Source organism: Symphalangus syndactylus, chromosome X, assembly GCF_028878055.3.
Source record: "Symphalangus syndactylus isolate Jambi chromosome X, NHGRI_mSymSyn1-v2.1_pri, whole genome shotgun sequence".
NCBI classification, from domain to species: domain Eukaryota; kingdom Metazoa; phylum Chordata; class Mammalia; order Primates; family Hylobatidae; genus Symphalangus; species Symphalangus syndactylus.
In genome coordinates, this window is record NC_072447.2 from 135,360,746 (window position 1) to 135,504,924 (window position 144,179).

At 37.3% G+C, this 144,179-nt stretch overlaps 1 protein-coding gene across 14 annotated transcripts; it reads right to left on the minus strand.

Moving 5' to 3' along the window:
* Positions 1-3,953: 3,953 nt before the first annotated feature.
* Positions 3,954-121,496, minus strand: MBNL3 (muscleblind like splicing regulator 3). 14 transcript variants are annotated; one of them, XM_055267011.2, is made up of 10 exons: positions 121,077-121,382; positions 70,417-71,296; positions 37,343-37,507; positions 24,055-24,246; positions 22,735-22,971; positions 18,548-18,698; positions 16,551-16,586; positions 14,068-14,162; positions 13,249-13,322; positions 11,483-11,554 (listed from the first exon to the last, which is right to left on the minus strand). In XM_055267011.2, exons 2-9 carry the CDS (start codon positions 70,591-70,593, stop codon positions 13,266-13,268), a joined length of 1,110 nt encoding a protein of 369 aa, XP_055122986.1. In that variant the 5' UTR covers positions 70,594-71,296; positions 121,077-121,382; the 3' UTR covers positions 11,483-11,554; positions 13,249-13,265. The 14 variants fall into 14 exon arrangements, with proteins under 14 accessions (XP_063491419.1, XP_063491421.1, XP_063491420.1 ...); XM_055267014.2 differs by lacking the exon at positions 121,077-121,382 and adding an exon at positions 120,113-120,381 and having other exon boundaries at positions 18,548-18,593; XM_055267010.2 differs by lacking the exon at positions 121,077-121,382 and adding an exon at positions 120,113-120,372.
* Positions 121,497-144,179: the final 22,683 nt, after the last annotated feature.

Here is a 144,179-nt window from a genome sequence, read left to right on the forward strand (position 1 = left end):
ATACAATTATCTCATAACTGCCATTTTTTCCAACAAAGAGTCATTCAATTCTTCATGTCATGAAGGTTAAAGGCAAATTCTTAGTCCCCATCTTATGCTTTCCCACCCTCTTCTTGAGAACTACATTGAACCTCTATGGGTTGATCATCATCTTCTGTAGCTATAAGGTCTCTACAAGCATGCTGACTGCAGGCTCCTCAGATTCTTTCTCCATTCCCTCAAGTCCAGTTTTTAATGAACAGGCTGTTTGCTTTAGCAGGTGCTGTTGCTGGTATTCATCCAGTTACACTATGATTTTTAAAAAATCAATCTTTCCTTGTACTTATACATGCCTGCATTGCATTGCATCACTTATGAAGAGATAGCTCCCTCTCTCATCAGGAAAACTGGATTTGTGTGTCTATGTCTGTTGCACTTTGCACCGGATGCCCTGCCTGCCTTTTCACTGTGTTCTTTCCATGCACAACAGAAAAATGCTGGGCTGCACTGACCAGAACTGCCATTGTATACTAATTTCTGCATCCACTTTAGAATGCTGTGCTTTTGCTTTAGACATGTTTGTACAGATGGGAATCAGAGAGTCTGTCCCACTCACAAAGCTCACCCTATTTCCTGGTGGCTGCCCTTCGTATCCAAAATCCTCTGTTTGGAGCTCTTGGCTTTTATTCCCCAGACACCCACTGTCCTCCTGCCTAAGGGAATAGTGTAAGTCAGGCACTGAACAGAAAAGCTGGGAAGGTTTAGTTAAATGCGCATTTCTAGTACAGGAAACAGCCAAGTAGAAAATCAGAGAATGGGCTCCTCACATCCCAGACGATGGGCGGCCAGGCAGAGACGCTCCTCACTTCCTAGACGGGGTGGCGGCCGGGCAGAGGGGCTCCGTCTGGGAAGTGAGGAGCGCCTCAGCCCGGCCGACCCTTCTGGGATGTGAGGAGCGCCTCTGCCCGGCCGCCCCGTCTGGGAAGTGAGGAGCGCCTCTGCCGGGCCGCCCCTTCTGGGAAGTGAGGAGCGCCTTTGCGTGGCCGCCCCGTCTGGGAAGTGAGGAGCGCCTCTGCCCGCCACCCCGTCTGGGAAATGAGGAGCGTCTCTGCCTGGCCGCCCCGTCTGGGAAATGAGGAGCGTCTCTGCCTGGCCGCCCAGTCTGGGAAGTGAGGAGCGCCTCTGCCTGGCTTCCACCCTGTCTGGGAAGTGAGGAGCACCTCTGCCCGGCCGCCCCGTCTGGGAAGTGAGGAGTGCCTCTGCCTGCCACCCCGTCTGGGAAATGAGGAGCGTCTCTGCCTGGCCGCCCAGTCTGGGAAGTGAGGAGCGCCTCTGCCCGGCCGCCACCCTGTCTGGGAAGTGAGGAGCACCTCTGCCTGGCTGCCCCGTCTGGGAAGTAAGGAGCGCCTCTGCCCGCCACCCCGTCTGGGAAATGAGGAGCGTCTCTGCCTGGCCGCCCAGTCTGGGAAGTGAGGAGCGCCTCTGCCCGGCCGCCACCCTGTCTGGGAAGTGAGGAGCGCCTCTGCCTGGCCGCTGTGCAACCTTCCAAGTGTGAAGTGACAGCCTTCGTTGTAGAATGAATGAAGACACTGGCACTGATTATATAACACCTTGGCAGCTATCTCAAGTCGTTGATGGTGGAGGTATTGGAATTATAGAAGAAAGCAAACACACAAATTTGACTAAAGGCGATTTTGTGACTTCTTTCTATTGGCCCTGGCAAACCAAGGTTATTCTGGATGGAAATAGCCTTGAAAAGGTGATATATATATGAACGTATCTGATTTTTTTCCCCATATAATTCTTACTTTGTGCATTTGATATTCAGTTGTGTTTGTAATCACGGAAAAATAAAAGCATATATTTTCTTTAAAAAAAAAAAAAAAAGAACAGTAGAACTGCCTGTATCCACACAGATAAACCCCAAAGCAAAACTTGAAGGGAAAAGGTACAGCAGGAACCGTCCAATGCGTTACCTGCAAAGAAAGCAGCCGGCCTTGGTGTAGGCTTATGTGTAGCGTGGGTATCAAAGCACCGAGAGGAATGATTAGCGTCAAAATCAGATCAACGCTGAGGAGGAACCAGAGCAGGGTGGGGCTTATATAAGGGGCTTCAACCATTATGTAATTTTTAAATGTTAAAATTCTAAAGCAAATATGGCAAAATGAAAAAAAGAAAATCAGAGAATGTGTGTCCATCTGTTAAAGTTTAACAAATATAGGCTTTAAATTACTCCAGAATTATAATCATACCTCAGGCCTGTCACTGTATCATGTCCTCTACAGATGATGACCATGGGACTGGATTCTGGTCAGTGGAATTTTAGAAGGTTCACTATCTAGTCACTATTTTAGGTTCACTATCATATCAGAACTTTCCTGATAATAACAAAATTATGAGAGTCTTCATTTTTTGGCCTTCCTGAGGTGGTGAATGACTGCATTGCTTATAGGAATTCCATCTCTGTGCCTAAACACTGAGATTCAATGCCTAGAAGTTTGCTTAAGTAAAACATATTTCCCTTATCTATGCATGTAGGTGTCTGATATTTGCCCATTGGAAAGTCATGCCTTTTTAAATGTGAACACTTCCAGGACAGGCAGCACATTAAATACGGCCATTCTTGAATACCATAGGCCAATTTGTCTCTTAGATCTCAACTATGAGCAGTTCTCCATAGTCTGAGAAGCCCAACAGGAAAGCACTTAAGGGGAAAAGTCCAGATCTATCAGAGGAAGCAGGCCTGACAAGTTGCTATCATGAGGATTTTCCAGGGCCAGAGGCCACCATGAGGGATGAGAAAAGGATGCTGTGAAAAGAATTTGAAAATTACCCAAGACAAACTTGGTTTACATCTGGTTTTGCCTGTGGGTCAACTTTCTTCTGGCCAATAGAAACTCCAAGTCTCCAATTTGATGATGGTCAGGAATGCTTGCCCTGAATTCTTACCTAACATTCAGCACCCTCAAAGGGAAAGACATTAACTGAATTCTGAAGAGGCCTAAGACCTCTTGTAAATGTCTATATACTGAACTGTTTTTAGTGCTGGTATTATCAGACTCACAGAAACACCTACAAAACATTAAATGGCTCAAAGTGGGCTTATCAAGAAATGCCATCATGGGAACCACCTTAGAAATAGTAAAACAGGGCACAAGGGGCAAGAGAACTATGTATAGGGCAGCTGACACTTGACAAGGACCCAACCTCCTCCCTGACCCTCTGCACTGTTAAGAGACACATCAGTAATACTTTGCTCTGCCACAGCCTCTGATCTAAACTCTCTTCACTGCAGTTTTCTATCGGCCCAACTCCAGAACAGTGGTCAATGCAGAGAAGTTCCAGATTCGCATTTTTGAAGCATTTTGAAATACGGCAGAATAAAGTATTACCAAATTACATTTACTTTCTTAAAGAACAAAAATGATCATCCTTTTATTACTGTGCCATTTGTTGAATATAACCAAGAGAAAACATTTTAATGGAAAAATTCATGCATCTCATTGTTATGAAATGATTGATGCCCATCTGGAAAGTATGAAATAAACAACACTGGTTTCATATGTTACACTAGGGATGCAGGATAGACATGAATAACTGGGAAAGAGAAACTTCTAATAATGTATCTTAGAATATGCCTCAGGATTTCTGAGGCACAAGAGAAACTAGTAAGCATTCTCTCAAAATTTTAAGTTTTCTTTTATTAAAATAGAAGTGTTTTTCTTGTGTTAGTAACTTCAATCTTATAGGAGTAATAGGTGTAACACAATGGATATATTATCTACATAATTCAAAATACTGATGGTATATTTGGAAATAAATTTACTCTATGTATGAAATATAACATTGAGCCAAATCAGAAATTTAAATATCATTTTAGAATTACTAAATATTAGGATTAATATACTAGAGCATGAATAGCCTTCAAGTGAACTCCTGTGTGAATATGGATTCATAAAAAAAGACATAACCAAGAAGTTTATGCATTTTATTAGAAGAACAAAAAATAAACATAGAAGTAGCATACTAAAATGAGCTGCATAATGTGCACTTTTAAACATAAACAAGCACTACAGCACTATAACTTGAAAAAAATCAAAGCGTCTGCAGTTGAGGGAATGAGCTATTGCATTTTGGAGGAAAAATACTATGGGAAGAGTTGGTACTCATGAAATATTCTGGTCATTATTTAAATATGTTACACATGGCTAATAATTTTCTTATATATATTTTTAATCACCATTTTCCACCCAAATTATGTGCCTCCATTTTTCACATTATTCCAAATTGTTGTTATATGAATGCACAAAGTTAGCCCTTTAAAAAAGAATATATTTAGGAAAATCCTTCAAAAGTTTTTTAATTTAAATCATTGTAATTTGGGAGCATGGGGACAAATGGCTCATTTTCTGTTAAAGCAGCAACAATAATATTAAAAAGAAACATTTTGAAAAGGGCATTCATTCCCATAATCCAGTGATATGATGGTCATATCATTCTCTCAACCGCTAGACACAAAAGACATAGCAACAAAATAATTTGTTTCCATCACTAACAAATAGCATCTCTACACAGAAATAAAGCTCTGGAACCATGCAGTTTTATGACATAAATCTTTAGGTTGTGTGTTTTCAGAGAAAAAAAGCACTGCTTAATAGTTGAGTTACTTTTAGGTCTTGTTACAGAGGTATTTTTTTAAAAACTAATATGATGTAGATGCCTAGCAAGGATTTTGCAATATCTGCAAAGAGCTGCGACTTATTTCATAGTGATACATTTTTTTTACATATACCATAATTGTGGATGGATTCTATTTAAAGATAAAATTTCTCTTCAATAATCCAGCTTTTGAGTATTAGTGATTCTCTTACAGGCAAGAACAAGTAGAAGGGCTGGAAACTGCACAAATTAGTCAAACTAAATACTTTCTTGAGGTTAGTAATAGAGGGCTTTTTTGGGGGGGGGCCTCATTTACATCCATTTGTTATACTTAATTCCCTAATTTGTCTTACTTATTGAAACACAGCCTCTATGTTGAAACTCCACAGTATGACCCCGTGGCTGTCAGCATGTACACCATGTCATCTATTCATGGGGTATCTTCTGTGATGCTTCTACGATTATTCCTACTAATTTATAGGTGATTTTTCCTGACTTAAAATGTCATATCTCTATTGACCTTAGAAAAATACATTCTTGAATCTGGCTTATTCACAAAGAAATGTCCATATCAGTACACAGGTTAAATTGGGAAATTATGTTGGAGATAAGGCTGAAGTTGGAGTTCCTAACTACAGAATGAAGGAATGCTTACATTTTATATCAATGGAAATGCTGGTCAGATTGTCAGGCTGTTTGTTGTATGGCTAACTCTAAGTGATTATGGGCTGAGGGAAAAGAAAATTCTAGCCAACTGGCCCTGAGGTATTGGACAACTGTAAGGCTTGGATTGCTTTCTGGCTTTGGCTTATTTTTCTTTCTCTGTAAATGGGAACTATCAAAACGAGTAGCAATACCAACTCCACCAACCCCAGGATGGGCTCCTTTTCTAGGTACTAAAAGTACCTGTGGTGATCAAATGCTTAACCTTTCTAACCTTGACCTCTTCTAGGCCTCATTTCCTGGGGGCAAAAAGAAAGTTAACTGGCTATCTGTAGGTGGTGTGGGAGCTAAAATTGGCAGAGATGGTCAGATTGAAACAGTCTTCCAGCTCCTGTGTTACGTAAGATTTTGGCTGGTTCTCTTCTGTTTAGTTAAAACAAAACAGTAGGAGGCTGAAGTGGCACAGTTAACTACTTTGTAATCTGGTAAAGGTAGGTCAGAAAACAGCTTCCACTGAACAGGTATAATGTAAATAAAGCTAGTTATAAAGTTGTGCTAGGAGCATTTTTTTTCCTTTGTTGAAGGGAATGAACTGCCCTATGCTGGCCATCCTTAACTGTTAAGTATCATCTTTCAATGGTTACTGATTTGGTTTTGGTTACTGGATCTTAAAGGAGGAACAGTGGTCAACATTAACAATTTGTCACTTAAAACATTTTAACTGACACATATATCAGCTGATCGCTTTCTGTGAAAGATGAAATCTGATTCTATCATAACGGTAATATCTATCTTGTAATACATGAGGTATTTCACTGCTTGCAACCACTGAAAAAGGAAAACTTGTTCTAGAAACTGCCTGGTTTTGTGTGTGTGTGTGTGTGTGTGTGTGTGCACGTGTGCGTGTGTTTATAGTGGGGATTAATTTAAAAAGCAAACAATCTTTGCTAATGATCTTGTTAAAAGATGAAGTTATTCTACTCTCGTTCAGTGCTGTTAGCTGAGGCTGACCTGCTACCTGTTACTAGCCTTCTCTTTTGGTGACCTGTAGCAAACTAGAAAGCCTCCATAACAGCAAAGCAACATTATGCTTTAGTTAAGTCTTAGAGCAAAAACACCCTCCTTTTCAAAGCCTTAGAAATAACTCTCTCTTACTAACTTTTCCACTATTATCACAGACTTCTTACATTTAAAAAAAGCTCCAAGGATTGCTTTCATGGACTATGTACATAAGTGCAAAAAAGGTGTGTCTCACACATCCGCACCCTAACTGAGACAGTCAATTAACTGCAGCATGTGTTTCTTAAACACTGTTAAGGGGTCATTCCACAGTATCTTCATGTATAGTTTTAAAAATATGAATTAATTTCAAAAGAGGCTTTAGTCATGCATTAATCCTCACATAGCTATATTTGCTTATGTAATTCCAGAAAACAGAATTTTTGCAGCTACAGCTATGCCACTTGAATAGGGTAATTTTGAATTGTTATAAAAAAGTTAGATAATGTATTAAAAATGCAATGATTGTGTTTTGAAGTCTAAATACTGTGGAATCACCCTATCCACACAACAAATTCTATAAACTATAAAGCCTGATTCTAGAATCCATGTGTTATAAACTTTTTCACAAAAAGTCACACAAGGACACAAATTCAGCTTTTATATATAGGCCTTTGGGATTAAAAAAGAACTCAACCATGTCTGTTTTCATAGTTTTGAGCTGTATTTTCTACATGCTCATACTGTCACAAATCACCTATAGTTTACAAGTAAAATGTTCACATACACAAATGTCTAAAGGTAGCCATGTTGTAATTTTGTTGCCAAAGCAACAACTAAATATAATTAGATAACAATTATTATTTGTATATAAAGTTAAATTTGTTCTTAAATTGTGAACTATAAAGGATAGTTTTGGACTATAATCTGTATCTTGTCATACTTCAGTGTCAGTTTAGAACCTAGCTAGGCGGGCAGAATCCATGCAGTAAAAGCTTAAACTTTCTTTAACTTTCCTTCGAAATTAAATTGATTAGTTACTTAGAGCTACAGAAAAGCAATAAAGTGAAACCTTAAAGATGAACAATAAGAAAAATGAAAATATGGTACCAATTAGTGAGTTATATTTACAGTTTGATTAGGCTAGCAACTAAATTTACAAAAAAAGTTGTTATACTCTTGGACATGCTATGTATTCTAGTGCCTTCTACAGGCACTGGTTAAACAAGGCTACTGTCTTAGTATATCTAGTCATCAGAATTGGGAAATCAGATTTCCCTCATAAATTTTGCCTATTTCTGTTTCAATGTATGTGAAATGTATTTGAGAGAAAAATAATGAGGATTTCAGTTTCTAATCATTCTGTACCTCATAGCCTACCCTACAGACTAAAGGAACTCGGAAAACTTGTGGCTGCATTTTACCTAAGAGCATCCTTATCTATACTCTGCAAAGAGGGGGACAAAGAATGAAATAACATTTCAAGTAGCACATTAACTTTCTCTCTTATTTAATAAAATGTAATGTAAATGTCATTCCTTATTCAGACATCACTATGCTTATTGGTAATGCTACTTAAAACAGATTCAAGTTGCAAAGATTAATTTCATTCAGTTTCTGCTGATGGTAGGGAGGAGGTACTTGCTTTTTCCCAAATTGGAGAGCAGGTGAGCTGAGGCCCTCCCATTAGTGAACACCGCCTAGTGGTATAGGACAACACTTATGGCAAGATCAAAGTGCTTCAGCATGTTCAAAAATGGATGAAAAAAATTGATGGAGTAGAGAGAAGATGACTTTCCACATCATGATTTACTACAAATTAAAGCCTCTGATCTAGAAAAGTGAAATGAAATGCCACAGCTGGTTGTGGAATCATGCTCCAATTACAAAAGTAAATACTGTATTTAAATAGCAATTTTATGAATCCATTTATTTTATCTTAATCCCTCTTTAAAATATACGTATGTTATGGTCACATAGTACTTTTTTAAAAAGTTGACACTACTAAAACCCTCTTAAAGATAACTTTTAGATTATTTTCTCTGTATACATGACCCGTTTTATCCAAGTTTCAGCACTTTCGCATATTTTTTGCAAAAGGCTGAGAAAAATGGACAAAAACAATAAATTTGGATAAATAAAAAGAGGCCCCTCTAAAATACAAAGCTTATAAAATGTTAACTAAGAATCATAAGTGATTAGAATTTTATATATACAATTCATCCAGTAAATTTTTGTTTAGAGTCACTGATTAGTTTTGTGACTTGTCTTTTTAAATGGAAATTTATAGTCTAATGACTTATCTTTCTTCTTTTCTTTTCTTGAATAAAGATAATTTGAATAAGTCATTGCACATCTAGTTTAAAGAGTGCTATCTTAAAATTGTATTTTTTCCCCAAAACTCTATTGAATTTGATCAAAACTTTAGGGCTTTGAGCTTTCTTTAAGTTCATTTAGAAAACAACTTTTAAAATGCCAACAATGTAGAAAATTGTGGCACCAAAAATACAATGGCCCTAAATACCCCTCACTGAACCTTTTACTTTAAAGTAAGTCATTGTTAATGTCTTCCAGTGCTTAACGCAACATGAAAACAGCTGTACTCTAGGTCTATTATCTATGGTTTATGTATACCTTTGCCCAAAGTCGAAAAAGTTAAGTGAGATAGTTCACTGCATGCAGATGTCAAACTACACAAAAGTTCATTTTCCACAAAAAAGTTCTTGTCTCCTTTAAGGAATGTATCCAGACTAGCTCAGGTGCATCCCTCCTGGATTCATGTAATCAGATCTGCCCTTCTGGAGAGGCACCGGTACAGACCATACAAAACTCAGTTCCATACATGATGAATTTCAAAAAGGCATACACTACTTTCTTCTATAGCAATGTTAAGATTTCAGAAACAGAAATTAACTGGTTCAAAGAGTCCATAGGTAGAGGTCAGGACAACTCTTGATCTCTAATTCCACGCAACATTGTCAACAGCTGACAATGGCTCAATACAAGCAAGGCTGTTTAGAAAGCACTGTTGATCAGGATTTGGATGGATAATCAAGATCAACAGAGTATCAAGTCCCAGAAAGCTAATTTTGCTCTCTCGTATTCTGAGCCAAATGGGTCTGCTTTGGAAGAGAGCATCAAATGTTCTGAAGCACAAACAATGTGAAAAGGAGGAACAATGGGAAGCAGGAGATATTTCTGGGTCCCACAATGGCTAAGGTAGACTTGGGCAAGTCATATGCCCCTGGATTCAGTTCCATCAACTATGAAAAGGATTTTGCTAATTCCATTGTTCTGTGATTCAAACACTTCTAGCCAGCTTAAGGTATCCTCAATCAGATTTGCTTTTTACTTGTCATTTTCATGAAGGAGAAAAACAATTATATATATCTATATCTATCTATATATATATATAGATATATGATGGTTTTATACTTTCTGGTGGAAGAACACCTATTTACTAGAAAATATTAAATCTATTACTTAATGTAAAATGTCATATGTTTCCACCACTGTATAATAACATTAATAAATGAGTGGATGAGATATGTCACACACCACAGGAATTATTTGGTTGTAAAATTATTTCATAAGTATTAGTAATGTGAATTCAGCTGAGCTCTGTGGAGTATAGCTACTCTGTCTCATTCAAAGGGTGCTAAAACCCGCTCTATTGTCGTTTTCAAACATATATAAAGGCAAACGAATCCAAACAAGCAAAAAGGAGGCTTGGTTATGATGTGAGAGGGTCTGACGTTAAAGTTTGGGCAGGGGGACACTTGCCATATATCACAGGTGCTTTCTCCTTCACTGAACTGTTTAACAAAACGAAACTCAGTTGAACCGAAGCTAAAGACAACCACAACCATCTTTCCAGCTCTTTTGAATAAATCAAGGAATAATTGTAAGTGCTTCCCTGTTCCCTGTCCTAGCCATTTCTCCAAGCCTGTACTCAGGCTCCCTCTGTGATCAACAGAGAAGACTGTCCATTTGGGGAGGAAAGTCCTCATTTGTAACCAATTCTCTTTCACCCTGACTGACTTTTGCTAGATTGCATCTTACTTGTTATTCAAAGACTAGTCTAAAGAGCATGAGCCATTTGCATTTGGAAAATGGCATTTGTGTAAAAGGTGACATTGCCACGGTTTTACACACTTTCCTCCAGTATGTAAAAACTATCTCCATGCCCTCATCTCTCTGTTTGATTTATAACTTGTAATTAGCATATTTTTAAGCTCCCAAGTACCAGTTTCTCAGCTGAAGATGACAAATGGCTCAGTTTTAGACACTCAACTTAGGAGACAGGATTCTCAAGCCACACACAAAAAAAATCTAATGGGCACTTTACATAATTTTTAGTATAAATGCTGAGAAATTCATTTAAAGGTAAAGTCTTATTTGCCAAGCTATTTAAGAAGAGTGAATTAGGGGTTAATGTTTTATGAAGTTCTCTGTTTGTGCAGGTAATTATTTCTCTCTTTAAAAAATCTAGCAATTTGGTTGTATTATGCAACATCAGATCTGCAGGTACAAATTATACACATGCATGTTAATGAGCAGGTTTTGTGCACATTCAAAAGTGAGGCGTTTTAAATGTCAGTCCCAAGAAACCTACAGAAATAAGAAAGAGAGCATATTTGCATGAACCTGTCATGTTTTTAAGCACACGTACTTCTGTTCCCCACTAATAACACTTTAGTTGAAATCAAACACCACACATATACAGCAAAACACTACAGTATGTAAAAACCTAACACAGCACAACACAATACGACACAAGAAATGGTACTGAATATATTTGTTACATCCTGAATCAACCCAATAGACTATCTTGTAAACAAAATAGTAAGGTAACACTTCAAAAACAGATTAACAATTTATCCACCAAGAATGTATATAGTAAGCCAAAAGCTCACTGTGGGAATACACTTAGCATGGTTATTAGAAAATCACAAAGAGTAATGTAACAAGTTACCAAATTTTATGGTCATGCTCTGCTTGATAATTCAAATAGGATGGATGGTAGTTATTAGTTTTCTATTCATGTTGTTTTAACATCTCCATTGATTTTTAATGCTTTATTTTTTATTTGAATTTGCTGGCTGGCAGGTTTGCTTTGCTTAATACATTGGCTGCAACACGCTTATTGTTGTGTTGGTAGAATAAGACATACGAGAATATATATAGAAAGGCCATATGGAGGTTTCCATGGAAAGATTCTGATACTCCATAACTCTGCTGTTCAGAATTTCAGCTGAAATGGAAAAAAAAGAAAGAAGGAAAGAGTGAGAAATATTGAAAGGTTATTGAACGAAGAGGAGTCAGGAGAGTGTGGTGGGTCTTGTTCCAGTTCTGTCTGTTAACACTGCCAAAATATCCCCAATCTGAATTTCAGATTGAAATGGGGCTTTTGAGAATGATCATGAAAGAACCATGTATCTATGATAGTCTATGATACCCTTTGACTGATGTGGAGAACTGTCCTAACAGAGATGCACTCCAATGTTTAAGGCATTATCTATCTACTCAATGCCAATACTTTTTGTTGAACATACACCCGTGTGTCCACCTTTCAACTGGCATGTACTGAGAAAACATGTTTGATACCGAACATTTTGAAATATGCAAGTATTAAATACACTTTCAACTTTTTCTCTGAATGTTTTAGAGCCATGCAGAAATAGCCTACCTGTGAAATCTGGGTATTGTATTGTACAAAATTACATTTTTGAATTTTAGAGAAATTTTTAGCACCTATTACATATTGAAGTGATTATGTTCTGCCAAATATCTCTACATTTCTAACAAAATCAAGCAAGAAGGAGTCACTCTTCCCAAACATGCTCTGTTGGAAAGTTAATTTGACAACTTGTGGTTACCTTGATGTAAAGCAGCTCATGAAAGTTGGGCAAGTGTTGGCAAAACCTACATTATCATGTTTAGTGCTATTCCCAAGTTGCCACTATCCCAAATGACACCCCCGGAAACAATTACAATTTATAGCTCCCTCAGTTATCCCATGTGCTCAAAGGTGCCTTTTAAAATCCTTCCTTATGATTGAGGAGACCTATTTATTTAATGTCCAGTCGGCTATCTGCTCTGTCCAGAACACTTAGTGTTCTAAGCCCGTGTGTCCTCAGCAGGAAAGAAGGGCTAGCTGGGGTCTGGGGAACTAGTTCACTAGGGAACAGAACTGCTGCCTCCTTCAACCAAATGACACACTCCAGGTGTGAGAACTTCAAACTTTCGATGACGAAGGTATGCAATTCAGAGTTGGTACACTATTTTAGTAAGTCCCTAGAATTAATTAAAATACCTAGGAATCTTAAGTGGCTTCAGAAGTCACATGTTCTTAAGTGAATGATTGCTCAAAAAAGTGTGTGCCATGATGGGCACCAGGCAAAGAGGAGATTGAGGGGGAAGGAGAAAAAAAAAATCCCACAATAACAAAAATTTTAAAAAAGAGACATGATTGGAATGAAAATAATGACTCAGTTACTAAATTATGTCACTCAAAATTCAATACAATGTCACATGAGAGGCATAGTGCTCACTGTGTTTAACATAATCATATCAGTCAAATCCTGAAAATTCTTGTTTGATCTTCAAAAAAACAGTAAAGCTATAAAATGGTTAAAGAATTACAACTCAAAAGTAATCTGTGCCTCTGGCTAACAAATCATATATTCCTTTAATAATAGGAAAACATTTAAGCATGTGTTAGCTCATTGAGAAAATACAGTACCAGCTGTCATTGCCATATAAAAAATATTGCATATTTGCGCTCACATTTCAATTTGGAAAATTTATAATGTATAAATCAAGCTCTACATCACAAGCAATGTCTATGAATGAAAATATTTACCGAAGCCTTTTAGCAAGTGCAATTGTGTAAATAAAATATGTAGCCTATAAATATTACTTATATTAATACTTAAAGAAACTTACTGTTCTACTGGGAACTTCTACATCTGTGAAACAAACATGCTGCTATTCAGTTCATCTATTGATAATTGGGGTATCTATAGTAGTAAAAAAGATTTTAGATTAAAATAGTTTCTTGAGAGAATTCTGTTTATGTTGTTATATATGTGGAACTTTTAGTCTGTAAGCATGGTTCCCACTTTAATAAGGCAAAATGGCCCTAATACTATACAATAATTATTGTATGTATCTCCTTATAATTTCAAGACTCCCCCCAAAATTATAATTTGCCTTGTGAACTCTGCCTAGAAATACCTAAAGCAAATAAAAATCAAAACAACAAGCACATCTAATGTCCATATGAGAAGGAACTTCTGATGTAATCACTGGGAAATGATAAGGATATCCATGTCTTGGAAAGAAATGTGATATTTTGTTTTCTCTCCAGTGGATCTGAAGGTAAAGGTGATGACTATACTAAGCCAAAGTTTAAACACAATAATCAAAAATGGCAGTGAAATAAATTCTCTTGACCAATGAGGAAGCATTTAAGTAATATTAAGTATATACATTTGAGGATTGGTGTGTTACCAGTAATTAAATATAGAATATCAAGAGCAACATCTGGTAACCAATCAAAAATGAGCAAAACTCCTCTGATTCATCTTGGGATGAATAGCAAAGCACATATAGCATTCTAGAACATACACAAAAATAAAAATTCTAAATGTGACAATGGCTTAAGAAACACATAAGAATCTCACCAATCCAAAAAGCATATACTGTGCATTACCAAAACATTGTAGTTATCTCGATCTGAACAGCTTAAATAAATGGCCAAACCTGATTGCCTGTAGTTGGTGCAGCGAAGGGAACGCTGGTGGCAGGTGTTGTTGCTGCAGACACAGTGGTAGGTGTAGCACCGTGCATCATGGGCACTTTCAGTTGAAAACCATAGAAGCAACACACGGGAGGGTAGAGGATTTATGCAACCATGACATTTACGATGGAATGAGGTGTGGTAGGTATCACAGCAACAAGCCATGTGACATCATAACGACGAATACATCAGGGTATTCATGCAATCACAGTCAGTGCAAAGCAACACAGCATGGAAGGGGGGAAAATTAAAAAAAGAAAAGGGGAAAGCCAATTATAGTTACCAATATGGAAAATGGAACCATTCTCAACATTTAGTATGTTTTTGAGCGGAATCCCATTGTAGTTTACTCAAAAGGCTAAATTTTCAGAAGGGGCTATAATGAATGCATATGAAAACAAAAATCCAATGTTACAAGGGCTATCTATCTGAAGCTAGTTAAGCAGACAAGTAACTGGACTGCGCATTCAAAATGGAATTAAGGAATCATAAATTGGAATTTAGGTTCACTGACTTATGGACATGAATGCCGTCACTAGATTTGCAGGTGCAAATAGACAGTTATATGTATATGTACCTGATCTGCATGCAAAGACATGGTAGGTAGACTGGTTGGTATGTGGTAGCGGGGCAGATATGAAGAATACAGTGAACTATGCATGCAAGTTTTTAAGTACGCCTCTGGCAAACTCCTGGGAAATTTTGGCCATTTATCAAACAAATACATGGAGTACTTCACAGTAAATCTTGTCTTCACAGCAACTATTATAGCTCCAATGGTTAGCAGCTGTGAAATCTCTTGCAGGATGTTTTATCTTTGCCTTTTCTAGTTTCTATCTCATTTAGAAAGTGTTTTGGGTGCTTTCTGATGTCTAGCTCATTTCAGAAAGCAAACCAGGGAATTAATGTGTGAATGGCAATGTGTGAATGGAGAGCATGTATATGTAATAATTTATCATGTCTACATCAATTAAATTCAGATTTTCTGAAAGTCTACAGAGAAAATGAATGGCCAGAGAAAAATTAACATGTGCAATGCCATAGAAACTGAAAATGTACCCCAAATGGCGATTAACAGAAACTCCATAGTTATCCCTTCCACTTATCTCTAGTTACCCATTACCCAGAGCCATCTCTGTTGTCTCATATGCCAATTCTAAAAACACTCTTGTTTTCCCTTTGGGAGTGCAGCAATTGTACAGGAAGCAGACCCACTAAGAATGCAGTTTGCATTCCTAAGCAAAGCTCTGAAGGTGAAAGGACAAGAGAGCATCTTCAAGAAAACTGTCACAAAACATGAAGGCAAAGACACATTTCTCAAACTTGCGGAAGTCTGTTCTAATTGTACACATTATGATTCAAAGGTATACATATTGTGCTCCTGTTGGTATTAATGGAAATGTTTATTAATTCCTACAGAAGACAGTCAAACCCTCAGTAACAGGGGTTTGACTCCATTCCCAGGGTTCAGATCTCGCTATGTTAGTGAGTGCTGCTACTATGTGGTTGTCATTTTGAACTTTATTCTCAAGAAGCCTGTTAGTAGTGCTTTTGGGGCTCTGCATCTACTCTGGTACACCAAGGTGACAAAGGTTAATTTGTTGCAAACTCTCAAAAGGGATGGGATGGCCTGGATTGATGTGAGACGGTAGAGTGGGACGGGGTGGGATCATTTCTCCTTGCATAGAACAGAGCTATTTTCTCCTGGTCTGTTCCTTGGGCCCATGAGGACTGTAGGAGCTGTGAACTCCCCATTCCTTTCTCATGCTCTTCAGTATTAGTGCTGTATAAAATGGTTTAGAGATGGCTATCATATTGTGTTAGTGGCTAACAAAAGGATCTGTGTGCAACTGCTTGTTAAAAATCACATAACACTCAAAGAGTCATTTTGAAATGATTCTGTTGTGCCTAGCTTCTGTGCCAATGGTGCTTCAGGCTAGAACACTACAGGATTCATTACAGAACACTGCAGAATCCTCTGGCTTTGCTGAACTCATCCTCTCACAACATGGGAACATTGAATGCTTTAAGTCGTATAGATAACTTTTTCAGGTGGGAATTGCTTCATTGTACTTTACAAGTTATACATTTGAGGTATTTTACAATTTTTAAATAATACATGTTAAGCAAAGAACAAAACTGCCCAGTGTGGCTAGTTTCAAATATTGAAAAACAAACGTTTTTTTAATATTTCAGTTCCTGTTGTTAGGGTAGAAACAGAGAAATGACAGGGCCAGTATTAGGCCACAGTGGCAACCAAGTAGGACTTGAGAAAGTAGGACTATTTTGATGCTACAAAGACATAAAACAGAAAGCACCATTTTAAACCTTAACATACTCAGAAAATTTCCAGCCACATCTTTCAGTCATTCATCTTTCATAGTCACAACAGAAAAACACATTTTTTCAGATTAGAAAATGTTGATAATTTTTGTAGAAAACCTACCAATATTTGAAGCGGGTGCCATGCACAGTATTGGCCCTGTACACCATGCAGAAAAGCGTGGAAAGTAAAGAAAAGAGATATTTGATTATTAAGGATTTACTGATAGAAATACATTTTAACAGAAAGATTATTTCTTTGCAATATCAATTACTCAGCACATGCAAGTCCAACAATCTCCCAGGTTTACAATTACAGATTAGTTTTAAGGTCACAAACCCAGGTAATCAAAATAATTCTTGGATTCTTAGGTACAAAATGAGCTATAATTTTTCTTTAAAAGAATTAACTCACTTAAATTACATATTTGTTGTGGACAAATACATCCTAAATAATTTTTATAATAAGAGAATTTTAATTTATTACACATATCATTTTCTAAATATGCTCCAGAATCTCGTATCTGGTGTCCGTATTTCTATTTAGAGTATTAATCTGTTAACACTGTCTCCTCCACTGTCTCATAGTCAATAGGACTTGACTATGAATATATGGCAAAGAGGTTCCATTAAGAGAGACCTCTTAGCTGGACAGGCTTTTATGTTGCTACTAATTAAGGGGAAGGGAATTTTTCTGACATTTTTGCTTATGAAACTAGATTTTATGTTGGCCAAATCTGGCAAAAAATTCAAACTTGGAAACAAAGTAACTGTAGTATTAAGAAAAACTATGATGAACAGCATACATTTTATTATATTCAACCACCTTGACTAGACTTCCAGGGCTACTGAATTCATTCCATAGCTATAATACAAATTGGAAGTAGCCAAGGTAGAGTGATCTAATGTGTAGGTAAATTACCACAATTTTTGAAGAAAAAATTGCTAGGAATAAAGTCATGTCAACTCATACTGGTTTTCTCTTTTACTCTGTAGACATTATGTGTTTTTTTCTTAGGTTGGGAGAAAATATCTAAATTATTAGATATCAGTAGTTACTTATTATAGGGGATGTAAGAAAGTGCTGAAGAATTCCATATTTCCTCTCAGAAACTATCATATAAATGTATACAAATTGTATAATTTAAATGATGGCATGAAGGACTGCTGTGGCTAGTAATTAAAGACTGGTGTTTTACGGTACCTTTCGAAATTAATTAACTGATTAATTTACTAGTTAACCAATAAGTTTTCTCAAGTCCGAGTATTAACAAGGATTTCTAAATTATTTTTTAAAACATATGTTATTTTCATTTAAAAATAGTTTCCAATCTTGGGCATTTAGCATTCTGTCAAAAAAAAAAAAAAAAGGAAAAAAAAAACTGCTGTACTCTCAATGGTTAGAATTTTCAATTTATTCCTAAGAGACTATATGCTCATTCTTAAACTACTAAACCACTGGAAGAAAATTAGTTTCCCCCCAATATATGATATGTAATTGAACAAATTTCTGGCTTAACATTTTCCATTCAATTTCGTGTAAAACAGGCTATTAAATATAGCTGAATGTAGGAGATAGCAAAATACGCTGCAAAATGTCAGAAAATATAAACTGCTATGTATTTTATATTAACTGATTCAGGAGTTACAGGCTGAAACTGTTTAATCTAGATTATACTATATTATGCACTTAGGGTAGTTTTATTTTAACTACCTTTGGCATATCAAAGACATATTGACAACGCATTTCCATAATATCGAAGCTGGGAGTTTTTTCCTTTTTTTTTGACAGCATTCTACTGTCTGTGACAGTGATACCTAAGAGTCAAGGAATTAGTTTGAGACTGAACCAAGTGAATTAGTCATAAGCAAAAACCAAGAAATGCTAAAAAGAAAAATGTTGATACTTTTTCCTAGTTTGATTTCAAACCATGAATTTTCATGAATTATAGAAAAACAAGTAGTTCTAGATACTAGCAGATAAGCATAACTTCCTTGTTTTATTTTTAATCAAAATATATGTCGACAGTCCTCCTATACAAGCTCTTTGAAAGCTGTTTTGCATTGTATACATTCACAACATCACCAAACTCGCTGCAGTGCCTAGAGCTGTGTTCTCACCTGCAGGGATAAATGCCGGCTGTGGGAGCTGCAGGTTAGTCAGAGCCTGTTGGCAGTGGAAAACAGTGGGATTAAAGACCGGAGTGGCACCATTGGGCTTTTCCAGTGCTGATCTCTTTGGTATCAGTTGCAGTGTACCAGGCTGCAGGGCCTGTGGGGGGAGAGATGGTACTAGTACTAGAGAAAGTAACAAATGTACTCAAACCAAGCAAGCACCAGTCATATAAGGTACTTCCTGGGAATCCTCCGTAAGGGTATCCATTGGGCAAGACACTGGATAAGCAGTGGCCCCACAGCAAGGTAACCAAATGCAGAGATAAGGGGGTTCACAGCCGTGTACGGTGGCTCACGCCTGTAATCCCAGCACTTTGGGAGGCTGAGACTAGCAGATTGTTTGAGCTTAGGAGTTTGAGACTAGCCCGGGCAATATGGCAAAACCCCATCTCTGAAAAAATAGAAAAAGTAGACAGGCATGGTGGTGCATGCCTGTGGTCCCAGCTACTTGGGAGGCTGAGGTGGGAGGACTGCTTGAGCCCAGGACATCAAGACTGCAGTGAGCTGAGACCACACCACTGCACTCCAGCCTGAGTGACAGAGTGAGAGCCTCTCTCAGGAAAAAAAAAAAAAAAAAAAGGTAGTCCACTACATGAGCAGTAGTGCAAAACAGAAAAAAATGCAAAAAAAAAAAAAAAAAAAGGTTTTCAACTTCACTAATTTAGACCTCATTTGGGCAGGATATGACAGAAAGCTACTACAGTAAACAATCATTTATAATTAATATCTCAGGGATACTCATCTATGAATCTATAAAAATGAGATTAGCAGAAGCAACAGATATAGCAGGAAAGAGATTTCTGCCTGTTAAAACTCCGATACAGATCTACGACATAAATGGCATATAGGTGATAAAACAGATGTTGGTAGATCAGAGTCTGACACTGTCGCCCCATAAAATAAAATCCAATTTATACAAAGACTTCAGGTTCAAGTCCTATAATTATATATCTCCTAACTAACATGTAAGGAAAAAGCAAATGAATATTTCCTCCCCCACCACCTACCTCACCCATGTACTATGTAGATAGTTAGCAAAATATATGCAGTTCTTATTTATAGAGGCTTGCTGTCCATTTCGGTATGCACCATTTGCTTTGTTAAGTTCTTGTAAGGTTTAATTCTAAAACCTATTAGCATTTTTAAACCATCCTTTCATGTCTACAGTTCTTTCAAAATCCCACTGTGCTTATAATACTCAGTGAAACTTGCCCCTGGATCAGATTCTTTGGAGAAATTTAACACTACTTTACATTTTTTTTTCTCAGCAAATTGCACGTTACTTAAAAAACATGTCCCAGCAACAACAATTAGGTATGCTCCAAATTCTTAAGGAAACAGGAATGCTTGTGTTGAGTAACTATCCTACCATGTGTCCAAAAGGGTAATGCCATGACCTCCTTCCTGTGGATAACAAAGGTCTCAAGGTATCTCTATTTTCTTTTGGGAACTCTACTGTCAGTGCACACACTGTGACAGATCTGCTTTTCGTTTCACCTAAATAAAGAAAAGCATGCTAGAAGAGTGAGATAAAATAAACTGAGTAGCTTTAGAGATATAAAATTTCCAAATTTATCCCAGCAGACCAGGTGGCAAAGGTTAGGACTAAAATCATAAACCATGAAACAAAATCTATCATTTCGAATGCCTTTTATTACCATTGGGAGAAAATGGTTTTGCTGAACATTTTAACTAAGACAGAAGACCTACTTATCTGGTTGTTAAAAAGATTTCCCTTTGGTATAAATGGGGAGTGTCCCCTTCTCTTGAAAGTTGGCAGCGTGGTATGATCATCAGAACCACAGTTATGATTGGGGTGATGTAAACTACAAATTGGGGTGAAACCTAGATGAACATTCAACAGGTAGACGCTGGTAAGGTAGTACTGCTTGTTTATGGCTGGGGTGTATCCTGATGGGTCAGTGCCCAGTTCCAATTGGGTGGTGATTGTACTATTAAACTCATAAACCTGCTGAAGAGGTGTGAGACTGTGGATGAACTAAGTATCAAGTATCAACCCTTTGTGTCTTATTTTTTTTTAAATACAAGCTGCTTTCTGTGAACTCAACCTGAGCTATATACATGAACAAGGTAAAAATGTCTCTTTTACAAAGCATGTCCACTATGAATCCTTAAAAATACAAAAAGCTTGAATTTCTTCATGAAGCCTTCCTTTATTTAATCTTACCTCTATCAAATTCCTATGGGCCAACTTGATCTCACTGCTAAGACCCTGCTGTGATCAGTTACTTAAAAGAGAATTTTATATTGATATTCACAAGTAACAATTGAAAGCCTATGATATAATATTTAGCTCTCTACATGGAAATTTGAGGCTGACTTGTAACCTATGCATTCTATCAAACACACTCAAATAATCAGAAATGGACAGATGCATATGAAGCTATTTTCATAGCTTATAATTATCCCATTCAAAAGCATTTAAGACAAAAAGAATTTGGTAAAGTCTTTTTTAGCATTCATTAACAGATTATGTTGTTCAGATCAAGGGAGACAGTAAGTTTGTTCTACTTTGGTGCTCAGATCCTTCACGATATAATGAGTTCAGTTCTGACAAAAAGTGGAGCCAGTCCAAAAATGGTACTGTGTCCTTGAAACCATAAACTACTAGGAAAAGTGGGAGAAATTTGCAGTATTTGGCTTAGACAGGAGACATGAGAGTCACTCTCACTTGGAATAGGGACTGACTTCTTTTGTGAAGTTCCAGTTGCAGCAAGATAAATTTCAACTCAGTATGAGGAAAACCTTCTTAATAGGGATGTTTGAAAATAAGTGTCTCTCTGTTGTGAATAGGCAAAGTCTCTGTCATGGGAGTCCAAACTATGAATGTTTGTGAGGAGATTTAGCTCACAGTGCATCTCTTGGGCTTCAGGGTCATGTCAGTGCTTTTTCCACACCCAGGGAACATGAGGTTTCCTGTGGGTTTTGTCCTTTATTGGGGCTGTTATGCCTTATTACACAAGGAAAGGTCCAGGTAGAAAAAGAAAGACATAGCAAGCAGCACATCAAAACAATGGACAGCTGTGGCAAACTTAAGTCATGAGAATTCCTGGTTCTCAGTGATCACACTGCAGTGTTACACAAATACTTTTCCTGCTTCCTACCTCTCAGTGTTACTAAGCAGCACTAACTGTTCCCTCAAAACTGGCTTCCTACAGCAACTTAAAAGTCAGGACTCTGGGCTGCGCACAGTGGCTCATGCCTGTAATCCCAGCACTTTGGGAGGTTGAGGCAGGAGGATCACACGAGATCAGAAGTTCAAGACCAGCCTGGCCAACATGGTGAAAGCCGGTCTCTATAAAAACTACAAAAATTAGCCAGAAGCAGTGGTGCACGCCTCTAGCCCCAGCTACTCAGGAGGCTAAGGCTAGAGAATTGCTTGAACCTGGGAGGTGGAGGTTACAGTGAGCTGAGATCACGCCACTGCACCCTAGCCTGGGCAACAGAGTGAGACTCCGTCTCAAAACAAACAACAACAACAAAAAACACACGACCACCCCCGTAAAACGAAAACAAAACAAAACAAAATAACAACAACAACAACAACAAAAAAAAACCCAAAGTCAGGCCTCTGCTCCCAACCATGTAGAAATTTCCCCCCAGACTAAGCAGGCTGCTGTCCTTGATACTATGCCTCTAGAGAGGAAAAGTGGCCTTAACCTTTAGGAAATTACAACCTACTTAATATCCTATCTTTTAAGTGCTGTGTTTTTGAAAGGCATTAAGGATGTTAGTAGCAAAGTGCCCATGAAAGTGGCTCACAGAGCAGAGGCAACTTTCTGCCTCTCTAGGATATTGAGGGTAGTGAAACTATAAAAGCACTAAAAAATAACTTACTGTTTAAATTATATAATTTACCCATACTCTGAAAATGGGAGAAAGAGCACAGTAGGTTAAAAGCATTAGTAAGGCTTTTAAATAATTATCTTTAGAAAATCTTAGTAAATAAAGTAGAATAAATAGGTTCTTTCTTCTCCAGCTTATAACCTTGACTGTTCATATTAAGGTCCACTCATGACCATCCATGATTATGGTTACAGGATATTAGACAAATTGAGGAATATACAAAGCATTTACCCTGAAACAGGCCACCAGTGCAGGCCTTTTCTTACCATGGCAGAGGCAGCTGAATGGTTCATCTGGTGATGAGCTGCCTTGAGTTTGGCTTGCAAGTGTGCAGGAGGATGAAAGTACTTGCATTTCTCCCGCGAGCATCGACCTTTGATGTAATCCATGCAGATTGTCACAGTATTATCACTCGCTTCAATCATGGAAGCATCAGTAGGGTGAGCATAGCGGCAATCATTCTCCCCACGGGTACAATTTCCACGCTGAAATTCTCGGCAAACCTTAGAACACACACATGCACATACACACGCATCACACTGATGGCTGGAAGCTGACTGGCTTTTATTTTGCTAGTGAATGTAACAGTAATTATATATACATTGAATATATTATATATGAACAAATCTAAAAAGATAAAGAATAATGTAAAGCCATATTCACTATGAGATATAAACAGACAGAATTTCTATTCCCAGAAAAAAATTCTATTCTCCCCAAAAGGAGGTTGTCCTTACATTGAAATAAAAATGTTTAAAAGAAGTATTACTGAAAACCAGTTTTAATTCTCCAGTTAATACACAGCGTTAATTAGTGTTTTTTTAAGCATAATTTAGCATAATTAGTGTTTTTTTAAGTCCAAGATGAGTCTTTATCACACCATAATGCACTGGTTTTCCAAAGTCAACTTGTGAACCATAACTGAGTTATATGTACAATCAGATTCTATTACAATACATTACTAGGCATTTAAGGGGCTGCAAATGGAGCTGACTTTATAAGGAAAAGACTAGTTATTTCAATGTACAAAGAATAACAATAGAAGAATGAAGGACTTCAATAAATCAAAAAGCTGTTTGAAATTTCTTTCAGATTTTCTTTTCTTTGGCATTGGGGGTATTTATTGCCTAGCACATCACTCTCAAAATGGAGAAAAAAGTTGAGGCACTATGAGACTAATTTACCTTCTGTGTTCATATAGCTTTACATTCTGCAATCATAGAGAGTTATATTGTCTACTTTTTTCCCACTTTGATTATTCTAGCAAGTAGAGACTCATTAACAAATACAGTAATCTGTTTCTGAAAGCTGGAGCCTAGGTAAAAGGAACATTCCCACAGAGGCTTCCTGTGCCATCGCACAGTCTATGGCTGGGTACACTTAACATATTGTTTGACCTACCATACAGCTGAATCAATGCACTTTATAACAAGGTATGACTGCAGTAGTAAAATGTTTAACAACCCTATAAGCTAAGAAATTTGGGTTCTCTTATTTAAAACACAACACATTGGGCTCTCAGAATACTGCTTTATGTGACGGTTAATATCTATTCTACAGGTATTTATATATATCTTCACAAATACCTCCAGTTTATCTGAACGCATCAGTTTTGGGCCAACAGCTCCTGGCATTGCAAGAGGTGGGTTTCCAGGAATCAGAACAGGTGTATTTGGTACAAGTTCTGCAGGAACAAGGCCCATCCCAGGATGTGGTATGTAAGGATTGAAAGCCATGGGAGGATTAGCTGGAAGTGATGGAGTCATGGGAAAAGAACCCTGTACGTTTAAAAGAGAAAAAAAGATGTTAGAGGTAAAGATTCTTCCTGTCATTACACAAAGAGGCATTCTTTCAGAAACATCAAAATTACTTACGCCACATCAAAATTTACCATTGTTTTCTTCTGATTTAGTTTTAGCCTCATACTAATTCCCTTAGAGGAGTTGCTTTTAAACCAACAAATCTCTTTAAGTAATAACTTTATTGGTAAGCTCATAAAATAAGCTACATGATTTTAACAGTCATGAATTAGCCAAATTAAATCTCACTGCTAGAGTCTGTTCCAAATGTGTTTCCTCCAACTCTTTCTTTATTCCCTAAAAACCATGCCACCAATGACATTACACATATGGACAATCTTCTTTGTTTCCTTACACAGGCATGGTCTTTGCATTCAGTCCCTTTCCTTCCTCCTTCCTCTTCACCATCAATACTGCTTGGCTGTAAGGCTGCTTGTCCTACCACAGGCCCCACCTGTACTACCAAATACTGGCTGTGCTTCTGTCTTCTTGGCCTGCTGACAATTATGGAACACAGCAAGGAGTTGAGGAAGAAAGTGATAAATTAGAAAAAGTGAGTGCTTTAATATCTACCTAAAATGAGTTTAGTATGGTCCATTATATTTTGTTGTTTTTTTAAATCAGAGGTCCTGTTTTTTAAATTTTTATGTGCACATAGTAGGTATCTATATTTATAGGGTACATGAGATATTTTGATACAGGCATACTATGTGTAATAATCACATCAGGGTAAATGGAGTATCTATCACCTCAAGCATTTATCATTCCTTGGTGTCACAAACACTCTAATTATACTCTTTTAGTTATTTTTAAGTGTACAAGAAATTATTGTTTACTGTAGTCATCCTAGAGGTCCTGTTTCACAAGCTAATCTGACTTGCCTAGCCTTGTCGTTTTCCAGGGGGCCAGATGATATTCATAGTTCAAAAGAAGGCACTAGAAATGCTACAAGAATCCCTGTTAGGCAGGAAGAGATAAGATAACAGGATTATATGGTACACAAACTAGAGTGTAACTTGTAAAAAAAAAAAAAAGCCTCAGAAATGCAAAAAACTATTACTGCTTTTTCTATTTTCAAAGATCCTGGACTCAAAAAGTTTAATATGTGTATTTCCTTTATTATCTGTTGCCATATTATTTATCACTTTGCTGTTTTCCAGTTTGTTCCACATGTGGGTATCTTTTCTTGTCAATGTGGTTTTATTCCTTTGATAGTTCTCATCTCCCCTATAGTACTCAACACTTACTGAATGACTGGTTGACAGATATACTCAATGATACATTTTAAAAGCTTAATGAATGAATAATAAATCACGACTAAATGTAGTATATTTCTAATAATGACTCTACAAGTTAGTTATTGTGAAACTGGTGGTGTCTCACTGTGTATTACTAATTGCATTGTTCCTTCTTGCTTTATAAAATTTTCTCACTTGAAAAAAACCCCGAATCTGTTGCATTTGCCAAACTGTGCCCATACCTGCTAAGTCACATTAATAGAAACAAGTCTAAATACAAATTGTGGAATATAAAGTGAAGGGCAATGTATACTCATTGCCTCACCCCCACACAGACTTGAAATTGTCACCCGCACAGCATTCCAAGAAGACCCTGTTATAAACCATATTCAGCTTAGAAGGAAGCACTCCCCCATTAGCATTCTACCTTAGATGAGTTTATCAAATTAGCTGATTGGGACATTAGGAAGGGCAGGAAGAATCTGGCGCCAAAAAACTGGCAAGACTCACGAGGGTGAGTAGAAAAGACATGGTTGCCAACAGCCTTAAGCGGAAAGGGAAAGCCAGGTGCCAGGAAAGATAATGGTGTAGTCAGGAGAAGGACTCTAAAGTCTGGGGGCAAATAGCCAAGGGCTGACCCAGTCTAACTAGGTCTTATGATGTAATAGACTACAGGAATACGGGATACTTGTCATGGAATGAGAATGTGAAGCTCAGGAACTAGCTGATGTGACATTATTTTATATAATGAGAAGGAAATCTTCTGGAAACAGCCACCCAGGCATGCTTCTGCAATAAGGCAGACTTTATCAATGTAATGATTCATAGTTGTCTCAAGATCACCAAGAATCTCTGATGAGAAAAACCCCATTTTTGAAGCACAAGATAGTGCTCTTCACTTGACTTTGTGTTGTCTCTGACTTCCTGGTAAATTTCTCACTGAAGTCACCAGCCTATTCTCCTGCATACTTTTTGCTTTTGCCTTTGACAAAAATGAGCAGGACAATTATTGCATCTATTAATTTTTGAACTGAAAGAAAGACCTGGAGGTGGGTGAATTTTCTAGATTAAAAAGTTATTAATCACTAATAAATGCTGATCAATCAACAATATTGAAGCCTAATGTATGTGAAAGCAATGCTTTCTGTTTATGGTAGCTTTTTACTTCTGTAATTTTTTCTTTTCTTTTTTGAGGTGACTCACCAGGGAAATTCTCCTAGCTAAATTCTGCTTTTTTTTGGAATACTTTTAAACTTTCTTAGGTTTGTTATATGCTCCAAGGGTATGGAAAAAAAGCTATAAATTCACGATTAGTCTACATATAAAATGTAAAGGGCTTGCTGAAAGTATTTAGATTTTTCTAAGGTTTCACCACAAACTATGCTATCTTTAGATCTTAAAATTAGTATCCTAGCTCTTATAACTATTTCCTCCTTGAGTATGAAATGCATTCTATAACACTGTTTAGTGAGAAGTAAGCTATCCCATTCTCAATACTGGGGCAGAGGCAGGAACTCCTGAGTGGCTTATTTATTTTCAGTTGGACATTTCTGTTTTCTCACCACCACCTCTGCCCCAGGGTAACTACTCCATTTCATGAATTTGAACATTCAAGGGCTTAGCGTTGACTAACAGCCATGGGTTAAGTCAAGCAGCCTGCAAGCTCAGAAGCTCAGCTTTAATAAGCAACTTTAATCCTGTCTCTATATATCTCTCAGCCCTTGATGTCAGTTGAGCTAACATGAACCTATCTGTGGGTTAATTTTTATTGTAAAGGAAAAGGTTTTAAATATGCTGACTCTGATTTATCTTTACAGCCTGAAATGGTCTGAACACTTAAATGTTTCAGATATTTAAATTCCAACCTAAATTATTTACTAAATACTTGAAAAGAGATGGCTGTCCCTCCCATAACCAGGTGTAAATTTTCATCTTTCTGAGTGTTGTCAACCAGGAAGAATGGTGGTGACAACAGACTTTATGAATAAGATCACCTGACAATTATTTATCCCCATGTCTCTAGCAGTATTAGCTCCTACAGTAGAAATTCCCATGAGTTCCCAGTGACTTGCAGAGTGCTTAGGAACTATCAGGCACTCAGGAAATGTGTCCTAAAAATTAATGAAATATCTAGAGAACAGTGGCTCCTAATCTTTTTTGAGTCCAGGACTTCTCCAAGAGTCAGATGAAGGCTGCAGACTCTGTCCACAGAAAAATTCATGTATGCAAAAAATGTTGCTTGTGATCTCAGCAAGTTCAAGGACCCCACAACACTTACCCCTGGTGTGGGGTTATGAACTACTTACTGGTTAAGAATCTCTGTTCTAGAGTAAGGCTCTGCAAACTAGGGCCCATAAGCCAAATTCAGCCTGCCCGTGTTTTTGTATGGCCAGCAATCTAAGAATGTTTTTTACAGTTTTAAATGATTGAAAAAAATAAGAGAATAATATTTAGTGAAACATGAAAATTATAGGAAACTCTTATTCCAGTGTCCATCCACAAATTTAATTGTGCTTATTAGTAGACCTGTATTACAAAAAATTGTAGATATTTGTTTCCTCTCTTGTTATATAAGTACCTATATAATACCCTCAGTTTTGCATCTTGAACCTCACAGCCTAAAATATTTATATTTGGCCATTCACAAGAAAGTTCACCGGCCTTGGTTCTAAATGATTTCAAAAAATGAAATTCTCCAACACTTTCAGGAGTAAAGCACCAAATATATATATATATATGAACTTAGTATTTGTAGCAAGATTCCACAAATTGAAAATGTTTGGCTTTGTAAACCAATACTAAGGTATTCACTAAAATGTTCTTTTACAGAGTTACTAATATTAGGATTTTTAACTGTTTATAGAACAATCACTACTCAGTGACTAAGAATGGGGAAATAGTAGTTGGAACCCTGTAAAGGTAAAAATTTTAAGAGCCACCACAGATTGCTCTTAAAGGATTCTGAGGCAATGCAATTCAATGCAAAACTATGCCTCAAATAAATGTCTCGTTTACACACACTTTAGGAACAGTGACTTAACAGGTTATTTCTCAAGCTAGTATAAGTAAGTAAAAATTAAATGTTATGCCAAATCAATCTTTGTGTCTCCTCAATAGCCTAGATCTATTTGTAGTTACCTCAAAAATATCCAAGATCAGTTATAATTATTGTTGGATGAATGTAAAATATTTCAAAATCCTGGCCTAAGGTCAACAGAATAATCGGGGCCTTCCATCTCTGAGTTCCTGTCTAGAGTTGAATGACTAGATATTTTCTTTTACAGAAGGGTAAACATTTGGTAACAATTTGTTGACCCAATTTTAATACAAGAAAAATAGCACCCTTAAATTTTACTAGCATCATAATATCTTCATTTTATTGCTCATTTGCAAGCATTTATATAATATAAAAGGAAGCTCCTTTTACAGTCATCATGCATATTTCTATCTTTAGATAATCCCAAAATGCACTGAAATCTATAATTTTAGTTTCCATCCAACTTCACTTTCACACAAAGTACAACTGAATAATCTCTCTTTCACAGTATTTGCTTGGTCATTTCCACACTCCTTGAGTAATGTTCCGTGGGGACTGAAGTGGCCAAAATGCAGGCTGTAGGAGACCCACATAACCTCCAGACTAGTTAATTAGTTTCTCAATAATTGAGAGTTAACTTTATAAACAAATGCAAGCTGATAGTGGTGTTTAAGTACTAATCGTACTTGTTAATGAATAAGTCACCGTGGCTCTAGAGAGAGCTAAGAAAAAAAAAGTTCAAGGGTCAAAAGTGAACCATTGTCCTCACCTAGACCTGGATTTTCTGATCTTATTAATCAGAGAAGTCTCCAAGTAAGAGGAACCATTGAAGGCAGGCAGGTTAGTTGAAAGATCAATAGGTGATTGTGAGTATAAGAGGTATAAAGAGTAACACAAATGAGAACACAAGTCATGGTTCAGAGCTACCCATATTTGCTGGGAGGAGAAATACAACAGCAGGCCAGGAATCATAAAGGAGTACCTAAACACAGATCAGCACATCACCTAGGAAGAGAGCAAATGATTGACACTTCATAAGCAGGGTAACTTTGACATTGTTCCCGAGGAGGTGAACAGGAATTGACATAAAAATTTGTTGGTGACCACCGTGTAATAATAATGGCAATTCAATTAACTTTAGTATTCTAGTAGGAAACAAATATTATTTTTTAAAAAGTCAAGTTTGTGGCATGGATTGTAGTAATGGTATCATGAGCATCTGTTTGTCTCCAAAGTCATCAATTTGTATACATTGAACATGTGCAGCTTTTGTGTGTCAATCATACCTCATTAAAGTAGTTCAAAGAATTAAGTGGTTATCTAGTTTTAACAAAGAGTATAAACAAAATGTGGGTTTTTGGGAAATAAATAGGAAGAACTGAGCAAAGCAAGGAACCCACAGGAAACCTGGAGACTATTTATGAACATGTCAGTGAAAGTCAGATAAATAGGTACGCTAAGAGTTTAAAATTATCAGGGGTTTGACCAACCACAACCACCACCACCACCACCACCACCACCATCAAAACAACACAAACCAAAACAGAACCTTGCATGGCTAATAGAAAGGTAATTCTATGTCGAAAAAAGAAAGGCCCAAAGCTATAAAAATATGAAGAATCAAGTACAAATCAGAAATTAAGGGGACCAGAAAATATTCATCCAACATCTTACTTTTGTTACATAACGAATTCCTAGAGGGTAGAGTTTGTTTCTTGATCATCTTTTTATCCACCCTTTACTCATTTAAATACCTCTCACAGAGTATATGCTCGATAAATACTTACTGAATTGAATAAAAAGGGATTCCTAAACCATTAATTAATTTTTGATTTACTAAATAGATCAACCCAATTTAAAAATCAGAGTGCAAAAAGAAGTAAAAGTAGTTTCAAAAATGGTGGCAAAGAAATTGAATAAATCCTTCAGTCTTGCTCTCCACTGATGAAGACTTTAGGCAGATGGCTAGTCCTAAACTGTCTTTTGATAAAGATATGAATTGCTAGATCAAACGGTATGGAAAGCACAGGGTATTTTATACATACATATGTACATACGTACATACATGAATCCCATATGTGTATGTATTTTTAAAATTGGAGTGGCTAAATCCATACTAGAAGGTACCTAATTAAGAGTTCTTAAAAAAAAGTGATTTAGTGATACTATAGATAAAAATATGTTACTTTATTACAAAGTGTATAAAAAGTAATTTTTATACACTTTGTAATACACAAAGTAATTCACAGTTTTTTATACATAAAGTAATTCACAATGTGTATAATCCAGGTGATTAATGAATTGCTAATGTGACTGGTACCCAGAGTGGTTCAAGAGAGAAAACTATGGAAAGAAGGGTGTAAATTAATATTTAACAGATGATTATAGGACATTAAGGCAAATTAGAAATGCTTGGGGGTACCACTTTAATTATCAGGTGGTGGGGCAACCACAAGTTTTTACATAAGGTCTCCTCTCATTGACAAATTACTGAGCCATACCAACCTGCAGGTAAAAAAAAAAAAAAATTCACAGAGCCCACCAAACTCCCAACCTTCATCTCATTTGTGATCAACAGCAAGCAATCTCAAGGTAGCTGGCTGTAGCTTACACTGTGACCACGAATAGTGAAGCTCACAGGCCACCATGGTCTCATTAGCACCAGGCTCCAACTAACTGAGCTAACCAGCCCCAGAGGAGAAGGACACAAAATAGAGGAGGTTACATGTAATTTATCTCACGGGAATATATAAAGGAGGATAAAGGGAGAACGTTGAGATTTGTGACTATCAAAGAAACTGGGCACTATAGAAGATATCATGTACAAGTGTCCTCTGTTTGGCTGCAAAAGTGTAGCATTTTCATTCAGCTTTTGAAAAAAGCAGATTTCACAGTGTCTATTAACAGAGATGGGGCAAAGCAGCAAAGGGACTGCTAGGGGATTTATTTTGTTTTAACGTAAAAGAAGCTTTAAGCTATGTGACATACACAGTCTTATTAGCAAAAGGCCCGAATAACTACTCTACTTTGGACCAGTAATTGCAATGAGGAGCAAATCTAGGATATGTGGGTTCTGAAGCTTAGACCACTGGGTGGGGAAGTGGAGCCTTAAGAATGAAACACACAAATATATTCTGCAAATTTTACAAACACATTTTAAACACGTTGCTAGGACCCCTCTCAGGGTTTTGGAAGAAAACCATGCAAATGAGCATCCCTAAACCCCTCATGTTAGTCTCAGGGTAAGTCCACCTTAAAAACAATGTTAGTTGAACAAACAGATTACGGTAGGCTTCAGTTGATACACCTAAAAGTAAAATTTTGTCTAATCTTTCAGAAAATGTAGTAAAATCCAGATGATCGTGGCATGGTAGCACTCCAGGCACTTCTGTGATGTGATTTGGTCAACCTCAATGCAGAAGTTCACATATCACGACTGTTGTAATTATATTAAGAGCATATTAACCTTATAATTACATAATGCCTGTCTTTCCTGACTTGAAAATTTTGCAAAAATCATTTTACAAAACATGTAATGTCGCCACATCAAGATGAAAGAACTAAATGCCATCATTCATCATTACATGAGTAGGTGAACTGAAAAACCTGCTGCAGAACCTTCATTAAAATGTTATAATTTCTGTACTGACCATGAGACTGGTAATTTAGAATATGGACATAGTTTTCTTTTCTATTAAACCTACACAATGTCTGGGCCACCTTTTAAAATAATAATTGTTAATAAAAGAGCCATGATAAAACTACTCTTTTCTATAGCATAAATATTTCAGTCAATAAACTAAGTTTATGTGAACTAAAAAACTGTAAGTCTAATATGAATATTTGTCCTCTTGTTTTCAAGTACTATATCATTTAATGACTGACTTACAAAAATTAAAAAGTAGGCCAGGCATGCCAGCACTTTGGGAGGTCAAGGAAGGAGGACTGCTTGAGGCTGGGAAATCAGTACCAGACTGGGCAACATAGTGAGATCATATTTCTATTTCTATTCAAAAATTTTTTAAAAAACATTACTGTGCATGGTGATGTGCACCTGTAGTCCCAGCTACTCAGGAGGATGGGGCAGGATGATGACTTGACCCCACAAGTCTGCAGCTACATTGAGCTATGATCATGCCACTGCACTCTAGCCTGGTCCACGGAGTGACACTGTGCCTCAAAAAAAAAAAAATTAAAAAGTAAATAAATATTTTCCAATTTTATCTCTAGTCACTTAAAATTGTTCTAGTCCTAAGTTTATAAGTAATATAAACCTAAGTAATATAATACCTTGTAGCCCGTTATTAAAAGAGAAAAAAAAAACATTAAAAACATGAGTCTAAAAATAATATTATTCATTAATTAGTGTATCTCCCTTCCTTGTACCTATTTGAACTTTCTATTATTTTTTTTCTCTTGGTTCCGAAGCATTACATCATCTTCGTTCCTTACCATATTAATGTTAGATAAACATATAAGCCTGTTTATGAGAAATATATTTGGTAAATAGAATTATGAAAATGATGTAAAAAGGTGGAGAGGGATCCAGGCAGCTATCAGATGATTCAATTTGAGATAAAGGAAAACCTAGAGAGGAAGCCTTGTTTATGGCCTTCATGGTTTGGAACTCGGTAACTTAGCCACAGGAATGCCAGCTATGAATAGCATACAACAGAACCTGAGGACTTGGCACATCCCAATGCAACCTCAAATGTGCTGAATCAACAATCTGTATATAAATAATCAAATGAATACACTCTACTCAGTCAAGTTCACCTGTGTGTCAGGATCTGTTTCCACATTCAAAGAGAGAAACTAGGGGAATTTCCCAGGTATTCCTTTAGTTTGGATATGGACAGGTATAGATGATATGCAAAATGTCCAAATAAAACATTTTAACAGCCTGTAATATCATAGTCACTTTATAAATACATACACCACATCCAGTAGTGAGAATCTTTCCTCATTACTAAAATTTCTAATTGTAAAACCAAAATTTTAAAACATTAGCTTTGCTTCAGGGTAATCCACTGTGCCTACTCTTTCTAATATTCTTCTACAGTGGTTGTATTTGCCTCATGATTATGGCAAGGGGATACTTCAACTTATACTTTTTTGCTGGGAACATCAGGAACAATCTCTCTTAAACTGCATTGAAAAATACTAGGGAGTCACACCTTTTGTTTCACCTGCTGAACTTCCTTAATAAAGCCAAAGAAAAAGCTTTCAGAGATGGACTTTTATACTGGCAAATGTCAATTCAGACCTGTTTAATAGAGTGAACAAACTTGCCTGCTCCAGCAAGCATTCCACCCAAATTGACTAGGTGTGGCTTTTATTCATTGTTCAGTCACACTCAACAGAATCTGTTCTCTAGGTACCATCGCATTTAGGTTGACATTCCCTTTATCTAGGGGCTTATAATAAGCAAACCATATTCAATTCTGCAAAGGCAGATGTGCTCTTCTGGTATCCTAGAAACAGATCAAAGTATTCTTTGTGGAAAGACATGAAGTTCAAGCCAGTGATACAAATGGGTCTTAATATGCAACCCTACAAATATCAGGACTGGAAATTTCTTAAACAAAAGCATGACTATCTTAGAGACAACAATCAGATTACTGGTTAGGGGTGATTAAAAGGGATAGAGAGTTGTTTGAGGGAGAGTAGGTACCAGAGAAATTAAGTAAAATCATATATTACTTCTGTAATAATATCAAGATCCACAATAAAGAAAAAATTTTTCCAAATCAGACTGGTAAATGTTACTTAAAATTGCTCACACTAGCTCAATTACACCATGTCTACAAAGTGGCTTCCTTAGACCATAGAAGAGGAACATATCAACCATCTTGGAGTTAGATTTTTGTACACATAATAACTGCAGGAATTAATCATTTATTAGCTCATCACATCATAACAGCTATCATTAAATAATCTACAAGGTAGAGAAGCAATTTCCTATTGTTCCCTTGGGTCTTCTAAGTAATGCCTTGTATCTTGTAACATTCTATAAAATAAATTGTACTCCTGTGAATCATAGCAGTCATCTTCCGTCATCTGAAATCTGAAATTACCCTCATTGAAGAAAAGATAGGGAAACATATTCTAACATAGAAAACATGGAGAATCAAATTTGAAAGTACAAGTGAAGAGGCTGGAAAGCACGATGGATTTCTTATTGGATTCTCAAAAAAGCTACTCCCTATTCTCCAGTGTGAGCCAGCATGATCAATAACACTTGAAGGGTTGCAACTTGGAATGGAGAGACTCTAGCAGAGGCTGAATAGAACAGCTTCCCTCTGTACCCCTACTTTACCCTACTTCTTGCTCTCTGATTCCCTGAAACAAGGCATTTCACTAGTACCCTGAAGCTATCCCTTGACCTTTGAAAAGATAAATGCTCCAGCTCTGTAGGAAACACTGGGCTCAGGTGTCTGATAATGAAATCTGCTTCCTATTCTTTGCTAAGTTTCAAATTGAGACATCCCATGAGAAGCTGAGAGTAATAATTGTGACTTAAAATCTCCCTTGCTATACCTTTGACCAACATCTTCCCCCATCCCCTCCCACCCACATCCCCTGGCAACTACCCTTCTACTATGTTTCTATGCATTCAGTTTTTTCAAGGTTCCACATATGAGTGAGATCATACAGTATTTGTTTTTTCTCTGTCTGGCTTATTTCACTTAACATAATGCCTGCCAGGTTCATCCATGTCATCTCATTTCACAATGTATACATCTAACAAATCATCACACACTGTACACTTTAAAATATACACAATTTTATTTGTTAATTATATCTCAATAAAGCTGGGGGAAAAAAATAAAAGCTGCCTTGCTTTATTCCCCACCCACTCACATTTTCTGGACTTACCAAGCACGTTCACTTCTCTGTGATTTTGTTCATAACAATTTTCAGTATCCAAAAGACTTTATCTTCCCTCTGCCCTTAGAAGTAGGGAGGGACTGAGATACGTCAGTATGTGAAAGCCCAGAAAAAGCGTTTGTGCAAGGAGTTCAATGATGTAAAGAATTACTGAGGGTCAAAGAGGAGGTTTGAGGAGTTCACCTTCTAGGAACTAATTTACCAACATAATTAATCTGAGTTCCAAGGCAAAACTTTTTGATAAACTAATAGTACAGAACATGACATCTATTTATTCTACTTAAATCTGTCTAGACATTCTGGAAAAAGAGTATGGTGCAAACCTTTAGTGATTCATCATTGCCTCTCCCATCAGTTTTTGCATTTATCCATAAAGATGTACTCATTAAAGGGTTCCATATCAACACAGATATCCTTGAATTCTGAGAAACAGCTTTATAAGGAGATAGGCTTTACTGACAGCTGATTGTCCACCCCCATTTTCATTGCATCTAAATACTATATACATATTTCAACTTTCAATATGTTCATTGTATCACTGATTAAATGGGTAACAAATAAAGGTAACAGGATTTTCAAATTTATCCTGTTAATAGTTTAAAGGAAGTAGGCCAGCTGGAATTAGAATGAGGCACCACTGAGCTAAATGTGAGGCCTGAAGAACTATAGCAGAAAAGGGACAGTTTTCAATTCCCCCTAAGAGGTGTAAAAGCAAAATGAAAGTTTATATTTTAAGGCATAGGGACAAGATGAATTTTCAATAGAACAATATGAACAGATATAGCTTAATTACTTTATAAAGGATCCATTTAAACTTGCAAGTCCACAAAATAGTAGATATTTGTCTAGAATGACATAATCTTACTAATTTCTGCATAGGGAAACCCTGTAGCTAAGTTAAGGGAAAGCCACCATCAAGATCATGGGAAATTGAGAAAAACTGAGAAATGGTCACAGAGCAGAGAAGAGAGGGGAGGCAAAATTCAAATGAACGCAATGTGGTACCCTGAATCAGACACTGGAATAGAAAGATTACATTAATAGAAAACCTGGGGAAATCTGAATAAAGTCTGGAGTTTAGTTAATAGTAATGATGTGTGATTCCAGTTTCTTGCTTTTGACAAATCTACCAGGGTAATATAAGATGTTAACAGTGGGGAGAACTGGGTAAAAGGTAATACAGGAACTCTTTGTACTGTTAATACCTTTGTAACTTTTCTGTAAATCTACAATTATTTCAAAATAAAAAGTTTATTTAAAAGCAACAACAGGCTGGGCTCACGCCTGTAATTCCAGCACTTTGGGAGTCCGAGGCAGGTGGATCACCTGAGGTCAGGAGTTTGAGACCAGCCTGGACATGGTGAAACCCCGTGTCTACTAAAAATACACAAAAAAATTAGCTGGGCTTGATGGCAGGCACCTGTAATACCAGCTACTTGGGAGGCTGAGGCAGGAGAATTGCTTGAACCCGGGAGGCAGAGGTTGCAATGAGCCTAGATCACACCATTGCACTCCAGCCTGGGCAACAAGAGTGAAACTCTGTCTCAAAAAAAAAAAAAAAAAAAAAAAAAAAAGCAACAACAAAACCCCCATCAAAGAACAAGAAAATTTGTTTGAATTAATGTCCTAGAATTCAAAGGTTTCCATGTAATAATAATCAACTCTCCTTATCTTAAAATGCCCCTGCTCCTTTATCCATATTCTTTTATAAAGTGAACTCATGCATAACTGCAGCCAGGTTTTCAATGCAACACACCTGACTGCTCTCTTCAAGTGCACAGCTCTGTAGTGTCAATGAACATATTAGTTTGTGTCCTAAATCCTGTTGCAACTAATTTCCCCAAGTCCCTGCCAGGTTATTCCACTGTTGATCTTTATCGGCAATTTTCAAAATATAGCTGCGACTTACAAGTGATGACATTTGAGCATTTTGGAGCATAAGCTGCATCTGCTGGGCGAACATGGCTGCGGCAGTCTTCTGTTGAATCAGATTGTTCCGCCCATTAATCTCCAGCTGCGTTTTTAAGTGTGGAGGAGGGTGAAGGTACTTGCAGTTCTCTCGAGTACACCGACCCTGACAATGAAGAATAGGGAAAATATTAAATTAAAACTATACACGGATAAATTTTGGACTCCATTATCTGGGGACAATCTAAGCTCCAAAACTCTTCATCTTGAATCCATATAAGGCGAGAAACACCCTGAAATTCACTGACAGTCTGTTAATGAAATAATAAATCCCTATGCCCGGCAGCCATTTTGTTCTTTAGGTTCCGGAGACAATGGCCCTAGATCACTTGCATGATGGAGACCAAAGTGTATTTTGGATCCTCAGCTAATTGAATGTTTTTTATTGATGTTAAGCACTTTCAAGACAGGACAGTATGTCAGTTCCGTGGAATCAAACATGCTTTTGGTGTCACCTAAATGTTGGCATGGCTGCTGATTATGGTGTTTACTATGTAGCAGCAAAGGATGTCACTGGACTAGTTGTTGATCACATTGTCACAAAGTGACCTATTACTGTGTTGAACTCATGAGCAGTATACAAAGAAGCTAATGATTCTCTCTTATTTGGATTACTAGGTCCACCATAAACCTTTTAAGAAAGCACAACTGCAAACAATTCTATTTCCCACACATGCTAAGATTCTTTACAGTACGTGAGATTATTGGAGGAGGGGAAGGTGGGGAGCAAAAGGGCAACTTTGTTTTTGGACCAAAGAGTGCAAGCTGCTAGGCCACCTGAATTCCCGAGAGAAAAATGAGTTTGTTCACCAAATGTTTTCATTCAACACATGCTATGTGCATTTTCCTTATTTATGATGCCTACACAGTTTATGCAATGGCTTCTCCATTGTTTAGCTATGTTGTTATTAAAATATTCCTATAATTTCACTGAGAATCAAGATCTGTCCTTCAAAACTTTTCTAGAGCTACATATAATGCAAACCCAGATGCAATGCAACTGCTCTTTTTAAATATTAGATCACTAGGGCAAGGTGGCTCTATTGTTTTACCTCCTCTGGCAAGAAGCTGAGTATAACTTAAAAGTCAGTGTGAGAAATTAAAAGACACATCATTGTTTTCTGTCGAGTTTGTCTTTTTGTTTTTCCCATTGCTCAATTTACATTTAATTAAATTAAAGTGATTTACAAAATCAAATACTACCTTACTTTTATGTACTTTTATATTTCTATGCAAATCTTGGAGAAAGAATAATTTATTGGTAGTATGAGTTAAGAATCACGTTAAACTAATCCTCCTAAATTCTTAAAAGTAGCCTAGGAATAGCTACGCAATTTCAGCATATGTAATGAGTGTAAGCAGACCCCTGTGTGTGCTAAATCACAATAATTGGGGTCTTTTCCCCATAAATGTACCCCTAAGAGAGACCATAAGCTTCTTTTTACACCCACCAATGTGAAGCAAGGCAGAAAGTCACAAGAATCTTCAGTTCCTAGATTCTCCACTCTCCATCTACATAACTGAGGTGGTCTGGCTCAGAATTAACAGCTGATGGAGGGAGTGGCACTTGGTGACTTCCACAGCCAAGCATGCTAGTTTATACTTCTACTTCAGGGTTTCTCTTCCTCCTCCCACACCCTAACATGAAAGATTTCCCCAAGGCCCTGTTCTAAATCCTCTTGCTCTCCTCTCTAATCTCTTTTCCCTGGAGAGACTAAGTTGTTTCAAAGTTCCATCAATTTGTACAATTGTTGGGATCTTAAATCTCTATCTCTACCACTGACCTCTCTTCTGAATTTCAGTCTTTTTTTTTTTTTTTAACCAATTGCAGCTGCATTTGGAGACCCCGCTACCTAACCAGGTCTAAATAACTTATTACTGACCTTCCTTCTCATTTGACTATTTTTCATCTTGCTGCATACTCCCAGTTAGGGCCACCACTCTAATTCCTATGCTTTGGGGTAGTTAGACAGCAGTAGTGGGGAAAATAAATTATGCAGCTCAGCAGCATTGCTTAAGGATTGCAGAGCCACCTAGATAGCTTGTTTAGACAATTAACATACACAAGCATGGAACACAATTTGTAACTCCAAAACAACTATATAATAAAGACTGTCTTTCATATTTAGGAATTCCAAACATTAGATAAGTTAAAGAAAAGAAAGAAAAAAGAATAATTGGAATTTCACCATTTGTTACAATTGAGTTTTAATATCATCCACATTGAATGCAACCAGAGAGAGAAGAAGAAAGGGAGGGTGAGAACACACTGTATTTGGCACATTTCCTGCCAATATACAGATAAAGAAGTGAACATGCCTTTGTGCTTTTATATCACTATCCTTTACATAAAGTAACTTATCTTAAGCTTTTTCTTGGGAAATAATGACAGTTTAGCAGAGCAAAAACAGTACACAGAAATAGAAAAAAAGAATTACACTGTAAAAAATTATATCAAGTTGGGCTATAAAACTAAAGTATGGAATATGAGGCAGCATGAGATTTAAAGAAACTTATTCATCTTAGTTAGGAGATTTTACTTGATTTATAAAGCTTCTATTTTGAATGACCGAATCCATAATTTAATTCTATAACAATGCAAATGCACGGCAACACCATCTTACCAGAGACTGCTGCTTATGTTCCAGAAAGCTTATAAAATAAAATAAAAATCTGTATTCTGTATCCAAACAATAGATGAGGAGACCAAGTAATTTAATATCTATATTATCTGTGGAATACAACATTTCAAAAGAAAACTATGCCCGTTTTTTCAAAACGACTTTAGAACTCAGGATAATATATTTATACGCACAACACTTGGTGATAATAAATCTCCTCTACATAGCGTTCATTCTTCAAGAGGCCCAAGTGTAATTATAGGCCAAAATACTTTAATTGGTGTTTGGGAGAGAACAAACTTGGTTTTTTACATCTGTTAACACTTGTTTTTTAATCCTTGTATAGAATTAAGGCTTTGGTAAAGCATGTGAGGTTGGGATGGAGTGGGGATTAGGGAGGGACTGTCCCAGTGGAGTAGGTAATCATCTATTGTTTTTGTCCTTTGGAAAATAAATGACTCTGTACTAGGAAGGTTCCAATGATTTCTGTAGGCCACCTAAGCACTCTGAGTGGGCCACAAGGTACCCTATCACATTGGGTCTATAACAGTTTGGTGTGATAGCCCAGCAGCCATCTTGGCTCTGAAAAATCACCCTTCATGTTTCCCTAGCCAAGTCAATGGTGTCCCAAGCCCTCCTTCTTCCAATCTAGACCCACAGGTTCAGAGTTGGCTCACACTAGCGCAAAGTATCAGATCATGTCTTAAACGACTCTGTAAATGTACCTACGACAGTCGCCACCCTCTGGCAGAGCGGGCTACATACTAAAATCAGCAGCTAAGGGGAGTCAAGACATGAAAATAAACTCTCTCTCCCCCTCCCATATACACTCAAAATTAAAGAAACGTTGAAGCGATTAGAGTGCAAGCTCATTTATACTTGCCTCAATTTCTCTCCTTTTCCATTTCCTTTTGGACTTAAAAAACATGTCATTCTCATCCGGTCTTTCAGTGTGTTACTGAGTTAAGAAAGTAGCAAAGTGATTCAATAGGAAAGCGATTCTCTGCTGAAATAAGTGCTACTACACCTATGAATCATATGAATCTTCCAGCTCCCCTTTCCCATCGACTGTCTTTGAAAAATGCACTCAAAAAGCAGCAAGCAGGGGGAGAAAATAGCCGATGACATTTCTGAAGTATATCTGCATCAAGAAGTTGATGACAGACAAAGGGATACGTTGCGGAACATTTATAAAGCCTCCCAAATTCAATCTATTGCCTTCTTCCTACCTTCAGGCTTCTCTCAAATGAATACAAAGCCTTTGACTAAGAGAGAAAAGTCTCATTGTAGAGATTCAAATCCCACCTATGTCTAGGGAGTTATGAGAGTCAGAGTCTGTCACAAGACTTCCCATGCACTGGGTGGTAGAAAAACCCTGTGAAATGTACTTTATGTTCATGAGAAAAAGCCCTACCATACATCAGAATAAGAAAAGGAACCTGGGAGGCTGCAAATTACCCTTTGTCAGCCACAGTATCTTAAGAGAAACAGCTGTTTGCAGAATGACTTGCTTCTTCAAATACATATGGAGTTAGAGAGAAAAAAAAACCCTAAATACCTTCTCTCGAATACAATTATAACTGGATTACTTTTCAAATACATAATCTCACTGATCTGCTAGACTGCCAACAGTTAAAAGTTAAATGTTAAATCAAGGCACCCAACAGATGATTTGTTCTATGAAGAAAAATGTTGTTATTCCATTTTAATCATCATGGATTAAATGAAAGAATTCTGATGATAGTGCCCTGCTGTAACATACTTACATGCATAGACATGGCTTCTCAGAGGAAGTAACAGTGATTTCAGAATTACAAATCATATGTACCAGTTTGGCTAGTTCCTGCAAGCATCACAGATTTATTAAAGCTAGGAAAAACCTGAGTCAAGATCAACATACAACGAATTAGCCAGATATCAGCATTCTACTGGCAAATTTCCCACTTTCTTTCTCTTAGAATTCTGTCTTTACAAAAATGGATAATCTGCATCATTTTCTCCTCCAAATATTGTATCATCTATAAATATTGATATAAATGCACAAAGAGCAGCCTTAAAATTCTGCATACAACTTTTAAGTTAAATGTGAGATGCAGGCAAGAAATTTAGAGGGAAAAGTCTTTAATAAACCATTTCTTAAATATAATGAAGGCAAAATTAATGAGGCTGAACGTTGACCCCCATGGAGAGGGCCAGCCAAGTACCCCCCACCATTGCAGCCAGCACTGTACCCACCTTCTTCATGCTGTCCCAACTGTGTTTTCTTGACACATCCCATACACACATACAGAGGGCAATGACTTTGGTGCAAACCAGATAACAAGTTTGAATAGGCAAGAAGCTGGGGGGAGAGCAGAAGAATTTTCTTGCCTATCTGCCTCCAGAGAACTTTTACATTTTGATCTCCCAATGACAAAGGGAGTACTGGGCTCAACAATCACACTTTTGTTCTGAAATAGCCCACTAAGATAATTTGATTCCCAGGATGGAAACAGTTTAGGGCTGAATCGGATTGTAGGGAACATCTTGTGCACCTTTATCTTACAGAGAATGTGAAGGCCAAAGGGGTGAGGTGACTTGTCCTAATTCATAAGCAGCTCAGTAAGCACACAAGCCAAGTTTCCAGACTTTCACTACCCAATATGGATTCTCAGTTCAAATCACTTTTCCTCTGTCAAGATTTTCCTGGAACCATCTCCCCACTCCTGTCCCCATTTATCTCTCCCTCCTTTGTGCTTCCAACTGCACCTTGTACTCGGTTTTATCGTAGCTCTGATCGCTGTGTACATCGATAAATTGTTTGCATGCTTGTCTCCTGTATTAGACTTCGAGCCTGTATAACGGCAGAACTACATCTTCCTCCACTTTCAATCTCCAGGGATGTGTGTGTGCCTGATGAATAGTCGCCCCGCCATACACGTTTGTTGAACTTTGTGAGAATAATTTTATAGGGCATAACACTAAGTCTGCCTTAGAAGCCTAAGTGCTTCTCTTGCTATTTTCTTTCATAAGTTCTTTCTTCTCCCTCCAAGAAGAGAACAATAGTCAACACATGACTGAGGCTGCTCCTGGTTGTCTGTTCCAAATAAACCGTTATTCTATTCAGGTCCAGAAAATAGCTAGTTCCTAACTTTTTTTTTTTTTCCTATGAATATAGACCCTGAGGAATATGTGACCATTACGGCTGAAACATCCTGGTAATTTAGTATAACTTAACCAGAAGTGACATGAATCCATGAGACCCACAGACACAAACTCTGGTCTGATTCCAAGGGGTCTCTGGCCACAAAGGCCCTCAGGATATAGGGCCCCACCGGACGAATAGAGGAGCCAGCAGCAGATCCATATCTAATCAGCACCTGGGCCTGCCCAGGAGGGCCCTGCATTTCCAGGGTCAGTTTAGAAAAAAACTGCGTTCTCCAACTGCCCCACCCCCCATCCTGAATTTCTCTGAACAAGCCGCAAGTCAAATTCCCTGAAGCTACTAAGACAAAGGTGGCTTTAGGAAAATCACAGCAGGTGGGGCCTTCTTGTGGCTCTCTAATGCATACGGCTTCTTACAAGAAAAATGCGGCTTTCCTTTATGACCCACGCTTAGCTTTGTTTACGTTAAACATTTATTTTCAAATGATCATGAGCTTGATCTTTTTCTTAGAAATTTTTTAAACAGCAAATACCACTAAAAATCCCAGAAGCTGTTCACAGTGAAAGCAAGCCTGCCTCACTAATAACCCAAATCTACTTCCTGCCCTATTCCACCCCACTTACACACTTTTTACCTCGGTTCTCATCGAACACCGTCCATCACTGTAGAAAAATATTAACTGAATGACTGGTCAATAATAAGCTCTTCAAAAATGCATCATCTATTTACAAACCAGCCAACCAGAATAAAATTAAAACCCAAAGACAACGAAGCACATTGGTACCAAGTTATCAAAAGTCAGAAGGCATTCCTGATGCAAAGTATTCCTAGACGCTGTCTTTAGAGCAGCTGATAGCTGCCAACATAAAATGTCATCAAGAATGGAAAAAAAGGGAGAGAAAAAGTAATGGCACTGAATTTTTTACTTCAAGAAATAAAACACACAGAAAATCATATAACTTCAAAAAGCTCCTTCTACATGGACTTCATTAAGACAGAGCATAAGGAGGTGTTTCTCTCTGACCCATTAGTCAGATCTCCTGCTCCTAGGCTTCTTTACCTCCTTTTTCTGGACACCCCATCCACTCACTTGCCACAACGATTTAGAAGCCAGGAAAAAGAGGGTACCAGCTGCTTGCCCCCTTTATTCCCCAGCTATGGCTTCTGCTTAGGATCCTCTCTAGAGATGCCAGGTTTATCAAATAAATATGCAGGACTCCCACGTAATTTTGAATTTCAGATAAACAGTGAAAAAAAATTTTTAGTATAAGTATGCCCCATACAGTATGTTATCTGGCAGCTCTCTCCCGCCCTGTTCTTCTGCCTTGATGAGTTGAGCTCAATAAAGGCAAATCCTTGAAAACCCATTTTTACCTCTTTACCTTAAGATTCTTAGAAGCCCTCTCCATGGAATCAGCCCAGGCTCTCCCAGGCCTTCATTTGCCCAGAATAAAGTAGAAGACACTCTCAGCCCCAGCTTACCTGATCAGCTGCAAGGAAATTTAAGGAAGTTGACTGTTGGAGACAGCAATTTTTGATCCATAGCTCCTCCCACCAAAAGCTTCACACGGCCCGCTACCCTGGCAGCCACTCCACCTTCCCACCCACCGGTGGCGCAACAGTATATTTAAATACCCTCGATGTCCGCTGGAGCTCCCCCTTTAGGCTAGGATGAAGAGGGGGATGGTGTGTGACCAACACCTACCTGCCTAACCCGTAACTCCGAATTTACAGAACAGATTTTTGAGTATATGAGGTGTTACATAAAGATGAGGCTTTTAAGTTATTTAAGGTTTTTATTTATGTGTGCAGAGGTAAGGGGTGGTTAATCTTTTTTTTTTTCCTTCAGCCCTGTCTTTGGAATACTCAAATTCGAGTAAAAGTCAATCATTAAAGTGCAGGGAAATAACTACTTAGCATCATGTTTCTATATGCACACATAAGCACTGTAAAGGTACAGATTCACAGCATGCAGATAAATAGCTATTATTTGCATAGACATCTTTTTCAGTCAATCCTTGATTACTCACATTAAAAGAGAGCACAAAGTAGAGAGGTATGGCTAATTCTAATGAACCAAATAATATATTCAAGAAAAATGGCAATCCATAATAGCCTCACATTACAATTGTGAACATTTAAGCAATTGCTGGACACAGTCTTGAATTTATTTTTTCATTAAGAATGCAGACTCTTTCATTGGAATGATCAAAGATTAAGAATTAATAAGGTCAGAAATAGTAAAATTGTACTGCTCTGGGGAAGTTTATATGTTTATGGGCATATCATAGAAAGATCAAATAGTAAAGCTGGAAAGGCTCTTAGAGATCATTTAGTCCAGCATTTGCCAGAGTGTGTACTACAGACAACTAATCCCAAGAGAGGAACCTCAAACGCTGGGTTCACTGGTCAATCGGGTATAAGAAATGTCACTTTATATTCCTGTCTTGTAGGCTGACAATACACAAGCGTATGATAAAGGCTCTCACATGTCCTAAAGTAAAGAAACCTGGTTACCTTTGTTAACCCAGCGTTTCCCAACATTGTTTAACTCACAAACCATCCCCCCTTTTTTCATCATATTCCCGTTAACATCTCTCTTTAATATACCCTTAGGAAAATACTGATCTAATCCAACTTCCTCATTCTATAGGTAAAGAAACTAAAGCTTAAACCAAGTTGTTTGGTGTTTTACAGGTCAAGTTAGTTTTCCTTAGTATTTTCATTTTGATTTCTCTTAAATAGAAAAATAGAGTGAACTCCCCAAAAATGGCTCTTCTGTTGAAATGCCATTTTTGCCCATCCCTGATCTCCCAAAAGCTAACAAGATGGATATTTTCCTATGATTGCAAAGTAACATCCCACAATCATCTTCCCAACACCCCTTTTCAAAGCTGTAAGTTTCGTCAGATCTTTCCAAATGGTTGCCGTGGCTTTCTTCTTTCATTTGAAGGCTTTAGTCAAGGAACTTCTGAAATAAGAACATCAAGCCTTCTCTGCCTAACTGGCTTTCCTACATTGTGACTTCTGCCCCTTGAAACCATGCTAATTATTTTAGGCTTTCCATGACTTAAGGGTCTCAAATGAGTTTTCGCTGTACTGAAACCTGGGAAGTCAGAAGGTATTGGGCAATCTCCTCAATTCCAAATGGTTTTAGTTTTGCACTAACCTTAAACCTTGGGGTTTCCACTTGGCAAAATTAAATTTCCTGTCTCTAAGTAAAATGAAAAGTTTCAAAGAAGAATTTAATTTGCAAAAATATCTTACAAATGTATATGAAGAGTATAAGGTGAGAAAGGCACTGATTATTGTTCAAATTTAAACAATTTATCTTTGCTGGGCTCAGTGTGCTGCTCAGAATAAATTAAATAATTATGTCTTTATAACCAGCCACATATCTCTCCACTCAAACTTTATATAAAGGGTAGATATAGCTATTGATTTACCTCTGCATTTTGAAATTAGCGATACAAAGATGAAAATCAGTTCCTCTTTTGTTAAACATGAATCTTCTTTCAGATAAAGAAATGTAAAACATGGTACCAAAATGATTGTTTACAGGGTGAATTAATCAGTGTGAAATTATGTTTCAATCCCCCAATGAGGTCAAATGTCTCCACTTTAGAATAAGCATTTTCCTCACACTCCTACCCTACTACCAACCTAACACCAAAAATGGAATTTCCATGCAGAAAGTTTTTACTTGGTGACATGGACTGCCATTAAAATACTTTTGAGGCATGGACTAAATTTATATTTTGTTAGGGAAAATATGCATTTCATCACCAAAAGTTCTATTGAAACCTTTGTGCTAACTTGTTATTAAAATTGTAGGAAAGTAGGCAACTGTTGGTGAGAATGTAAATTAGCACAGCCACTATATATATATAAAAAAAAAAACCAAAACAGTATGGACGTTCTCCAAAAAACTAAAAATAGAACTATGATATGATCCAGCAATCCCACTGCTGGGTATCTATCCTAAAGGAAAACAGTATTTCAAAGAGATGCACCCCTGTGTTTATTACAGCATTATTCACAATGGCCCAGATATCGAATCAAGTTAAGTTTCCATCAATGGAAGAATGGGTAAAGAACATGTGGTACATATACACAATTGAATATTATTCAACCATAAAGAAGAACAAAATCCTGTCATTTGCAACAGCATGATTGGAAGTGGAGAACATTATGTTAAGTGAAATACGCCAGGCACAGAAAGATCAATACTGCACGCTTCTCACTAATATGCGAGAGCTAAGAAAAAAAAAAACAAAACACTGAATTCATGGAGATAGAGAGTGGAATGATCGTTGCCAGAGGCTACAAAGGATAGTAAGAAGGGGTTTATAAAGAGGGGATGGTTAATGGGTACAAAATACAGTTAGGTAGAAGGAATAAGGTCTAGTATTCAGTAGCACAATAGGGTGACTATAGTTAATAACAATTTATTATATATTTTAAAATAACTAAAAGAGTAGGATTGGAATGTTCCTAACACAAAGAAATGATAAAGGTTTGAGGTGATAGATATCCCAATTACCCTGATTTGATCATTACACACTGTTTGCCTGTATCAAAATATCACATGTATCCCACAAATATGCACAACTATTATGTTCCCATAATAATTATTAATTACAATTAAAATATAATTGTATGTAATTTAGAGTATCAGGCATATGCCCAGGGAAAATTCCAAACTCTAAATGTATAGTGTATTTAAGTGGCATTTTTAGCCAAGTGATTCTTTTAAAAAGGATCTGAAAATTAGGCCAACTTACTGTTTGTTTTTGTTCTACAGACATGAAAACAAGGTATTGATACAAATGCTTTCTCTTCTAAAAATAAAGATCTATTCTGCCTGGCCTGAATATCTACCAAGTATGTTAAGTTTCATCCAAAATGTAACTTTCATTTGGGATGAAATGTTTCAGATATGTGAATACAATTGACAAAGCTCTAATGAAACCGCTGAGATTACTTTAAAATAATTTTTCTTTCTCTCTCTCTCTTTCATATATGTGTGTGTCTTAAAATGTTCCTCTCCCAGTCTAATTTAGTAAATACTGCAACCTTAATTAAGCTCAGCTTCTGCTTCCAGTGAGCAGTTAATATTTAATGATGATGAAACTGTTCCCAGTATTTAAAGAACTAAACAAGGCCCTCCACAAACAATGTAACTAGAAATGGGGTTAAAGAAAATAGTGATAAAGGGATGCTTTTTGCTTTAAAATAAATCAATGCCTCAACCATAAATGTCTCATGGCCTTACAGAGAAGAAGTTGAAATATGACCACTGCCAAAGGATGCATATCTCCACACCCAAAACAAGAAAAAAATAAAGCAAAGCACAGAGAGTTAATTAGTTAGCTTCAAAATCTATGAACTGTACTCCCTTAGTCAATTTAAACAGCTGGAACAAGACTTATTAGAAGAGCAGTACATGTCTAAGGATGTAGTGTTCATTAAAAATGTGCATCCTTTATATTAAGCACAAAAAGATTTCTGGGGTCATTCAGGCCATGGTGATATTCTAGTCAGTGCCTTTTAATTAGCGGAATCCTTATTTTAGTGAAGAAAAATAAATAAAATAAATCTACTCTAGCTCCATTGTGCTTTCCCTCAAAATCAAGATAAAATTAGAAAACTTCAGAAAACATGTCTTTCTGAAAAAAAAGTAAGTCAGTTTATGTCTGTTATATAAGGTAAATCAAATTCCATTCTCAAAGATTTTGACAAAGTGGATAGAGCGAAAGAAACTAGGTAGTGTAAAACATCAGTGTGCTAATCTTTTACACGCATTTTTCTACTAAAGATAACTAGACTATTAATTTGGTTTTACATTGTTTCATGTTTTGCATTGACTTGCTATACTAGACTCTTGCATATAAGGTCAAATGATGCTTTTGATGTTAACTAATTCAGATCGCTTATGAATAAGCTGCAGATATTGTATATACAGCTTTAGCTCATGTTACTTGGCATGAGACAATTGTTGATACACATTTAGACACCAGGTTGAGGCCCCTGTAAAATTATATTTTCTATTAATATCATGAAAGTAGTCATAAAACATAAACTAATTTTAAAAACAAAACTAGTCATAAAAACAAAACTAATTTGAGAGATTTTTAGAATACTGTAAACTGGTTTCCATTTTTTCACACCATGTCCACCTTAATATTAATGGCTAACTTTATTGTGGATTTACCACTTGCCAGGCATTGTTCAAAGTGCTTTATATGCATTAACTCATTTAATCTTCACAATTGAGGAAACCGGGGCACTGAGAAGTGAAGAAGCATGCCCAAGCTGACATAACTAATAAGTAGCAGAGCTGGGATTTGAACCTATGTGCTCTGTGTCCAGAGCTCATACTCAATCAAGATACTGTGCTTCGTAATACTGTGATAGTTCTAAATAGAGGAATGAGCTGGTTCAAATATTTATACTGTCTGGGCCACCACTTTCCCTCTAAGATTATAACAAAGACTGCATATCAACTGGCTGTTAGGTATGTCCAGACACTAGTTACTAGCCCAATTTTATGGCAAATTTATTTTGTTCAAAACCCAGGGATCTTGGATGACTTGAGAATGAATAAGACAAGGCAATTGAATGTGTTTGTTTTTGTTTATTTGTTTGTTTTGTTTTTTAAGATAGAGTCTCACTCTGTTGCCCAGGCTGGAGTGCAGTGGCACCATCACAGCTCATTGTAACCTCAACTTCCCCAGGCTGAGGTAATCCTCCCACCTCAGCGATCTGAGTAGCTGGGACTACAGGTGCACACCACCATGTCCAGGTAATTTTTGTATTTTTTGTAACGATGGGGTTTCCCCGTGTTGCACAGAATGGTCTAGAACTCCTGGGCTCAAGCGATCCACCTGCCTCAGCCTCCCAAAGTGCTAGGGATTATAGGTGAGGGCCACTGTACCTGGCCCTAGGTAACCAAATGTTAGAAATAGCCTTCCATAATTCCTGAAGCAGAACAATTAGCATAAACATGTTATCTGTTAACACAGCTTTTTAGTAAATGTTTGCACAGTCGCATTTTGCTAGTTGGTTTGGGAGAAGCAATGTCCAATTATCAGGAGTTGGGTCATGAGGGCTTAAGCATAAACGGCCATGACTTGACAAAAGTAACAGTCCAGCAATATCCCATGGAGACTGAGAACCGATAGAGGTAGGACTCAACAAAAGAGGTGGCCTGTTAACTTCATGACTATCATCACCTCCCTAAGAGAAGAATCTTTTAAAAACACCATAGTGCCATTCAGAAGCAAGTTTACTCAGATGACAAGTGAGTGCTGTAGGTTCGACACTATCACAAAGCAGAGAAAGTCTCCAAATGATGAGAAAAGATCAACCTTAACACGAAATGGTACTAAGTGTTCTTCTGAAGCATTTCATTCCCCTAAGGACAAAGGCAAATGAGAACGCACATGAACTGCACACACCATTTCACAAAAGACTACCCCACCGAAAGCTCAGTTTCAGAGGAGGTTTTAGTTAAATGACCGTAAAGTAGATATATTTTGAGATACTGCAAAGTGGAGGTGATGATCTGTGGCCCTAGGCACTAGGGTTTGACTTTTTCAGTGCTTCAAATGTACAAGTTATGTTTCTTTCTTTTCTTTTCTTTTCTTTACTGTCAATTTATTTTTGGTTAAGCAAGCATTATTCACAAAATAAAACTAAAGGGTTTCAAATACAAATTAATATGTGGCTGCATCATGTAAACATGCCAATAAAATAAACACATCAATTCTATTCTGTGATTTATCATTTAGGTTTCTCCACAGCTTTTTAAAATGAGAAGATCACCTGAGCCCAGGAGGCTGAGGCTGCAGTGAGCCATTGTTGCCGGGGGTCCTTGTTCTCAGAGCTCCCAAGATGGTGGCAAGCCTCTTTTTCTCTGACCTGGGGTTCTTGGCCTCATGGATTCCAAGCAATGGAATCTTGGGCCATGTGGTGAGTCTTATAGCTCTAACAGAAGCCATGGGTCACAGAAGAGAACCGTGGAACCCAGCGACTAGTGTTCAGCTCAATTAGGACGAACCCGGACACTTAGCCATGCAGGAACAATGGCAAGCCTTTAGCCCGATCGGGAGCAGCAGTGGGCGCCTCGCTGGATGAGGAGCTCAGTGGACACCCTGCTGGATCTGGAGGGGTGGAAGTCAGCGGCGGGTCTGTGAGGGTGGCAAACAGCAGTGGTGGACGGCGAGTGAAAGCTCAGCTCAAGCCGTAACAACCATGGACCAGAAAAGTGTGCAGTAGCAAGATTTAAGAGAGTGAAAACAGAGCTCCCATAAAATGGGAGGGGACCCAAAAGGGGTTGCCGTTGCCGGCTGGAATGCCTGGGTTTATATCCCCATCATTGTCCCTCCCCCTGTGCTCTCAGGCGATAGATGATTGGCTATTTTTTTTACCTCCTGTTTTTGCCTAATTAGCATTTTAGTGAGCTCTCTTTACTACCTGATTGATCGGGTGTGAGCTAAGTTGCAAGCCCCGTGTTTAAAGGTGGATGCGGTCACCTTCCCAGCTAGGCTTAGGGATTACTAGTCGGCCTAGGAAATCCAGCTAGTCCTGTCTCTCACCATGATCTTGCCAGTGCACTCCAGCCTGGGCAACAGAGTGAGACCCCGTCTCAGAAAAAAAAAAAAAAAAAAGTGACTAGACAACGGAGGATGCAGAATCCAAAAGTATACTAATACTTGTAAAGACAATATAATAGGGAGAATAATAACAACAACAAACAAATCCACTGTTATATGAATCAACTGTTTTGGAAGCAGGTCACAGGCTGTTCATACTCTGTCCTCTAATGTCTTTGTTCCCAAAAAGAAATGAATTTAAGTTTTAATAGGAACACTATTTTATTAGAAAGAATGCTAAGCTGAGATTCAAGTGCCCTTAATTCTAATTAGTTTTAGATCATCGGTAAATTATTCTCCAATCGTGTTAACTTCTCTAGAAATAATTCCTGCCCCTACATACTTTCTAGGTGCTTTGAAAGAAAAAAGGAACAAAGTAAAATTTAGTCTGTTTTGGAAGTAAAATCAGTACAAAATGTAAAAAATATATTTTTCTTTATTAGTTCTTTACAACAGAACTAAAATATTTCCCGAGAATTAAGTATAATAACTTTGACAGATTATAACTACTTTAAATCATTCTACTTCCCTAAAAGAGGTAATATATTATCATAGAGTAATTAACAATTATATGAGTAATATAAATTACTATGTGCCTAGGGAGGGAATTTATATACGTATAATGTTAGGAAACTGAGGACACTTCTCTTATTAGAACTGGACATTATTGTCAAACAGTCGCTGTTCCCACAACTTAGTAGTATTCTAGGCGAAAAGGCAGAGGATAAAGAACCATATCCAAGCTTTAATCTCACCCTCGTAAATAAGTAAAAGGAGAAAAGAATTATTGCTTCTTTTCAAGTGGTAATAAGCCAGTGCCCACTTAGGCGACTAGTTTATCTAGTCAAGAGACACTCTTTTACCATCACAAGCTTCTTTAAGATTTAGCATAACGAACATCCACTTTAAAATCATAATGAATGAAACATTCAAAGTCATTTGTATTATATAAAAAAGCATAGAGCATCACGCTCTAGTTGGTACTATTTTTATTCTAATTTTGCCAAGGGTACTGTTATATTTTACTTATAACATATATTAAAATGATAACAAGAAACCAGGCAAGTCATTTTTTCCCGGTAAGTTAGAAAGACAAAGCCAAATAAGAGACTATAAAAGATGTTAATGGTGCTTAAAATATTAAAAAAAAATTGTAGCGAAGTGATTTTAAATATCATTTAAATAAATTGGTAAAATAATAAAATTGAATCTCGTTAGAAAACTGTTTATAAATGTTTGAGCTAATTTTTCATTTTTCTTATTTTTCATTTTAATAGGCTAACCTTATGGAAGTGAAGATTGACTCATAAATGTGAAATGTCTGAATATACTATATATGTGTGTGTAGGTGTATATACATATACACACCCTTTTGTTCTCACAGTTGCTACATATGAAAATTTGAAGGTCCACGTGTGGCAGCTAGCAACACCTACAATACACCTTTCGGGGTACAAAAAAGTCACTAATCCTTTCAAAGGGTTATAATAGGCAAATAATTAAAATAACTTCATTTCTTTTGGGTTCCACACATTTAGACACCAGCGTGATTCTTGCCCAGTCACCTGTTATGTAACATTCCATAAGTTTCTCTATGCTCCACAAAGATAGGGTTCTGTGATCAAAGGATTTAGAGAAATTCTTGGGTTAAACAGAACTAAACTGCACTAACACGCAGTTAACAGAACTAAACTGTATTTCATGCAATACCTCTCAGAGCCTTTTCTCAGCTAAAAAGCATTGTGATGTTCCTTGGAGGGAAAATATAATAGGTCTCCCAAAGAAACATTAAGTCTTCCAGAATAGACATCATTTTCCTTCCAACAGATCTGAATATATATCAAGAAAGGGCCGTTTGAACAAGTGGTGAGGAAGGAGGAGGCATTAGAGGAACAACACAGAGTCCTGAGAATTATGAAGCTTTGAAACATCATCCTTAATTGACACCCTGCTAAACCAATTATGGTTTTCTCTAAACTAATGGTTCCCAAACTTTAGTGTTTGCCAGAATTACCAGGAGAGTTTCTTGAAACACAAGGTGCCAGGCCTCCCCCCAGAGTTGCTGATTCAGTAGGTGTGGGTAAGGTGATAATTTACATTTCTAAATGTGTCCAGGTGAAGTTGATGTTGCTAGTCTGCCACACTTTTGAGAACCCCTGCTCTAAGGGAATATTGTCCTATCTGACAATGGATTTAGTTATTTGCTAAGCATTTTATTATGGTACTGATAATTCAGTTTCCAAAAGGTCATACTGAAGAAATTTGGACACCTTAATTCTACATCTCTGACATCAGTAATGATGTTAGCAGCCACGTAAAAGAAGGCCAGTCTAGGTCATGAAGAAGGATTGGCCTTCTCAAAATCTATTCTACTACTCCTAGGAAACACATTCATTTTCTGTTTACAAAGTAGGGCTATTAGTTATGACAGTAAGTATGTATATGAGAGCTCTGTATTGTATGTTGCTTACATTTGCTGTATAAACATTTCCAGAGTGTTTTCTAAATGTTTTCTGTGTACCCAAATTTGAACGAATAAAGGATTCTTTAAAAACTGCCCCTCAGCTCGCCAATAAACTCACACCTTTACTCACTACAGAATTCCCAATCATTTGAGAACATTACCCCTTCTCCTCACCCCTAAAAAAAAGATACCTAGAAAAAAGACAAGCTAAAAGGAGGAAAATACTTTCCACATCGATTAGGCAAACAATTTAATGCTGACCACAGCATTTCAGCACAGATGATCAAAAGCTGAAGTATCAATAGATTACTAAACCTCAAAACAAGCACTGAATACAAGTTCATCAATTGCACCCTGCAGCGAGGAAGTAAGGAAAAAACACATCTCATACAACCCTTTCTCCTTTTTTCCTAATGAAAAAAAGTAAATGTCTAAGGAGTTTCAAGTGTTTGTCATTTATTCCTTTCTGTTTTACGAGTAGCCCCAGCTGCATTTGGTTTACTTCTGAGTATCACTGGAAGCCCATTTTAAACTGAGGCCCCCAGTTAACCATACTGGAATGCCTGGAATACAATAACATGTACAAATGAAAATCACTCAGATAGCCTTATAAGCTGCAAATAAGAAATACAGAAATGGAATTAGCCCCTTCTCTTGTTGACTTGCTCTCTTACTACTTAGACAATTACATTCTTCCCAAAAGGCTTCAAAATGACCTTCAAGAAAGATATTTTTGAAGTAAGATTATTACAGTAACTGTAAAGACTGATATAATGGGGAAGGTGAAACAATGGAGATAATTGTATCAAAAACTTCAAAATTCTAGACGAAGGTTAATTGCTGCAGCTGGGCCCAAAACGTAGCTGTGAGCTTTCTGGCAACCACACTAAATAGGAAAATGTACTGAATTGCATTTGCTCCTGTGGCCTGATAAAAGAAGGCATACTGTTTAATACCTCTCCTGCATAAATGTAAAAACTGTGCTAGATACTGTGGAAGAAATGAAGAAGATTATGCCATGGAAACTGCCCACAAGGAGTTTACAAATCTCTCTCTCATAACTACAGAGGCATGAGTAGTTGTGCTGGTGGGGGACCTAGGACTTGACACCTGCTTGGAGGTTGTGAACAGTAGGGAGATCAAAGGTAACTAGTGGTGCATGTTTAGTGGTGCTGTTGAAAATGAGGAAGAGCAAGTTCCATGGGGAGAATGAGACTTCTCTGGGCCATAATTAATCACAGCTATTCATTTTTGCTTCAATGAAGGCAGAGGAGTTTATAATGAAAAATATGCTACAAAAATGGCACAAACAATTCTCTCTTGGGGGTGGAGGAATCCCACTCTCTTATATTACCCTCTTTTCATGAGTATGTTATTCTATTCATTACACTTTCCTTATGTTTTTGTTACAAATACATTATTATTGGAGCTGAAGTATTTCAGAATGAAAAGCCTTTCTCAATGGGTGTCTCCTAATTTCTTTCTTCACTCACTCCCTCTCTCTCTCCTTTCCTCCTTCCTTCTTTCCGTTTTTTTTTTTTTTTTAAATCTCTGACTTGGAAGCAATGTCACTTTTTAAAGGTATTTCTTTAGTGGGACAATAGGAAAATTTGGGGAGAAATAAGTGAAACATGTTTAAATGTTTTATCATTTCAAAGATGAAGCAAATGTCACATGCCACTAAAGTGAAGCCTCAAGAATTTGGAAAAAGGGGGAGACAGTCTTAGTTCTGTTTTATCTGTCAGTCGCCTATTAAAATATGCTAGTCACAATTATGGAAATCATTGCCAAATGTTGACACCAGCTGAATGCTGCTAAATATTTAAAAATCATTTTAAGGTTTTGTTGTTGCTGTTGTTGAAACACTTTTCTCAAATGTTCCAGACACCTTCCCTGTTTTTGAAAGCAGAGTCAGTTGTCCAAACCTGAATCACATCTTGGTTACTGAGGATTGCACCAAGACCTCAGGATCGCCTGTTCAGAAAACCAGCAATCATTATGCAGGAATGGAGATGAACATGGAAAAAGTCTAAGAGACTGGACTGACTGTACAAACTCCAAGATATAGTACATAAGCCTACAGATCCTTTCTTAAACTTCCATATTGAAATTACTTTCTTATTATTTTTCCTATTTCTTTTAAAAGCATACTGCTTGGACTAAATTACAGTTATTGTGGGGTTTTTTTAAAGTGTCAATTCATGGGCTCTATTATAATATTTCTTTGTCTTTCTATGTTCAAACTTTTTGGACTTTCAAAATGTCATTGTGTATTTAGAACAAGAGTTCTTTATTAAACTTTAAATATATATATTTTAGAACTAGGCAGTCATCTTCCACAAAATCCCTTTTTGAAGATTATGAGCTCATACTTGATTCAGAATCACCTTATTAGCACTCATTATGCTTCCAAGAATACCTTGATTTGCAAGCTACCCATCTGCTGTAAAATTCAACTTCAAACATTTTAAGACAAAAAATGCTAGACTATTACTACATAATCACACTAATTATTTTGAAAATAACACTTAACAATGGCCACTAAGTAATTTTTTTAAAAAAATCTGTATATAAGGTAAAAGCACTCAAAATGTAACAGTTGGAGAGTATCCAACAGCATTTAGCCAAATATCATTTCTATAATGCTAAGTGATGGAATTACATTTGCAAATATCAGCAATTTGCAGGCCATCAAATCTAGGTTAAAATGTGGTTGAGTGAGGGAAGTTGGCACATGGGTGTATAGAATTTTCATCTATATTTGAGTAAAAACTGAACTGGGAGTGAAAGTACAGCTGCAGATGAAGAGATCTCTGTGTACCTCTCAGTTGAGCCCATATTTATTCTCCCTCTTTCAAAGTGTTTCAACAATCTCATGTTTCATTCAACAAATATTTTTCCAAGTCCTAACGTGTACTAGGCACAAAAGATATGATGGTGGACAAGATAGCATCTAATGCAAAACAAAACAAAAAGTATGGCAGACTTTCACTGCAACTTCAAAGAAATCTGATGTTAAGATGAGCACAAGGTCATCAGGCTGGAGGGAAATATCCACTGCTTTCTACTTAACCATGTTGGCTTCATCTGCATCTCAATTCCATTGCTAGTTTTCCCTTCCCACCACCACCACCTAAATCAAAACCTTAATATTTCATAACTTCAATACTTCAACAACTTTCTAAGAGGTACTTCCTCTTGCCAGTCTCTTTTTTTCTATCTTTTTTTTTTTTTTGCACAAGCTGATGGTGTCATTTCTCAGGCTTCAGCCATTCTGACTTAACATTCAACTCCCCAAACCTATCACAGTTTTCCTCCTCTGTCTTTGCTCAGGTTATCCCCTCTGCCTGGAATACCTTCCTATTCCTTCTTCAAAGAACACCTCAAACAGTGTCTCTCCCATGACTGCATCTTCAACCACCACTGCTGGATATAATCCCAGTCCCTACCTGTGCCCTTGGACTGTTTTAGCTGTTAGTTTGTATCTGGCTTATGGCATATAACACAAGTAACCTCTTACTAAAAGGTCAGGCAAGAACCACATCTTTCCTAACTTTGTATTCTCCACATTACTGAGCCCAGTGCCTAACAAGTAAGAGGTTGCAATAAATGTTTGTTGAATGAATCATTTCTTTGGGGAATTGAATGTACATACAATTCTTAATGGATTTAACAGGACTTTCAGCATTAAATAACCCCTGACATTTATACAAATCCTTCTAGGAAACCACAACCAAATAGTCTTACAAACTCAGTGCTGCTGCTTGCTCTCAAATGAAGAGAAACAGAGGTAGTAGGATTCCCATGACATAAGGAGCCCTTGTTAGAACTGTTATGTGTGACAAGGCAGCATTTTCGATGTTTATGCCACTTGCTGATAGAATGTTTCATTTCAGATATTTTCAGTGGTTACATCTAGAGTTCATCCAAGAAAAAGGCATGTTCCAAAACTACTTCTCAGGCTCCTTTGAAAAATGAGACAATATTCCAAAGTCAAATTCTTCCTATAGTGGGGTACTGGGAGATTAAAGATGGCTATGGTTTGAACATTTGTTAGTAATACTGAAGTTAAGACTGAATTTGTTTCTATATAGAACACTTTTTTTGGTTAGTAAAAAAAGTAAAATAACCAGGAAATTGCAGAAACTCTAGAGATTACACTTTTATAAAAGCTGGAAAAAATTGTTTGTTAAGTGGAACAACTCCTAGGATAGGTATTTGTGAAATATTTAAAACAAGAACACAGAGTACATGGAGCTATTAAAAATCCTCAAATTGTTACTTCGGTTTTACTATCTTTCACAAATAGGAAGATGAATAAAGATGTTAAGACAATGTGACTGTGGTCTTAAAACAATGTGGTTTTTTAAAATGAGATCTCTAAAAAGTATTTGGAGCTAAGAGATTATTGATACTACAATGTCATCTAGTCACTGTATTTAAATGCATATAAAAGATGGTTAAAGAGTTTAAAGTCACACAAAAAGGTTTTCTGTTTGCATTTTTGCATGCTAAGACAGAAATTAGAACATTACTACCATTCCGTTAGCTAACAAATCATGGCTGATACATAGGATATGTCTTGTTTTTTGTCATATTTAATGGAATTAAAGGGAATTTGTCATATGTAATACATGTATATTACTGTGGACTTTACATTTTCAAATTTTTGTACAGTTTTCAATGTGGAAACTGCCTTCTTGTCCACTATCTAGTCATAAGAATATAGGTAGAAGCAAAGCCTAATTTATTTTCTACCAATTTCCAGTGGGTTAAAAAAAATTTTGAGCTTCAACAGAAAAAAAGCTTATTTATGATAGACAAAAATCCAATTTAAGGCATACATTTAAATGCCCATGACCAAGTTATAGCTACAAAACTGTTTCTAACAGATAGATTCTATAGCCATATCTACTTAACTAAATAACACATTAGACATGACATTAAGCAATTTTACATAAACTCATCATAAACAAGATACCAAAAAATGATTTACTCTATCTCTAGATACAACATGGTTCAATCCAAATACTGGAGATCATTTAGAAAATAAAAGGATGAAAAACAAATGGAATTGTTTACTGACTTTAAAGAAAACAGCATCAAGAAAGATGGCAAAAAATGTGAGATAAACTTGTAATGACATCTACCAGTAAAACTTGACCCTGGGGTGAGAATTGAAGGCACAGAAATAAAAACATTGAAAACCCAAGCAAGACTGCAAATCTGGATTAGACATCAAAAATTTTTTAAAAAACACATAAATTTAAGAAACTGAAGACCGAGTATGTAGCAGAATAAACACTGAAGAAAAAAAAGAGTATTTACAGAAAATAGCAGACAGCTAAGATTCCTCTGGAATATATAACCCCATAAGTCAGTGACCAAGTGACACACTGAGATAGAGGAAAACAAGGGTCACCTCAAGGATGGTACATGCAGAAAGGTCATCTGCAAGGGCAAAAAGAACAGTAAGTAAACAATGTTCTATGAATAATGTCATGTTCCTAGAAGAACTAATTGCTATTTCTGGATGCACAGAAGTACCTTGTATCCACATTTCGAAAAAATCTGATATAGAGAAAAAGACTTAATTTCAGCTACGCTACATGAAGAGATTATTTACTAACCAAGTAGGATCAGATGTATATTACCCTAACATCTAAGAGTTTCTTCTAGACAAAAGAGTTGAAATATAATAGTTTTCAAATTTCAAATTTCCAAATCTCTCCTACTTAATGGAGTTCCTGTAGCAAAGGGTCAGTATTAATGGTATCATCAAATAGTAGTTGGGGAATACATGCCTGGCCCTAGCCCAAGTCTTTTCTCACCAGATGCCCAATTACAACTTGGCCAGGAAGAGATGATTTTTAGCTATGATCCCATAAAACAACACTTTAAATAAGTTGGATTAGATTCCAAATTATTGTATAAAATACTTGACCCATAATAAGGCTGAATTGCTACTGCAATATTTCAGCTGATCTATGACAGGTTTCTTCCTAGCTAGCCAGGGCATCATACTAATGAGTATATAACAGAATCAGACATCAATGAGTTTTATGCAGTGAAGATGTGATACACAGCCACAGTTATAATCCCCAGTTCTGGTCAGCAAACTCAACAATGCGGTGTTTGGGGAGAAGGATGGACAAGGGAGCAGAGACAGCTCAGTGTTCCGACACTCAGCAATTAAGCGAAGTTTAGTATCACAAAGTTAGGTAACTTTGTCTAAAAATCCTTCTCTTCTGCCTTATTTTCAAAACAAGTTATCCAAATAATTGTCCATGAACTAAATATGAAGGTTAATAAAGTCTTAATCTAAATTATCATGAATCAGAAACAGTAAAAGAGGGAGGGATTAGCAAAGGAAAAGTTGGCTTCTCCACGCCTCACTTTTAAGTGCAAAAAGTAAAGAAGAACCAGAAAACTTCACAGACAGTCCCAATGTCATGTGGAGCAGCATGACTGTGATAAGAGCTGGATGCTTTTGGTTTACTAAAGCAATAGCCTAATTGATGTTCTCTCCATTTTCTTCTCCTCCATAGGAAAGAAGACTGAATAATGATTGGAAGAACGCCGGAGTCATCAAGCTCTTTTGATAACTGCATATGTGAAATAGGTCAAGTCGCTCTCCCTCAATGGATCGCCAGTTTACCCAACTGTAAATGGCAACAATTTTGAACTGAACGTTCTTCCTTCTACAGCCAAAATTCTTCGTTTGCTAGGTTTGTGAAGTGCTTTTATATGTATGAACGCTTTCTTAACTATTAAGTTATCTGAGTCATCGAGCTTTTGGCAGGGGCAATCTCATGATCAGTCATGACATAGATTTTAGAGTTTTCTCATCCCCATACTCAAAGTTTTTTTTTTAAGAATAAAAATGAAAAGAAACAATACCCCACAATATTTCTGAGCCTCAAAGGACAGACTAAAAAAGCTAACTTTTAAAATACTGCATTTTGAAATAACTTTGAACTTACAAAAAAATCGCAAAAATAATACCTGTAGTCCCTGTATACCCTTCACCCAGATTCCCCTACTGTTAAAAACTTACATAACCATAACACAATTACCAAAACCAGGAAATTAACACTGGTACAAGACTCTTAACAAGAGATCTTATTTGAATGTCACCAATTTTCTTCCTAATGTTCTTCTGTTCTAGGATCCAATCCAGGTTCCCACATGGCATTTATTCCTCACTTCTCCTTAGTCTCCTCCAATCTGTGACACTTTCTCAGTCTTTCCTTGTCTTTCATGACCGTGACACTTTGGATGAGTACTGGTCATTTATTCTGTAAAATGCCTCTCACTTTGTGTTTGTTGAATGTTTTCTCATGATTAGACCGAGACTATGTCTTTTTGGCAGGAACATCACAGAAATGGTTTGTATCCTATCTGAGGGTATGTGATATTGATATATCTTATCACTCATTATGTTAACCTTAAACACTTGGTTAAAGTGGCATCTGCTGGGTTTCTCCACTGTAAAGTGACTATTTTCCCTTTATTTATTTATTTTAGAAACAGGGTCTTGCTGTGCTGCCCAGGCCAGAGTGCAGTGGCACAATCACTGCTCACTGCAGCCTCAATCTCCCAGGCTCAAGCGCCTCTGCCTCCTGAGTAGCTGGGACTACAGGCATGCACCATTATGCCCAGTTAATTTTTTAAAAAATGTTTTGTATAGACAGGGTCTCGCTATATTGCCCAGGCTGGTCTCAAACTCCTGGTCTCAAGAGATCCTCCCACCTCGGCCTCCCAAAGTGCTGGGATTAAAGGCATGAGCCAGCCACCATGCTTGGTCTATTTTTCACTTTTAATTGATAAATATCCTGGGAGAAATACTTTGGGACAATGCAAATATCCTGTTTCTCCTCCAACTTTTACCCACTGATTTCAGCATATATCAGTGGATCTTGCCTGCAACCATTATTACCATGGCATTTGCCTACTAGTGATTTTGTGTTTCCTTCATTTGTTCTCCATTTATTAATTGGAATTCTTCTGTAAGGAGGAGTCGTCCCTTCTCCCCAACTTATCCATTTATTCAATTTTTTTTGTAAACTATGGACTCATGGGCATCTATTCTATGGACTATAATTCAATACTATCATCATTTAGTTTCTTGCTCAAGTTATTCCAACTTCAGCCATTGGGAGCTCCTTCAGACTGGCTACTATGATGTCTTGTCACGCCCCCACCCTTTTTCTAGCACTTTCTTACATTCTTACACCAAAAGACATTACAGCCTTATCTTGTATTTTCCCTGCTTCTGTCCAGAATCAGCCATTATTCCAAAGATCCCTAGTTCCTTTATTGGAGAATGATATTAGACACAAAGATGTGGGTACTAAGTATGCTCGTTGCTGTTGGGGCGTTAATTGCTTCTAGCGCCTCCCAAGACAGAGCTAGGAAATGAAAGCATACATAATAACCCATGCATACACACAGATCAATATCTATTCCTGTATCTATCTGTATACATACTCATGTATCCTTTCTAATCCACACCACAGTATTCATCCTAACCTTCCCTTTTTATTTTTAACTTTTTTCCTCTGACAGTGAGAAAATAGGCTCTCATTATCTACTCTGTATACATTTATTTGTTCAACCTCAGTATCCACATACTTACATATGCCTGTGAGGAACAGATTTACTAACTAGAATCCTGTATTTCTGTGCAATTCTTTTTATCTTTATTATAAATATAGCACCTCCAGGCTTCTTTTTATTAGTGTCAGCATGACATAGCTTTTCCCATCTTTTTACTGTTAATATTTTAAACTCAAAAAAAGCAAGGAGGAAAACAGTATGCTACTATCTGTGTGAAAATGGAAAATAAGTATGGATATATTTGCTCATATGTATACATATAATATCTATGGGAGAGGGAAAACCAAAATATCAGTTTGGAGGTCAACTGATTAACTGGGGAAAAGAGATGAGGGGAAAACTTCGCTGCATACTCTAATATCGTTGAATTTTCTTAAACTTTTTCATTGAGTATAATTCACAAATCATAAAACTCACCCTTTTAAAGTCTACACATCAGCAGTTTTTAACACATTTATATACAAAGTTGCATAACTATCACCACTAATTCCAGGACATTTTCATCACCCTTAAAAATAAAACCATGTACCCATTAGTAGTTAATTCCCATACCCCTCACCCCTCACTCACCCATCTACTGCCCTTCACAAGACCCTGGCAACCACTAATCTGCTTTCTGTCTCTATGGATTTGCCAACTCTTGATGTTTCATATAAATGGAATCACACAATATTTGACCTTTTATGTCTGGCTTCTTTCACTTAACATCATGTTTTTAAGGTTCATCCATGTTGTAGCATGGATCAGTACTTTGTTCCTTTTTGTGGCTGAGTAATATTACATTGTATGTATATACCATATTTTGTTGATGTAGTCATCAGTTGATGACTGTTTTTCTAAATTTTTGAATTATGAAAATATCCATTCAAAAATTAAACTTTAAAAAATAGAAACAAAATGAACAAGCCCTTCTCATAAAAAACAGAAAAATGTAAAAAAAAATCAAGCAAATAATGTATGAAAAATAACAACGTACAGAAAAGCTTCTTTGACATTTGCCAGGACTCAGAGACTCAATAGCAACTTACATTCGCAACTAAAATTTATTACAGCATGGAATACAGAGGAAAAGTAACAGGAAAAATATACGTATTAGTAGAGTCAAGAGAACCCCAGCACAAGCTTCCAATGTTCTTCCTAGTTCAAAGCCACACGCACAAGGACTCTCTCTCTCTAGCAGCAAACTACAGAGGCATGTATGGAATGTCTCCACCCTGGGAAGCCCAGTTCTAGTTTCAAGGTCTGAGGTGCAGATGGGTCCTGGTCACATATGCACAGCCTGCTACCAACTGGCCATGGCAACTGTAATCCAGGACCCTAACAATGAATCAGTCATCAATCTTGATCTTGAGCAAAGCAACCCTGACAAGCTGTTATGGCATGGTCCATTGTTCCAGGTGTATACAACACAATAACCAATCAGTGACAAAATGAATGGTGGCCACATTCCCAGGGGATAGTTAAGGTTTCCCTTGGAGACATGCAAAGAGTAAGCCACCAAACCTGCCATATTAACTCTTTCCTCACATGAGATTTCTTTACTGCTAATCCCCCATCACTGGGGTATGAACTGGAGTTGAGGTACAAGTCATAGAAATAAGGGAGTGAAAAATAGGGATTGGGCACCATTTGACTTCTACTTCACCTATAAATAGGAGTTATTTGTCTTCATGGAAATTATTCTCTTTCCTATTTAAAAAATATAAAGACTAGACACCTCTGCTTTGTGTGGGCTTGCTTTCCCCCGATTATGTCAACCTTTCCAGCTCTTGGAACAGAATCCAAAGTCCTCAGCATGACACACAGAGCCCCACCTGATCTCCCCACCCCCAGGACCTCCCTGCCCTCATCTCCCACTCCCCTCCCCCTTCATGGCTCTGCTTCAGCCACGCTGGCGACCTTGAGTTTCCTCAAACACACCAGGCCGCCGCCAGCTTCAGGGCGTTAGCTGTTGCCATTCTCTTTGCCTGGAATGTTCTTAGAAATCCTCTTTGCTGTCCCCTCATCTGTTGCATGCCTCTCCTAAAAGGTCACCTCATTGGAGGCCTCCTGGCCACTGTATCTAAAACAGTAGGCCCTGCCATTCTCTGCACCCTTTCCTCACACCTGACAATATATTGTTATCCTGAATATTTAATTATTTTTTACCTGCTTCTCCTCCAACTCCCAATGAGAATGTCTGCACCATGGAGGCAGGGACTGTTTCTGGTTCACAGCTAAGTCCCAAGGCCGTGAACCAGAAGGGGACAGCTGTCACACTCTGCAGTAGTATATGATAGGCACATATATATTACATCACTTCTAGGACTTCTCACTCTCCAGTGTTCTGTCTTTCCAGTGGCTTGTTGCTGCTATTTTCTCTGTCATGCTCTTGGTCCATTTTCCCTTGCTCTCTTTCTTAATTGACCATAATTATAGAAGTACATTACCAATCACTTCTAAGATGAACACTTGTTCACTTTTTAACATCTAGGACATTGGGATGCCCATTATGATCAATGGCATACTGTAGGGGATGATGAATAAATGGGGGACATAGTTATCAGTTTTTACAAAAGAAAAACTGGTCATGTTACAGTGGAGAAACCCAGTAGATGCCACCTTAACCAACTGATTAAAGTTAACATAATGAATAAGATATATCAATATCACATACCCTCGGATGTCATGCACATCATTTCTGTGTGTGGGTTTCTTCTTTATTTGCCAAAACCACATGATCTCAGTCTAATCATGAGAAAACATTCAGCAAGCACAAGGTGAGATGTATTTTACAGAATAACTGACCAGTATTCATCCTAAGTGTCATGGTCATGAAAGACAAGGAAAGACTGGGAAAGTGTCACAGGTTGGAGCAGACTAAGGAGATATAAGGAATAAATGCCATGTGGGATCCTAGATTGGATCCTGGAACAGAAAAATAGCATTAGGAAGAAAATTGGTGACATTCAAATAAGGTCTCTAGTTTACTTAAGAATCTTGTACCAGTGATAATTTCCTGGTTTTGATAACTGTGCAATGCATGGCATGTAAGTTGTTGACATTAGGGGAATCTGGATAAAAAGTATACAGGAGTTTCCTGTATCAATTTTGTAACTTTTCTGTAAGCCTAAAATTATTAATATTTCAAAATATAACATTTAAAAGGCTAGGCTGAACTATCAATATGTGTTTGTTTGGGTACCATTAAGCCGGTGCAGAAGTAATTGCAGTTTTTGCCATTGCTTTCATGGCAAAAAACATAATTACTTCCGCACCAACCTATAATTGTAATTCTATTTTCCTTTCAAAAGAGGTTTTTGAAATGTCCAAAATAGCATTGACTTTTACCAGTCAAAGATACTTCCCTTTAAAGGTTAGCATAATAGAAAATAGAGATCCTTAAATAAAATGTTATTTTCCTTGACTCTCAGGATGACAGCTGCTGCTTATGTGTCTTTATAGTGTAGACAGACCTCTCTGATGGAGCTGATAAATACTGCTAAGTCTTGCATAATCCAGTGACCCTTGGGATTGCGTTGCTAGGCGTCTAGTTTCTGGTAAACTTTCCCTTGGCAAATAGGGATGAGTAAGTATTCAGTCAAAAATAGTCAAATTTTAAACTAATGAAAACTGCTGTGACTAGTGGTGCTATTGCAGAATATACTGGTAACTTGGGCCAGTTTGACCTACAAGGATAGATTCATATCCATATGCTTAAACAACAGGTTTCACTTGTGAAAATATTATTTTTCTTGTGATCATATGTGATTTTGAAGACACGGCATGTGATTGTTTTATGTGCATTCCTCACCCCGTTCCCATTTTTTAAGGAATATATATAGGTTAGCTTGAGTATCCTCTAACTATGTCTGCTGCTATGGCCTTTACCAGGAAATTCTTGGCACAAAACTATCCAAAGTGGTAAGAGGGGTGGGCAGATGTGATAGGTGTTGATCTGTCATAATGAAATAATGGCAACATTTATATCCTTCCTGGATAAAAAGTGACTGATAACATATTGCTTCAAGTATAAAGGGAAAGGTTCAAGACATCATGATATTGCTGAAGCAGAATAACTTGGCTATGAAAACAATCACAAAGATTGATTTCGTTTTAAAAATGATGACCCTTTGTTAAATCCAAGGGACATTCACTAAAAATGCCAACCTAGATCAATGGCAAACTGTAATATCAAGAAATTGGCATAGAACGGATTAAGCAATACTTTGAAGAGAACTTTGGAGACAGATTATGCCAAGTCCACAAGGCAACAGAGTCAAAAACAGCTGCATACCAACATGATATGAGACCATTCTATGTAGCTGGAAATTAATCCATGGACTACACTAGACTTCCATTAGAAGATAGTGCTGCCTTCATCACTGAGCACTCAACATTCATGGATTGATAGGCACAGCACTTCAGCACAATACACAATCAGCCATCCAATTTGCCCTTCTTATTTTCATAACATTCCCTCATTATGAGGTGAGTTAGAACATTGTATCCATTATACCTGTTATTAAGGCAATAACCATCATCTGGTAGATTAGCTAGTACTAATAGAATTCTTACACAACAACAACAACAAAACAAAACAAAAACAAAAGCAGCGGCCTAAAACTCATCAAATGATTGCTTCAGTTATTTAATCACTCATGAGAGAAGAAATAGTACACAGATGAAGTTCAACAGTGTTTCAATTATAAAAACTCAGGAGAAGTAGGAAATGCTGCAGTAACCACTGAAGTATGTTATTTGTATATTATAGATATGATACTAGCACAATGCACATAGGTAAATTACCCTCAACTGAATTTAACTTTCATGCATGTCATGGATAAGAACTACAAAGCTCTTGTGCAGACATGGAACTTTGATTAATGTGCTATCTAAATGGCAAATTAAATAATTGTTTGAAAGGCTTTATATATTTGAAATATTAAGGTTTTCACTAAAATATGAGAATGTAAGGATTATGTAAATCATATTTACCCTGTGTGACTGGTCATCAGGATATTAACATGATGCAAACATTACTTTAAAAACACTAGATACAGTGAGTAGACAACTTATTTAAATAATTAAGTGGCTTATTAATATTCATTGGCTATTATTTTGTCTCTGAATTAAACACTTTCCAAGCTCCAAAGTTGTAGTGCAGCACGCATTTTGTAAACAGTCACCTTCCCTAGTACTTTTCTTCAAAATGTTTAGTTTATGGCACTCTTTTGCCTTTAAATGGAATTACTGACCTGAGTTTATTAATCATTAGGAAGATCACATATCTCCTTTCACATTCTATGATGTTTGGAAAGATAGAATTTACAAAGCCTGCAAGGAACTCTATATCAGAGTAACCATAAAAACAGTTATACTTAGCTTGAACAACTAATAACACACAGCAACTAGATTTGGTCACGTACATTTGGAACATGAGTTTATAATTTTAAATAATAAGCCCCAACTAAATAGAACTTTATTAAAGAATGCCTACAACAAGCATTTAGTTGATAGGAAGAAAACCTTTTATTTAATTCACTTTTATAGTGATATATAGTTTTCCATTTGTACTAGCTTACTGCAATCTCCACAATAATCACAGAAGTTAGGTACAGGAGATACTACCTATCTGTTACAGATGAAGTTACTCAAGGATTGTGAGGTTAAGTTGCCTGAGGTCAGATACAGTAGTGAGGCTGGGACCGTACCCCAGATCTCCTGAAACAACACATGCAAAGTTCCTACTGCAGTTCCTGACCCTCTGTATGGACCGGATGAAAGATACCTCATTTTTTCCCCCAACTAACTCAGTACGCTTTTCCACTTCAAGGCACTGCCCAATCCTGTAGCAGCAGATTTAAATAATACACAAAATAATTGTAGATGAAACTTAAATGAAACCAAAATGAAGAAAACAAAATAAGTTCTTTAGTCATAATGTCTACCACAAATAAAAGCAATTCAGAGATTTTCAATGGTAGGAATTACCTTTATCTTTACAATAACAAGTTTCTATTCTTAAAATGGAATGGTCCGCAAAAAAAAAAAAAAAAAAAAAAACTAATAATCACAAAATAAGTAAAACTCCTTAAGTAGTACAGGTTAAGCATCTCTAATCCAAAAACCTGAAGTATAAAATGCTCCAAAAGCCTCAACTTTTTAAGTGCCAACATGATGTCACATGGGTGGCTGAGATAATGACGCTTTTGTTTTCTGATAGCTGAATGTACACAACTTTGTTTCACGCACAAAATTATTTAAAATATTGTATAAAATTACCTTCAGGCTATGTGTAAAAAGTGTATATAAAATGTAAATGAATTTCATGTTTAGACTGGAGTCCCATCCCCAAGATATCTCTTTATGGATATGCAAATATTCTAAAATCCAAAAAATTGAAAACACTTTCAGTCTCAAGCATTTCAGATAAGAGATACTTAACCTGTATATTGCTTAAGAAAATGTTTCCTGAGGAAACCATCACACGAAGGGATACATCTCTGTTAGCCAATGCAGCCATAAATAAAAATGTTAATGAGGTAAAATTGGTCACGATGAGGGTAAAACAATATCAAGAAACTGAAAAGGTTCTTGTTAAGCTTAGTTCATGTTGACATATTTTGAAAAAAATCTCAAATGCATTGTAGCAAATCTTATTAATTAAACCAGAAATCCATTACAATTTATTGCTTCTATGTTTTAATTTGTACTTTTTATCCTTAATTTAAGGATAACTATGAATAAAACATGAAAATCAGTGCATTTTCTTTTTCTGCAATCATATACATCCTGTCCTATATAATACCTCATCTGGCCTCATATTTTGTTTATAATCTAGTATGTAATACTCAGGCTTGATGACCTTAGTAATAGGACTTTCCTTACAAAATATACTCACAAATCTGAAATTGGTCAATCACCTATCCAGGAGGAAAATTAAGTGAACCTAGTTTTGTAGCAATATGTTTAAGTTAAAGGTTCAAAATATACTTTGAGACGCTTCAAAATGCCATAATTTTCCTTCTGGAAACCTTATACTCCCTCAGTCTGACTTTATTTATCCTCTGAAAGCTGACTAGTCCCTCCTAAGTGCATTTTGGTACTATGGATAATAAGCTACAATTCAGTGAAGGGCTTCTCTAGGTTACATGAGGATTATGATCACTGTAACATCTAAATCATATACAAAAAAGTAAACGATAGCAAGGTTACAATCCCTCAGTCCTACAAAAATTCTTCAATTTTTATTCTTTAAGTCTATCTGTTTTGATAAGTGGTAAGTGGTCTTTGGTGGAATGAGCTTTAGACTTGGCTTAGCTCTACAAACACAAAGACTTGAGACATTTTGTCGTTAAGACATTCTGACTTTAAGAACTTCTATCTTGACATTCTGTTTTTTTGTTAAAAAAAACAAAATTTATCACTTTCATGCTATTATTAATTTTACTCATTTCAAAGCACATCATATTTCAAAAAACACAGAAATCAACAAATTTAAATTATGTGCATTCAGATGGGACTCACCTTTAGAGAATCAAAACAGGCCACCACACGACCATTTTCCACATGGCAAACTCTTGGTGGATGGGCAAACTTGCAATCTGCATCAGCTCGAGAGCAAGTTCCTCTCTGAAATTCTCTACAGACTTCTAAAGTCAGCCACTTGGTATCACGAATCAGGGCAACATTGACAGCCGTCATATTGAAAGCAAAATTAAAATCCAATGTACCCTCTTTAGGACAATATTACTATGGACTATTAAAGGATTAAAAATGAATTCAAACTAAGTGTGAAGAGATAACAGGTTGCTTTGGTGAAATGTTTATTTGTTAACACTTAGGTTTTCATTAAAGTCAAATCTGGTCTAGTCAAACAAAAAGCCAATCATAAAAACTATCAGAATAACTAAAAATCAAATTAGAGACCAACTCCTAAGAAGCCAACTGTTAAGACAATGAATGCTTTCTTTTGTTCCTTTGCCGAATTTATGTTAAATAACCGGCAGACTTTCAAAAGAATTCTGTGCTCTGCAGTTGATGTTTTCAATTATTCTTGCAAAAAACATATGCTGCTGGCTGCCCTTCGATTTGTGGAATGGTCTCAGATCAGGGGGAGAAAAGTTTTTCTCCCTATTTATTAGCTTTAAATAATAAGATTGGGAAGGATGTTAGAACCCAAAAAAAGTTTCCTTGCAAAATCAAGTGGAGGGAAAATGACTAAGAAAATTGAGAATCACAGAAAAAAGAAATGGACCAGCTGCTGACAGTAAACTACAAGCACACCAGGTTCGGCGGGGAGGTGGAGAGGGCAGGGAACGGTATGGTAGGGAGAGGGGTTTATAAAGAGACAGCTCTAGAGTAGAATCCAAGCAGCAGAGTTTTCAGAAAAGGCACTTTTCAGAACCTGCAAGAAAAAAATAAATAAAATTAGCTAAAATAATACAATGCTTCCGTTTCAAACTCTAGATTTGGAAAAGAAGTAACTATATCCTATTTAAAACAGGAAGCATCTAGATACTGACAGTGCAACATAGTACAGTCAGCCATTGTCAATAAAAAGGGCATTTCCCAGTATAAAACTGTATAGTAAAAGCAAGCAACTGCTTAGATTTACTGTTGTAGTACAAGACTGGGCAACAACCTCACATGAGGTGGGGTAGAGGATGGAAATGTAAAATGTGCTTCAGATAAAGAAAAAAGTCATTTGAAAAGATATTTTTTTTTGTTTTTCTGTGTAGGCTCCTTAGTCTCTATGAAGGGAAATTGGAGCAACTCAGAAGAAGGTTTCAGCATATACAAACAAGTGAGACAGAATGTGCTGTTTAATGAAATAGATTAAATATTATGCAGCTTTAAAGTATGCAGTTTAACTCAGTGTGAACCAGCTACAATTTCTAGCAACAGCTGAGAAGATACAGGAAAGGTTAATTTACTGGCATATGCCATAAACACATACTGAAATAGCACTAATGCAAAAGTGAGCTCTGAGTATTAGAAAAATCAAATAACTGTTAACTTCATCAAAAAGTGAGATTAAAGTTCTTAAAAATATTTCATTTTTTTCAACAATATTTTCAGCAACTTTACAAAATCTAAATCTTCTCTTTGTCTTTTCCATATTCAAGATGAAATTAAATATCACCTGACTTTTCAAATATCATTGAGAAATTCTGTACCTAGAAAATTCAGGCAAGCTTATCTACTCAACAGCAAAACATCTTTTTCTCTGAGTCATTCTTCATGGAAATCATTCTAAAATGTATTCTATGTAACTTTGCCTTCTTAAAAAATATCAAACATAATTTGGCCTCTAATTAAAGACTTGGGACCATTAATGTATCAGGAAGTATAATAGTTCTCCTCTTTAAGTGGCAGACTGTTAATTGTCATATCCACTGTTACTTCTCTGTCACAATATCTACCACAGTGAATTTTCCAGCTCTCTTCCAAAAAACCTAATAGCCAGTCATGAATGTTGAATACCAATTAGTTATCCACTGAGTGAAGGGCCTATGGAACAAGATGCAGAGCTTTCTTGCAGAAGTTTTATGACTGCTCTTACTTCTATGGGGGCCCTTCTGCATCAAGTTACATGCAGGACCATGTTCTACAGGGTTGGAGTTGCAAGCAAATGACTTCTAGGAAAAAATATTTTAAAAATAACCTGATGATAGAAATGCAAAACAAAATCACAATGTGATGACCACTCTCATTAGTCTAACTATAATTTTAAAAGACAGAAGAATTGGAGAAATTTGAACCCTCATACACTGTGGCTGGGCATATGAAATAGTGCAGTTGCTGTGGCAAACTGTCTGACAGTTCCTCACTTCCACAACTCAGTATATACCCAAAGTATCTGAAAACAAGTGATAAAGAAATCCTCCTAAAAATCCTTGTACATGAATGTTCATAGCAACACTATTCATAATAGCCAAAAGTGGAAATAACCTAAGTGTCCATTACCAGATGAATGGATAAACAAAATTTGGTATATCCACACAATGGAATGTTATTTGGCCACAAATAGGAATGAAGGACTGATGCATGCTACCAGAAGGTTGAACCTTGAAAACATTATGTTAAGCAAAAGAACCCTGTCACAAAAGGCCACATATTGTATGATTCCATTTATATGAAACGTTCAGAGTAGCCAAATCTAGAGACAGAAGGTAGATTAGTGGTTGCCAGGGGTTGGGAAGAGGGGATAAGGGTGGATGACTGCTTAATGGGTACAAAGTCTCCTTTGCGGGGTGATGAAAATGTTCTGGAATTAGATAGTGGTGATGATTGCATGATTTTTGAAATACCATAATCCATTCACTGAATTGTACACTTTAAATAGATGAATTGGATAGTATGTGAATTACATCCCAATAAAGCTGTTATATATTTTTTAAAAAGTCTAAAGAGACAAGACAATAAAAAACAGCCTGACTAATGATGGGATTAGCTATCCCAAGCTTTCTGAGTTTCTCCTTAGCCAGAGATTTTTCTCAGGAGTGTTACTAAGTTGAATTTCAAGAGTAAGTTCATTTCCACACTGTAACTGACTTAATGTATTATGAAAAGTACTCTGAAAGAGTATGATATTTCAACCTAATCCCACAACCCAATTATATAGTCTGCCTGAACACATTTGGAAGGAAAATGACAAAAAAGATCTATCTATCTATATAAGATCTGCTCAAAACATAAACAGTGAGGGTCTGGAGACTTTTTCTACAGAGGTCCATCAAGTATAGAAACATAATAAATGATACATGTGAATTCTGAACTTTTACAAATGAAAAATGCAAAAAAGAATTGGCTTCTGGCCATGCATTTTATTCAGAGATAGGGGAAGAAGGAATTTTCTTTTTTCTTTTTCTTTTTAAAAATTTTGGCCTGTAACCAATGATGAAGCCCTGGCCAGTTCTTGAAAGCAGTTCTAGCCACCACATGTCTTCCTTCAGACTGAAACTATTTTAGGGGCTGACTCAGAAGAAACTAAGTGCAACACTCAAGGGAGCTGGCGCAAAGATGGGGAGAAGTTCTCTCATGCAGCTCTGTTTGTCTATGTATAAAAGGCAGGAAGAAGTGTCAGTTTTCTCTGTATTCTTAAGATCAATTTTGTTTTGGGGATAATATAGCTTTATCTTCACTTCCTTAGACTTAAGTAATAGGAATACAGTTCTGCTTCTTAAGATTTATAGTCCTCTAAAGCAGAACATGAAAAGTTACCATTTCTTAGTGCACTTGTACTTTATTGTACTTGCAGGTTTACAAGTGCTTGTATTTCACTGATGTTTTGATCTCTCAAAAATATTCTAAAGCATGAGTGATAACCCAAAACACTGATGACTGAAATGAAGCTCGTTAAATTACTTATTCAAAGTTACAAAGCCTGGTGGTAGAGCCATGACTCCAGGCAAGAACTTCTGACTCCAAATCTCATGCACAGATTCTAGCTGAGAAATGTCATAGATAGCATTGCTTATCTCTCTTGGGAATCTTAAACAACAGAAACCTGTCATTTTTGTAGAGTACTTATGGTTCGTTCTCAGAATTACATTCATGCCTGATGTATCAACATTTTCATAATCTCCGTAAGTTGTGCTCAACCAACATTTATCTAGCATCTACTATGTGCCAGGCATTGTTCTAGTTACTGAACAAGACTGATAAGGTCCTTGCTCTCGTGGAACATGCTATGCTCATTTAAATAGAGAAGTAACTTGATGTACAAGGAAATTAAATGAGTATTAGAATTTATGAAGAGCTGGAAGTAAACACTAGGAATTCTGACTTCAGCACAAACCTCTAACTCAGCATGAATGATACACCAAGCACTATGATTTAAGAATACTCTTAAACGCACACTCAAACACTACTGCATAGAAGTTAAGTCATCAAGAGGAATACCTTGGAATTACATTGAGACTTATTGCTCCCCAGATTTCTCTTGGAGAGGGCAACTACTGTTCTCATTTTACAGATGGGGAAATGAGGGTGGAGAAAGGTTGAGTAATTTAACTTGCACAACTTCATGAAGCTAGCAGGTGATCAAGCCATGGTTCAAACTCAAGCAGCCTGACTCCAGAGTCCCCCCCGCCCACTTAACCATACCACAATACTGTGTTACTCTTATGGCATCTATCATATTCTTCCTCGTGCTTGCTGACTGGGCCCCTTAACCTTTTCTCCCTTATTAGATTTAAACTCCTTGAGCATAGAGATCATGTCTTGCTCAGCATTGCTGGCTCTATTTTGTCACTGGGGGTTAGAGTAGCATTCCCCAGGTTTTTTGTTTTGAAAACTATACGGATTAAATGGTAATTTAACATTAACCCTTCTGTTGTATGACATTAGAAAAGAGTTTTGTCAGTTGGGCATCCTCTAGGCTAGCTGAGCTTTGGCCGCCTCTGTTAGTTTTGAATCGATTGGACCTGTGAAGTTGAATATTTTCTCACAATCCTAGCCTTCAAATTGGGATGACAATATCTAGATTCTTCATATATAGTGCATTCATTCTCCACAAAGAATGACCTATTCCTGTCCATTTGATAGCAACAAGATCTTATAAAAATATGAAATTCCCAGATGATTTCTGTTTGTGTCTTTGGATAGTATGTTCATCTTTGGAATGTTTTTGCTCAATAATAGGTATGATGAAACTGAACTGGTGGTGGGAGTAAGGGTGGGGGAGATTTCTCTCTGATCCACAGGAAGAAACCTTTCATAAGTATTCTTCCATGAAAATAAAATAGTTAATTTTGACTTTGAATTGATGCTCATCTATAAGAGTCCCAGACAAGACACAACATAAGGAAAATGTAAAAACTTATATTTAAAAATTACATACATAACAGATTCTCTATTAAGTGCAACCTTTGAAAAAAAGAACTGCAGATTTTATTATTTTTAAGAATTCACATTTTTTCTCATAGAAGTTATCTTGAAAGTAAAACAAGAGAAGAAAGACATGTTTTCTTCTAATCTAATGGAAACAGTAACTTGTCCTAGAGCTGTTTGCAAGGCCACTGCCATCAGCTACTTTTGCCCCAGTTTTCCTATACTTTCCTTGTCTCCTACTTTCTTTTGCCTTCCCTCCACAAAACAGCACATGACAAGAACACTGCCAGTGCCTGGTCCAGAAGAACACAAAGATATTTGGCACCTAAACCAATCACTAAAGAGGTCTTCCTTTAAATGCATTTATCAACCCCTGAATAAACAATGAAAACAATGTTTTCTTTCTTTCCATTTTAAGCTTTCCTTACATCTGTATTACTTCTGAATTTCTTGTGGTCATTTATTTTGGCTCTACAAATATATGACACACCTGCCATACACTGCTTGAATTGGATGGCTGACAAGATTTAAAAGCCTCCAAGTTTTCAAATTTGCTTCAAGTTCTATTTCCCTCACGTGTTTTCGTTAGTGGTCCACCACCACACATTCTGTAAGGAATATAAGAGGTGCTCAGCACGGCAGATGGAAACCATGATTTCATAGGCATCCTATGGAAAACCAAGTCTTCTGTCCAGAAAAAAAAAATGGTCGTAAAAAATAAGGATATTTTGCCTACAGAACTTTTTCATTAACTTTTTTTTAAAGCTTTGCTGCATTTTTTCATAATACTCCTGGGATAGTAAATTCCATATGTCTTTTTTCAAAAAGCAGGTAAGTCAACTTATTCTATTTTACAAAACAATTAAACACCCCAACTCAGTTCATACATATAATCATAAAAGGAAAAAACAGGTCCAACAGTGTCTCTTTTGAAAATCACTTTAGCAATGGATAAAATAATGTTACTGGCACATCTTTTTTAAAAAGATGTGTCCATTTTTAAATAGTACAAGAACTTGCTAATAAATGCTATTTAAAGTTTTATTATCATTATTATTTTTTAATTGTACTTTAAGTTCTGGGATACATGTGCAGAACGTGCAGGTTTGTTACATAGGTATACATGTGCCATGGTGGTTTGCTGCACCCATCAACCGGTCATCCTAATGCTATCCCTCCCTTAGCTCCCCACCCTCCAACAGGCCGTGGTGTGTAATGTTCCCCTCCCTGTGTCCATATGTTCTCATTGTTCAACTCCCACTTATGAGTGAGAATATGCAGTGTTTAGTTTTCTGTTCCTGTGTTAGTTTGCTGAGAATGATGGTTTCCATCTTCATCCATGTCCCTGCAAAGGACATGAACTCATCCTTTTTATGGCTGCATAGTATTCCATGGTGTATATGTGCCACATTTTCTTTATCCAATCTATCATTGATGGGCATTTGGGTTGATTCCAAGTCTTTGCTATTGTGAATCGTGCTACGATAAACATACATGTGCATGTGTCTTTATAGCAGAAAGATTTATAATCCTTTGGGTATATACCCAGTAATGGGATTGCTGGGTCAAATGGTATTTCTGGTTCTAGATCCTTGAGGAATCGCCACACTGTCTTCCACAATGGTTGAACTAATTTACACACCCACCAATAGTGAAAAAGCATTCCTATTTCTCCACATCCTCTCCAGTGTCTGTCTCCAGATGGTATCTCATTGTGGTTTCGATTTGCATTTGTCTAATGACCAGTGAAGATGAGCTTTTTTTCATACGTTTGTTGATCGCAGAAATGTCTTCTTTTGAGAAGTGTCTGTTCATATCCTTCACCCACTTTTGATGGGGTTGTTTGTTTTTTCTTGTAAAAATTTAAGTTCCTTGTAGATTCTGGATATTAGCCCTTTGTCAGATGGATAAATAGCAAAAATTTTCTCCCATTCTGTAGGTCGCCTATTCACTCTGATGAGAGTTTCTTTTGCTGTGCAGAAGCTCTTTAGTTTAATTAGCTCCCATTTGTCAATTTTGGTTTTTGTCACCATTGCTTTTGGTGTTTTAGTCATGAAGTTTTTGCCCATGCCTATGTCCTGAATTGTATTGTCTACGTTTTCTTCTAGGGTTTTTATAGGTCTTATGTTTAAGTCTTTAATCCATCTTGAGTTATTTTTTTGTATAAGGTGTAAGGAAGGGGTCCAGTTTCAGTTTTCTGCATATGGCTAGCCAGTTTTCTCAATACCATTTATTAAATAGGGAATCCTTTCTCCATTGCTTGTTTTTGTCAGGTTTGTCAAAGATCAGATGTTTGTAGATGTATGGTGTTATTTCTGAGGCCTCTGTTCTGTTCCATTGGTCTCTATATTTGTTTTGGTAGCAGTACCATGCTGTTTTGGTTACTGTAACCTTGTAGTATAGTTTGAAGTCAGGTAGCATGATGCCTCCAGCCTTGTTCTTTTTGTTTAGGATTGTCTTGGCTATGCGGGTTCTTTTTTGGTTCCATATGAAATTTAAAGTAGTTTTTTCCAATTCTGTGAAGAAAGTCATTGGTAGCTTGATGGGGATAGCATTGAATCTATAAATTACTTTGGGCAGTATGGCCATTTTCACGATATTGATTCTTCCCATCCATGAGCATGGAATGTTTTTCCATTTGTTTGTGCCCTCTCTTATTTCCTTGAGCAGTGGTTTGTACTTCTCCTTGAAGAGGTCCTCCACATCCCTTGTGAGTTCAATTCCTAGGTATTTTATTCTCTTTGTAGCAATTGTGAATGGGAGTTCACTCATGATTTGGCTCTGTTTGTCTGTTATTGGTGGATAGGAATGCTTGTGATTTTTGCACATTGATTTTGTATCCTGAGACTCTGCTGAAGTTGCTTATCAGCTTAAGGAGATTTTGGGCTGAGATGATGGGATTTTCTAAGTATACAATCATGTCATCTGCAAACAGAGACAATTTAACTTCTTCTCCTCCTATCTGAATACACTTCATTTCTTTCTCTTGCCTGATTGCCCTGGCCAGAACTTCCAATACTATGTTGAATAGGAATGATGAGAGAGGGCATCCTTGTCTTGTGCTGGTTTTCAAAAGGAATGCTTCCAGTTTTTGACCATTCAGTATGATATTGGCTGTGGGTTTGTCATAAATAACTCTTATTATTTTGAGATATGTTCCATGAATACCTAGTTTATTGAGAGTTTTTAGCATGAAGTGCTGTTGAATTTTATCAAAAGCCTTTTCTGCATCTATTGAGATAATCATATGGTTTTTGTCATTGGTTCTGTTTATGTTATGGATTACGTTTATTGATTTGTGTATGTTGAAATAGCCTTGCATCCCAGGGATGAAGCCAACTTGATCATGGTGGATAAGCTTTTTGATGTGCTGCTGGATTAGATTTGCCAGTATTTTACTGAGAATATTAGTCCCTCTTTTTTCTATTGTTTGGAATAGTTTCAGAAGGAATGGTACCAGCTCCCCATTGTACCCCTGGCAGAATATGGCTGTGAATCCATCTGGTCCTGGGCTTTTTGGGGTGGACAGGCTATTAATTACTGCCTCAATTTCAGAATTTGTTATTTGTCTATTCACGGATTCGACTTCTTCCTGGTTTAGTCTTGGGAGGGTGCATGTGTCCAGGAATTTATCCATTTCTTCTAGATTTTCTAGTTGTTTTGCATAGAGGTGTTTATAGTACTCTCTGATGATAGTTTGTATTTCTGTGGGATCAGTAGTGATATCCCCCTTATCATTTTTTATTGTGTGTATTTGATTCTTCTCCCTTTTCTTCTTTATTAGTCTGGCTAGTGGTCTATCTCTTTTGTTAATCTTTTCAAAATCCAGCTCCTAGATTCATTGATTTTTTGAAGGGTTTTTCGTGTCTCTAGCTCCTTTAGTTCTGCTTTGATCTTAGTTATTACTTGTCTTCTGCTAGCTTTTGAGTTTGTTTGCTCTTGCATCTCGAGTTCTTGTAATTGTGATGTTAGGGTGTCAATTTTAGATCTTTCCCACTTTCTCCTGTGGGCATTTAGTGCTATAAACTTCCCTCTAAACACTGCTTTAGCTGTGTCCCAGAGATTCTGGTACATTGTGTCTTTGTTCTCATTGGTTTCAAAGAACTTATTTATGTCTGCTTTAATTTCATTATTTATCCAGTAGTCATTCTGGAGGAGGTTGCTCAGTTTCCATGTAGTTGTGTGGTTTTGAGTGAGTTTCTTAATCCTGAGTTCTCATTTGATTGCATTGTGGTCTGAGAGACTGTTATGATTTCCTTTCTTTTGCATTTGCTGAGGAGTGTTTTACTTTCAATTATGTGGTCAGTTTTAGAATAAGTGTGATGTGTTTCTGAGAAGAATGTATATTCTGTTGATTTGGGGTGGAGAGTTCTGTAGATGTTTATTAGGTCCATTTGGTCCAGAGCTGAGTTCAAGTCCTGAAGATCTTTGTTAATTTTCTGTCTCATTGATCTGTCTAATATTGACAGTGGGGTGTTAAAGTCTCCCACTATTATTGTGTCAGAGTCTAAGTCTCTTTGTAGGTCTCTAAGAACCTGTTTTGTGAATCTGGGTGCTCCTGTATTGGGTGTATATATATTTAGGATAGTTAGCTCTTCTTGTTGCATTGATCCCTTAACCATTATGTAATGCCCTTCTTTGTCTCTTTTGATCTTTGTTGGTTTAAAATCTGTTCTATCAGAGACTAGGATTGCAAACCCTGCCTTTTTTTTGCTTTCCATTTGCTTGGCAAATATTCCTCCATTCCTTTATTTTGATCCTATGTGTGTCTCTGCACATGAGATGGGTCTCCTGAATACAGCACACTGATGGATCCTGACTCTTTATCCAATTTGCCAGTCTGTGTCTTTTATTTTGGGCATTTAGCCCATTTACATTTAAGGTTAATATTGTTATGTATGAATTTTATACTGTCATTATGATGCTAGCTGGTTATTTTGCCTGTTAGTTGATGCAGTTTCTTCATAGTGTCAATGGTCTTTACAATTTGGTATGTTTTTGCAGTGGCTGGTACCGGTTTTTCCTTTCTATATTTTAGTGCTTCCTTCAGGAGCTCTTGTAAGGCAGGCCAGGTGGTGACAAAATCTCTCAGCATTTGCTTGTCTGGAAATGATTTTATTTCTCCTTCATTTATGAAGCTTAGTTTGGCTGGATATGAAATTCTGGGTTGTAAATTCTTTTCTTTAAGAATGCTGAATATTGCCCCCCCACCCCCAACCTTCTGGCTTGTAGGGTTTCTGCAGAGAGATCCGCTGTTAGTCTGATGGGCTTCCCTTTGTGGTTAACCCGACCTTTCTCTTTGGCTGCCCTTAAAAGTTTTTCCTTCATTTCAACCTTGGTGAATCTGACAGTTATGTGTCTTGGGGTTAGTCTTCTGAAGGAGTATCTTTGTGGTGTTCTCTGTATTTCCTGAATTTGAATGTTGGCCCGTCTTGCTAGGTTGAGGAAGTTCTCCTGGATAATATCCTGAACAGTGTTTTCCAGCTTGGTTCCATTCTCCCCATCACTTTCAGTTACACCAATCAAACTTAGGTTTGGGCTTTTCACATAGTCCCATATTTCTTTGGGGTCTTTGTTCATTCCTTTTCATTCTTTTTTCTCTAATCTTGTCTTCACGCTTTATTTCATTAAGTTGATCTTCAATCTCTGATATCCTTTCTTCTGCCTGATTGATTCAGCTATTGATACTTTTGTATGCTTCACAAAGTTCTCGTGCTGTGTTTTTCAGCTCCATCAGATCATTTATGTTCTTCTCCAAACTGGTTATTCTAGTTAGCAATACCTCTAACCTTTTTTCAAGGTTCTTAGCTTCCTTGCATTGGGTTAGAACATGCTCCGTTAGCTTGGAGGAGTTTGTTATTACCCACCTTCTGAAGCCTACTTCTGTCAATTCGTCAAACTCATTCTTCGTCCAGTTTTGTTACCTTGCTGGAGAGGAGTTGTGATCCTTTGGAGAGAAGAGGCATTCTAGTTTTTGAAATTTTCAGCCTTTTTGTGCTGGTTTTTCTTCATCTTCATGGATTTATCTACCTTTGGTGTTTGATGCTGGTGAACTTTGGATGGGGTTTCTGTGTGGAGGTCCTTTTTATTGATGTTGATGCTATTCTTTTCTGTTTGTTAGTTTTCCTTCTAACAGTCAGGCCTCTCTGCTGCATGTCTGTTGGAGTTTACTGGAGGTCCAGTTCAGTCCCTGTTTGCCTGGGTATCACCAGCAGAGACTGCAGAACACCAAAGATTGCTGCCAGCTCCTTCCTCTGGAAGCTTCGTCCCAGAGTGACACCCACCAGATGCCAGCCAGAGCTCTCCTGTATGAGGTATCTGTCAACTCCTGCTAGGCAATGTCTCCCCATCAGGAGTCACGGGGGTCAGGGCCCCACTTGAGGAGGCAGTCTGTCCCTTAGCAGAGCTCAAGCACTGTGCTGGGAGATCTGCTGCTCTCTTCAGAGCCAGCAGGTAGGAACGTTTAAGTCTGCTGAAGCTGTGCCCATAGCTTCCCCTTCCGCCAGGTGCACTGTCCCAGGGAGACGGGAGTTTTATCTATAAGCCCCTGAGTGGGGCTGCTGCCTTTCTTTCAGAGATGCCCTGCCCAGAGAGGAGGAATCTAGAGAGGCAGCCTGGGTATAGTGGCTTTGCTGAGCCATGGTGGGCTCCACATAGTTCGAACTTTGAGGTGGCTTTGTTTACACTGTAGAGAAAAACTGCCTACTCAAGCCTCAGTAATGGTGGACACCTCTCCCCCCACCAAGCTGGAGCATCCCAGGTCGACTTCAGACTGCTGTGCCTGCAGCGAGAATTTCAAGCCAGTGTATCTTACCTTGCTGGGCTCTGTGGGGGTGGGGTCCGCTGAGCTAGACCACTTGGCTCCCTGGCTTCAGCTCCCTTTCCAGAGAAGTGAACGGTTCTGTCTCACTGGTGTTCCAGGTGCCACTGGGGTATGAAAAAAACTCCTGCAGCTAGCTCGGTGTCTCCCCAAACGGCTGCTCATGTTTGTGCTTGAAACCCAGGGCCCTGGTGGGGTAGGCACCCAAGGGAATCTCCTGGTCTGCAGGTTGCAAAGACCGTGGAAAAAGCATAGTATCTGGACCTGAATGCACTGTGCCTCACAGCACAGTCCCTCACAGCTTCCCTTGGCCAGGGGAGGGAGTTCCCTGACCCCTTGTGCTTCCCGAGTGAGAAGACGCCCCACCCTGCTTCACCTTGCCCTCCATGGGCTGCACCCACTGTCTAACCAGTCCCAGTGAGATGAGCTGGGTACCTCAGTTGGAAATGCAGAAATCACCTGTCTTCTATGTTGATCTCGCTGGGAGCCGCAGTCCAAAGCTGTTCCTATTCTACCATCTTGCTCCACACCCAGAATCCACCATTTAAATATGTTAAACTAGCCAAATTTAATATAAAACAACTGAAAACCTGGATCCTAAACATAGTTGTTATTAAATCACACTGATTAAGTGCTTGCTTATGTGCATGTGACAGAAATCCCAGTGCCATTAAAAGGTCTTCTTTCACCAAAAACTGGATTTCAACTTGAAGACAACAGGAATTTGACACATTTGGCACTTCCAGTCCTATAATACTCAAGCATTTGAGATGAATGAAATACTAAATGGGTTCCAAGACTGATTCCATTTAATATATGCGGGGTGATTTTGCTGACAACTTACTCAGCAGACATTTATCAGGCATCCTCTATGACCCAGGCCCTGACCTAGGTCCTGGGGAAACAAAGGTGAACAACACAAAAGCCCTGTCCTTTGACTTGTACATTCAAGTGAGTGGTAGCAGGTGAGGACTGGCCAGAGGCGCAGAAAATAAACAAAGAAATATATTCCATCATTCATTTTATCCAATCAATAAATATGTAATATCAATGCAAGTAAAACCTTTAAAAATGTTAATATAGGAAAATACCAATCAATCAACAAACATGTTTTGTATACCAACTACCCACACAGACCTGTATCACGTGCTTCTTGGGAATTAGAATAACCTTAAGGCACTGCCTCTGCACTCAAGAAGCCCCTAATTTAGTTGGGGAGTAAGAACAACATATATGATATGTCTGCAAACAATGCAGACAATTAAGAATAAAATTTGGTAACATTAACAACAAATCTGATGACAGTTCAGAGAACAGAACATCACTAAAGTCTGGAGTAGTCAAAGGAGTTTTCAAGAAGAAAGGGGAGCTGGGCCTTAAAGAATGAGAAGGATCTAGATGAAGGCAAGAGAGGCAGATAGTATTTCTGAAAAGGGAAGCAGCATGAATAAGGGCTGGAAGATCAGATTGGACACCTGGCGTGTGTAGGATGGTGAGCATACACGGGCTGGTTAGGATGGTAGGTTTATACTGGGGAAGAGAAATAATGTGTGGGTGGTTTCTGAAGAACCTGGAAAGCGACCCAAGGAGTATATATTTTTTATAGAAGAAGGAGCCTCTCTCATAGACTTGAAGCAGAGCAGAATCTTACAGGCCATAAATGTAGAATGTTAACAATGATCTGCTCCTGGAAAATTGGTTTACTTAAGGAGCCCACAGCACAGAGTCAGAGTAAAGTTCATGCATTCAACGTACTGTGGAAGAACAAAAGGTGAAGCGAAAACAGATAAAGGTCAGAGTGTTTTTCTCTACTTCACAGGCTCCGTGAGGACAAGACAGAGTATTTCAAGACCGGCCAACATAAAAAGGTTGGGAAACAGAAAATTACAGCTTCTTGTTTGCATTTTGCTACCTACCCATCATTTATCAATGACCCCAGTCATTAAGGACACATAGCAGCATTCCTATTTTCTGAACTGACTCAAATACTTTTCAATCTTTATCTCTATAATAGAAATTCCTTTTAAAAATGTAGTTGAACTTTCAACTAGGATGGTTTTTTCCAGTTACCTTTTGCTAAATAATAAGCTCATACCAGGAACTAAATTTGAACAATAACTTTTTGGGTATAATGGCATCCTGTAAATTCCTGCTATAGGGCTTTAACCAGCACCCCTTGCAAACCAGTGGTCTGAAAGTGTTCATGTGGACGGGCATGGTGGCTCACACCTGTCATCCTAGCACTTTGGGAGACTGAGGTGGGCGGATCAATTGAGGCCAGGAGTTCAAGACCAGCCTGGCCAACATGGTGAAACCCCGTCTTCACTAAAAGTATAAAAATTATCTGGGCATGGTGGCACATGCCTGTAATCCCAGCTACTCGGGAGGCTGAAGCACGAGAATCACTTGAGCCTGGGAGGCAGAGGTTGCAGTGAACGGAGATCGTGCCATTACACTCTAGCCTGGGCAACAGAGGGAAATTCTGTCTCAAAAAGAAAAAGAAAAAAGAAAGTGTTCATGGTTCTCCCAAAGTACATATTGAATTGAATCAAATTAAATTTTGGTGGCCAAGATATTCACTGATAAGATTTGGTTGAACATTCACTGTTCACCTCCCCATACCAACACACACACACACACACACAAACATACACATACACACACACACATATCAAAAGCTATCACTAAATTTTATTCATCCTTTAAATACTTATAAACAGCTCAGGTAATTCTCTAGTCAAACATGCGGGTCACGTAAGGATAATTATTTGGTAGAGAGGTAAACTAAGGTAGCATCCATGTGATATAATGTCATAAAGGGATTCACTACTATACCTAATAGGCATCCTGTGAGGGCTTCCTTACCTGAGTTCATCACTGGCATTATAGCCAATAAATTCAGATTCTCAATCTCCATACTAAGTATCCTCTCCTTATCAGGAGCACTTATAAGAGAAAAAAGCTTTGTGGCTGAAAATGTTGAGAGAGTCCCAAATGTACCCTGATTTCAAAGACCAATGCCAAACCCTCCAGTAGCCTTGAAGGGAGTTTTCTAGGAAAGTGAATTTTCTAGGAAAGTATACACAAGAGCTCTAACCCTTTGTGTCTGAACTTACTGTTTCTAGAAGCATTATTTTCATATTCATATCACACACGACTGAAATACATATCTACAAACCAATTGCCTAGAGTTTATTGGAAAGTTGGCTGCTTTAGTAAAAAGTTATGAGTGAAATGCTGGGAGCACAGACAGGATAGAATCTTAAGTTCTACATTTCCCAATCTTTACACAGGCCTGAGGGTATCCTTCTTCGAAAGTTTCTAAAATAAAAATTTTCATTTTTCTCTTGATATTCCAAAGTGATTTATGCTTCACTGGAAATTGTGGGCCTTTCTTTATGGAAAAATTTAGAGGAACTGCAAAATAGGCTTGCTTTTAAACATCTTTTAATTGAATGTTGGCCAAGTAGTCCATGTCCCTGTTAACACTAAAGAAAGTTGTGTAAATATAATACAGTCATTATAAAGTCATCTTTCTGGCCCAGATAGAATAGTTCTCTTCCATCTTCCAAGGTCAATCTCAACAAACCTCAAAAGAAAGATTATAGAACCCCCAAAGTAGAGGGGAGCTGGAAAGGAGATTGGTTTAATTATACCATGAGGTTGGAAAGCAACACCTTACCCCCATAATCTAATACTCATCTTCAATAAAAACAATGCTACAAAATCTATCAGTTTCAACTCTGATTTGCCTCAATAAATGGGGAAACAACTTCTGTGCCGACTTTCGCACGACATGCGATTTAAATCCATGTTTTGGATATAAAAAAGGGATATGGACAATCAAGTATACATCAAATATGAAAATATTCCAAATAAAATGGGCTCATAATAGAGTTATCAAAGCCAGTGAGGGACAAAGTAACCTACTGATTACTTCAACCTTGAACAGAGGCCCAGAAGGGTTCATTTACTTGGGTAAAATTCCTAAAATTTTTAGTGTACACATGAAGAGCTCACGCTGTAATTTCATCTTATCTGATATCTTGGCAATCTGTGATCAGAATGGGTAGGCAGAGTCCCAAAAGTTTAACCCAATTGTCCCGGCTCATTTAGTTTGTTTTATTGACAGCTCATATTCATGTTGGAACTTAATTCCTGGCTATGGAGGCATTTTCACACTACTGAAAACCAGAAGGACATCTTCTGTAGCTTTAAATCCCTGGAGAAAGGCAATCTCTTGCTTCTGAGGTTATAAAGATTCATTGACCTCTGTGGGCCTGTGTCTTCCATTAATTTCAACACAACTGCCGTGACACCCTTGTTCAGTTTCAGAGAACAACATCTTCTTTGCACACATGGTTTTGTTTCAATTGCCTCTCTACTATACGTTATCCAAACTTTGGATTCAGCTTTTCTATCATACTCTGCCTGATCCTCTCTACCTTCTAAAACCTGTTAGAATCAGATTTAGTTTACCTGTTTGTAACCATCTGACCCTCCTGGCCACAGTCTGTTGCAAGCCCAAACTCGTGAGATCTGGCACATTTCTTCTGTCAAACAAATAATTTGGTTTGTCCTCTCTTTTTCCTGTGTCTACCTCTGTGAGCCCATTTCTTCTGTTATCCTCTGGTCTGGATAAACTGTGTCTACACAAAATATTTTCTATATTAATTTCTAATCAACTGGGATACTGGGAATTGTATTAAGTAAGAATTCTAAAAGTGAGTTTAGGATTCACAAATAACCACTAGAACACAATGAGGAAGATAAATTTGCTTTGCTGAGCATATCATATGATGTATTCTAAAGCCAATCTTTGTTATTAACTAATAGGTATTTCTATCTTCCAAGGTCAATCTATTGATTATTAAGTAATAGATATTAGTAATAGTTAACATGTATGGAGCTCTTATTCTGTGCCAGACACTGTGCTAGGCATTTTATATTCATTTTCTCATTTAATCATCCACAATATCCTATGAGGTACATACTTTTAAAGAGCAACATTAAAATTTCATTTAAAAACCAAATCAGTCTTTCACAAATTTTAATTCTAGACTTGTCACCAAATCATTGTATTGAGTTTTTCAATATTTAAATTTCTCAGAAATCATCAGAGTCATAAACACCAATAAAAAATCTCCAAGTTCTTTATTATTATTATTATTATTATTATACTTTAAGTTTTAGGGTACATGTGCACAATGTGCAGGTTTGTTACATATGTATACATGTGCCATTTTGGTGTGCTGCACCCATTAACTCATCATTTAACATTAGGTATATCTCCTAATGCTATCCCTCCCCCTCCACCCACCCCACAACAGTCCCCAGAGTGTGATGTTCCCCTTCCTGTGTCCATGAGTTCTCATTGTTCAATTCCCACCTATGAGTGAGAACATGTAGTGTTTGGTTTTTTGTCCTTGTGATAGTTTACTGAGAATGATGAAAAATCTCCAAGTTCTCATTTCCCCCACCCCAGATTCCTGAAATTACAATAGGAAAGCTTACTACTCCCTACCCATGGAAGCCAGAGCATCCTGAATTGCTTATAATTTGGAAGGTATATGTTTTCATACATATCTGGCAAATAAGTTAGAAACTGCTTGACATAGTGGGTTTAAAATCATCATTCAAAAGAACATATGGTCCAGAAATCTGGCAATCAGCTGGCAGAAGGGAAGCATAAAAGCACAGTAGGTCCTTGCTCTAAAAATAAAATTTTTCTACCAAAAAAATGGCTATCCAAATCAAAGTGAAATCTCTGACCCAAGATTTGGAAATTATGAAAAAACTAGGAAGCTATAATACTACAGCAAGATTGTCAGTACCTTCACAAATTCAACTCTGTTGCTAACTTATAAATTTACTATATCAAAATCTGGAGTGTGCAAGTCATAAAAAGAAGAGAAATTTTTTTTAAAAAAAGATTTCACCACAAGAGGTTTTCAGGACAAGATCTGAGTAAGAGCCTGCAAATAAAACAGGGATTTGAAAATAAAACTCAGGGGAAATACTGAAGTCAAACAAGCAAGCAAGTCTGTACATATATGTTGTTAAGTACCAACATATATGGAAAGTAAGAAGGTACCTATAGATTAAGAATCATCTCAAAAATCAACTCAGCTTAAATGGCTAGGCAAAAAAGAAGAAGGAGGTGAAAAAGGAGGAGATGGAGGAGGAGGAGTGGTGGCTTAAATAGTAATTTAAAGAGGGCATGTACATTTATACTGAGGTGAAGGGAAAGTCCATCAAAGCTGATGGATTCCTATACTGTAGGTAGGAATCATGTGATGTGGATATCATCTATGTCACTAAGTACTGAATGGCTTAAACTATTAAATCTGACAGCCATATAATTCCATATACAGAAAGGGAACCAAAATGCCTTCATTCTATTTAAAATAACAGTATAATCCTACAAAAGATCATAAAGGTTCTCACAAATACAAACTTCTTCAACTCACACTGACATAAAACTAGGCTGAAATTCCCAGGGTCTAATATGGATGGTATTATCTATTACATGTACTACTAAACAAACGTTCCACTGAAGATACTCAAGCCTCAAACAACAAAGCAGCTTTCACGTTAGTAATTACGGAAACGACACAACTCATGTTTTCAGGTTTGTCAAAAGTCAAATAAGATTCATTCAGTAAAGGGTAAGAATTTTGAGAATTCTAGAATTGGAAATAACTCTGAAAGATCAAGTCTAGCTCATTACCTTCAGGCAGGTAAACGTAGGCCTCTAAACCTTTTTTTAGGGTAGATGGCTTATACCCATTTATTCAATGTATATCAATAGCAGTTATCCATAATTAACCTTTTATAAATTTATTCACTAAACAAACACTTAGTAAGAACTAACTCAGGGCCACATAATTAGATGCTAAAGGTACAAACATGGATAAACCACAGTCCCTCACGTTTACATTTTATTTTCAAAATTTCAAACAAATTTCAAAAAATGTCTTAGTGGACAAGTGATATGATTTTAGGAATCCTGATGTTATATACCCTTCATTAAAAAAAAAACTTACGTGTAGGCCCACAAGGTTACTGAAGAATAGGCCAAACCATATCATCACTAGGAACTGGTTCATCTTCTGTTGCTATAAAGGAATATCTGAGACTGGGTAATTTATAAAGAAAATAAATTTATTTTGGCTCATGGTTCTGAAGGTAGGAAAGTCCAAGATTAGGCAGTCCTTCTAGCGTGGGCTTTGTGCTGCTTCAACTCATAGTGGGAAGTAGAAGAACAAGTAGACACATGCGAAAGAAAGGGGGACAAAGTGATTGGCCCACTTTATAACAACACACTCTCATGAGAACAAACCCAGTCTTACTAGAACTGCATTAATCTATTTGTGAGGGTGGAATTCCCATGACATAAACACGTCTTAAAGGCCCCAATGCCTCTCAATACCATTACATTGGCAATTAAATTTGAAGATGAGTCTTGGCAGGGACAAACCACATCCAAACCACAGCAGAACCCATCTATCCCTTGACCATGTTTCTCAGGCCTCTTCCCACTATCACTTGAGCTGTAATTTTGTCTCCCCAACAAACATCCATGTGACTTTCCTAAACTTCAACTCAGCCTCCCTCTAGAGGAAGGCTTCCAAAGCCTTCATGGTTGAAATATCTTCTTCTACCTGATACCTCCTCTTCTTTACCCTTAATCACTCCAGCATGTACTACAATATGGCTTCTATCAATCATTCTATTAAAACTCCCCTAGATTCAATAACTACATTCAAGTACAACATTAATTTGAATTGAATATTACCTCTCCTAGTACAGTACTTGGCATACTAGATTCTCAATAAATACTAGCTGAGTTGAAATTTGTATAAATAATAAAGGTGGTGTGCACTATATAGTAGTTACTCATTAAACAAAACTTCAAATTGTCAGTTGTGTAAGAGTCTGCATATTTACAACTATTTTTTCTTCCATTTGTTTTCCAAATATGTATTAAGTACTAGTACAAGGCAGTGGACATGGTTCCTGTTCTCATGAACTTTAATAGTCTAACAAACTATAATTTCCATGCCACATACTTAATAAACCTGTGTATAGAAAGAAGAGTACAACATAAATTTGATTTTTAAAAATATATTTAAAGATCTTATAGGATTATGGAATGTGCTTCCTTAGAAAGGGAGAAATCCTACTCATTCGCGAGAGCCAGCTTTTGATTTACACCAAGTAAAAGGGATCAATGGGTACTCAAAACAGTGTTCAAACAGACATCGTCACCATGAACGCATTAAATTAAAGTTGTCTATTTCTGTGAACCCCTTCAGAGCAGAACCTAGCCTGGTGCCTAACACTTAATAGGCTCTCAGTCTACTTTCTCTATATATATTTTTTTCCCTTTTGCAGGTGAGGAAACTAAGACCAGACCCAGAGAAGTAAAGAAAGCGTGTTGTTGTATACACTACAGAGTAAGGTTTAGAATCACAAAGACCTGAATTTGAACCACTGTCAAGATATTTAAACTCAGTATCTCAGTTTCCTAGCAGGAATAAGTCACATGACAGATGTGCAAATGCTTGATGTGAGGTAGGCACTCAGTAAAGCCAAGATCCCAGTTAATGACAGATATGGTAAATGGGTTGTTAGGAATTCAAAGAAAATGTTAAAAATGAGCAAATTATAGTATTTATTTGGTGTTTTAGGCTTGACGTCAGCCAAGGTGAAGCTTTAAATAAAGTGTGGGAGAGTGCAAGGGACCTAGGTGGAAAAAAGTTAACAGTTGCCCAAGGGATAGAAAACAGAGCTGATGTAACAGCATCCTTAGAGACTATAGTAAAACTTACCCAGATAGTAGCAATGTCAATTAATTAAACAGGCAAAAGTTTTATATAATCAAAATAAATAAAGGTAGAGTGCTTCAAGATGGCACAAACAGAACAAATGAAAGCAGTATCTTTTCTAGATCTTTTAAGATTAATTTTTAAATAAGTAAAGTTCTCATGAAAAATTGGAAACTTTAAACAACTAGGTTCTTAAGAGAACAAGAGAAACAAAATTAAATGTCCTAGATTTTTTCGAAAACCGTAACAGTTATCCCGGCATAGCATAGTGGTTAAGAATAGGATTCTGGAGCCAGAAGGCCTTGATCATTATTCTACTTCTTACTGACTAATTGAAAACCCTGGGCAAGTTACCTAAATAATCTGTACTTCAGTTTCCTCATCTATAAAATGGTGGCAGTAATAGTATCTATCTCCTAGGGTTGTTTTGTAGATTGAAATTAGTTAATATTTGTAAAGGACTTATAATACTGTCTGGCACAGAATAAATACTAATTAAGTGCTTCTGAAATAAATCACCTGAACTTATCTCATTCAGTGTAGAAATAGAAATCTGACAAACCTCATTCCATTACTTTATAGTGGCTCAATTTTAAAAATTATTATTACTTTTTATTTCAACAACCTTTGAGGTACAAATGGTTTTTGGTTACATGGATGAATTCTATAGTGGTGAATTCTGAGATTTTGGTGCACCCATTACCTGAGAAGTGTAACATGTGCCCAATATGTAGTCTTTTATCGTTCACTCTCGCCTCTCAATCTCCCACCATGAGTCCCCAAAATCCATTATATCACTCTGTATGTCTTTGCGTCCTCATAGCTTAGTTTCCACTTACAAGTAAGAACATACGGTATTTGGTTTTGCATTCTTGAGTTACTTCACTTAGAATCATGGCCTCCAGCTCCATCCAAGTTGCTTCAAAAGACATTATTTTATTCCTTTTTATGGCTGCAATGACTCAATTTTTAAAAAATGATTTGTTATGTATTTGCTCTGAAGCCATCAAGGTCCTTATATAAATACTTACAAAATGATAAATTCTGGAGATGAACACAGATGAACAAGACAAACATAAAGACAAATGGTTCACTTGCTTTCTGTTTTTCCAGAAAGATCTACAGGTAGAAGGTACAGAGAGATACACTTTAGCTCAACACAGTGAAGAGGCTTCTCACAGCTTGAGCTCTCCAAAAGTGTTTTGAAATGCTTTTCTGGGTGGTACACTCCTCTTCACTGGATTTCTGTCACACTGGCTGGGAAGTTGGGCTAGAAACCCCCAAACGACCACACAAGGCTAAGATACCATGAGTCAATAACTTATTATTATAGTATCAGAGAGGAAGTGCATTTCTAACCTGTATTCTAGGTACATAGCACTGCATTTGGTTTTTGGGTGACACAAAATGCATACAAGATAGTTTCTTCTCTCAATTAGCTTATAATCTAGTTGGGGAGATAATCTCACACCCCAAAACTATTAGAGGCAGCATATGATTAAGTTCTGAATTTCACTTGCTTCTTATTTAAAAAGAATATAAAATGACAAGCTTTGCCCTCTTAGAATACACTCTCTTATCCAATGGCAGTATTTCTTGTAGATCACAATGACTATCTATGTAAACAAAAAAATAATCATTGCAAGGTTCCTACTTTCCTTTAACATGAATGGGAATATGGTATATCTAACAAGATATCCCCAGTGCAAAGCACTACATTGATAGCAGATGATTCAGAAAATGCAAGAAATAAAAATAAAAATAATGACCTACATATTTCTATTATACATAAGAATCTGTGCTTTTTATAGGAAGTTGAGTAGTTCAATCATGAACGCAAGCAGACCTGAAACTATGCATTCCCCCACATTTTTGCTTTAATATGAAAGCCTGAGTTACAGACTCACAATGTGGGCAGTGATGATCTACAGGCCAACTCCCTCATTTTTCAGAGAAGACAATAGTACTATAGAGGATAAATGACACAGTCACAAAGGGTGACAGAGCCAACACAAGAGCTCAGTTCTGATAACTGGAGTTGAATATTTTGTTCTACATTTTGGAGAAAGTTTAAATCTCAATCTCTTTCCCAATCTCAGTCTCTCTCTCCCTCTCCCTCCCTCTCTCTCCTGTTTCTCTTTACAGTTAAACTCCCAATTTTCATGGCATGATAATACATGTGGTCAAAGAACTAAAGCAACTATTTCTCTACTTAAAAACCATTCTATTTATTTGAATGGGAAGTTGAAATAAATGTTTTCAAAAATTCAGTAGAAATAGACTATTGGCCTCCTTTTGCAAAGCAGACTGTAAAACTGCTGGGAATCTGCTAGAGAAGTTCACAGGTAATTTCACTATTTGATGCAAATTAGTTTTTATACCAATCCAAGCATCAAAGTCCAAAAGAAAGCACAAGTTAGAATGAGTGACAAGCTGGAAGCTAGTTGGTGTAAGAGAGACCACTGCAGGACTTTTTCAGAGACCAAGGAAAGACACAGCCACATGTCTACATACGTATACTATACTGTTATAAACCAGTGTGTGTGGATTGGTGAGTACACCTGCACTATGTGTGTGTGTGTGTGCACATGCGTGTGTGTGTGTATGTTGTTATTTTTGGACATGGGTGTGGAATCTTATGTTCAATGGTCAAAAAGGAGCTAAAACTACTGACACACTGTATTCAATACGTGACACAGTTCTTTCCTATATAAAATTGCTAGAGCTTAACACTTCACCTGAAACCCAACTAAACCAGACTTTAGTTATTTACGGCACTTAGAACTAGTAGCAAAACAATTAACTAGGGCGATAGAAGAGAAAGCTATAAGCAAAGAGCCACAGGAAGTTGTCCATATGCATAGGGCCCAGAGCTTTTTAATAAACAAAAAATTTTGAATAACATAAAGAATCAAGTTCTCCTTTAAAGAAAAACTAAAGAAAGCACATGAGGTGATTTAAAACATTTAAAGTTTGGTGAAAGAAAAGTACTCATAATTATGCACTCTCATTTATCTAAATTTTATTTAAAAATGCATACCGATCTGACTATACTTGGAAGCTGATTGAATATTTATATTGAGGCGGGGCACGGTGGCTCAGGCCTGTAATCTCAGCACTTTGGGAGGCCGAGGCGGGTGGATCACCAGAGGTCAGGAGTTCGAGACCAGCCTGACCAATATGGTGAAACCCCGTCTCTACTAAAAATACAAAAATTAGTTGGGCATGGTGGCTCACGCCTGTAGTCTCAGCTATTCCAGAGGCTGAGGCAGGAGAATCGCTTGAACCCGGGCAGGGCAGAGCTTGCAGTGAGCCGAGATCACACCACTGCACTCCAGCCTGGGTGACAGAGCGAGACTCCGTCTCAAAAAACAAACAAACAAAAAAGATATCTACATTGACCATTTTAATCATTAATTTTCATTAAAAAATCGAATTCAGTTGTGTACTATAAACCTATTCTCATTGTTATCCACACATGGCAAGCCCAGATGGTTACAACTTACAACCACGCACCACCTAGTGGCAGATAACAGAATTGCAAGCATAGTGGCTAGTTAAAAATAAGTTTTGCACACAATTAAAAAAAAAAATGTATCCCATAAAATGTTAAGAAATTACTAAAACCATGCCTTTTCAATGACTGCTTTTTCTCATTCTGTGGTATTTAAGATATACAGAGATTATTAGAACTGAATCAATTGCATAGCAATTCCTATCATTGTGTAAGATTTAGAAATAAATAGATTTCTCATTTATAATCTATCAAACAAACATGATCTGTATATGTGCCAAAGTTAACAAAGGTTAAGCCATCACTGTCCCTAAAAAATTTGTCTGCAATTTTTAAGGGGTTAGGGGAGAATAATGTGGCATGAGATTATGAACATAAAAAAATGATGTATGAGAAAAATAGCTTTTATTCCTCTGTTTTATGAAAAGATAAAGCACAGTATTGTCAGAAATCAGTAGAAATATGAAATAGATTCATTTAATGAAAATGCTGAATTAATTTTTTAATCGTCGTTACTAAAAACCACTTTTGATAGAAACCATTTCAAAATACCAGTCCTTGTTTTTGTCTTGGTAAACAGCATATCGTAAATGGAATTAAAACTTTCTCTCATTACTAAAGAACGTGGTTATACCTTTCTTAACACTGAATCCTTGGTAAATTCAAATTTTTCCTAACAATCAAATACAAATAAAACTTCTGTCGACTGTGGGTTTCAGACAGTTGGGTTCTACTTAATTAATATTTCAATGCACCTGAGACAATGTATCAGTAGCCCTCAGTGAAAAGAAATAATATGATCATACAATGTAAATAAATATGATGCTAAGTTAAAATCAAGAATATCTTCTCCTCACAATTGCAAAGGTTGATAAAATAACAGTAAAGAATGAAGGAGCTCTTGGTTTTCACATCTAAGTGGGAACTCAGAAGTGAAACTTAAAACACTAAAAAAACATTAATTCCATATGCCATTTCTTTACGAGGCTATTTGGGCCAATAGAAAAATCAGCAAGACCATTGGTGGTAAGTGGAATGGTGCTGTATCAACTAAAGATGTAACCACACAAATGTCTTGTATTGACTATCCAAATACATTTTATATGCTAAGGAGAGGTAAGAAGAGCTTGTTTTAAAAACCATCTGGCCGGGTGTGGTGGCTCACACCTGTAATCCTGCACTTTGGGAGGCCAAGGCAGGCGGATCACTTGAGATCAGGAGTTTGAGACCAGCCTGGCCAACATGGTGAAACCCTCGTCCCTACTAAAAATACACATAAAAAATTAGCTGGGCGTGGTGGCAAGCATGTGTTATCCCAGCTACTTGGGAGGCTGAGGCAGGAGAATCGCTTGAACCTGGGAGGCAGAGGTTGCAGTGAGCTGAGACTGCTCCATTGCACTACAGCTTGGGTGACAGAGCAGGGCTCCATCTCAAAGTAAATAAATAAATAATAAAAACTTTTAAAAAAGGGAAGTAAAACAGACTTTTTGGTGCTAAGCACATAGTAGGTTTTCAAAAATATATTAGCCTATATAGGATTCTAATATACAGGCTATCAAAAAGCTTACCTCTGGTAAATTAGTGTGTGTGCATATTTGAACATAGAAAACTCTAGGGCACATCTTGTAAGCTGTAAGCTACTATGTATTTATTTTATTATGGTAGTGGTAATACTTTTAAATAAATTGGAATATTTGTTGCTCATTACACTATGAATGGTACAAAGCTAAACTTAACTTTAAAAGCTATGATTCTGGAAACAATACATGTGGTTATTGGCACACGCGAGTAACATTTATATATGTATAATATTATCTTCTCTGTATTATAGCACAGGGTATTGTGAGCATTCACATTCACACAGCACTTGAAAATCCTCATATGATAAGCAAAGTATTATTGATATTTTTTAAAAGTTACACTGGTAAATCGAACCTTAAAAGTTAGTGTTCTTCATCTTTGTTCTTCTTTTAGTCCACATTTCTATTTTTAAATAATGCACAAATATTTTGAAGCATATATGATATTGATGACAGAAAAATAATTTTCCCTCCAAATACAAATGCATATTTATAAAAAAGTAAAAGGTGTACATGTAAACATTCAATGGTGACACCAGTTCATTTTAGACATTTCCTGAACAGTCTCCCTTATACTGTTATCAGTGAGATATCTAATAATTCTTCAATCATATTTCTTTGAAAAAAGAGACTAAGAAGATTAATATTATGTGTTCTTTTACCTCACAAACAAACTCTATGAGTTTGGAAGTATTTTCACTGAGAGCAGATACTTATTTATGATGCTGACTCTGGTCCCAAAATAATTTTCTCACTGTGATAATTTCTATGACAAATAATTTTGATCAATATTGCAAGCCCATCATATACTACAAAAGTCCCTAAGTTCACATACAGTTCTTATTACAACACTTCATTTATTGGAAAAATGTCAGGCAAGGAGATCAATAAGGATAAAATTTCAAAAAACAAAACCCTTATAAATTAATATTTGTCTCTTTTAATCAATCTTTGGAAATATTTCTGAAGTGATTTGTAAAACGTTGTTCCCCCTTAGACATAAGACAGTGAAAAAAGTAATGCTTTTTCTGATAATTCTAGGTTATCATTAGAAAGAAACTTTAGTAATGCCTTGAAGGATATATTGGGCACTTTGTTAAATGGCCCCAAATGCCTGTGTGTTTGGTGTCTTCATTTCCACTTTTTACAGTTTGTCTATCTTCTTCCTCACTGGCAGCTATTTATTGGCCATGACTTCACTATGCCTCTGCCTCTATTAATTCCCCCACAAACACACTGATTAAATTTCTGTGGTTTGCAAAGTCACATTCAATCAAATAAACTGTAGCAAACAATTGCTCTGTGTAAGGTATTGAATCAAGAGTCTTTAAGATTTGGGTCTTAAAATACAAATGACATGGGCTCTTGAGTGGTCTTAGAGAGGGCCTTGGGAGGTTCCCTATGAGTATGTTTTAAATGCTTTAGGGCCTGGCCTTCATGAGATCTACAGTGTCTGTTAGAAGCTGAGGTCTGGAAGTAGTATGCCATTTCTTTATGGGATACAGCTCTTCTCTCAGAAGTCTAGCTGATGTTTAGGAAGCCATCTGGGAAAAACTGTTCAGCAAAAGGCTGTGAATGTCACAGAGCACCAATGGCCTGGTCGGTGAGGCAGGGGGCTGACCTCATAGTAAACCATGAGCCAGGAATGACACTCAAAATGTTAAACAATTCTTATAGCATGGTCACAGGCAAATCAAGACTGATGGTGTTCTGCCAAGTGTTGCCATATTTCTTGCTGAATCATGGGGGGTTGTCAGGGAGTGAGCATTGGAAAGGGTACTGTAGGCAGTATCTATTTATCAACCAGTAAGGAAGTATTTCAATAAATATTCAATACTATTCAATACTATATGGCCATACACATGCATACTATCAGACTACTACCACCCATTCAAATCCCTTGACATTATATGCACAAAGTGAAGCGATATACAAGAGCTTAGTTGGACTTGAGTCAATGAGCAAGAGGGAGGATTAGATCTTCCAGGAAGCCAACTAGGAGAAAGCATAGTTTGCATGCCTAGAGAGAGACACAGCCCTCCTTAAGTCTAAAATACGACTAAAAGGCATGCCAATAATTAGGAAATACAAGGAAACTGGTTAGTGCTGTTTCTGTTTATTTATCTTAGTAAAAGCTCTGGAGAATTAGTCACTGAACACATTAAAATTTCTAGAGATAATTACAGCAGGTTATAAAGACTATTTGTTGATAAGTTTGTAAACCCAACTTAACTGCTTGTGCATTTTATTTAAGGGAAGTTCTGATTAAAAATTAATAATGATAATACATATAAGAACTATCATTAACTCATTTTCTTATTGGTGCTGAGGAATCTTTCTTGTGGATACAACAGTAATATGTTTACATTTAACAGCAATATATTTACATTTAATGGCAAAGATAAAATTGTGATCTAAGTACAATGAGACATTGTTAACAACTTGGTCCCAAAAGGTTAAAAGTGCAAAGTGAATCTCCTGTAAACCCTAGACTAAATCGCACATAGTATAGCATCTTGTCCCAACAGGCTTCTGTTTTTCTGTGCCAAACTAGCTCCATCACTCTTTTATGCCATTTTCAATGTTTATACTTCTGCTTAATCCTGCAAATGACTATATATCATCACTGTACTGGAAATAATAAATATGAAGCAATATTGAAAGATGAAAGGTTATTAGTAACCTGCATCTGCACTAAGGCAAAAACAATAATCTCAATGTTAATTTGTTATTATTCTAAATTACTTTATATGTGTCAATTTTTGACCAAGCAGAACTCCCAAACACTGCCAAAAACATTTATCAGCAAGAGAGACTGCAAGTCACCACTAAATTGTGGTCCCTAGACAGCATACTGGCCAATGATGCTACTGGCTGACTAAAATAAAATGCCCTTGTAAATCACAAGACTGGCAAACAGAATGGCATCAATGCAGTCAAGAAGTGTAAATCCAACCCTGTTTATGCTTTATTTCCTGTGGATTTGTAACTATGCATCAAACATTTTAAAAGCACTGATCCTTTGGCATGAAATAATGTGTGAGCTATAGAGATTTTATCAAGCTAACTGATAGGAGACAGGCATGTGACATTATAAAACTCTGTGACCACGCAAAAGGAGCAGAAAGGAATGTCAACCGTGACCTCTTATTTTCACGTACAGATACCAGAAAATCTAGTTGGCTTTTGGTGTGAGAAGACTCAAAAACTATAGGTCCCTGTAAAAGGAACATTCAATTTCTAATGACTTGAATGTCATTTAACGGTGAGTCTGTATGATTTATGAAGAACAGACTAATAAAACATGGCATTTCAGTTGAATTGAAATATAACAACGGAAAAGATGCACGTGTTTTCCATGTGCAAGGCACTGTTTTTTAGCATACTCGTATATATTAATTCATTTACTGCTCATAACTATCCTGTAAGGCAGGTTCCATTACTGTACCCATTTCACAGATGAGGAAACTGAGACACAGAGAGGCTAAGTAACTTGGTTCAAGATTACGCAGCAGATGAGTGAAAGAGCTAGGATCAAATTCAGGCATGTTCCAAAATGCTTACTGTCAATCACCACTCTGTACTGCCTCTAATGGGCACAAAAGTATACAAACATAATCTAAAATTTATACGTTTGTTACCAGAGATTTTGGCACATTAAAAATCCAAGTACTTTCTATAAAATAATAAAGATTACTCAAAGTTCTATTACAATATAGTATCATTTCTGGAAGTGCCAAGGAATATTAACAGCTCTATTTAAGTTTTATTTACAAACTATGTAATTGTACTGTATAGATTTGATGTCAAAATATATGGGCATTTGGTAGATTAGAAAAATGCAGTTTAATTTCACTGTGTTAGTAAAAAGTGAGCATCTTGTTATTGGATGTGTTCAAATATAGAGAAGAATACCGTGGATGGGGTATGCATATCAGATAAGTGAATCAACTAGATCCAGACACAGAACTACACTCAGGGTTTCAACATCCCCACCAAACATGTCTGCCCATCTCCACCTCAACATTTGTCACACGGTAGTGTAACTCCTGCTTAGCTGTCTGGCTGACTGTGAGCTCCTTGAGGACACATCTTCATCTCCAGTGTCTGGCTCAATACTACATAGAAATAAGTTGTCAACAAGTACATGCTAAACCAATGGAAGTCGTGAGCATCTGTCATATGGAAGACATTGTGCTAGATGTTGGGAAGGAATGATTTGGTCCACATGTAAGGCAGCATGGCCAAGTGCCCAGTAAATAGTGGGACCAAAAAGGAAGGCATCTGTAAGAACAGAGATAGTTGATGTGGGTCTTCAGGTAAGAAATCAACTGTTCCCATAAAGATCAAAGAATTAGTGGAATCCAAAGCTATTCCAATCCATTGCCTCTGTTTAAAAATAGATCAGCAATCCCCTCAATTTAGCTATTGATTAAATTTGTAATTCTAAAACGGAATAATATAACATATATCATATCTAAGTCAGTACAATTCTTAATAACAGCTTTATTGCAATATAATTCACATACCATAAAATTCACCCTTTAAAAAAGTATTAATTCAGTGATTTTTAGTATTATTTAATAATATCTGCAACCATCACTACAGTCAATTTTATAACACTTTTACTCCCCCACCAAAGAAACCCCATTCCTCTTAAGCTGTGCTCCCACCCCTTCTTTCCTAAGCAGCCACTAACACTAATCTGCTTTCTTGTCCCTGAATTCGCCTTTTCTGGACATTTCATATAAATTGAATCATATCGTAGGTAGCCTTTTGTGTCTGCCTTTTTTCATTTAATACAATGTTTTTAAGGTTCATCCATGTTGTAGCATGTATTCCATTCCTTTCTATTCCTGAATATTATTCCATTGTATGGGTATGCCACATTTTGCTTACCTGTTCATTAGTTGACGGACATTTGGGCTATTTCCACTTTTTGGCTATTGTGACTAAATCAGTACAATTTTAAAACAACATGATTAGGCTAAAGAAGGACATCTAAGGCAATAAAGGTAATGGTGCTTTGTGAGGCTCAATTTATAGAAAAATGTCTAAGTCACTTACATTAACACTAAAATTAATTACTTACATGATCAGAGTTATATCCTCAGCACCTAGAAATATGGCTGACTCATAGTATGTGCTCAATAAAGTATGTTGAATGAATAACAAATGCAAAAACAAAAAAAACACAAAAACAAAAAAAAACTGAAAGGGGGATGAAAAGGAGAGTGAAATAGGAAAGTCCTAGGGAGCCAAATGTCAGGGAAAAATCAAGCTGTAATTTCAAAAATGCTATAGTTCCTCTAGGCATTTAACGGTTTACATCAAAGTCTCCTAAATGAAACATTCCTAGAAAAATATCAGGAACTACCTCTACTAAATAATAGTAAATCCCACCATAATACAACTTTTAAAAGTCTGAAACATTTAGGGTTGCTATTACTGACAATATTGTGCCAAACAGTCTTATTCTGTACAAATGTATTATGAATCATATGATGCTTCCCCCCTCCACTTCTAACAGTTTATAATTCTATAATTTGGAAGTGAATTGTAATGTCTGTCGCATCTGGTGATTCCAGATGTTTACTTCATTCAAGCAGCACTATATTTATCCAGTGCCCAATCCTAGATGGCTAATACACTGTGGAAGAGAAAGGCAGAAAACTCAAGTTCCCAATCAAACTTTTTTTTATATTTCCATAATATAACCATGGGGATTATAGGCATAGACCAATGTTAGAGCATTAAGTTCAAGTTTTGATGCTACTGTTCACTAGCAGAATGTCTTTTGGCATGCTGCTTCCTCTCTCTGAACTCCATGTTCCCCATCTGTAAAAAGGAGATAAATAAGAACGCTAAATTCACAGGGTTGCTGTGAGGATTAGATGAGATAACATGTGCAAAGTGCTTACCACAGAGACTAGCACAGAGTAAGTAGCTGTTACTATTAGAAAAAAGTTCAAAATTACATCACCTCTTCCCGCCACTTCTTAATATGATATCAATATTCCTTTTATTTTCCTTTTTTTCTCCCTAGTGGATAGTTCTACAGTTAGACCCACTCCGAAACTAAAAACTGGCTATCAATTAATATTACATTAAAATAAAAAGATATGATTAAATGATTTATTTTAGGTCAGTTATTACAAGGGAAAACACAATTGAAAAACTTTCACAACTGCTACACATCTATAATATAACTGGGCCAGGTACAGTGGCTCACGCCTGTAATTCCAACACTTTGGGAGGCTGAGGCAGAAGGATCGCTTGAGCCCAGGAGTTCAAGACCAGCCTGGGCAACACAGAAGACCCTGACTATAAAAAAAATTATTTTTAACTAGCCAAGCATGGTGGCACATGCCTCTGATGCCAGCTAGCTACTCAAGAGGCTGAGGTGGGAGGATTACTTGAGCCCAGGAGTTTGAGGCTACAGTGAGCTATGATCGTGCCACTGGCACTGCAGCCTGGGCCACAGAGTGAGACCCCCTTTTTGTAAAATAAAAATAAATAAAAATACAATGTAACTGCAAGCTACTACATAACTGTGGTTTAAATATAAGTTAAAGCAGCTCCTATGTTTATTTGTGTGTGTACATGCTGCAGGGGGAAGATATTTAGCACTTAGGATGCCCTGTTATAAAGTCATAATACATATGTAGTCTGTAAATACACTTTGCAAACAAAAAGAAGACTTGCTATCTAATATATTTTGTTGCTGAAGCAATTTTCCAAGATTATAAGTATAGTGATTTCCTGGGCTAAGATTGCTTTGGGAGGATGCCAGCATTGATATGCTATAGAAGATCAACTGCAGACATCACACACAATTGGTATACTGAACTTTTCTCCATGTATTTTGTAGATTTGCTTTTTTCATGTGAAATTGTGTAGGCTTATTGACTAGAGTCAGATAAATTAGCCCCCTTCCCCTTTGTGCCAACTGCTCTACACATGTAAGGGCACAATTTTCAATTTGAGTATTGGAAGAATCAAATTCCTGCCAAGAAAAGAGGATACAACAGTTTGGATGTCAATGTGGATATTTAGGAACGTTGATGCTGTACCAGGAACTGGGGCTAAAGGGCTAAACGTGAGCTTGCACTTTCAGACAAAAGGGAGTTCTGATGATGTACAGACACAAGAGAAATTGATTGGAATTTGAATTGGAAGAAGTGAATACCTCTCAAAGATCACAAGTCCTTCAAACTAGGCTTCTCTATCTTTGAATAAGGCAAGGTACTTAGCATCCTAAAGTAAATGTTTCTCTCTCTCAACTAAAATGCAGCTGGACAGAGATGGAGGCAAAAGCTTTTTACTGAAAAGCCATTTTAAGACATTTTAAGAGGGATATGTTTGGAAATACTCTCTCATCACTCACTTGTGTCTTCCTTGCTGGAATTTTTCCACTTTAAGTTCAACAAACAAGTTGTCATTTCTTTGGTATTTATTGTAATATTAATCATACAGACACATACCCCCCAAAAGATAATGCAGTAAAGACTTTTGGGGAAAATACATCTTTTCTATAGGTTTCCCATTTTAATTCTCTTAATTTCATTGTGTAAAACTTGTTAAAAATAGTATTTTACAGAGGAAAAGGATTCTAAGAATGTTGATTATTGATACTATCCAAACCCAAAAAGGATCTGTTTGCAAATTTAATTTCTTTACTGAATCCAGTAAATAATCATAATATTAAACCAGAGAGCAGATCCTGAAAAAGGGACTAAGATTCCTATGAGGTGTAGCTAATTGGTAACACAGAACATGGACTTTGAGGGGATATCACACTAAATTAATTAGTTCAGAGATGCACTGAGTTCACAACTTGATTACAGGGCTAGCTGATTCCCTCAAAACAATAGCCTTAATTTAAACCAACCATATAAACTTGCCTTCCTTTGCAATCCTTCCAATTATCAAGCAAACAGTTGCAAATCGTTGATCACAGGCTTAATAAGCTCATTCATGCTATTATTTCAGAATTTAAACCTGCTGAATATTTTTACTTCAACAAAGTAAAACTATATCCTCCATAATCTAAATGTAAAGCCATTTGATTTGCTTCTCTATATAGGATACTATAAAAATCTATTTTCCCCAGTATAAAATGATAAAGAAATTTATACTAGAAACCATAAACAAAAAATTAAAAGCAAAATTCCTGTATTCATTTTAGAAATGCATTTAAGAAACATTTTTCTCTAGCATTGGGGGAAATATTTTAATCTAAAGTCCTGTTGATTTTGTGCAATGTGTTCTCTTGGCATGAAGATGCCGTTAATCTACTTTGATTCCTAGAGTATTCTTAAATTCTTATCAACAAGTAATATTTGCACAGTAACTTGAAATGCAGCATAAAAAGCTAAAAGCTGAAATTTAAAAGAATAAACACACGCACACAAAAAAACCCATATGTATACATATGTTTATATACATTTTTAGGAATGTAGCCTTAATGCAATTTAATTCTCAGAATGTGGTATTTGTTTCAACCTCAATTCTCAGGCATTCCACCTAATATATCTTTTTAATCCTAGAACATGTGGCAAAATAAACACAGTTTTGAAAATGCTGGTTTAGATCATTAGTATCTCTACAATATAACTTCAAAGATTTAAGTTTTTCAATGTATTTGCATTGAAAATTTACATCGTTTTCCGCTTCAGAGTAAAAAGAAATTTGCAGAACCTCAGAGCAGCATCACCTTTTGTTTGACTAGGATCAACCTAGACATTAAATTCAAAGCTTAAGGTAGAGAAGGTAGAGATATTTTCTACCAATAATCATAAGCTTCTAAGAAAAGAGGAAATAAATATATTCTTCTAGATGGGAGAATGGGGATGGTGATTAAAATGAGGGGAATTGAACCAGACCTGAGGGGTTTTTTTTTATTATTTTTACAAGTTGAAATATAAAATCCATGAAAAACTGAAGTTGTCAGATGCAACATAAGGGAAGCAATGTCTATGGTAAATTTCCAAATTTATGAAAGACACTGAATCCTAGTGTAAAGGCAAATCAGAGTAAAAGTATATCCTCTATAGTTATATTTGAATTCTCATTTTTATAGCTTTCCCCAACTCTCTCTTTCATTTTCATTGAGCATGTGCTGTAAAAAGATGTCAGTCACATTTTCACTATTTCAGTAGCACTGTCTTGCCTCTGAAGCCATTTAAAAATAATCCTATCTGTTATTTTGGCTGAATTCCACTATCTTTCCCCCTCCTCCTTTTTTGTTTTTGGTTGTCCTATCCCAGTTCTTTTATGACAACCGTAATCCTCTACCTTAAAGGCAAAAAGAATAAAGAGGACCCAAAATTCAGGCTCACCAGAGTTCTGCATGAATTACTTGATCAGACTGCACAATTAATACTGTGCATATTAACAGAGATGTTGGGCAAGTAGGGTAGCCACTCAGAACACATTCCATGCTTGACAGACATTTTCAATATTCTCTTCTGCTTCCTTCTCATCAGCCAGTAAGCACATCTAAGTCATCTCTATCCTAATAAGAAAACTCTTCCTTCCCTTGATGCAATTTCCTTTTTAAGCTCCAACATATCTCATCCTTCATCATCATATATCTGAAAAAAGTAATCATTACCACTTTCACTTTCCAACTTTTCACTTACTCCTCAACCCACTGGAAACCAGCTTCTTGGCTCTCAAAAATCACCAACAACCTTTTCAGTGCCAAAACCAGTGGCCTCAACTTACATAATTCCTGTGATATTTGATTGCTCCCTTCTTCTAGAGACTTTCTTTGCCCTTTGCTTCTACAACAAAAAAATCCTCCTGTGTTGCTCAACTTGGGCTGTCCTGGCCACTCCTAGGGGTGAGGGATTAACTTCCAACATCTTGCCCTGTTATTTGCTCTGCATTCTGGACAAGTTTAATCCAATTTTGTTCTAGATTTTTCTACATGGCTTTCACTAGCACTTAACTCCACATAATTTTCACACTCCTGATCCCTCACTCTTCATCCACCTCTCAAGCCTCTTCCTCTGTTTCTCCTATCCTACTGTAGCACCCTCCATCAAATAGTGAAAGCAGCCTTTTGTTACATCAAGATGGGTAACAGATTAGTGTTGGCTTGATTTATAATGAAATAAATATCTTCATGGATGGAAGAGGCAGGCCGTGGGCCATTACATGGTTCCCAAATGATGAAGCAAGACAGAGAAGAAATGATTGTGTGTTGGGGGATGTGTTTTATATAAAAAGTGAGCAGGGACTTGAGGATGCAATTTTTAGCCTGATATCTATTAGATGCCAAAGAGAGTATTTGCCTGGCTGGAACCAACTGTATTTCATAACTTAAAAAAACTGTCATAACAAAATGAAAGTACCTAGCAGAGCATCTGGCACACAGTAATTGTTCAATAAATGTCAGTTGACTCTGAATAAACACCTATTACAGGACGTTTTTATTGGGTGTGAAAATGGGGGTTCAAATTTTATTCCTATATATAAACTCCTGCCTACAGATACTAAGATTGATTTAAAAGTATAATACATTCCTGGAGGTGAAGGTGGTTGTAAACACTGTTTCTCCTGCCACCCAAGTGCTACAAGAGCCAAAGTCAAACTGCCTGGGCCTGCCAGCGTAAGGAAATGTCAGGGGAAGTCTCAGGCCTCTAACATCTTACATGGTTAAATTCTATACCATTATTCACACCAAGCCAATCAGAAAGGGACCCTTAACAGCACAGAACCCATAGATTTTTACTGTATTTTCTGACTTCCTATTTCTTAAGTCTTTCCTGCTCTAGAAAGCAAAAAATATAAAGTCTCAGAAGTCTGGATGCATGCTTCACAAGGGTCTCCTTATAGGGATCCAAGGAAACCCTACTTATTTTCACTTAAAAAACCTGCCATTTCAAGAGGGTTTTATTTTCTTCTGTTTTAATGATTATCCAACATGAGGAATAATATGAGCCAGAGCTCCTCTCCTGGATCCAAGATGATCAAGTGTTTTTTTTTTTTCAACATGATTGTATTTATTTTTATTTTTTTAAAAATGTTGTGAGTACATAGAAGGTGTATATATTTTGTTTTCCTTATGTCCAAATCATTGCAGGCTTCCTGAGAGTGCTAATGGTTGCAATTCTTGGGAACAAGGGGTTTCCCTCACTTATTAGTTTAGGGAAAACTCTGCTAACAGCAATACAACATTTCAACCTTCTTTTGCATTTCATGAAAATGAGGAATGCGGTATAACGCATTCCCCAAACAAAATGTTAGGAAACCGTGCAGTTCTTTCTCTCCTTCCTTCCTCCTCCTCCATTTTACAAGAAAGTTTGCCTTGACAGTCTCATTGCCTACTGAAGGAAATTTCCACTTACAATAAACAAAACAAACTCACCTGTTAAAGGTCTTGAGTTCCATGTATACCTTAAAGTTGCAAATGTAATATTACATAACACGTCATAATATTTCCCAGACAGCCTGATGAAAGTTAGAATGCTGCATGAAATGAATGGTAAGTTGGTGTTTAGTTGGCTTGAGCACTCCCTCTCACAGAGCTTTTGCTTATCACTATTAATTTGTCAAGCATCCCATAATAAAAAATTCCAGAAGGCTAACGTGAAAAAGGTAGCTGACACCCAAAACAATGACTAATTTTGTTTGCCTAAAACAGTCAACTACATGCTTGTTACAGCTGAAAATCCTGAATAACTCACACTCAAACCCCTCACACCTTATTCAACTGACTCTATACTACTCTGTAAATGTTTACAGTGAAACAGATGCTTATAGGCAAAGGTATCCTATAACCCCCCAAAATATGTATTACTGCTTTCTAAAAAGCTTTAACATCAGAATAAGAAAGAATTAAAACCTTTAACTCTCAGGATCAGAGCATGTATGCAATTTCACCCTTTAACATTTTTTAGTTTTTATCATCAGAAACAGAATAATGTATATAACGGGTTTTGTTGGTGATGATGTAACCCTTTATTATGGTCCTTAATTTGTTTTACATCTCATTTCATAAATTGATTGCTAATTACCCAATCAGTAGATGTGTCTTTTTCTGTTCTTAATCTTTAAATGTACTATATCTGAGGAGGGAGATACAAACTCACAATGACAGAGTTTAGTCACTAACTCCTAAGAAGCTGACATTACATTTTCAGAGCAGTAACTCCAGTTTAACATTTAAATATCTATAAAGCCTAATTGCATGTCAAGTCGCAAAGTTGAGGAAGCAACAGTGCTTTAAGGCTCTGAAGGATGTCCACAGGAAGAGACCTTTGGGAATGAATTCAGTATGTCCCAGGCAGAAAGAGATTTAATGACAACGGGAGGGAACTGCAGGAGAGATGAGGGTGAAGACAAACTCCTCATGATCCTACTGGAGATGCAATAGTACCCCCAGAAGGCAATATTTTCCTCCCCCTGAAAATTATTTAATTCTAAGGAATATGCACAAATTGGCCAGACTTCTAAGGCCAGACTTCTCCTAATGGGTTGCATTCAGTAGTTAATCTCCTATCTGTTCGTGTGAGTAAATCTTATTTTTTCCTACTACTAGGCTCAATACTCATTGGTACAAAAAAAGTGATTGGAAAGACTATGTGGCTATTTTCTTCTTTATTTCTGTAATCATTCCCATTAATATTTTAGGTATATTTAACAGACTTTCAGCTTATGCCTCATCTACAATTTTAAAATTCATTTTTAAGTGTGCCTTTGTTCACCGCAGAAAAAATAGACACCCACAGGTTTTTTTTCCAGCATAAACATTTATATTTATTTATGAATCAGCTTGTTTTCTTCTTGCAAACACATTCTCTCTTGCTATGACCATTGTTGATTTATGAAAATCAAAAACAATTTTTGAGCCCTTTAACTTATATTTAACTCAGTAAAATGAGCTTGATTTTCTTCCAACATTTAAAATTTTTGGATAATTCTTTTGCCATTTGAAGCACCTCACACCCAATTGTCCCAAGATTTTTAGTTGTCATTTTGTTGTTGTTGCCGTTGTTAAACATCCTTTTTTGGCTTTTGGTCCCAGATAGTTTTTTTTCAGTGTCCTAATGTTCTAGCAATACCACTTAGTAAATACATAATATATAAAGTTTCTGCCTTCAGGATTGCAAAATACCTTGGACATTAAATCTTACAGCACATCTATAGCAATATCTTACTGTTCAGTTTGAAAAGCAGACACATAACTATCAGGGTACTGAACCAACAGCACTAGGTATGCTATCACGAAAGCCCTCAGCATCCCTTGACCATCTTCCCTTCAAAAAAGAGAGGAAAAATATTTCTGACACAGAAATAACATCCACTAAAACACTGACTTTTAAACCTTTCTGACAGCAACAAATAGTAAGAAACACACTTTACATCCTAACTCAGTAATATGTGCATGGATTTGAAATAAGTCTCACCCAAAATATCTAATCTTACTACATGACACATGTTGATATTTTCTTACTGTGTACTTAATGCAATTCTGTTTAATAGAAATGCTAGTCACAACCTACTAAATGGATTTCATTATGCACTAATGAGTTGTTGCCTACCACTTGAAAATTATAATGATAGAATAAATAGGCTTTTCTAATACCACAAGGTAATGCTGTTGGCTCCAAATACAGTAGAGTAAACCTATATTAATTTTGACACCACTAGTTCAGATTGTGATAACTGAACCTGAACCAGCTTGAAATATGTATTTTAGATTACCTATAAAGAAAGGTTTTGCTAAACAAAATAATAATGTCCAGGCCCGGCACAGTGGCTCACGCCTGTAATCCCAGCACTTTGGGAGGCCAAGGCAGGCAGATCACCTGAGGCAGGAGTTCAAGACTAGCCTGGCCGTGAAACCCCATCTCTACTAAAAATACAAAAATTAGCATGGTATGGTGGTGGGTGTCCATAATTCCAGCTACTTGGGAGGCTGAGGCAGGAGAATCACTTGAACCTAGGAGGCAGAGGTTGCAGTAAGCTGAGATTGTACCACTGCACTCTAGCCTGGGCGAAAGAGTGAGACTTCAACTCCAAAAATAAAAATAAATAAATAAACCCATACATACATACATACAGCTGTGTTGCTAATTGTAAATGTTTGTAAATATTCAGGCCAATCTACTTACAAAAAACGTCGTTTGTTCTTAGTCCAAACCAGTTTCTAAATCGAATACGGTCTTTCATCTGAGCTTTCAAAATTTTAGTGTATCTTAACATTCAAACTCAAAAATGTTCAAAAATTAAAATCATATTTTGAAATATATATTTTTTCGTTCATCAGCCACTTTTTTGTTTATAAATCTGCTCTGGGCATCATCTAATAATAACAACAGTAATGAGTATATGGTTTATTTGTGGAACATTTTAAACTTCAGAAAACCCTTTCACTTTTGTGAACTGGTAATGACCAGCAATCCCTGGATTACTGAATATTTAAAAAGCATGTAATGACATTTGCCAGACTCAAAAATGAAACTTAATATTTGGTTTGTTCTGCATGTAACAGATTACTCAATCCTATGAAGAAATGCAGGTGTCTGGCCATCAGTGATTGCCTCTATTTCAGAGATTCAGCCCACCCCTGCCATCCCCCCACCAAATTTGGAAGATATGAAAGAAATTTAAATTTCAAGATAAAGGACCAAGCCAAGTCATGGAGTCAGGGGAGTTGGGGGTGGGGGGCGCTGTCACATAGCCTCCTTTATATGGAGGTACCTACCAAAGAACTCAGAACAGATGTTTGTCTTTTATAAACATTTAACTTTTTAGCAAATTGAAGGCTTAGGAAGCTAAGGGAGTGAAGGGCAGGCCAGGAAGTCAGGGATTCCTGGATGTGAACCCAGCCTCGATCTTATTCTGTTTTTGCTCTAAATCAATGCCAAACTCTTCACACCTCAGCTGCTTTATAGCAGGCAAGAATTATACTGAAGACAAAACTGTTTCCTGGAAATGTCATGGGTTAAATGATTACTATTACAGCTCTCAATGGTACTTCCACAAAAGGCAAAGCACTCTTCATGTATATTATTTACCTTCATTATATTAGGAGATCAAAGTAAAATATCTGTAACCTGCTAAACCGACCCTGAAAACAAACCGTTCTTTCCATTCCTTTCCAAGTTTTTGTCCACTTTACTAATGATCAGTTATTCAACCAATTAGGAAACTCAATCATGTGATCTTAAAGGTTTTCAAGTAGCTGTAACACCTCTGAGTTAAGAATTATCTGGCAGACGTTAATGGCAAGTTCAGGGCCCTCAACTTTATTTGGCCAGTCTCTATTGGACCATCGACCTATAGGAAATGCCCTCCCATCAAAGGCCCGATTTGGCAACCTATGGGAAAGAAGTAGTTTGTCCCTGTTAGGAAAAGCAGCTCCATTCTCCATATGGATGAGGAGGCACCACATCCATACCCAGCTCTGCCCATGGTGCTCTGGGCTCTTCAAAGGGCAGAATGTGGTTTCACTTTCTCCCCACTACTTCATGAGAAAAGCAGCCTGGTCGCTTCCTGGCATTTAATGAATGGTCCTCTCTCCGTGGATTTGGACTGTTGGTCCTTCCAACCAGTCATTAGCTGGCAGGAAATGCCCTCCTCGGCAATCACTATTGTGTAAATAAAGCCATAAACTTTCGAAGGCCCATGCAATCCCAGACCACAAAGCTGCACGTGTGGGGGGGGGAGGGACCTTGATTGTAAAAGCACTGCCTTCCAAATTAAACTCAAACCACATGATACAGTTCATAAAATATACAAAACATGCAGCCCAGTGACAGATTTATTGTGGCCTTACAGAATAAAGAAAAAAAAACTCTATATGGAAAACACAGCTACTTCTGACTCAGATAGCCCCCAAACAGGAAGTTAAAAGCAAATCAGCCAGCTGCGGCCTCACTAAGTTATGAAGGAGCCCAGTGCAACCAGCATTTCCTGTCATTGCTTGTCACCGTTTCTGAGTGCCTCTGTCTGAACTGTTTTCTTAGATGGCTAAAAATATTACAGAGATTTCTTTGGGGATAGACACAAGGCAACAAGGAGGCCTATTATATGATCTAGGCATGAAAGTGAAAAATGTAACTTTTATCCAAAAAACATTCACTTAACACAGGTTACAGATTCAGTCACTTGAACCACTGCATTTTAATGAATATTGGAATAAAAGCCCACATTTGTAAAAGCATTTAAAATCAGATCTTAGGTTGCCTAGCTGTTTCCTGTTAATTTAGGATAAATATTCAGAACCACAATTTTCATGTGCCTGATTAGTAAATGACAGAGCTGGAGACTACAATATCCCAGAAATCTAGCTTCTTAGAGTTTCTCTCATCATCATCATCGTCATCCCACAAAATGACTTGTGCAAGTTCAAAGTATGTGCATGTATGAGAGTTCTCTAAATCAAATCACATTTTAGATCCTTTTATGATGATGTGATGATGATGATGATCACACTCTTCATAAAATATGGAGGTAGTCTCGTCTTTTTTTCAGCTCTGTGAAATGCCAAGCCTTAGGACACATCTTTCTAGCCTATCAACTTTTCAATCACAACAGAGCTTTGGAGGGGGAGTTTCAGTAAGAAAGCAAAAGCATTCTGCCCTGGTATTGTTGCTGCACTGAATCTCAGTGTATCTATATGAATTCCCCAGCAAAACCAGGTTATTAAATATGGGGTAGAGGGGCAACTTGCGAGTCAGTCAAATGTCCCACCAAAACATGGATGAACCTGGAGGACATTATGTTACATGAAATAAACCAGGCACAGAAATACAAATACTGCATGTTCTCACTCATATGTGGAAGCTGAAAGAGTTGATCTCATAGAAGCAGTGAGTAAAACAGTGGTAACTAGAGCCTGGGAAGGGTGGGGGTTGGGGAATAGCCAAAGGCTGGTTAATGGACACAAAACTATAGCTACATAGGAGGAATAAACTGTAGTGTTTTACAGCACTGTGGAGTGACGATAATAACAATTTATGTTTTCAAATAGCTAGAAGAGAGGATTTTGAAAGTTCCCAACACAAAGAAATGACAAATGTTTGAGGTGATGGATATGCTAAATACCCTGATTTGATCATTACACATTGTATGCATGTATTGAAATATCACACTCTACCCCATAAATATTACAATTATTAAGTGTCAATTAAAAATATACATATAAATTTGTAAAAAGAACTCCCAGACCCTCCCTCTGGTCAATCCACAGGCTTTAGCCCTTCCTCCTCATTTAGATGGGTAACACTGATTTTCAACTCATCTTCTATGGCGAGTGGGACCTACCCTGAACTTAAGTTTAGAGGCAGACATGGAGCCCTTCACTGCTCATACTGGTCTCCTCCCTGGTTCTGATGTCATGTCTAAATGTCGTGATGACCATTTACCTAAGGCCTCGAATTCACAAATTGCCTCAGATGCAGATGCTTAACACTATCTCCAGACCAGGTTACGTATTTTGACCCTATATTTTCATTTGCATTACAATGTTAATTTAATAAATGTAAACATATAAAGTACACCACAAAAAAGTCCCGCCAAAATCCAAGGTCTTTCTCAAAAAAGGCCCTCCCTTGAGGAGCCTGTCAATCTGAGTCTGGCCTTGACCCTGGCTTCAGAAAGCGAGCAGAGTGTATATTGACACAGCCTCTGTCTGCAGCTGAGGCCGCTGCTATAGGCATTCATGAAACATATCAGATTACACAGGCATGGTACCCCAGTCCCACCCTAATGATTTTATTTGGAAGTCCTTAAATATAAAATGTAACTCTATAACATGTACTATGTTTCACTTCATATATCTGGGTGAGCTAATAAGGTTTCTCTTCATGTTGTCCAATTACTTGGGGGAAAATGCTGACATAAAGGAGTTGGGAGTTTAATTTTTTCTCAAAATCACTTCTGAAAGAAATGCCCCTATCCTTTCTTCGGGATCCTCATGGATCACAGACTGCAAACAAATTTTAAAATATCAATGTACCCTTTAACAAAACAGCACCCCCAACAGGGCCATTATCAAGCGCCTACTTTTCAGAGGACGAATACAAACTCTTCACTTGGATACTGAGGTTAAATGTGATCCCCACCTCTGTGCCATGGGTCTTGTTGAATTTGTCATTACATATTTTAAATGGAACTCAGAAAAACCAGTGTATAGTATATGAATCCAACCTTAAAGCAACCACCTTAATATTATATATTGTGACAATCTCATTTTCCCCATTGGTAAATTAAGTAAGGAATTATTTCATGAGATACATGTCCAGTTAATATTCTACAGGGTGCTTTTGTTTTGTGTTGTTTTGCTTTCCTGTGTAGAAGCTGAGTACTACAAAACGAAAGGTGAAATGTAAGCTCTCTGGTTCTTTCACTCTCTCATTTTGCTAATAGACCACCCCTCCCATGCCACTCTCCAACACAACCTCGTTTGGTTACTTTGTACTGCCACATAAGGAGAAACTGCAAGCGCTGAACCTAAAGACTGATTATCCTCTGGGCACAAAAGATGATTGTGGTGGATCTGAAATGACAGCTCTTGTCTCTTCTACTGTGTGGACTTTGCTTTCTGGACACAATAAAAAGAGGCGCTATTCATACCTGTATCTTGGTAAGTAAAAACCTATGCAAATCCAGCCTCTAAATGGGCAATCAACATCTGACTGAAAATGAGACAGCTCCCAGTGTCCTTTTTGGATTTTGTCTGTAACTTCATCACTTCCTAAACTATACATGACAGGAGGCATCAGAGTCACAGTATTTCTGATTTTTTTTTTATTTTTAATCTGGTGAAACAGTTAAAGAACTGTTTCTATGTAAACATTTCTTTGTAATGAAGACTGATATCCCTGGGATGTGGGGGAGGTATTCTAAATGCAACTACAGGTGAAAGAAAAGTAGTAGCTGGCTTTCAGGCCAGTCCTCAAGGTCTCAGCCCCAAAGCTGGCATTGCTTGCATCTCCCTGGACTTGAGTTGCTACTGTGGCCTCTAGCAGAACAGTCATTCAATCTAGTGTTCAGTCTGCTTATTGGTGTTGATTTTTATTTTGTCAATAAAAAACAGAAGTAATGCTACAAGGAAGAATGTTCGTAATGTGCAAAAACAAGTTAGAAAGATTAATCTAGTCTTTCATTTATTTAACAAACTTTTACTGAGAACCTACTATTTATCAGGCATTAGGGATATGAGGTAAAGAGACCCAATAACCTCTGCTTAATGAATAGTTACTAGTACATTCAAGGAAACCTGAGTAAGCCTGAAGAAACCTTTCTTAATTTTCCACACCAGTTGAAGGCAATGCCAAGAAGCTCAGGATTCAAGAATCCAATGTGGACAATTTTAAGCTAATTTGAATGATCCTAAATGGAAAACAAAATCCAGCCAACTATCAGACTCCAGGATGCTCTCATGGCTTAAAGAGATCAAATGACCTCTAGTCTCTACTGCCAACCCCCTGCATTTCTGTCCAGGTTGCCTTTTCTCAATGGGAGGCCCTTTATTTCTAAGCCCTTCAAGTTCACTCACTGTCTGGGCACAAAACAAACTCCTGCCTCAAATCAGAAAACAAATCATTCCTTTTCCTCATGAGCCAACTTCATGCTGATGCAAGTAAAACTTGAGAGTTGACATAATATTTTAGGAAGCATGTCAAATTGAGTCCTATGCTTGGGCTTCCTGAAAATCACCATACACATACACATACAAAGGGAGAATATACACACACACACACACACACACACACACACACACATTTAAATCAAGCCTCCTTTTATTCTTGCTTCCTCTTGAGTTCTGAGCAAATCATCTTTTTTTTTTTTTTTTTTTTTTCTGAAAGTTAACTGCCTGGAGTTGAACATTCAGAGCCCTGGCTCTTTTCCTGAGCCTCAGAGCGACATCACTATATCAAGTATTTATTATAGTTTACAGTGAACCTTTTTTCTTTCATTCTTAGAATTGGAGGAATGCTGTAAAAATAGATATTTTTCTATAATCTTCCAGTGAGAAAGCAACGCACATCTGTATACATTGTTTTGAACTGACCACTAATTTGCACACTCACGTACGTGTGTGTTTGCGTGCCCAGGCAATTTGGAAGTCCCGTTATTTCTCAAATAAAAATGATAAGGTCCTACTTCCCAGATTGTATTGTTTTCTCCATCAATCTCTTAAAAACAATGTCACTCAATCTAATACCAAGCCGATCTAAATGATGAGTTAATAATGCATTTTTACTACAATGATCTGAAAAAAATATTTTCTTATCCGTTTCAGGTCATGTGGATGTTATTAACATCCATTAAGACAACTGATACCTTATTTATCCTAATTCTCAAAGTTGCCTTCCCAACACTGTCATTTGGCTATCTTGAGGCAATAGATAACCATTTAGGAAGAACAGAATGTCATGGAACCATCTGGTATCCTTAAGACCTAAAAGCCCACATTATTAAAGATCTAATTGCTTTCTTTCAGTTATAATTTATGTTTGTTTGCTGGTTGGTTAATTGACAATTAAACAACTTGCTCCCAGACACAGTTTCTTCTCTTTCAGGAAAAGTGTCCATCTCATTTTAGCTGAGGCTCACGTTTCTTCCTACATTTGAAGTGAGAGCTAAATCACACCTAGAGAAAGGCAGAAAAATCCCACAAACACAACTTCTGATTTCTATTTTCTTGATATCACACACATTTGAATGAGGAAAAATCCATCTGTTTCGCCTAGTAGACAATGTCATAAGAAAACTCACCAGCATGGAAGAACCTTGATGAAGTAAAGGTGAGTGTAGCCTTCATGCTCTTACAGACACTTGATAGTGTTAACATGGCAGTGACCATTATCTAACTTTAATTACAGGATGAAATTACTTGTCAAAAATGTACTATAACTTATGTACTGTCAGCTATGCCCCAATCCCTGTTTGTAAGCCTATCAGGCAACATTATTTATTTGAAAACAGAAAAATTCTGCCACCTTCCTGAATTTATTGTACTATAAGTAGAATAAAAGTAAAATGTTATCAACAGAAATCTTCATCATTTTAGAGCTTCTCACTCCATTCCCTCCCCTCCTCCCTCACACATAAAGGCAGCTGGGTGGAGAACAAAACTGTACTAAACTATACTGTCAACATCTGCACAACAGTCAAGAGACTGTCACTGTTCCAGCATGTGTGTTACTATACAATCACTCAAAAGACAAAATCTTTTTTATTCCCAAACTGCTGTGATACTGGGAAGTATCACAGTGAAGCTGCAGAGATAATAATACACCTACTGGTCAAAAGCATGAAGTATACAAGTGCCTGGAAGTACAATGAGAGGCAAGAGAACGCTTTAGAAGCAAATACAAGCAGACAACTAGGGGAATGTACATTCTAATCTTCTTTGAATAAGTTTAGGTTCTTCTGAGTGCACAAAAATGCCTTCCGTTTAAATTAAAAGCTGCACCCAAAATCTATTCCGCTGTGAGTTTATAAGCTATTCATTTTTCTTTTTAATGTAACATTTATTAAGCACCTAGTTTGTGCAAAGCATTATCCAGGTAGAGGGTGGTGCAAGAGAATACCAAAGGTACTTTGCTACCAGCTCATAATCATAAAAAGCAGCTGTTGTGAAATGCCTGAAGTGGACAGTTGAGGAAAAAAAGGTACTTTATACTAGTCCTGGGAGTCATTACGATTGCTTAAAGTAGCAAAGGAAATTACAGAAATGAAGTAGCTCTTAGAAGTAGAGCAAAACATGCAGTCACCACCTCTAGCCCAACACTGTATCAATTATCTCTCAAAACATTTTTTTTTTACAAACTCCTTCACTTATGTTTTCATATAAGGTCTCCAATCTCATCACTGTATGAGGCAGCAGAAGGTTAACTGGCAAAATTTCCCCCTAATTTCTCTGACACCAGTTTAGCTTGTCTATTCTGGCCTCAAGGTTTAGTATTTTCACTTTTCTTTCTTTCTTTCTTTCTTTTTTTTAAGGATGCATTTGGTCCGAAGTCTTTTAGCAGCAAGGCAGCACATCCGGAAGCAAACAGTACTGAACTGGGATCTAAGTCCATAATCACTAAAAATGGGAGAAGTTGCTTTTTCTCATCCCCCCTTTACCAAAATGCAAGTGTTTATTGCTCTACCTGCAGGAACTCTCATTTTAGACATGAAGCAATGAATTGCCCCACATACTTCTTTCAAGAATAATATGAAAAACTGCTGAAAATTTGTTGTATAGTAATTCCATTGTAAACAGTTTGATTGTTTGTTTCTAGGTAGACTACAGCACCTGGGCAGAAAACTGCACCATGCTTTAATAAGGGCAAAACAATATTTTTCTCCCTTTCCACACACTTGCTAAATTTAGTAGCAGAGCCTCTGCCAACCAAGTAGTTTCTACTGCTTTGGGAGAAGGAGTAAACAGCGATAGAATATTATCAGCTGAGCTGTGGGCAGAAGCCCATTTTAGGCTATATTTGAAGAAGTGTTGGTAAATATGAAAGCATCCCCCAAAAGTATCGCACATTAGAAACAAGTTAAAAATTACTTTAAAAAGTAGTTAAACATTCAGGATTAGATTTTCATGGGCCAAGGAGAAGATGGGAATATAATCAGGAAAAATCCAAGGTGTCTGATAAGCCTCATTGTCTACCTTTCACTGGAGGGGGAAACAAAACAAAACAAAATTCAGATAAATTGTATCAAGCATGGATGTTTAGTCATTCCCACATACCAACAATCTGTTTTCCAAACATTATATCAGTAATCACCCAAACGTTTATTCACTAAAGCAGGGAGTCCGCTTAATAAAAAAATTAATACCAATCATTTCAAAATTAAATCTTGCAAGTTTTGTTTTAATTGATTCTTTCCCATGAAGTCTACCTACGAATACGGAGAGGCTGTGGGGATCCCAGGTCAATTTACAAACGACGTAAGAACATCTAGGATAAAATAACTCCTTTAAAACATATTACTTTAATTAGAGCCACAATTAATTTATCTGTTTTATCTATCATCTATCATCTAGCTAGCTAGCTAAGAGTGCTCAGAAAAACACACAGTAGGTCTATTACCCTAATTATGAAACTACAACAATGAATCACTTAAATGTCAACTTTCATTACTTGTCTGGGTTTAATTTCGTTTTCTTACCATAAAAGCTTATTGTGTGAGTGTTAAAAACTAAAGTTCCCTTTTTAATAGTCTCCTAAAATCTACTCTCATACCCTTCAAACCCCAGTAGTAAAAGCGAGCTGCCCAAATGTGTTGACTCAGGGCAGGAAGAGACAAGGTTCTGCAAGGAAACTGTGGCACTGCTCACGATATCGCGTGAAAATGGGGAAATAAGTTGTTAAAAAGCATTTGCTGATGATATGCCATGCAAGAAGTTCCTTTAAATTAAAAAGATAGAAGAAAGTAGAAAAAAAAGAAAGAAGGAAGGAAGGGGAGGAGGAAGAGAAGAGGAGGAGGAAGAGAAAGAAGAAAAAGGAGGAGGAAAGGAGGAGGAAAACGGTCAAAGCTCTAAAATTGCAACAAAGTTGCAGGATGACTTTTCCTTCTATTTGCTATTTTGTAAAATGAAGTTTAAAAGGCATTATTTCCTCGGCGTCCTAGGAAGGCAGCCTTCTTACAAATCCCAATTCATCTCCAGCCTTACCTTACGCTGCTAGCGCAAACCCAGAGGCTAAGGGGCCCTGCTCTCAGCGGCAGCAGCAGGGGCAGCGGCAGCGACAGCGGCACATGCCATCTGTTAGCGGCAGAAGCAAAAGCAGCGCTGCGCGAGGTGGCCCCGGTGCCGGGAGAGCCTTTAGCAGGGGTGCATACTGAATGCCGCCATTTTAAAGCGAGGTTCCTGAAATCATTAGATATAAGCAAATTAAAGCCCGCCCCACCTCCAGAACTTCAGGGCTGGGACTTGCAACCCGGCTCCAAGTCGGCCGCTCTGGGGTATAAAATGTCAAGTCTACAGACACGCGCACGCGGACTCTCGGACGGAGGCGACGGTTCCCCCTCTCCCTTCTGCCCCCTTGACCCCTTCGTGCTTTTTGCAAGACTCCTTTCGGTTCCAGGGGCCAGAATACTTTCTTTTCTGGGCTCCTCGGGGCCCCTTCCCGGGGCCGGCCGGCGGGCTGTGGGAGGAGGGGACAAGGCCACGGGCCGGCCCTACCCGCTCCTCCCAGGCTCTTGGTTCAGTCCACTCGGAGCACACCTCGGAGCGCCCCAGCTCCCTCGCGGAGGCCGGGCGTGGGGCTCCCGCCCGGGCTCGCAGCTACCATAGCAACCCCGGTCCCAAACCCGCCCGGCCTTTGCCAAAGGCGTGCCCTCCTCCCAGGCCAGTGCCCTCCGCCGGACGCCAGACGTCCCCTCGCGCAGCCCCGCCGACCCCGGGCAGCCCGGGCCGGGGCCGCGCCTCCGTGCGTCCCGCGCCGGACACACGCGGCACGCGGAGGGAAACGGCGCCAGCAAGGGGCTTTAGGCGCCAAAACGGAAACTCCCGCGAAACTCCGCCGGCCAGCGGAGCCGCGCGCGGGCAGCCGGAGCGCCGGACTCGGAAGCGGCGCACGCGGCTGCCCGGCCCCGCCCCGCCCGGCCAGGTAGCGCGGCGCCGCCGCCAACCTCACCTGGCTCCGCACGCCGCTGCGGGACGGGCGGGAATGCGGCCAAGGGCCGCCCCAGCTCCCGCGCCCACGCCGGACTTTCTGGCCTCCGCCTCTCTCTCGCTGCTCCCAAAGAGCGCCAAAAAGTCGCGCTGCGGCTCACGCTCCGAGTGCGGGCACTTTCTTCCTGTAGGGCGCTGTTTCGTCGCGAAATATATTCTTTGTGTGGTTTGCTCACTCGTGCCTGGTTCTCCGAGAGCGCAGCGCGGGCTTTATTCTCAGGGGGTGTGGCGCCTCGCCCCCAAACCCAGCGGCCCAGCCCCCGCTGCACAGACCCTTTGTCATTTCATTAGGAAGGGAAAGGGGGACAAATCATAACGCTCAGATTTTACAAAAGCGAAAACAAACGGAGCAGGCACACATCCCCAGAGGCGGGGGTGGGGTGGGGGTGCAAAGTTTCTGGCGCTTCAGGAACTGAAGTGCCAGTGAGAAGGGCAGTGTGATTCGCAGCGGGACGCTCATAGACACTTCCCAGACAGGTGAGGCGAAATGGGTCCTTTCAAAATTGATCTTAGTCGATAAATAAGTCCACTCACTACAGGCTAAATAAGTACATTCATACTCACCAGCTGCCTTCTTGGGGGTTTTATTTTTCATAAATGCCTAAATCCTTTATTTCCCTCTAAGAATTTCAGACAGGGAAATGCTGATGAGTGCAATCTGTTCCCTTTCTTCCACGGAGTTTGCAGGATAAGAGGAACCCTGAGGTAAGGTTCCAGATACTTCGGAAAATGGACAAAGCAAACTCAATTTTATATCTTGATTAAAAAGTGTGCATCTGCACAGGGAAATTACAAGTTTCGATTTAATGCAAGTGTAATAGGAGCACCAGCTGTCCCTTAATTGGAGCCCCACAATAATAAATGCGTGCTTTTATTTAATTTTACGAAGACAATTGTAGTTGATAACGCACACATATGCAGGATCGTCAGTGACAAGCTCATAGCAATTCATGGCTGCTTTCCTGTAATCAACTACTTCACCCAGAGACAGAGTTCCACATGCTCTGCACAAAGTGCAAAACATTGCAGGAGATATTTAAGCAGCAGTTAGGTTGAAAAGTGGAGTGAATTCTCAGGCTAATTATACTTTTTAATTCTGATGGACTGATCCAAATAGAATTCTCCAGCTAATTTTAGGCAAGAAATCAATCTGTTAAGTGCAAGATAATAGAGTAGGATGGTAATGATTGGGAGGAGAAGACTCGGTACAAACTGCCCTTCAAATAATTGAGAAAACCCCCGATGGTGTTTGGCAAGTATCGTGAAAGTCATTGGGACAATGCGCAGGGATGGTGTCCGATACTTTGTTATACTGGGTCGAAACCTAGCATAAGTCAAGAGAGAAGGAGTTTCTAGTAATTTGAGAAAAGGGGGAAAAGACTCTAATTCCTAACCACCTCTTCCCACCTTCCTTCAAATTTGCCGAATTGCCTGAACTGCTGTAAAAGTCAAATGTGTCTGACATACAGGAAGTGGCTTTGGCAGTCCCAAGATCTACCACAGCAAAAAGTAGGCAGTGTTGGCTACCACAGTCAGCTAGAGAGAAGGGCATGGCTGAGTTACATAACTTTATACCCAATGATCTAACAAATGAGGAACTGTTATCACAGAGAGTCAACAAAGGAGTCTTTATATTAAACATAACTTGGGTCAACACCGGTTCTCTTACCTCTGTCCACCATTGCAAGCCACATCTCCTGTGGGACATTCGGGGTTTTGCTTATAACACAAAAACTGGCTCAATCTTATTGTACTGCTGAAATAATTGTTTTGTCTTAAATTTAAGGCATAAATAGGTCAATTTGCTATTTTTTTGGATACTATAGCTTCAACATTGTCTCTTGCTTTTAATTTCTGGCCAGTGAAAATTGCAAATGAGACTTTATTATTCTCTCTTTCCCACACTGGAGGGGAAAGAAACCTTAAAAACAAATTTTAGCCTGGTAAACTGCCTTCCTTTTATCCAGGGTAGCATGACCTCCACAAATGAAGCTAGGCAAATTTCCATGCCACCAGGCCAATGGGGAATGTTGTCAAAGGCCCTAAGAAATTGCTATTCCCTCCCCTCAGCATTTTAAAAAGGCCCATTTGCTCTCTGGGGTGGACTTACCTTGGAATTACTTTCTTTCCATTTTAGTAGAGTAGTTAGAGCTAGCCAACATTTTCTCTTCTGTTCTTCTCTTTAGGCATAATTGGTGGCATGACCCAGGAAAAATAGGGTCGTGTACTGACTGATACGCAAGATGAATTCTTACAATAATATATGTACATTATAGTCTCAGAATACATATGCCTGTTCCCCCATTGCGTTTTGAGATCACCTGAGAACCACTATCCTGATGGATCTTCAAAAGTCAGTGTCTTGCAACTCGGATTGAAAAATTAAGTCCCTGGCTGGGTGGAGTGGCTCACGCCTGTAATCCCAGCACTTTGGGAGGCCAAGGTGGGTGGATCACTTGAGGTCAGGAGTTCCAGACCAGCCTCGCCAACATGGTGAAACACTGTCTCTACTAAAAATACAAAAATTAGCTGGGCATGGTGGCACGCACCTGTAGTCCCAGCTACTCAGGAGGCTGAGGCAGGAGGATCGCTTGAGCCTGAGATCATGCCACTGCACTCCAGCTTGGGCAACAGAGACTCTGTCTCAAATAATAATAATAATAATAGTAATAATAATAAGAAGAAGAAGGAGGAGAAGAAGAAGAAGGGAAGAAGGAGAAGGAGAAGAAGAAGAAGAAAGTCCCATCCTTCTCTCCTAGCCAGTCAAATGCAGGTGTGTAAGCAAACATTTCAACAAACCTAGGGGACATGCTTTCTCTGCTCTATGTCTTAACGCTTGAGATGGACACTTACACAAATGTAAGGCTAAGATTCTGGGTAAGGATGTAGTAACCTCTCAAGTAGCATATTCTTCCAATAAATGTAATTAACTTTGATGTAGGAAAGAATTCTAAAAGTTATGTGATGGTTTAATAACAAAAGGATTATTGTACTCCAGCACCAAGCAAATGTTGCTGTGTTTTTAAAGATATCGCATAGGTGAGAAGTTAAACTCACTCATATATGAGTGAACCAGGATCTTGAGAAGTTTTTGAACTTTCAACATATTTGATCAGAATTATCCTTTTACTCCTATGCTAAGCCACATAACTCATTTATTATTCTTTGAAACAGACAGTCAACGTGTACTATTGGACATACAGGCAAGGCCGTGCTATGGACAAAAGGTCAAACATGTTTTTCTGTTTTGAACTTGTGGAATTATTCTCACTAGCCTATCAACAATAGTATTATTCGCTACTGCTGTGTTCTAGCGATGGCTCCACAGGCTCCAGCCCCACAGCAGTGTTTGTGGTCATTCTATACAGAAGCCTCTAGCCATTTAAGGGTGGTTCAAGAGCTAAAGACACTGATTATTCATTCATTCCTGAAGAGTCTTTTTCATTCAGAGTTGGGAATTTGGACTTTGGGGTTCAACACAAAGATTCCTACTAAATAAACGGGAAGAAAGCAGAATCTGGTTGTTAAAAAGGTTTAAACAATCAAGTAAATGTTGGCTTCCAAGGTAACCCCCCTGTAAAATGTTATAGACTGTATTCTTACGGAAGAAACTATAAGGCAATTTAGTAACTAGTTGAATGCAGAAACAAATTGCAAGCATAGATAATAAATTGATCAACAATTCTCAGCTTGCAAAGAAAATTTCTGAAACTCAGTGTTTTTTTTCACATGGACAAAATTGTCAGAATTATTTGGACATATTCTAATAAACACAGAAGAAAACAGGACAAATATTTTTAAAAAAATCCTTCAAAGCACACCTGGGCCTGATGGATTTACAAGGTGAATTCTCTTCCAAGCCTTTTAAGAACATATTATACAAATTATCCTTGATTATTGAAAAGTATAGTATATTTCTTTAAATTGCCCTCAGAGGGAAATGTGCTAAGAATGATACAGATAAAATGATACAAAAAGGTAAGAATAATTCAAAAATGGAAGCATGATATAAAAAAGAAAAGCAAGCCCTATTCTCACTTAGGAATACAATAATTGTAACAGTAACCATTTAATATAGAACTACTCTAGGCACTGTACTAGGTATTTTTCACAAATTAACTCATTTAATTCTCATAACAATCCTTATAAGGTAATTATTTTTATGTCCCCATAAAAACAGGAAAACTGAGGCTTGCCCAAAGTAAAAAAGTTATTAGATAGCAGAACTAGGATTCTACACTATTTTTCTCTGATGACAGGGCTCATGTTTTAACTACTGCACAGTACTGAGTAAAGCTACTATGAGGTCCAATTGGATTTAAACTCAAACACTTGCTCCATCTAGTATGCCACACTGCCTCTCATTGATGTGGGTATTTTAACAAAAATTCTGCGAATACAATACAGACATATATTAAAATAGCTTTGTCTTGATCAAGTATTGTTTATCCCAGAAATGTAAAGATAATTTCAACAACTATCAATACATTGAAAAATATATGATTATCCTAGTAAATGCCAAAAAAGGCATTTAATAATATCTAACTCCTGTTTATGGTTAACATCAGGAATAGTGAACTATGTCTCTGACATAATAAAAAATGTGTACTCAAAAAACAAAGAACTAACCACCTACTTATTGATAAAACATTATTTTCCAAAAAGCTGGACTAAAATAAGTGTTTTAATCATTTATAAGTCTAGTGTTTCTGAGGAATCTTTGATTTGGCAATAAGATATAAAAATAGATTAGAAATAAATATTGGAAAGGAAGAAACTATGGAAAATTTTTAAATCAAGACTATTTTTTTAAATCAGTTTTAGGCCCACAGTCCAATTGAAAGGTGAAGAGATTTCTCATATAGCCTGGCCCCAACACATGCACAACCTCTCCAGTTATTGACATCCAATTGGTGAGCCTACATTGACACATAACTATCATTCAACCAACAGTTTGCATTAGAATTCACTGTTGGTGTTAAAAATTCTAAGATTTTGGACAAACGTATAATGACATTATCTACCATTATAATATCATACAGAGTATTTCCAATACTCTAAAAATCAAAGATAGAAAATGTTTAGACAATATTGCTGTATACCTAGAAAATCCACAGAATTAACTGAAAGAGATTAGATATTATTAGAATTATCGAGGCTGCGGTGAGCCATGATCGCAACGCTGTACTTCAGCCTGGGCAACAGAGCAAGACCTTGTCTCAAAACAAAAATAAAAAGCAAAATCATTAAAATATTTGGAAATAAGTCAATATACAGAAGAGTTGTGAGAAAAAGAAATAATATAAAACCTTAATGGCAGAAATAAAGAAAAATTTGAATAAATGTAAAGTCATACTGTGTTTCTGAATGTAATGACCAACAGTATGAACGTGACATTTCTTCACAGGTCGATTTATAAATGTAGACAATTCACATGAAGATATCCATTATCTCAAAAACGATACAATAACAATTGTATATGACTGTCCTAGAAAAGCAAAAGTCTAAAACAATTCCCAAATACTAGAATGTATTATAAGCTAACACTAGTTAAAATAGCAGAATTCTGATGCAAATAAAAAAATCAGTAAATGGGACCTTGAGACCAGGGAAAAGCCCTAGTAAATGTAAGAATTGAATGTTTGATGTACAAAGCATAACTAAACAATGGGGAAAACACTCATTATTTAATAAATTCACGTGAGGTAACTGGTCATGGATATGGAGAGGAACTAACATAAGCTTTTGTCTCTTACCATATATAACAATTCTTTCTACATAAGCTAAAAACTTAAATATTTAAAGAAAAATTTAAAAACTGGAAGGAACAGACTAACCATGAGACTAGACTGTTTAAATCAACTATGGGGATTTTTTTAAGTTTTGAAATAATAGAAAACATTACGAAGACTGGTCAGAGAGTACAACATAATACAACAATGTAAAATCAGGATCAAAACTGAGATTAAATGGTGGAAATGCTTAGGAACGTCAGAGACAATATCATCTAAACTGTATTCAGAAGTACTACAAATCCTACAAATCTAGAAGATCCCCAAGATCCCAAGGGACAAATGGTCAAAGAACATCATCACGCTAAAAGAAATATATGTAGTTCAAAGTAGGAGGCACCATTTGATACTAATTCAATCGCCCAAACTAACAGTTTACAAAACCCAATACTATACAGGCTCTGGAAGAAAAGACTTATTCAGGTTGCTAATAGCATTGCAAAAAGAGTCAAGAATTATAAAAATGTTCATAGTCTTGGACCCAGGGATTCTAATCCTGCAAATTATCCTAAACCAATAATTCAAATGAAGAAAAAAAGCAACCTTAGTTTTAACACAAAAATAATCCTTAAAATAACCTAAATATTAAAAAATAATAGAATGCTTAAGCTATTTACTATATACCAATTCAATAAAATGATTTGAATTCTGTAATAAAAAACCCAGAAAATTGCATAAAATAATATTAATAAAAGATTAAAATGCAAAATTATATTTTTCACTTTGATTGCATCCAGGCATATTCATTTGCTTTTTTAAAAAGTTAAAATGGGGATATTATTTTATTTATTTTATTATTTTGGCATTCTAACAAAACATTACTGAATTGGAGAAATAAATAATTCAATGGGAGAATCAGACCTCTATTTCAAATGAACTACTTCTATTTATTTCACCTTGTGCCATTTCTTTTTCTCTTCCTCTGCATCTGTCAACATCTGTTATTTTACCCTCTATGAATATTTTTTTGTGACACTTTGTCTCTTTCTTCATTTCTCTCTATTCAAACTATATTTCTTTTTTTCTTCTATCACCCCTTTTACTACACCTTTTTTCCCCCTTTTATCCTTCTTAGCTTTTTTTTCTGCCTCTGTTCTTGGAATGGTTAAAATGGGGAACAAGAAAGTATTTTATTTGTTTTATCTGTTGAATAAAACATTGCTTTTGTTCATTTTTAAAGTGAATGAGCTGAATTCATTATTTTTAAATTCTGTTATAAAGGGCACTCGAATTGTCTTTTAATTATTTATGCATGGGCAAGGCCAAATCAAAAGCTTCTTCAAGGCCCTAAACTATGCCAAGTGGAAAGTACTACATATCATAATTCCATTAGATTTATCATCACAGGAAGAACAATGAACATAAACATGAAAGATTTACATTTGTATGTACAGGAAACTCTGCTATGCCAATTTTTGAGTTTTCAACTATCTACCTCTTAATTATGCTAAAACATGCTTTTAAATCTCATGAGATATGTTGATGCAATAATTATGATCTCGTATCTTGCATTCAAGATATTGTGAATGTAGTATCAGTATGAATGGGTGCCTTTAATCATGGAACCTGAGATGAAACTGAATGGCAATGCACAAATGCAGAGAATGGGCAAGAAGCTAAAAAATAGCTATTGGTAGTACAGTGACCTTGGGCAAGTTATTCTCTCTCAGCTTCCTCACAAATAAAATGAAGATAATACTAGTATCTTTTTGAAGTATACATTGTAGGATTAATATATGGCAAGGTTTTGAAAGCATTTAACACAGTACCTAACACACAGTAAGTGCTCCATTAGTGAGAGAATGTGGAAGGTATTGCAGCTTTGGAGGCAGAGTGTGCACGTTAGCTTGAGAAGAGATTGGCTTACCTCTAGTCATACTGGAAGGTTAGTTTGGAGAATCATCCTTTTACTTTTAGAAAATAGGATTAGTCACACTTCAGCTGTTCTTTGTCAAACTTACAGAGCAACCCCTAGGGCTGAGCATTCCTTCCTTTTTTGGGATAGAATAGAGTGGGAGAAGGAGGGCTTGAGAGGCAGTCCTTTGTCAACCTTGTGCAGCATAGAAGGGAAGAGGGTGATATCAACCTCAGAGTAGCTTAAGCTCCTATGAGCAAGGTCAGAGTGCCAGGTCAGTGGCCTGTTTCTGCTCTGCCAAACACAGGGCATGGCTGCAATACCCCCGCTATTATGGGATTACAGTGTGTGCCTTAATGATGAATCTCTATGAGCCAATTGTGTCCGATATATCTGCTGATTCTATGAAGGAAAAGGAGACTTGAACCTGAGACACTGATAGAGATAGGATAGTGATTAAGGGCATAGATCCTGGAGCTACACTTCATGAGTTCACTTGGTAGCAGTGTGACCTTGTACAACTTACCCTCTCTGTGCCTCAGTTCTTTGTTCAAAAAGTGAGATAATGATAGTATTTACTTCATGGGGTTTGCAGTGGGAATTAAATGAGATCACATATGTCAAGCACTTAGAATACTGCCTACCAGATCATGAGTATTGCCTGTTTTTATCCAGGTGCAAATAGCCCATTCCTCAGCTTCTCTTGCGATCGGGAGAATTTTCTTCATGAGTCCAAGAAAACGCGTTCCAAATACAAAAAAAACAGGAGGAGCATGTATTTTCTCTATGATCCAAACTTGGTTGAGGCATAGTAAAATCCGTAAGACAGTGAAGTGCCTTTGGCACCAGGAAGATTTTGCAAACGGCCATAGAAACCAGACCGAGGCTAATCCTGAAAGCCTGGGTCATGCAGGGGCAGTCTCTTCGTCTCTAGGTTGCAATGAGACCTAAAATTTCCTGCCATCATGCCTTAATGTCTTCAAAAAACCCCTCTCAAAATGAACAAATTACCTGGGAAGAATAACACATCAACCTGTTAGCTGGATGAACACTTTAGCAGAGATTACTTTTATCAGATTACTTAGCTTCTGGAAGTTGGACCCTGAAGCCAGCAGACGAAGGATGGCTAAATGATGCTGGGAGGGAAAAAAGAGGGAAAACGCATTGGGAGGCAGCCTAAGGGCTACTGGGGACTAAAGCTGGGCAAAGCCAGGGGCTGCATGGTCTCCTGGATGGAGCATAGAGCTTCCTCAGCCCTACTGTCTTCCCTACTCCCTTTGTCCTGTATTGTTTTTCATTTCCCTATTTTCATGTGTATCATACACCACCTAGCACAGGGCCAGACACACAATCAACAGATATGTATCAAGTACCTACTGAGTGAATAAGTGCCTACAGAGACAGATGCCTCCACATCCCTCCCCAAGACAGGACAGGGATGTCCTGTGTGGAACACACCTAGGTCTGGCTCAGTAACTACTGACTAGAGGGGGGTTATAATTTAGAGGTTGGCCCGCTCCATAGGGTGAGGTAGGCACCTGTGGCTGGGAACTTAACATGTACTAAGAAAGCACTCACAAATACCTAGAAAGAGGATATTGAATGTCCCCAACAAGTAAATGATAAATGTTCAAGATGATGAATATGCTAATTACCCTGATCTGATCCTGTACAATATGTGTATTGAAACATCACTATGTACCCCAGAAATAGTTACAATTGTTATAAGTCAATTAACAAATAAAATAAAAGGAAAAAAAAACAAAGTACTCACAAAATGGCTGGAGCATAGTCATGGGCACTGCAGAAGCAAGGATAGGAGATCTGAGCAGAGAGGCAGCATATAGTATTCAAGAAAACAGCAAGACAGGACTGATCCCAAGAACCAGGAGAAAGCTGTTTTCAAGAGAAAGGAAAAAAAAAAGAAAGAGAAAAAACAGGTGTTATCCAGTGCCTTCTTTGTACCAGGCACTTTCACTGACCTTATCACATGTACTCTTCACAACAGGACCCAAATGAATTCTTGCCTCTATTTTTTCAATAAATGGAAAACTAATAGAAAAGCTGTGAAATTTGCAGCATAGTATAGTAGCTAAGTGTAGACTTAGCTGCCTGAGTTTGGCTCCTGTTCTGTCACTTATTAGCTGTGTGATCCTGGGCAAGTTAGTTAACCTCTCTGTTCCTTAGTTTCCTCTTAGAAGAAAATGAGGGTAATAATAGTACCTGCTTTATAGAATTATTATAAAGCTTAAGTGAGTTACTATTTGCAAAGCACTTAGAACAGTGCCTGCCACATACGGAGTGTTGTATAAGTGTGTGGTAAATAAAATAATCTTCCCAAGGTTATACAGCCATTATGAGAAGGAGGAAGGACTTGAGCCCAGGTCCAAATGCTTCAGTCCTAGCACAATTCCTACCTCCTCCATAAACCTCAAGTTTGACTTCTCTTCAAGGACTCCTTGAAGTCCCATATCCCCTAGGAAACTTACCCAGTCCACGCCTACTTTGATTCCCTGCTTTGTATCCAGTTTCAGACTGCTTGCCTAATGATTTGAATTCTTCCTGCACATCATCGTGTTTTTCAAACTAGTTCATACACCTCTTCTTGAGGAGTTCACTTGCGTATTTTCACCTTCCAAAGTACCTAGCATTTCTTCTATGTATTGAGTTCAAACACTGAGTGGTCTTAAAGTTTTGAGTACTTGCTAAATGGCTGGAGCATAGTCATGGGCACTGCAGAAGCAAGGGTAGATCTGAGCAGAGAGGCAGCATATAGTATTCAAGAAAATAGCGAGGCAGTACTGATTCCAAGAACCAGGAGAAAGAAATGTATATGGCAGGGCATAGAGTTCTGGAATCATTTGGTCTTATGTACTCACATTTTCCACATCTGCCCATGCATTTTAACAGTTTTTGTTTCGTACCTAACCAATGGCTGAAGGAAATAGACATTATAGTTTTTAACTCATTCTGTATAAAGTTTTAGTATGTTTTTTGTATTTTTTAAACAATTCTCTCAGCTACCATCATTTTAAAGCATTTGCTGAAGCACAGTTAATAAAAGTGAGAAAGAGAAACAGAGACAGAGACTGAGAAACAGAGAAACAACATGGCACCACCAACGTTCCCGTAAAAAAATAATTTTCTATGTTATCCCTTCCCAGGCATATGGCACTGAGTCATAATAAATAACAGTAATGGAAAATGGCCAAATGTACATTGGTATACTGGAGCTAAGTACAAAAGGAGATATAGAGTTATTTTTAAGATACACTCTATTTCTAAAGTGCTTTCAAGCCTTAAATACACTGAACAGTCATATCTCTAAAGGGAAAGAATTGTACCTAAGTTCTGAAAACACTTGCTGAGATAGTAAATGAATGTGTTCGATTTCCCTGATCAGAGCCTTTCATTCCAATTTGATGTAAGCCATAAATGAAATGACTTGGCTGATTATAAGCCAGTTCCCCATGAACATTTGTTTACATCTGAAAGCCACTACACATAATTGCTGTCTCTGCTCAGGGGAGGCCCAGCTGGGATTACAAGAACTGTTGCAAGGTTCTACTGAGGTGTGATCACCAGTTACGGCATGAACCTGGCACTGCATGTCCACACTCTGTCTGCTTTGGCAATTGGATCCATCAGTCTTCCTCCTTCACATAGCTAAAATTAGCTAGAAGACAGCAGAAGTCTTGGGAAGGAAAACATGTGGCTGTAAATAACATTCAGACCCCAAGTCTGCTTTGCTCCTGAGAGATAGCGTGTAATTATACAGTAGTTACTGTGTTCTTCCAAAAGCCAATAATAGTACATTTTCATTGATGAAGAGAAGGGTGAGGTTGAGGATAAGGCAGGATAATGGGCATACCGTAAACATTGATTTCTCTGAAAAAATGGAAATTGGCAATTTGCCTTAATCATTTTCTTTTGAAGAAAAAAAAATGGGTCTACTCAATTTAAATAATAATGGGAAGTAAATGTGTAACTGCTTCTTCCCTTTATTAACAAATTCAAATTTAAAATAAATCAGTTTAACATCTGTATGTACATTGGGGATAATAATGGTATCTACCTCAAAAGGTAGTTATGAAGATGAATGAATTTAGAACTTTTATAAGTTTTAGAACAGTGTAACCCTATATGCTTTCCAAGTAAATGAATAAAGCCTAAGAAGAAAAATCCTATTAACATTATTATAATCTTTCATTTTGTGTAGCTAACATTCCCATTTAAATGACAGCATGTAAAAATTTTGTGGTACAATATTCCTTTGCATATTTTACACATAGCACATATTTACTTTCTGATTGTAATGGGACCCAAAAGAAGTTAAATCCTAGGTTGAGAGTATCATTGCCTCTAGCATTACCGATTTATTGCATATTCTTAGATAACTCATCCATCATCTTACTCCCTCGGATATACACATCTTAACTCAGAAAGGGTTATAGGCCTCTATCACAAATATGCTTAAAATGATCAAGGAAAGAGGTGAGATCATAATTCCTTACCCTTGTCTTTACTGTTAACAAATAATAATAAAGACAGATTGCCAGATTTGGTCTGTTGTTACTGTTTTTCTTCATGTTCAAATCTTATCAAATAAAACCCTCTGATTATGACTTAATAAAGAAGTCCCTTGAAGGTGGTCATGTAAGTAACTCCAGTAACATTTCCAGAAGGTGGACTCATTAGAAAATGAGATTCAGATTAATGGGGGAGAAGGGGAGATTCTTCTTTCTTTATGCAATAAAACTGCTTACTGGCGAGGCTGCCCCAGCAGTGTGGACTTCCCTTCACTCCTGAATGAGGATAACACATGTGCTAACTGATCTAACCTCTTAGTTACGGATGATTAGAAATACAGCCCTTTACCAACCCCAAGACGTCACTCTTGTAGACAAACCATCAGCCCTGGTGACAACCCACTAGGAAAAAGTCTCATGAGGACCCAAAGTCCAGGCTGTTTTGGGTGGTTCTGGCTGAGCAGAATAAGCCTGAGGAGGAGGGAAAGGGAGGGAACACTAAATCTTTCTAATCTCATTCTCTCTAACCTCCCTTGTCCCATAGGAGAATGTAATTTTGTTTCTGTGGAATTCTTTAAGTAAATGGTGCAGGTTTCCTTTGCTATTTATGGGGGCAAGACTGGCCTGTTATTACTGTACTGAGGTGGGATACTAAAGGCCTTTATAGCAATGGCAAGGTGGTATCCAATTCTGCCTCCCACACAGACTTTAGGCAGCTCACTTTCCCTCTGCAGGCCTCATTTTCTTCATCAGTAATGATGTTACCTGGTCTGTGAATTATTATGATTTTTTTTTTGAGACAGGGTCTCACTTTGTTGCCCAGGCTGGAATGTAGTGGCATGATCTTGGCTCGCTGCAACCTCTGCCCCTGGGTTCAAGTGATTCTCCTATGTCAGCCTTCCGAGTAGCTAGGACTACAGGTGTGCGCCACCACACCCGGCTGATTTTTGTATTTTTAGTAGAGATGGGAGTTTCATCATTTTGGCCAGGCTGGTCTCGAACTCCTAACCTCAGGTGATCCACCTGCCCCGGCCTCCCAAAGTGCTGGGATTACAGGCGTGAGTCACCGCGCCTGGCCCTATTTTGATTTTTTTTTAACTTACTTTGGCAAAAGTGATCATCCTCCCCTTTGTGCTCCCACTATGTGTTGAGTACAACTCAGCTTCTCCACTTTCCAGTCTGTCTGCTAATGCACTATTCCAATAGGCCTTGAACTCTTTCAGAGCATGGACTATATCTTACTGATATTTGTATTACTATCACCTCGAATGCAGTGAGCACCCAAACATGTTTGATGAATAAATGAAGGAAGGAAGGCATAAATGAATACATGAGTGAAATGAGTTGGACTAGATATCTTCTGAGACTTCTAAACTACAGGCTGGAGCAGTACTTTTCCATCCCAATTCAAACCACAGTTTGTATAGGTTCAGGCACAGATAACAGAATGATTCAGAAGAACTGGAGAAATTATAGATGAGTGGTTTAAATGTCTTGTATTTTGTACACTCCCTCCCCCAATTTTTACTCATCTTTGTCTTCTTCATCCTATGATGAGAACTATTTTCCTCTTTTCTAAGGCAAAAAAAAGAAATTGACATTTGCATTTCTCCACCAGCCTGTGTCACTGTTTATTATAAAAATAATTCTTTTCAGCTCATTAAATACAGCTCATATATGATACAGTATTTCCTTGGTAAATACAACCCTTTTTATACAAACCTGCATCCTTTTCCCCAGATGCACTCAAATTGATTATACGCCATGACCAGCCAATCTTAGCCACAGAGTCCCCTCTTTCCACAATCATTGATGGCTGCAATTAGCATATGTGAAGTACTGCTAGGCAACTTCAGCATCTTTCCCCATGTGTCTGAAGACTTAGGCAGCCAGCTTTGGACTGCAGGCCTTCTTGTCAGTGTAGGATTCCCCAGATTGCACATGCAGTTGCAACTTCTGCCAGTTGCTTGAAGGTTCTGATTGCTTGAATGACAGTTAAATGGGAGTGTGACTCTAATACTGCTTAGACCTTTACATTTTACATAGGTCAGAGAAAAAAACAACTTTAAAAAATGGAGTGTACTTAAGTAGTACATTTTTCAAAATTATCATTGTTTTTTCTTTCTGCTATTCTGTGAAACATAAAAGGGCCAACATTCACATATGAATAATGCAGGTGCTTCACTAAATAGGAAAGGGGAGGGAGAGTGAGACAGAGAAAGAGAGAGAGAGAAGGGGCACATAAGAAGGGAAATATGGAAATATGGAAGCACTGTTGTTTTCTGTCAATAGTGCTTCTATGAAACAATGTTTCTAATGGACCTAGGAAGGCAGACCAAGGAGGAGAGTATAAAGAAAGGCAGTGTAATTAAAACCGATGGTTCATAACAATGTGTAATGAATGACTAAGGCTTAGATCAAAGTCCAAAAGGAACAGTCCAGCCTTGGCTGTAAAAATCAAAAGTCAAAATATGCATTAAGGGTCGCCCTCTGTAGCCAGCACCATTCCTCTGCTGGTGCTCCTTGTCTCTAAAGGAAGCATATGCCACAGCAGCTTCCAAGAACCCTAACCAAGGTCAATTACCAGATACTTGCTCTTTCCAGACAAAGTATTACAATGAGAAGCATCAGGGTCTTTTCACAGGAGTATAAAAATTTGGTTAAACATTGAGAAGCCAATGAAAGTTTTCCTACTCTTCTTTCCACTTGTGCTATGCAGTGTGCTGTGTGGAAGTGGGCTGCATGCTCTGCCACCAAGAGTTGGCTGCATTTCAGTGGCAAAGAAGAAAGGCACCACAGAACTGTTATTATTTCTTAACACTCCTGAGGATGATTTCTCCTGAATCCTATTACGTATTTCTCAGCATGCTTCAGTTATGGGATCCTTGTCTTAAGTCCCTTTAACATTGTGACCTCCCAGAATTAAAAGGATGTTGAATGCCACTGATTACATTTGTTTCTCAGTCCTAACCTGAGTCACAGTTCCTTTCAGAGCAGTAAAACCCACATACATCCAAGCTCTTTACATTTGAAAGATTTGGAATAAGTTATCTAGCTTTTAGGATTCCTCAATCCAATCAGCAGAGGCAATTCTCTTCACTAAGATGGTTCCTACATCAGCAGGACATCCAAATCATTCTTCACTTTGATTCTAGGGTGATGCCTACTGAGGGCCTGAAGGGAACAAGTGTGATTTAAGAGAGGCCTAGGGTTTTTTAAAATAAGTGGCTCCCCCTAAGTGCTTCAAGGCTTTGTTTTACAGAAGGTGAGGTCAGTGAAAGTGAAGTTATACTTAAATCATTAGGGAACAAGCTGATCTACTGTGTAATGACCACTGCCTGCCTAAAACGCAATGAGACTACTTTGAAGGAAACTCTCAGCACTTGAAACATCCGAGTGACCTTTGTCTTTCAAAAGTAGCCTTTTCACTGCCAGTACTTCACATTTTGGAACTCCTCTTGGGGAAATGTCTTTAGAGCCAGTATCTGAGTCGTAAAAGAAAAGCACAGTCGGCCGGGCGCGGTGGCTCACGCTTGTAATCCCAGCACTTTGGGAGGCCGAGGCGGGCGGATCACGAGGTCAGGAGATCGAGACCACGGTGAAACCCTGTCTCTATTAAAAATACAAAAAAATTAGCCGGGCGTGGTGGCGGGCACCTGTAGTCCCAGCTACTCGGAGAGGCTGAGGCAGGAGAATGGCGTGAACCCGGGAGGCGGAGCTTGCAGTGAGCCGAGATCGCGCCACTGCACTCCAGCCTGGGCGACAGAGCAAGACTCCGTCTCAAAAAAAAAAAAAAAAAAAGCACAGTCATTTCTTCAGATCCACACCTAGTCAGTGAACACAAACAGCATTGTTCAGTTTGATCCAATGCCGCCCCACTACTGCATTAGACTTCGCTTCCAGAGAAGGTGTCCTTTCCAAAAATTAAACCCACTCTCAGAAGACCAAACTTTTGCACCACTGAGAGTCGTAAGAATGGGCTCAGAAGATAGTTTCCAAAGAGGAGGGTCATTAACCAAACTGAAGTAAGTGTATAGCCCTAAAAGGGACAACACTAATTTATATTTAAATTATGAAATGTTATTTAAATATTGTGTGTACAGGGGGGAGAAAATTTAGTTTAAAGTGGATTAAAAAATCTAGGCTTCCCCATTTCTAACAATGGGGATTACAAACTCTGACTTCAAAAGGCTATTGTGATAAACAATCGAGATATGTGGATATCTTTTGTAGACCCCGAGGTGCACATTCAAGAATAAGGTGTATGTGTACATACGTAAACAAATACAGGCATTTGTACACATCTACACACTACATCAAACTAGTGCTTTAAATTCCCATCTTCTAATCTATAAGGAAAACATGAAGAAGATTTGAAGAGGATGGAGATAAAAGGAATGAACAGTTGAGCTTAGATTACAAGAGTAGAAAGGTGAACACAGATTTAAAAGCAGAGTGTAGTGGCTTGAATTTTACTAATGATTCACTTTTCCCTATCTTAATACCAAATGATCCTACTAGAAAAGGTCAAGCCCTCAAAGATTGGACCACATTTAAACCCAACAAAGGAAGAACCATTTTGCTAATTACTCTAAATTAACTTAATATTTGTTATTCTTTTTATACCGGTATTTCAACACAAACACACTTATCAAAGGAAAGCTAAGTGAATTAATTGGGAAGCTTAATTTGAGTTCACTTGAACAAAATTTTACTGGATGGATTTCCTTTTAGAAATGTAATACTTGATGCCACTCAAGACCCTCAGAATAAAAAGCTAAATACAGAATTTCTCACAGACCCTTGAGTAAGTGATTAGTCTTAACAGTTTTCCATTCAAAATTACATACTCACAGAGTCACAAAGATTTTCTCTTTTAAAGCCAACTCCCAGTTATTGATAATAGATGAAAACCTCATTTAATTGGAACTCAACCAACTAGAAGTCTCACTTTACTGGAATGTTGTTGTCATAACCCTTCAGAGAGAAGAAAATAACAATAAAGTGACTGGGCACAGTAGCTCACACCTGTAATCGCAGCACTTTGGGAGGCAAGGTGGGCGGATCATTTGAAGTCAGGAGTTTGAGACCAGCCTGGCCAAAATCCCGTCTCTACTAAAAACAAACAAACAAACAAAACCAAAAACAAAATGCAAGTGAAAGTCAGCCAATTTGGTGTGTCTTAGTTTCCCAATAAGCCCAGTTTTCTGCAATTTTCCTGTGATAGCTATATAAAGAAATAGGGAAAAGAATAAAGATTTATGAGGCACTTTCCACATGCCCATCTCTTTTTGATCTGGCCCCAGCTAATGTTTTACACCCTATTCCTTCATATGTCTTCCATTCCAGCCATTCTAGATAGCTGTCATTTTTTTAATCCTGATAACAATCATGTAAAAGTTGTAATATATTTTAATTCCATAGATGCAAAATGGAAGATTAGTGATGTTAAATTGTCCAAGGACATGAAGTTAAGTCACTTGTCCAAGGTCACACGGTGGTAATAGGACTGGTATTTGAATCCAGACCAGTTTGACACAAAAGCCTGTATTTGAATGATGGCCCTTAAACACTGCAAAATCCTCAATCAGTACAGAAATGTTCTCTTGCATCCATTAGTGTCTATGTCCTGAGTGGTCCATGAAAGTTGATGTATATATATATATGAAATATTTATATATATTTATATATTTCATATATATATGAAATATTTTCAGCAAGGAATGAAATCCAAAAGGCCATTTATTTAAACTTTAGTTAATTATAGTTTATTCTAATTCTAAAATTCCAAGTTAAAAGAAAAACTTCCATCAATTAACAAAATAAGTTATTCAGATTGAGTATGTTCTCATGACAATGCAATCGTATCAAAACTCAGTAACAAAAGTCTCTCAAAACCAGATACTTAGGAAAACTCTTAAATGTCCTAAATGAGTCAAACAATGAAATCAGTAAAAATTGCAGAGTAGACCTCTGAAATTTTATTCTTAAAATCAATTTTAAAAACTGACAATATTTCTCAGGATTATCTTTTTTAAAGCTCTGGACTTCTACAAAACTTTGGATGATTTCCAGAGTTCTGGAAAAAGATATACCACACAAATGATAACAAAATGAGAGCTGAAATGACTACACTAAAATCACACAAAATAGCCTTTAAGAAAAAAAATTGTTCCTAAGAAAAAAAGGGACATTTCATGATAAATGGATCAATTCCTCAAGAAGATATGACAATTTTAAACATATGTGTGCCTAACAATAAAGCCAAAAATGCATAAAACAAAACTGAGGGAATTAAAGTGAGAAATGGGTAGTTCAGTAGTAACAGCAGGAGCTTTCAATACCCCACTGGCATAATGGATAGAATAACTATGTTAGATCAACAGAATAATAATGGATAGTCAACAATGAAATAGAAGACTTTAACAGCACTGTGTGAACAAACCAGACTTGAAAGACATCTACAGAACATGCCACTCAACAACAGCAAAATATAGGTTGGTGTAAAAGTGATTTGCACCAGCCTAATACATGGAACACCTTCTTGAGCACACATGGAACATTCTCCAGGACAAACCATATACTAAAATATAAAACAAGACGCGATAAATTAAAAGTGATTGAAATAATGCGAGTATGTTCTCTGACCACAATGGAATGGAATGAACATAGAAATCAATAACAGAAGGAAATTTGGGAAAACTACGTATATGAAAAATTAAACAGCATATTACTAAATAAATAATGAGTGAATGAAGAAATCATAAGAAAAAGTATCTTGAGAGGAATGTAAATGAAAGTACAACAAACAGAAAGTTATGGAATGCAGCAAAAGCTGAGCTTAAAGGGAAATTTGTAGCATAAACATCTTTATTTTTAAAAAGAGAGACCTAAAGTAAGTAACCTAAACTTTCGACTTAAGAAACTAAAAAGAAAGAGCGAACTAAACCCAAAGCACACAGATGGAATAATATATTAAAAATCAGAGCAGAAATTAATACAATGGATAATAGGGAAATAATATAAAAAAACAACAAAACCCAAAATTGGTTCTTTGCAATTACAGAGAAAATTGACAGACTTTTAGCTAGACTATCCAAGAAGAAAAAAAGAAGACTCATATTACCAAAATCAGCATTAAAAGCTAGATATTACTACTAACTTTAAAGAAATAAAAAGGATTATAAGGGGATACAATGAAAAATTGTATGCCAACAATTTATGTAACATAGATGAAACAGAAAAATACATAAAAGACACAAACTACAGAAACTGACTCAAGATAAAATAGAGAATATGAATACACATTATTATATCAAGTAAATAAATCAAATTAGTAATAAAAAATACCACAAAGAGAAGCCCAGCCCCAAATGGCTTCACTGGTGAAATCTCCCATGTTTAAGGAATAATTAATATCAATCTCATACAAAATAAACATACAAAAATCAGTAGCATTTCTATATGCCAAGAGTGAACAATCTTAAAGAAGAAATCGAGAAAGCAATCGCACTTACAATAGCTACAACAAAATACCTAGAAATCACAAAAGACCCCAAATAGCCAAAGCAACTCTGAACAAAAAAACAAAGTTGGATGCATCATACTATCTTGTTTTAAAATATACATTGAAGCTATATTTTGATAGCACAACAGGATGACTGCAGTCAATAATAACTTAATTTTACATTTCAAAATAACTAAACAGTGTAATTGGATTGTTTGTAAAACAAGGGATAAATGCTTGAGGGGATGGATACCCCATTCTCCATGATGTGATTATGTCACATTGCATGACTGTATCAAAACATCTCATGTATCCCATAAATACATACACCTACTATGTACCCACAAAATTAAAAGTTAAAAAAATAAAAAAATAAAAACCCACTATTAGTCTCAAAGATAGTATGACTCAGAGACAGAGAGAATGCTAAGGATTTTTTAAATTTTAATTGTTTTGAGTACATAAGAGTTTTATATACGTGAGGGGTATATATGATGCTTATAGTTCTGAGATACCAGATGTTCCCTGACAATGCCAACAGATGAAGTATCAAAACAGCAGAGAAAACTCAAGAAACTGAGTTATATTGAGGGAAGAAGGAAATGGAAACTAACACCAAATTAGGGCCACTGGTTGACTCTTCCCTGGCACCCTCACATGTACAAGACCTGTCCCAGACACAGAGCAAATCTCTGCTCTCTATTAAATGAGAGCAGTAATCCACATTCATTCACAAAGCCCTAATTAAGCAGTTATTTGTAAAGGAGTTTTCCATGACTTCTAGACACGAAAAGATATGTGTGGAATCCCAGCAATTTATGTAGAAGCCAACACAGTCCCTGGCACATAAATAACAGATACTTAATGAATAAAGCATCCACGTTATTGTTGATATTAATAAAAAGAATCTTCATTGAATGCCTAAAAAGAAAAAGCCATAATAACAAAAACAGCATGATACATAAAAACAAGACACACATACCAATGGAACATAATAGAGAACCCAGAAATAAATCCACTCATTTTTGACAAGGGCACCAAGAACATACATTGGGGAAAGGACTATCTTCAATAAATGGTGCTGGAAAAACTGGATATCCATACATAGAAGAATGAAACTAGATTCCTATCTCTTACCATATATAAAAATCAAATCAAAGTGGATTGAAGACCAATGTAAGACCTGAAACTATGAAACTACTAAAAGAAGACATTGGAAAATTTTTCAGGACATTGGTGTAGGCAAAGATTTTGGGTGTAAGACTTCAAAAGCAGAGGCAACAAAAACAAAAAAGGACAAATGGGATCACATCAAGCTAAAACACTTTTGCACAGCCATGAAAACAACAAATTGAAGAGACAACCCACAGAATGGGAAAAAAATATTTTCAGGCTATCTAACAAGGGATTAATAACCACTATATAAGGAACTCAAGCAATTCAACAGCAAAAATAAAAAAAAATCCAATTTTAAAATGGGCAAATGATGTGAACAGACATTTCTCAAAAGAAGAAATAGAAAAGGTCAACAGGTATATGAAAAATGCTTAACACCACTAATCATCAGTGAAATGCTAATCAATACCACAATGAGATAGCATTTCACTTCAGTTAAAATGGCCAATTATCAAAAAGACAAAAAATAGCAGATACTGGCTAGGATGTTGAGAAAGAGAAACTCTCATACACTGTTGGTGGAAATGTAAATTAGCATGGCCATTATGAAAAACAGTATGGAGCTTCCTAAGAAAAACTAAAGGTAGAGCTACCGTATGATTCAGCAATTGCACTGCTGAGTATATATCCAAAAGAAAGGCAATCAGTATATTGAATATATCTGCACTCCCATGTTTATCACAGCACTATACACAATAACCAAGATATGAAATCAACCTAAGTGTCCATCAATGGATAAATGGATTTTTTTAAATGTGGTATTTATACACAATGAAATAATATTCAGCCATAAAAATAATAAAATCCGTCATTTGCAAGACACGGATGAACCTGGAGGATATGTGACTGAAGTAAGCCAGATGCAGACAGACAAATATCACATGTTCTCCCTCATATGTGGAAGCTAACAACGTTGATCTCATAGACATGGAGAACAGAATGGTCCTCACGAGAGGTTAGAGTGGGGAGAGAGATGAAGAGAAGTTCGTTGATGGGTACAAAATGCAATTAGATAGAAAGAATAAGTTCTAGTTTTCAGCAGCATAGTAGAAAGACTATAGTTATCAATAATTTATTGTATATTTTAAAGTACCTAGGAAAGAATACTTGGAATGGACTCACACACAAAAAAAAGTTTGAGGTGATGAATGTCTCAATTGCCCTGATTTGATTATTACGAATTGTATGCATCTATCAAAATATCACATGTACCCCATAAATATGTATAATTATTGTGTAGCAGTAAAATGCAAGTCATCTGAAAAAAAAAAAAAGAATTAACACCAATACTTCACAAACTCTTCCAAAACCTCAAAGGGGAGAGTGTACTTATCAGTTCATTCTATGAAGCCAGTATTACCCGGATAACAAAGTCGGACAAAGGCATCACAAGAAACAAACTATAGAGCAATATCTCTTCTCAATATAGATGTAAATGTCCTCAACAAAATACTAGCAAACAGAATACAGCAGCATATAAAAATGTTATATTCTATGACTACGTAAGACTTATTCCAGTAATGCAAGGTTGCTTCAACATGCAAGAATCAATTAATGTAAGATACCATATTAATAGAATAAAGGGAAAAATTACATGATCCTCTCAATATATTCAGAAAAAGCATTTGATGAAATTCAATGTTCTTTCATGTAAACATACTCAATAAACTAGGAATAGAAAGGAATCTTCTCATGCTGATAAAGGGCAGCTCTGAGAAACTCACAGTTAGTATCATATTGAATGGTGAAATACTTAAAGCTTTCCCCCTAATATCAGGCACAAGATAAGGATGCCTCTCACTGCTTCTATTCAACATTGTACTGGAGGTGCCAGCAAGAGCAATTAGGTAAGAAAATGATGTAAAATGCATCCAGACTGGAAAGGAAGAAGTAAAACCATATTTGCAGATGGTATGATCTTATATAAGAAAATACTGTGGAATTCAGAAGAAAACTATTAGAACTTGTAAATGAGCTCACCACGTTTGTAGGATACAATATTAATATGCAAACATTAATTGTAATATGTAATGAATCAATATTTTGTATTATCTTGACAAATTGATTGTAAAATGTATCACATTGTGTGTTTCTAGTCTCTTTATGTTACTCCTGGAGGGTAGACACCATGAGTTTTTCTATATGTGTATCCAGTCTCAGTACATGGCACTTATTTGTCATTCAATTAATATATGTATGAACAATA

Bases quoted from the DNA above. Each gene is read 5' to 3' on its own strand.
- MBNL3 (XM_055267011.2), bottom strand. From the start codon at position 70,593: ATGACGGCTGTCAATGTTGCCCTGATTCGTGATACCAAGTGGCTGACT. The intron at 14,163-16,550 runs GTAGGTTTTCTA...TTCAACTGAAAG, and splicing joins GGCACCCGCTTCAAATATTG to TGCCCATGATGCACGGTGCT. The intron at 13,323-14,067 runs GTTTGGCCATTT...TTACTACTATAG, and splicing joins CACCAACTACAGGCAATCAG to ATACCCCAATTATCAATAGA.